The sequence below is a fragment of the Pseudophryne corroboree genome, chromosome 4 (assembly GCF_028390025.1).
Source record: "Pseudophryne corroboree isolate aPseCor3 chromosome 4, aPseCor3.hap2, whole genome shotgun sequence".
Classification (NCBI taxonomy): Eukaryota; Metazoa; Chordata; class Amphibia; order Anura; family Myobatrachidae; genus Pseudophryne; species Pseudophryne corroboree.
The window spans coordinates 102,524,898-102,669,076 of NC_086447.1; the positions used below are offsets into that span (position 1 = coordinate 102,524,898).

At 46.1% G+C, this 144,179-nt stretch overlaps 1 protein-coding gene, 1 long non-coding RNA gene and 1 pseudogene across 2 annotated transcripts; 2 read left to right on the top strand and 1 right to left on the bottom strand.

Annotated features, from left to right (window-relative positions):
* Positions 1-6,123: 6,123 nt before the first annotated feature.
* On the top strand, positions 6,124-8,717 carry LOC134911142 (myb-related transcription factor, partner of profilin-like). Its single transcript, XM_063919495.1, has 4 exons — positions 6,124-6,462; positions 7,044-7,103; positions 7,179-7,391; positions 8,006-8,717. Exons 1-4 carry the CDS (start codon positions 6,135-6,137, stop codon positions 8,683-8,685), a joined length of 1,281 nt encoding a protein of 426 aa, XP_063775565.1. The 5' UTR covers positions 6,124-6,134; the 3' UTR covers positions 8,686-8,717.
* LOC134911143 (uncharacterized) lies at positions 6,926-64,540 on the bottom strand. The gene is made up of 4 exons (XR_010176349.1): positions 64,379-64,540; positions 63,534-63,703; positions 7,239-7,388; positions 6,926-7,129 (listed from the first exon to the last, which is right to left on the bottom strand). It is a non-coding gene; the product is annotated as an uncharacterized LOC134911143 (long non-coding RNA).
* A 14,222-nt stretch (positions 64,541-78,762) lies between these two features.
* Positions 78,763-78,882, top strand: LOC134912213 (5S ribosomal RNA; annotated as a pseudogene).
* The last annotated feature ends 65,297 nt before the right edge of the window (positions 78,883-144,179 follow it).

Consider the following 144,179-nt stretch of genomic DNA (forward strand, 5'->3'; position numbering starts at 1 on the left):
ACCGCACCTCGTGGGTTTAGCTAGTGGAGAGGAGAGAGGAAGGTGTATTTGGAGTTGGTGAGTTTGGTGGAGTTTTTGGTGGATTTGGAGAGGAGTTTGGTGATTGTTGAGTGCTGTACTGTGTGTGTAAGTAGTCTTGTCATATTTGTAGTATTGTTTCTCTATCGTCCTAGTGGATGCTGGGGTTCCTGAAAGGACCATGGGGAATAGCGGCTCCGCAGGAGACAGGGCACAAAAGTAAAGCTTTCCGATCAGGTGGTGTGCACTGGCTCCTCCCCCTATGACCCTCCTCCAAGCCAGTTAGATTTTTGTGCCCGGCCGAGAAGGGTGCAATCTAGGTGGCTCTCCTAAAGAGCTGCTTAGAAAAGTTTAGCTTAGGTTTTTTATTTTACAGTGAGTCCTGCTGGCAACAGGATCACTGCAACGAGGGACTTAGGGGAGAAGAAGTGAACTCACCTGCGTGCAGGATGGATTGGCTTCTTGGCTACTGGACATCAGCTCCAGAGGGACGATCACAGGTACAGCCTGGATGGTCACCGGAGCCTTGCCGCCGGCCCCCTTGCAGATGCTGAAATAAGAAGAGGTCCAGAATCGGCGGCAGAAGACTCCTCAGTCTTCTAAAGGTAGCGCACAGCACTGCAGCTGTGCGCCATTTTCCTCTCAGCACACTTCACACGGCAGTCACTGAGGGTGCAGGGCGCTGGGAGGGGGGCGCCCTGGGAGGCAAATGAAAACCTATTTTGGCTAAAAATACCTCACATATAGCCTCCGGAGGCTATATGGAGATATTTAACCCCTGCCAGAATCCGTTAAGAGCGGGAGACGAGGCCGCCGAAAAAGGGGCGGGGCCTATCTCCTCAGCACACAGCGCCATTTTCCCTCACAGAAAGGCTGGAGGGAAGGCTCCCAGGCTCTCCCCTGCACTGCACTACAGAAACAGGGTTAAAACAGAGAGGGGGGGCACTAATTTGGCGTTAGAAATATATAAAAAAGATGCTATAAGGGAAAACACTTATATAAGGTTGTCCCTATATAATTATAGCGTTTTTGGTGTGTGCTGGCAAACTCTCCCTCTGTCTCTCCAAAGGGCTAGTGGGTCCTGTCCTCTATCAGAGCATTCCCTGTGTGTGTGCTGTGTGTCGGTACGTGTGTGTCGACATGTAGGAGGACGATGTTGGTGAGGAGGCGGAGCAATTGCCTGTAATGGTGATGTCACTCTCTAGGGAGTTGACACCGGAATGGATGGCTTATTTAGGGAATTACGTGATAATGTCAACACGCTGCAAGGTCGGTTGACGACATGAGACGGCCGACAAACAATTAGTACCGGTCCAGACGTCTCAAAAACACCGTCAGGGGTTTTAAAACGCCCATTTACTTTAGTCGGTCGACACAGACACAGACAGGGACACTGAATCCAGTGTCGACGGTGAATAAACAAACGTATTCCTTATTAGGGCCACACGTAAAAGGCAATGAAGGAGGTGTTACATATTTCTGATACTACAAGTACCACAAAAGAGGGTATTATGTGGGATGTGAAAAAACTACCATAGTTTTTCCTGAATCAGATAAATTAAATAAAGTGTGTGATGATGCGTGGGTTCCCCCCGATAGAAAATTATGGGCGGTATACCCTTTCCCGCCAGAAGTTAGGGCGCGTTGGGAAACACCCCTTAGGGTGGATAAGGCGCTCACATGCTTATCAAAACAAGTGGCGGTACCGTCTATAGATAGGGCCGTCCTCAAGGACCAGCTGACAGGAGGCTGGAAAATATCATAAAAAGTATATACACACATACTGGTGTTATACTGCGACCAGCGATCGCCTCAGCCTGGATGTGCAGAGCTGGGGTGGCTTGGTCGGATTCCCTGACTAAAAATATTGATACCCTTGACAGGGACAGTATTTTATTGACTATAGAGCATTTAAAGGATGCATTTCTATATATGCGAGATGCACAGAGGGATATTTGCACTCTGGCATCAAGAGTAAATGCGATGTCCATAACTGCCAGAAGATGTTATGGACACGACAGTGGTCAGGTGATGCAGATTCCAAACGGCACAAAGGTGTATTGCCGTATAAAGGAAGAGGAGTTATTTGGGGTCGGTCCATCGGACCTGGTGGCCACGGCAACTGCTGGAAAATCCACCGTTTTTACCCTAAGTCACATCTCTGCAGAAAAAGACACCGTCTTTTCAGCCTCAGTCCTTTCGTCCCTATAAGATCATATCTGCCCAGGGATAGAGGAAAGGGAAGAAGACTGCAGCAGGCAGCCCATTCCCAGGAACAGAAGCGTTCCACCGCTTCTGACAAGTTCTCAGCATGGCGCTGAGACCGTACAGGACCCCTGGATCCTACAAGTAGTATCCCAGGGGTACAGATTGGAATGTCGAGACGTTTCCCCTTCGCAGGCTCCTGAAGTCTGCTTTACCAAGGTCTCCCTCCGACAAGGAGGCAGTATGGGAAAAAATTCACAAGCTGTATTCCCAGCAGGTGATAATTAAATTACCCCTCCTACTACAAGAAAAGGGGTATTATTCCACACTATATTGTGGTACTGAAGCCAGAAGGCTAGGTGAGACTTATTCTAAATCTAAAAATTTTTTGAACACTTACAAAGGTTCAAATCAAGATGGAGTCACTCAGAGCAGTGATAACGAACAGGAAGAAGGGGACTATATAGTGTCCCGGGACATCAGGGATGCTTACCTCTATGTCCCAAATTTGCCCTTCTCACTAAGGGTACCTCAGGTTCGTGGTGCAGAACTGTCACTATCAGTTTCAGACGCTGCCGTTTGGATTGTCCACGGCACCCCGGGTCTTTACTAAGGTAATGGCCGAAATTATGTTTCTTCTTCGAAGAAAAGGCGTCTTAATTATCCCTTACTTGGACGATCTCCTGATAAGGGCATAGTCCAGGGAACAGTTGGAGGTAGGAGTAGCACTATCTCGGATACTGCTACAACAGCACGGGTGGATTCTAAATATTCCAAAATCGCAGCTGATCCCGACGACACGTCTGCTGTGCCTAGGGATGATTCTGGACACAGTCCAGAAAAAGGTATTTCTCCCGAAAGAGAAAGCCAGGGAGTTATCCGAGCTAGTCAGGAACCTCCTAAAAACAGTGCATCATTGCACAAGGGTCCTGGTAGAAAATGGTGGCTTCCTACGAAGCAATTCCATTCGGCAGATTTCACGCAAGAACTTTTCAGTGGGATCTGCTGGACAAATGGTCCGGATCGCATCTTCAGATGCATCAGCGGATAACCCTATATCCAAGGACAAGGGTGTCTCTCCTGTGGTGGTTATAGAGTGCTCATCTTCTAGAGGGCCGCAGATTCGGCATTCAGGATTGGATGCTGGTGACCACGGAGCCCAGCCCGAGAGGCTGGGGAGCAGTCACACAAGGAAAAAATTTCCAGGGAGTGTGATCAAGTCTGGAGACTTTTCTCCACATAAATATACTGGAGCTAAGGGTAAATTTATAATGCTCTAAGCTTAGCAAGACCTCTGCTTCAAGGTCAGCCGGTATTGATCCAGTGGGAAAAACATCACGGCAGTCGCCCACGTAAACAGACAGGGCGACACAAGAAGCAGGAGGGCAATGGCAAAAACTGCAAGGACTTTTCGCTGGGCGGAAAATCATGTGATAGCACTGTCAGCAGTGTTTCATCCCGGGAATGGAAACTGGGAAGCAGACTTCCTCAGCAGGCACGACCTCCACCCGGGAGAGTGGAAACTTCATCGGGAAGTTTTTTCCACATGATTGTAAACCGTTGGGAAATACCAAAGGTGGACATGATGGCGTCCCGTCTGAACAAAAAACGGGACAGGTATTGCGCCAGGTCAAGAGACCCTCAGGCAATAGCTGTGGACGTTCTGGTAACACCGTGGGTGTACCAGTCGGTGTATGTGTTCCCTCCTCTGCTTCTCATACCTAAGGTGCTGAGAATTATAAGACGTAGAGGAGTAAAAACTATACTCATGGCTCCGGATTGGCCAAGAAGGACTTGGTACCCGGAACTTCAAGAGATGTTTACAGAGGTCTTATGGCCTCTGCCGCTAAGAAGGGACTTGCTTCAGCAAGTACCATGTCTGTTCCAAGACTTACCGCAGCTGCGTTTGTTGGCATGGCGGTGGAACGCCGGATCCTAAGGGAAAAAGGCATTCCGGAAGAGGTCATTCCTACCCTGGTCAAAGCCAGAAAGGAGGTGACCGCACAACATTATCACCACATGTGGCGAAAATATGTTGCGTGGTGTGAGGCTAGGAAGGCCCCACAAAGAAATTTCAACTCGGTCGATTCCTGCATTTCCTGCAAACAGGAGTGTCTATGGGCCTCAAATTGGGGTCCATTAAGGTTCAAATTTCGGCCCTGTCAATTTTCTTCCAGAAAGAATTGGCTTCAGTTCCTGAAGTCCAGAACTTTGTCAAGGGAGTATTGCATATACAACCCTCTTTTGTGCCTCCAGTGGCACTGTGGGATCTCAACGTAGTTCTGGGATTCTTCAAATCACATTGGTTTAAAACCAGTCAAATCTGTGGATTTGAAGCATCTCACATGAAAAGTGACCATGTTCTTGGCCCTGGCCTGGACCAGGCGAGTGTCAAATTGGTGGTTTTTTTCTCAAAAAAGCCCATATTTGTTTGTCCATTCGGACAGGGCAGAGCTGCGGACTCGTCCCCAGTTCTCTCCCTAAGGTGGTGTCAGTGTTTCACCTGAACCAGCTTATTGTGGTGCCTTCACCTACTAGGGACTTGGAGGACTCCAAGTTGCTAGATGTTGTCAGGGCCCTGAAAATATAGGTTCCAGGACGGCTGGAGTCAGGAAAACTGACTTGCTGTTATCCTGTATGCACCCAACAAACTGGGTGCTCTTGCTTTTAAGCAGACTATTGCTAGTTGGATGTGTAATACAATTCAGCTTGCACATTCTGTGGCAGGCCTGCCACAGCCAAAATATGTAAATGCCCATTCCACAAGGAAGGTGGGCTCATCTTGGGCGGCTGCCCGAGGGGTCTCGGCTTTACAACTTTGCCGAGCGGTTATTTAGTCAGGGGCAAACACGTTTGTAAAATCCTACAAATTTGATACCCTGGCTAAGGAGGACCTGGAGTTCTCTCATTCGGTGCTGCAGAGTCATCCGCACTCTCCCGCCCGTTTGGGAGCTTTGGTATAATCCCCATGGTCCTTTCAGGAACCCCAGCATCCACTAGGACGATAGAGAAAATAAGAATTTACTTACCGATAATTCTATTTCTCGGAGTCCGTAGTGGATGCTGGGCGCCCATCCCAAGTGCGGATTATCTGCAATACTTGTACATAGTTACAAAAATCGGGTTATTATTGTTGTGAGCCATCTTTTCAGAGGCTCCGCTGTTATCATACTGTTAACTGGGTTTAGATCACAAGTTGTACGGTGTGATTGGTGTGGCTGGTATGAGTCTTACCCGGGATTCAAAATTCCTCCCTTATTGTGTACGCTCGTCCGGGCACAGTACCTAACTGGCTTGGAGGAGGGTCATAGGGGGAGGAGCCAGTGCACACCACCTGATCGGAAAGCTTTACTTTTGTGCCCTGTCTCCTGCGGAGCCGCTATTCCCCATGGTCCTTTCAGGAACCCCAGCATCCACTACGGACTCCGAGAAATAGAATTATTGGTAAGTAAATTCTTATTTTTTTCACAGTTTGTCTACTTTTTTGTCCTTGTTTTTTTTTTACAGTCTTTTGTCATTGTTTGTGAGTGAGTGAGTGAGTGAGTGAGCGTGTGTGTTGGCTGTGTGGTGTGTAGTAGTAGGAGTAGTGGAGGAGTGTGTTTTGTGTTTTGATTTTTCAGTGTTTTTTGTTGTTTGTCATGTCAGACTCAGAGGTCAGTGTGGTGGCGGAGGTTAGTGAGGTGGAGGCTGGTAGTGAGGTGGAGGCTGGTAGTGAGGTGGAGGCTGTTAGTGAGGTGGAGGGGGGTAGTGAGAGGGAGGAGGTTAGTGAGGAGGAGGAGGAGGGGGTGCCTGTTGCTGTATTTTCCAGTGATAGTGATGGTGTTGTGGCTCCGCAGCCACGCACCACTACCAAGACTGGCAGGAATATAAAGTTCAGCTATGCTGAAAACATGGCTTTGGTGCGTGAGCTGATGAAGCACCATCGCCAATTGTTTGGTCAGGATGCTGGCAAGGTGTCCTCCCGCAGGAAGTCTGTCCTGTGGGGGCAAGTAATACTTGCCGTGAATAGTGAGGGTGTGGTGAGGCGGACTGAGGACACGTGCCGCAAGAGGTTTTATGATATAAAGCGGCGTGTCAAGGCCAAGATGGCCAAAGAGGCCAAATCTGCAAGAAAAACCGGAGGTGGCCCCCCTTTCCGGGCCACCTATCGGGACTGGGAGGAGCCTGTGCGGGCATTGATTCCTGCCGAAGTGGTGTCTGCTACTCATGTCCGGGATTCGGACCGACCCACGCAGGATGGTAAGTTTGATGTGTTATATTTTTATTTAAATGTCCTCTAAATGTTGTAAATTTCATTTTTAAAGGGTAAAGGATGCATAAATTGTGTTTCACATATTGCAGGCCTATGCACCCCTAAGGTGTGTTTGTGTTTAGAATGTGCTTTTTTCACCTTGCATTGGCTGTTTGTTAAATTTAATATTGCGCAAAAACATGTGCAATGGCTTTTTAATTTTAAAAAAAAAAAGATTTTTTTTTGACGATATTGCTTGGACATCTGTGTTGTCTGCTTATTTTAAAAAGATTTTTGTATTTATTTACTTCTGAAAAATGGTGCAATTATTTCAACATTAAATTTGTGAAACATTTGCAAGTAGTAAATCTCTGCAATATCTGAGGCATAATTCTAAAATGTAACAGATTTATTGTGTGCAACATCATGTACATTTGGATATACACCACAAAATAATGAAGCTTGAAGCTCTTAATCAGAAATTATTTGTTTATCCAATACCTAATAGATGGTTACAGTACAATAAGGCTTTGCAGGGGTTTTTTTTACACAAAGCATGGTAATAATGTTTGGTACACTTTTTCAACAGTCCCACAGACCAGCCGGCCAGACAGGCCTCAGACAAGTCAGGATGAGGCTGGGATTGCAGGTAAGACTTCAGTGTAGTCACATATTCTGCAAACACATAGAAGTACAAAATATTAATGTTTATATTTTCACATAGGTTCTGCTTCTGGAAGCCGACCTCCTGTAAGGCGCCCATCACAGGGCTTGGGCCACTTACCCAGGAGGCCAAGTAAGACACGGCGTCTTGGCTCGGAATCTGCGGCTCCATCATCCCCACCCAGGCGACGACTTTCGGCAGTGTCACCCCAGCCACCACTGGCACTATTGGCGAGTTCGCAGAGTGATGAGCCCCGATCCCCTCAGTTATCTGGTGAGTAAAAACAGAAATTAAACACATAGGCAATAATATACACAGTACAGTTAATATGTTGTTAGTTGGTTTTGAGATTACATGTTTTCCAGAACAAGCAATGTGATGTTACGTCTTCAATTGCTAAAGGTGAAAAAAAAATTTTTTATAAGGTCTTAGTGGATGTTCTCGACAACATCATTTTTAATAAATATCAGAATTTTTTTAAAATTTGGCCCACACACGTGCACATTTAAATAAAATAACAATAAAATTCCAAAAAAAAAACAGCATCCACAACATTATAGTGTTCACACATCTCCCCTGTCCAGTATGTAGATGGCTTACTTGCTCCGCTCCTCTGGACTATCCAGGTAAGTAGTCTATATCGTGGTCAGGGGAGGGAATCTAACAGTGTAATGCTGTGGAGGGGAGTTAGTTAGGTGAGGATTATGCAAATCTGTCTATGTGGCCGCCTGTGTTGGTATATATGTTTTTGAGCATAAAAAACATTATAAGTTTATAAAATCAACGCCAAAAAGTAAAAAAATGGAGTATTATGAATGTAGTAATGTGTAGAAGTAGCCTTGCAAAAAATTTACAAATAAACATTGCATGTTGGCCACCCCATACAGAGCCCAGCTTGATGGCCGACGTGGACCAGCAGGGACAAGACCAACAGGCAACCATCACACTGCAACTTACACCTGTTGACCCAAGCCAGCCAATACAGCTGCAGGATATCCCCCAAGCCTCCATCAGTCCACAACTGGCACAAGCTCCGCCCCCAAGCCAAATACCAGATGATTTTTGGGCCAGTTGGACAAGCCAACAGGCCCAAAGCAATGCCAGCCTGACCGCACATACACAACACCTTGCCAGTCTGCCCCATCATCTACCGCGTATTAGTCGCAACTCGGGCAGACTGATTGTACAAGTAGGGCGAATGGCAACCTCAATGGAGCAAATAAGGGCTGACAACAGCCAAATGCTTGCTCATTTATCGCGCATCATAGATGAGCAACAGCGCCATCAGCAGGCACTCGTTCAGCTCATTCAGCACAACCAAGTGGTGAATGAGTCGTTATCCAGGATTGTAGCCAGCCACACTGCAACCAACACTCAGCTGATTGCAAGCCTTAATAATTTGAGCAGCAATATTTCAGTGATGGGAGCTCACCAAGTAACCTCCAGCTCGGGGACCACGACCCCTATCCAAACGCCAGTAACCTCCCCTGTTCGGCGTTCCTCCAGAGCACGTGCCAGTGAGCCAGCACAAAGCTCAGCACCCAGCACACACAAGCGGAAAAAATAAACCCAATGTGATTGGCAAAATAAAAATTTGTATTTGACAAACACACAACTTCCTGTGTCCGTCTCAAACATTGTCGAAGCTGCTCTGTATGTATGTATGTTTTTCATGGGTAATGACTGAAAATGTATTTTTAGCATAAACTAAGTACAATGGACACACCACTATAAACTACAAACAGTAAGTAACAAAACACACAATAGAAAGTAGTGCAAAGTGTTTAGTCAAGGATAATTACAGCCTACTAAAACTGACCTGAAAAATAGCGCAGGATCACTTCTTGCCGTACCTGCCTCCCTACATATGTACTCACACTGTCACCAGATGGGTCTAACTCCTCTGCTTGCCGACTGCTTTCTCCCTCATCATGTGCCAGATGTTGGGTTAAACACAGATTATGGAGAAAACAGCAGCAGAACACAATTCTAGTCACCTTTGAGGGACTATACAACAAAAGGCCAGCAGATTTATCCAGACACCGAAACCGTGACTTCAGCACACCAAAACATCTTTCTATCACATTCCGCGTAGCCTTATGTGCATGATTGTAACTGTGTTCAGCAGGAGAATCAGGTTGGGACAATGGAGTAAGGAGCCAAGAGTAGCAGCCGTAACCCCCATCACCTGAAAAACAGATATAGTCCACATTAGTACATATGTTAGATTATTCTTTCACCTAATCATAACTTGAGTTTGTGGATAAAAGACATACACACAAAACATTTTAAACATACCCAACAGCCAGCCATCAGGCATTTGTCCGTCCTCAAATTTATCGAAGAGCGATGACTGACTGAGGATGAAGGAGTCATGGCAGCCACCAGGGTAACCTGCAACAACACTCATAATTTTTAAGTTTGCATCACAGACCACCTGGACATTAGTTGATTGGGACAGATGTCTATTAGTATATATATATTGGCGGCCCTTAGGTGATCTCAGCTGAACGTGTGTGCAATCTATGGCCCCCAGCACATTGGGCATGCCAGCAAGCTCATAGAAAGCTACCCTGACAGCACTCCACTCCGACTCCTCGGTAGGGAAGCAGATTGAGGCATTAATGTGTGGCTCCAACACATCCAAAACCTGAGTGGACATTAAAGAAGCTAAGGTGAGTGTCATGTTAGGTATTCTCTACAATACTGTGTTGTTTGAACTTACAGAAGCAACACTTAGACATAACCGCCTATGTATTTTTAGACTCACCTGCATCAAATATCTGGAAAAGGTGGGCTGTGAGATACCAATGACGTCGCCTGCCACAGCCTGGAAGCTCCCAGTAGCCATAAAGTGTAACACAGCCAGGAGTTTGTGTAGGCCTGAGACAGAGCGAGAGCGTGCTGTCTCAGGGTCTATGCCCAGTTTGACAAGGTCATACAGGTGGAAAATGTTGTTTCTATTTAGGCGGAACATCTGTATGACCCTATCATCGGACAATGCATTTAAGTTTAAACGCCCTCTAAAAAAACGAGGCTGGCGCAGCCTCCGCGGTACCTGGACAACCTGTTGACCATGTTCACTTACCTGGGCCTGATTCCTGGAAGCCTCATGGAGCAGTCTAAGGTATCCCACAGCAAACAAAAAATCATTGCCACACACCACAGCCGCCATTTCAGAGTGAGAGAAGTTCAAAATGTGCCTGGAACACTTTTATAGGGCCAAACATTCAGGTGTGAGTAATGGATAATTGAGTACACATGTAAACACGCTTTTCAAATGCTGGCGCGTTTTTTTTTAGGAAAAAATTACGATTTGTAATTTTTCGCGGCCGCGAATGCATTTTCACGGCAGCAATTACAATTACGAATGGTTAGTAAATGACCGAGATTCATATCTAAACATGGCGTAATTTGACCGATGGTGTATTCATTCGTAATTTTTTACTTGGACTTGCAAAAAATTACGAATGCCCTCATCTCTGCCGTGATTAGTGTTTAGTAAATTACCGAGATGACACTTTGAAGAAAAAACGGCATCTCGGTCAAAATCGGGAGCTTAGTAAATTTCCCCCCAAATGTAAAGCATCTTTTTTCCTTTTTTTTTTAACGTTTACTTTTTTATACACCCTGTGCTGTACTGTCCAATCAAGTTTAGAGTGTTATTTCATGATTTATTGATCTTATCTTTATTTTATATACTGCTACAAATAGCATTCTATGTCTGTGACATATTTGCATGTACTTTAACCCACTCTGTGTCATATATAAGTTGTTATTAGATATGGCCAGTCTGTTCATGACACTTTCACCCAGCGGGGACCTGACAGCGACTCAAAGTCTTCACTGAAGCCGGAAAGGCTGCTCTGGGTCCCCATTGCCGACATCGTAAATGCCGACAACCGGAATCCCGAACATAAGTATACCGGTAGGGTTAGGGTTAGACTGTGGGGGAAGGTTAGGGTTGGGCTGTGGGTAGAGAGGGTTTGGGTTAGGCTGCGGGGAGGGAAGGTTAGGGTTAGGCTGCGGGAGAGAGGATTATGGTTAGGCTGCAGGGAGGGGAGGTTAGGGTTAGGCTGCGGGGAGGTTAGGGTTAGGCTGCGGGGAGGGGAGGTTAGGGTTAGGCTGCGGGGAGGTTAGGGTTAGGCTGCGGGGAGGGGAGGTTTGGGTTAGGCTGCAGGAGAGAGGATTAGGGTTAGGCTGCAGGGAGGGGAGGTTAGTGTTAGGCTGCGGGGAGGTTAGGATTAAGCTGCGGGGAGGGGATGTTACGGTTAGGCTGCTGGGAGTTGAGGTTAGGGTTAGGCAGCTAGTTGGGAGGGCTAGGGGAAGGGTTGGGATTAGCGTTACCTGCCTCCTACATCCCTGTTGGGATTTCAAGCAGTTGGGATGCTGGTGTTAGAATTCTGTCCACCGGCATCCTAACTGCCTATCCCTTCTACAGGCCTGGTGTCATTTTCCAAGCCGTATGTTTGCCATGGACAGATCAACTTCCCAGATTTAAGACTTTCCAAAAGTTAAGATACATCAGAGGTATTACAAGGGGAGAGCATGCTGCACCCGGATGTCACCCTTCCAGGGAGTGACACCAAAATGCCGTCTCCTCTGCAGTGACAGGAGCCGGGTACTGCAGTGTGACATTATGCTGCAGTACTGGCAGTGCAGACACTGGCCTCCAGGAGCAGCACAGCATCCCCCATCCCCCCATCATAGTGACGTGATTGGGGATTCCCATTTTCAACGTCCTTTATAGTTACTGTAGCTGCATATTAAAACATATTAACATTTATCTCACAGCTAGTGACAAAATGAAACTTTAGGGCAGTGCTTCCCAAACTGGGCATTACTGATCCACCCAGAACGCATCCCCCCACCCCGGAGTAACATAATCAGGGGCTTCCCCTGCGAGGCCACGCCCCCTTTAGTGATGTCAGTGGGACTCCCATGAGGTCATGCCTCTTTCAGCAAAGCCACACCCCCTTTTCAAGCACGCAAGAGGTTACTTGGCCGCACCGGGTGTTTTTTTCTCTGGTTTATCGGTGGGATTGTACCCCGCTGTTTTACTAAAGCCCAAACTGATGGAAAGCTGCAGAGAAGCCAGACTTTAGAAAACAATTGAACATTGGCTCACTATCAATATTTTGCAATTAGACAATTCTCTGATGGGGGATATAGTATTTTATTAATACATTGCTGAGATATTATTTTATTTTTTTAGTGAGGAATATTATATAATAATTATATTAAAGTGGTATTACTAATTAATTGTTAATTGGAATTTAAAAATATTTTTTGTTTTTATACTGGCGGGGAAGCATTTATTATTTTATGGCTATATAACTGGTGCTCACATAATAAGATAAGAAACACATCCTCGTCTTTAAAAACATTTTGATACTCAGCTAGGCAGTCCCATCAGAGCTGTCCCTTAACACACAGACAGGCTCGATAGGCATATCTCTAATGCAGCTAAACTCCAGTTGGCTACGGATTGGGAGAAAGCATCTCCCCTCTTTGACTGTGATGAATAATAATATATAGTACGTGGCAGGGTCGGACTGGCCCACAGGGGTACAGGGGAAACCACCGGTGGGCCCCACTGCCTGGGGCCCCACTCCTTCCTCTAGGGATCAGATCAGGTGCCAGACTGTGCACTTGTATTATTCATGTTAAATGTCATGACTAAGTTTTTGTGAACCCGGTGCTAGCGAAGTCTGCGCGGGCGACTGGAGGACTACACGAATACCACCACTGACCTGGTTTGGAAGTGTTGTGGACTCGGGGTCTCTTCCGGTGACTGGGAAGAGGAACCGCGGCAGAGATGGCCGAATCCAGGTTCTCCTCATGCAGGATGAGGTCGGCAGACAGGAAGCACGTGTGGGCGCTGAAGGTCTCCTGAAAGACAGAACTGGAAAGGCGCTGATGAATCAGTGAAGAATGACAGGTACAACTGTGCTAAAGGGCACGGGGTGCTTGGGGACACTGAGATGCTTGGAGACACTGAGGTGCTTGGAGACACTGAGGTGCTTGGAGACACTGAGGTGCTTGGAGACACTGAGGTGCGTAGAAGCACTGAGGTGCGTAGAGGCACTGAGGTGCGTAGAGGCACTGAGGTGCGTGGAGGCACTGAGGTGATTGGAGGCACGGAGGTACTGAGGCACGGAGGTGCTGGAAGCACGGAGGTACTGAGGCACGGAGGCACGGAGGTGCTGGAAGCACGGAGATGCTGAGGCACGGAGGTGCTGAGGCACGGAGGTGCTGGAAGCACGGAGGTACTGAGGCACGGAGGTGCTGAAAGCACGGAGGTGCTGAGGCACGGAGGTGCAGAGGCACGGAGGTGCAGAGGCACGGAGGCACGGAGGTGCTGGAAGCACGGAGGTACTGAGGCACGGAGGTGCTGGAAGCACGGAGGTACTGAGGCACGGAGGTGCTGGAAGCACGGAGGTGCAGAGGCACGGAGGTGCAGAGGCACGGAGGTGCTGGAAGCACGGAGGTACTGAGGCACGGAGGTGCTGAAAGCACGGAGGTGCTGAGGCACGGAGGTGCAGAGGCACGGAGGCACGGAGGTGCTGGAAGCACGGAGGTACTGAGGCACGGAGGTGCTGGAAGCACGGAGGTACTGAGGCACGGAGGTGCTGGAAGCACGGAGGTGCAGAGGCACGGAGGTGCAGAGGCACGGAGGTGCAGAGGTGCTGGAAGCACGGAGGTACTGAGGTACTGGGATACGGGAGCTCTGGAGATCACAACCTTAGGGAGCTCAGCTAGAATGCTCACACATAGCTGTGTGTGACACAAGGAACTGGCCCAGATTCTAACTCAGCCTCCTGATTTATACTTCCTGGTCCTTGATGATTGGTGAGCAGGATTAGGTGATGCAGACAGTCTCAGGCTGGCAGAGGATTGGACAACTCTGGGTCAGGTGAACAGACACTGTCATGTGACTACTCTAGCCAAGGCTGTGATGTAGAATGAGGCCTAGCAGGCCGAGAGAACACTGAAGCCTGGACTTCTGCAAAACACAGGATGCTGGCTTTTAGACCTAAAGTTCAGATTACTGAATTCAGCCTCACACAGGAGATCACCACAGGTGGAGCTAATTAACTAGAGAACTCAGGAAAACTCATAGTGCTGACAAGCTGTATAACTCCGTGAGTGAAAGGACACAGGATCCAGGACAGATGGCAGGGGTAAGTCACCAAATATAAAACCTACAGTCAGGATTGTGACAGTATCCCCCTCTTCAAGGGTGGACTCCGGACACCCATCTTAAATCTTAGAGGAACTTGAGAAATTCATACAGAAGAATTTAGGACCTTCGTTGATGCCTCTTCTTCTTACGGGAACGTTTGGTTTTGACCAAGGACAGCGGGATCTCCTGTAAAGAAAAACCTTCCTTAGAAAACATGGGGCCTCCCAAGAAAGGAGTAGCATCATGAACTGGATCAAATTCAGAGTCTGAGTCCAAGTCTAATGGAAGATATGAATCTCCCATAGATACACCGTTTGCAGATGAAAAGGAGGTGCACTGGAGTTTTAAATTCTCTGGGCTAGGAGAGACTCCAACATGAGCAATTTTAATGGTCGGATTCTTACCGAAGGAGATTCTTAGATTATCCCTGGGAGGACAGCACAAACTTCCTTCTGCATTCCCTTTAGAGCAGGATATCTTTACCGAGTCAGATTCCATAGGTTTAGGACCAAATTCTTTAACCACAGCATTACTAAAAGTCTGTAAGTCATGGAACACAGGATCATTACTCTCAAAAAGCATGTTGGCCCACTCCAAAGCTCTTCCTCTGAATGCCAGGAACAGATATCGAGTAACGTTGGAAGGAGTTACTGCACCTGAAGGATCAGACTCCATCCGAGAGAGAAATTGTTCAACCAGAGCGGCGTATTGCAGTAAATCTCCATCGAAGTAAATAGGTGGTAAATCATCAGACGAAAGCTTAGAGGCTGAAACTGGAGAAATCTTTGACTGGACGAGTAGGACTGGATTGGATCCGAGGATACTTGAATTGGCTGGAACCAAAGGAGACTGACCAGGCTGGTCCTGGAGTAACACTGGACCGGCTGGAACCGGAACGAACTGACCAGGCGGAGCCTGGAGTATTGCTGGACCGGCTGGAACCGGGACGGACTGACCAAGCTGGGCCTGGAGTATTGCTGGACCGGCTGGAACCGGGACGGACTGAGCCCTTTCTTCACGGGGCTGAACTAAGGCAGGAGCCCCCTCTTCACGGGGCTGGGCTGAGGCAAGAGCCCCCACTTCACGGGGCTGGGCTGAGGCAAGAGCCCCCACTTCACGGGGCTGGGCTGAGGCAAGAGCCCCCACTTCACGGGGCTGGGCTGAGGCAAGAGCCCCCACTTCACGGGGCTGGGCTGAGGCAAGAGCCCCCACTTCACGGGGCTGGGCTGAGGCAAGAGCCCCCACTTCACGGGGCTGGGCTGAGGCAAGAGCCCCCACTTCACGGGGCTGGGCAGCACTCTGTAGACTCTCTGGCTGGGCAACACTCTGTAGACTATCTGGCTGGGCAGCACTCTGAAGACTCTCTGGCTGGGCAGCACTCTGAAGACTCTCTGGCTGGGCAGCACTCTGAAGACTCTCTGGCTGGGCAGCACTCTGAAGACTCTCTGGCTGGGCAGCACTCTGAAGACTCTCTGGCTGGGCAGCGCTCTGAAGTCTCTCTGGCTGGGCAGCGCTCTGAAGTCTCTCTGGCTGGGCAGCGCTCTGAAGTCTCTCTGGCTGGGCAGCGCTCTGAAGTTTCTCTGGCTGGGCAGCGCTCTGAAGTCTCTTTGGCTGGGCAGCGCTCTGAAGTCTCTCTGGCTGGGCAGCGCTCTGAAGTCTCTCTGGCTGGGCAGCGCTCTGTAGACTCTCTGAACCCCTCACTGGGGCTGAAGATACGGACGCCCCCCCTGGGGCTGGACACTCTGAAGACGCCCCTCCTGGGGCTAGACACTTTGAAGACGCCCCTCCTGGGGCTGGACACTCTGAAGACGCCCCTCCTGGGGCTGGACACTCTGAAGACGCCCCTCCTGGGGCTGGACACTCTGAAGACGCCCCTCCTGGGGCTGGACACTCTGAAGACGCCCCTCCTGGGGCTGGACACCCGGACTCCTCTGTGACTCTAAATGGCTTGAATATTCTTCTCTGGACACCCAACTTGGGATAAGGTCTTTTAATCACCGGACCCCAGTCATAAATTTGAGTCTCTTTCAGAGTAGCCATCTTGATACCCCCGTCAGCAGTAGCAGGATCGGCTACTGTGGATGACTTGTAGACATGAGCACTGTGATACTGAGATTTGTCACCATTCCCTGGCTTGCGAAGAATGCAGTCTTTAACAAAATGACCGTAATTTCCACAGTAAAGACAGAGGTGTAGCTCCCTACGCCGCTGACGCTCAGCTTCAGAGAGCTTGGGCCGTGGATAGCTCTGATGAACAACTTTTCCTTGCACAGAGGAAGAGACTCTATTAACTGATTGGGACAAAACAGGATCAACAACGTTGGTAGTATTCCTGAGGAGATCAGGCATCACAGAGAGAATACTAGGCAAAAGTTCTTGTAACTGTAGTAACATCTGGTAGAAAATCTGCAGTTGGTCAGGAGTCTTAGAGCAGAAGGTCAGAGAATCTCTGGAGAAAGAATTCCGCTGCAGACACTGTGCCAATTGATGCTGAGTCGACTCCAGACCTTTCAAGCGTCCTGCAATATTGCTTAGGAGGTCCTGCGTCAGACAAACACTTTCGGCCGGGTCCATGGGGCCAGTTCCTACTGTCATGACTAAGGTTTTGTGAACCCGGTGCTAGCGAAGTCTGCGCGGGCGACTGGAGGACTACACGAATACCACCACTGACCTGGTTTGGAAGTGTTGTGGACTCGGGGTCTCTTCCGGTGACTGGGAAGAGGAACCGCGGCAGAGATGGCCGAATCCAGGTTCTCCTCATGCAGGATGAGGTCGGCAGACAGGAAGCACGTGTGGGCGCTGAAGGTCTCCTGAAAGACAGAACTGGAAAGGCGCTGATGAATCAGTGAAGAATGACAGGTACAACTGTGCTAAAGGGCACGGGGTGCTTGGGGACACTGAGATGCTTGGAGACACTGAGGTGCTTGGAGACACTGAGGTGCTTGGAGACACTGAGGTGCTTGGAGACACTGAGGTGCTTGGAGACACTGAGGTGCGTAGAAGCACTGAGGTGCGTAGAGGCACTGAGGTGCGTAGAGGCACTGAGGTGCGTGGAGGCACTGAGGTGATTGGAGGCACTGAGGTGCTGGAAGCACGGAGGTACTGAGGCACGGAGGTGCTGGAAGCACGGAGGTACTGAGGCACGGAGGCACGGAGGTGCTGGAAGCACGGAGATGCTGAGGCACGGAGGTGCTGAGGCACGGAGGTGCTGAGGCACGGAGGTGCTGGAAGCACGGAGGTACTGAGGCACGGAGGTGCTGAGGCACGGAGGTGCAGAGGCACGGAGGCACGGAGGTGCTGGAAGCACGGAGGTACTGAGGCACGGAGGTGCTGGAAGCACGGAGGTACTGAGGCACGGAGATGCTGGAAGCACGGAGGTGCTGAGGCACGGAGGTGCAGAGGCACGGAGGTGCTGGAAGCACGGAGGTACTGAGGCACGGAGGTGCTGAAAGCACGGAGGTGCTGAAAGCACGGAGGTGCTGAGGCACGGAGGTGCAGAGGCACGGAGGTGCAGAGGCACGGAGGCACGGAGGTGCTGGAAGCACGGAGGTACTGAGGCACGGAGGTGCTGGAAGCACGGAGGTACTGAGGCACGGAGGTGCTGAGGCACGGAGGTGCAGAGGCACGGAGGTGCTGGAAGCACGGAGGTACTGAGGTACTGGGATACGGGAGCTCTGGAGATCACAACCTTAGGGAGCTCAGCTAGAATGCTCACACATAGCTGTGTGTGACACAAGGAACTGGCCCAGATTCTAACTCAGCCTCCTGATTTATACTTCCTGGTCCTTGATGATTGGTGAGCAGGATTAGGTGATGCAGACAGTCTCAGGCTGGCAGAGGATTGGACAACTCTGGGTCAGGTGAACAGACACTGTCATGTGACTACTCTAGCCAAGGCTGTGATGTAGAATGAGGCCTAGCAGGCCGAGAGAACACTGAAGCCTGGACTTCTGCAAAACACAGGATGCTGGCTTTTAGACCTAAAGTTCAGATTACTGAATTCAGCCTCACACAGGAGATCACCACAGGTGGAGCTAATTAACTAGAGAACTCAGGAAAACTCATAGTGCTGACAAGCTGTTTAACTCCGTGAGTGAAAGGACACAGGATCCAGGACAGATGGCAGGGGTAAGTCACCAAATATAAAACCTACAGTCAGGATTGTGACAGTAAATATGTTGCATTACACCGCACAAGTCTATTGTGTATTTCAAGCCTCTGTGGGGGTTGGTCACACCCCCTTTGTAGGCTGACCACACCCCTAAGGATGGGCCCCTATTACTGCATTCCCCCGGTGGGCCCTTCATGCCCCAGTCCGACACTGGTACGTGGTATCCATGGAATACCTTACTAGCTTTCTGCATGATAACATGGTGCTATTCCATTGGGTCTGGGCTCCATGGTACCAAGAATTATCAAAGTAACTGTATCTATGGGAAGTAGTTATGTGACCGGCGAGCCACCGAGCTCACCGCGTGGCGAGCGCAGCGAGCCCGCAAGGTGCTCTGTTGCGCTGTCCCCCCACCCCCAACGGGATTCTGCTGCCGGGATCCCGCGTTCGGTATGTTGACTGCCAGGATCCCGGGCACACGTATCTACCTCCTTATTCAAAACATGATAATTGTCTCCATTATAAGTGTATTGTGATTCCTTGCCTTCTGATTGGCCAGATAGAAGCAGCAGTTGTGCGTCAGTTCTATGGTTCTATGATGGTTTGCTCTCAATCCCATTATGTAAACCACCACAAAATTGATGTAAAACAGATGGACATTGACGGCGGTTTACAAAACCCCATGAAAATGTGTTTGTTACTGGCGTGTTTTGTAGCTGTCATGTGAAATGATTTATTACTTTTTTATGTAGTTAGAATTTGTGTATTTTATATAACTAGTTCCTGATACAGGACAGCTGTTTACCATGGCTAAAAATAAATGTTGTTACTAAGTTTTGCTACTACTGAAGCAGCAATCTGACGTAGGGGGGTTATAGTTCATATAGTACAAAAGTGGGATTACTACTTCATTGCAGCACAAGACTCTTACAGAGACCTAAAGCTACAGGGGTATGGATCACAGAGTCCACCCTAATTAGGTAGACAGTCATTAGATCGACCACTATTAGTCAACATGGCAAAGGTTGACATGATCAAAAGGTCAACATGTGAAAGGTCATCATGGTCAAAAGGTCAGCACAGGAAAAGGTTGACAGGGACAAAAGGTCCACAAACCCTTGCATGGGAAGCGGTTTCGGGCAGGTTACTATACCCAATCGTAGTCCACGCGGATGGTAAAGTATGAAAAAGGTTAACTCCCAAAAGATGTGTCGACCATATGTGTGTTGCGTATTTGCCACTGTCGACCTTTTGTACCCGTCGACCATAAGCACTGGCGACCTTTTACATGTTGACATAATGACAATGTCAACCTATTGTCCATGTCAATCTAATGTATGTCGACCATTAGCAATCAACCTATTGTCTGTCGACCTAAATAATGTCGATTTGTCATCCAGATACCCAGCTACAGAAGACAATTATATGGCCCCGAGTGGATACTGTTATCATGCAGTGTAGTGACCTCCAGCATCAGAGAGGCCTTGACATTTGGCCTGGAGGCTTACCATATGTTTGCAAATATATGTAACTAAGATCTCTGAGTTATCTACTACCATGTAGTTTTTCAAATCGTATTGCTAATTCTACTTGGTGTGCTGGGAAATATCTGTTTTGTGCACTTTTCTAGTTTAGAAATAACCTGAGGGGTGCTACTAATTGAGCAGCTTTCATTTTATATTTGCATTTGCCACCCTTGCATCTTTGGATGCATCTATAGATATGTAGATGTCTGCAAGCTGCGCAAATTGCATATTTTATCATCCATATATTATATTAGTGCAGTGGCGGAGCGAGGCTTACTGGCACCCTGTGATGTCACAGGAGGAGGCGGGGCACCTGGAAGAAGAAAGCTTTAGACGTCTCTACACACTGCAAGATGCAGGCCCGAAGTGTTCTTTGGATGCTCCAAGCAGCAATGTGGCAGTGCTACTGGCCGCAGGGTTCATACAACGACACCCTGTGTCCAGTAGGGTACCGTGGGGTGTTCCTCACGCTCTGCTGGCCAAATGCAGGAGCCGTGGTGTAGCAACATTGCAAAACCCAGAGCCCTGTGCCTTGGCCAACTGCAACACTGGCACAACCCACCCTATGGCCCTGCACCTGCGTTTTGGAAGAAAATGTGTCCATCTGTACATCAGCCCTATAATCAGAAAGAAAACCATACATCATATATTTTCTGGGAATATTACCAGTAACAATACAGAATAATATACTTGAGTATGATATTGGGGGTCATTCCGAGTTGATCGTAGCTGTGCTAAATTTAGCACAGCTACGATCATTCACACTGACATGCGGGGGGACGCCCAGCACAGGTCTAGTCCGCCCCGCATGTCAGTGCCCCCCCCCCCCCCCCCCGCAGAAGTGCAAAGGCATCGCACAGCGGCGATGCCTTTGCACTTCAAGAGTAGCTCCCGACCAGCGCAGCTTTAGCGTGCTGGCCGGGAGCTACTCATCGCGATGTCACGCAGCTGCTGCGGCCCGCCCCAGATCCCATGAAACGGCGGCCAAATGCCGCCGTTCCGCCCCCTCCCACCCAGCGATCGCCTCTGCCTTCGGCCGTCTGGCATGCGCCGGCACACTACGGCGCCGGTGCATGCGCAGTAGGGACCAGTTCGCTCTGCTGCGACAAAGAGCAGCGAGCGAACGGGTCAAAATGACCCCCATAGTTCCACTGAAATTCTAAGCATAAGTTAGAAATGTACAGAGAATCCTCTAGAACCCAGGGCAAAATTATTCTTATCTCTAAAATAGTTTTATTTTATTCCTGTCATGGGCGAGCCACTTGTACCCTCTGCTTCCTGGGTAAATGTCATCTCAGTTTCCTGATTCACACACAAAAGGATCCCGGAATAAAATCTACTAGTTCCCAGAACATTTTAAAAGCTGTTTTGTGTGTAGAATCGTGATGTGTTCACATTGCCGGGAATAATCCACTTCTGGATAGTTCCATTTATATGTGGTTTAAGCAGAAATTCAGGGTTTTTTTTTTTTTTTTTTAATAATTGTTTTTATTGAAGCATCAAAATTAGACAATAATAATATCCAAATTTGGACAGAACAGTATATAAGCAAATACATCGGAATCTATGACAACATCAAATATTTAAGGTTAAAGATAATGACAAGATCATTGTACTGAAACATACATAAATACACATATACACAATAACATATACACAATATGTATCTCATAAATGGAAATTGGGGATCCTGGAGAAAAGTGCGAGTCTCATATGACAAAGTATTAAAAAAGCAGCGAGATACAGCCTCTTCAGTTGAAATCAGAAGAACCTCTATGAAACTCTCCCAAGTGGCAAAAAAACGTTTTGGTGTGGTCCTCCTTCTGGAGAAATGCCTCCAACCAATCCATATAGAAAATGAAAAAGAGTTTCTCTTTAAACATTTCAAGGGTTGGTGGAGAACTCTGAATCCATAGGCAGAGGCGGAATTACCGCCGGTGCAGCCGGTGCATAGCACTGAGGCCCACCGCAATAAAGGGAACCACAGCCGGCACCATTATAATGAGTCAGAGTGACTCATTATATGCTGCCATTGCTACGCTGTGTACTGCCCGTTCATCCCAGTTCCAGTATTATAGATTGAGCTGTTAACTCGCTGCTGCTCTGGATGCAGTCTGCAGTCTGGCCAGGGGAGGAGGGGCCCCAATCCCCTATGCTCCCTGCTTCTCCCCTTTCCTGCTGACCAGCCTGTCTCTTCCTACTGTATCTGGGGCTGTTCTGTCCTTGCTACCAGAGTCCCAGTGCCTTAGCCTTCCCCAGCATTAAGAAGCCGCCATGCTGGTCTGCAGTTCAGGGCCCAGGTAAACCAATTGAAATATATACAATAGACTAATAACTCACTGTCACTCACTCTGTTACCCACTGTCTCTCCTTGTCACCCTCTATCTATACCTGTCACCCTCTCCCTGTTTCCCACTGCCTATACCTGTAACCCTCTCCCTGTCTCCCATGGCCTATACCTGTCACCCACAGCCTATCCCTGTCACCCTTTCCCTGTCTCCCACTGCCTATACCTGTCAGCCTCTCCCTGTCTTCCACTGCATATACCTGTCACCTCTCCCTATCAACCGCTGCCTATACCTGTCACCCTCTCCCTATCTCCCACTGACTATACCTGTCACCCTCTCCCTGTCTTCCGCTGCCTATACCTGTCACCTCTCCCTGTCTCCTGCTGCCTATACCTGTCACCCTCTCCCTGTCTCCCGCTGCCTATATCTGTCACCTCTCCCTGTCTCCTACTGCATATACTTGTCATTCTCTCCCTTTCTCCCGCTGCCTATACCTGTCATGCTCTCCCTGTCTCCCGCTGCCTATACCTGTCACCTCTCCCTGTCTCCCGCTGCCTATATTTGTCACCCTCTTCCTGTCCCCCGCTGCCTATACCTGTCCCCCTCTTCATGTCTCCCACTGCATATACCTGTCACCCACAGCCTATACCTGTCCCCCTCTCCCTGTCTCCCGCTGCCTATACCTGTCCCCCTCTCCCTGTCTCCCGCTGCCTATACCTGTCCCCCTCTCCCTGTCTCCCACTGCATATATAGCTGTCACCTCTCCCTGTCTCCTGCTGCCTATATCTGTCACCCTCTCCCTGTCACCCACAGCCTCTCCCTGTCACTCGCTTCCTCTCCCTGTCACCCTCTCACTGTTTCCTACTGCCTGTCATTCTCTCCGTCATCCACTGCCTCTCTCTGTTACTCCCTCCCTGTTTCCTACTGTCTATGTCACTCTCTCCGTCATCCACTGCCTCTCCCTGTCACCTTCTCCCTGTCACCCTCTGCCTATATCTGTCACCCTCTCCCTGTCTCCCACTGCCTATACTTGTCACCCTCTCCCTGTCACCCACAGCCTATACCTGTCACCCACTGCCTCTCCCTGTCTCCCACTGCATATATCTGTCACTCTCTTCCTGTCTCCCACAGTCTATACCATAACCCTCTCCCTGTCTCCCACTGCCTTTACCTGTCACCCTCTCTTTGTGCTCCCATTGCCTATCCCTGTCCCCCTCTCCCTGTCACCCACTGCATATACCTGTCACCCTCTGCCTCTCCCTGTCACCCTCTCCTTGTCTCCCACTGCCTATACCTATCACCCACATCCCCTTCCTGTCACCCTCTCCCTGTTTCCTACTGCCTATGTCACTCTCTCCGTCATCCACTGCCTATACCCGTCAGCCCCTCCCCATAATCTTCTGTCTATCCCTGTCACGCTCTGTCTGTCCCCATCACCCTATCCTCCTTCCCGTCACTCACTGCTTCTCCCTGTCACCCTATCCTCCTTCCTGTCACTCACTGCCTCTCCCTGTCACCCTATCCTCTTTCCCGTCACTCACTGCCTCTCCCTGTCACCCACTGCCATGTGGCATATTGTGAACTTGGAGTGGGGCCCAAAGCTAAATTTTGCACCTAGGCCCACCACTCACAAGTTGCACCACTATCCATAGGTGTAGGATAGTTTTACGAGTAGTCAATGAGATTGCTAATAGTAATTTCCTATCATCTCCAGGAACCCTTATATCTGGGGTTAAGAGACCAAAGATCGCCCACTCTGGTGCCAGCGGAGCATTATTAACTAAATGATCAGTGTCAAAACGCCAAACCCTTAACCAAAATCATCTGACAAACGGGCGGGCCCTTAGGCAATGATAAAGATCAGCAGAGGATTGTCTACAGGAATTCAATTTAAAGTTTTGGGTCAAGTCCTTATTTTGTTTTATTTTTCTTGCTAATGATGTACTGGGTATAGCTCAAAAAATGGGTGTGGTATGTTATGTCGGCACTCGAATGTTGACATGGACTGTGTGTTTTTATAGTGTTAGAGCCCTAACAGCAGCCTAACCAAAACATTCTGAATGTCCACACAATAACTACAAACCCTCCAAAAATAAAGCCTTCATCTACTATATAAAAGCGAAAGTCTGTCCTTCTGTCTTTCTATACAAATCCACAGTTTACAAGCGAAGATCGTGAAATTTTACATACGACCGTATTAAAACACGGCGGACCCAACTAAAACAATTAGAAATCCCTAGCACCCCTAGCGGGGGAGACAGCAGCACAGAGTATATCAGGAGACAGCATAACTCCGGAATTGCTGGCGCAATGTCCTCAAAAATTGGTAAACATATGCCTTACAATCTGGAAACAAACACTGTGGGGGGAAGACACCGCTAGCACCCCTAGGGCTGAGACAGCAGCATTGAGTATTTCAGCAGAAAGCATTACTCTGGAATGCCTGCAGCAATTTACAACAAACTTGGTACACATATGACTTTCACTCTGGAAACAAACACTGTGAGGGTCAGACACCCCTAGCACCCCTAGGGGTGTGACAGCAGCACAGAGTATGTCAGCAGACAGCATAACTGTGGAAGGCCTGGAGCAATTTACACCAAACTTGGTACACATCTGACTTACAATCTGGGAACAAAAGCAGACAAACAATGGTAGTTGCTCGGTCATTCCTGGAGATAATTATGTATCAGGTGCTGGAAAGGGGGAGGGTTCAAACAACAGACAGAGAGGGGGGGGTGCAAATCCCCACCCCTATATTTCCCTTCAGCACACTAAAAATTACCTGTAACCATACCTGAACCTATCTGGTAATAGAAATTCAGAGAATTAAACATAGAAACATAGAATTTGACGGCAGATAAGAACCACTTGGCCCATCTAGTCTGCCCCTTTTTTTAATCCTTTAGGCAATCTCAACCCTTTTTGAACCTTAATTCTTTGTAAGGATATTAGTCACACATGTTTGCAAACACATGTTTAGCTGCTGAGCTACTTCATGGCTTCTCCGATATCAGCAGTCCTAACACTACATAATAGCAGTGCCCACATAGGGCCATGTAATTTGTCACAGTATGCCTCATGATAAAGGCTATTACTAAAACACATCCAGACAGAGAGCTAACTTACCCGGGAGCCACCCCCAGGATCTCCCATTGGCACTACAAGGAACAGCATGCCTTCCAAATACTGCTCCCATTCAATGCCTCTCGCACACAAGCAGACAAACAATGGTAGTTGCTCGGTCATTCCTGGAGATAATTATGTATCAGGTGCTGGAAAGGGGGAGGGGTCACAGACAAATAACAGTCAGAGAGGGTGGGTGCAAATCCCCACCCCTATATTTCCCTTCAGCACACTAAAAATTACCTGTAACCATACCTGAACCTATCTAGTAATAGAAATTCAGAGAATTAGTCACACATGTTTGCAAATACATGTTTATCTGCTGAGCCACTTCACGGCTTCTCCGATATCAGCAGTCCTAACACTACATAATAGCAGTGCCCACATAGGGCCATGTAATTTGTCACAGTAGGCCTCATGATACAGGCTATTACTAAAACACATCCAGACAGAGAGCTAACTTACCCGGGAGCCACCCCCAGGATCTCCCATTGGCACTACAAGGAACAGCATGCCTTCCAAATACTGCTCCCATTCAATGCCTCTCGCACACAAGCAGACAAACAATGGTAGTTGCTCGGTCATTCCTGGAGATAATTATGTACCAGGTGCTGGAATTTGAAATTCTATTACCAGATAGGTTCAGGTATGGTTACAGGTAATTTTTAGTGTGCTGAAGGGAAATATAGGGGTGGGGATTTGCACCCCCCCTCTCTGTCTGTTGTTTGTCTGTGACCCCTCCCCCTTTCCACCTGATACATAATTATCTCCAGGAATGACCGAGCAACTACCATTGTTTGTCTGCTTGTGTGCGAGAGGCATTGAATGGGAGCAGTATTTGGAAGGCATGCTGTTCCTTGTAGTACCAATGGGAGATCCTGGGGGTGGCTCCCGGGTAAGTTAGCTCTCTGTCTGGATGTGTTTTAGTAATAGCCTTTATCATGAGGCCTACTGTGACAAATTACATGGCCCTATGTGGGCACTGCTATTATGTAGTGTTAGGACTGCTGATATCGGAGAAGCTGTGAAGTGGCTCAGCAGCTAAACATGTGTTTGCAAACATATGTGACTAATTCTCTGAATTTCTATTACTAGATAGGTTCAGGTATGGTTACAGGTAATTTTTAGTGTGCTGAAGGGAAATACAGGGGTGGGGATTTGCACCCCCCCTCTCTGTCTGTTGTTAATCTGGGAACAAACTCTGTGGGGGTTAGACACCCCTAGCACCCCTGGGGGTGGAACAGCAGCACATAGTATTTCAGGAGACAGCATAACTCCCGAATGCGTGGACCTATTTACAACAAACTTGGTACACATATGACTTACAAGCTGGGAACAAACACTGTGGGTGTAACACACCACTAGCACCCCTAGGGGTGGGCCAACAGCACAGACTATATCAGCACATGCAAGATATGTCAGTGATGACAGGGCTGCATGTGACAGGGCCAGTGGCATGATGTGAGGAGGGGAATGCAGGTAGCACAAACCCACACACTGAGAGTTATATAGTGGAAGTAGCATGGTCCCCCAGCAGCACAGAGTATATCAGGAGATACATAATGTGCTGCGCTATATAAAAAAACAAAAAAAAATCAATAATTTCACTGGGGCACTGACATGATGTGAGGAGGGGAATGGAGGCAGCAGGAAGCCACACACTGAGAGTTGTATAGTGGGAAGAGCAGTGTCCTTTGGGGGACCAAAAAGGGGTCCAGCCACTACACTAAGGGGGTCATTCCGACCCGATCGCTCGCTGCAGTTTCTCGCAGCACAGTGATCGGGTCGGAACTGCGCATGCGCCGGCGCCGCAGTTCGCCAGTGCATGCCATCCGTCGCTGCCTAGCGATCGCCTCTGAGGCAGAGGCGGTCGCTGGGTGGGAGGGGGCTGGACGGCGGCGTTAAGCCACAATTTAGGGGGAGCGGTCCGGCCAACGCAGGTGTGGCCAGACCGTTGGGGGGGCGGGCCGCAACGGCTGCGTGACGTCACACGCAGCCGCTGTAGGCCGGGGAGCGACAAGTAGCTCCCGGCCAGCATGCTAAAGCTGCGCTGGTCGGGAGCTACTCTTGAAGTGCAAAGGCATCGCCGCTGTGCGATGCCTTTGCACTTCTGTGGGGGGGCGGCACTGACATGCGGGGCGGACTAGCCCTGTGCTGGGCGTCCCCCCGCATATCAGTGTGAATGATCATAGCTGTGCTAAATTTAGCACAGCTACGATCAACTCGGAATCACCCCCTAAGTGCATCAGGGAAGCAAGATATGCCTATATACTAGATCTCCAACAAACGTAAATTAACGAACAACTATCATTCTAATTTACCATCCTCATCCCGTAACAAAGCACGGGTATTCAGCTATCTACAATGTTATTTATACTGTGTTTAATATTTACATTTATTTTTGTAAACAGACATTCTTAAAATCCCGGGCAACGCCGGGTACTACAGCTAGTCAATCATAAAAATGTCTAAAGGACAGTAACTGATTCCTGACCACAGGACACCTTAAAACATCTTGAAGCAATGGGACAAACATTAGTGGAGAATGAGAATCCCTTCTGAAATGTTGCAAAAAGGATGGCTGATTGGGACTACTATCATAGTGCTGGAACCAGTGACAGCCCCTGATTCCAGCATTGTGACCAGAAACCATTTTCTTTACTATGGGTTCTTTGTAATGCAGAACATATCACCGATTTCCCCAGGATTAAATAAGGATCCATAGAACACGGCTGTTCCTGTGGGAATGGTGATGTAGTTCCATTTACCAAGAGTCTGGCGCTGGTAACTATCTCTGGATCCCTCCCCAGCAGCCTACCATATATTGTGCACATGTGCGGCCCAATAGCTACTGTATCACTCCACTATTCACTATTCAGTGGGAGGATGGGTTCTCATCTGACTTTGCTAGAGCTAGTTTTTAATAAATAGCACTTTAACTTCCGTAGGGTGCCCCCTCTTGCAGGTACAGTTGCAGGTTAGACTCTGGCGCTGTGCTGCGCAAATGTCTAGGAAATTGGCAGGTAAGCCATTTTCCTGATGATTTCTGCTGCGTCAGCCCTTGACTTCGGAGAGGTAAGTATAATGTACAGTATCGAAGCATGATGTGCAGTGTTGGCCCCTATGGACTCAGGGGCCCATGTGCACCCCACATACTGCACCCAGTATACAGTAGCGGATGTTGCTGCAGGCACACGGGATATTTGCCTGGGGCGCCGCCTTCCAGAGGGTGCCGTTACCCATCTAGTTTCCATTCGTGGAGAGGACATCATTGCGCACCGCACAGCATTGTGGGACTGGCACATAGACGCTAGGGGTCATAATTGACCTCTAGTTTCTATGCTGGGCTATGGGAGAGACGTCATGACGTCTCTCCCAAAGATCCGAGGAGCGGCGCCGGCGGAGGTCAGCAGCGGAGGTCAGCAGTGGTCGGGAATCAGGAGCGGGGATAGTAAGTATTAATTAATAATTATTTTTTTGTAAGCGGCGCTACTCTACTGGGGGTACAAATGGGGGCACAACTCTACAGGGGGCATAACTGACCACGCCCCTGTATGAAGCCATGCCCCTATTTTCACCCGGGGCGCCACAAGGGCTAGAACTGGCCCTGCCAGTATAGATACATCCATGTCCCCTATATACAGTAGATATTCCTGAAGTCATCAGGTTGACTGGAATCCCCAGCATTTGTAATGCTGACTTCACCGCTTGGACCCCTTCCAGCTTACTCTGCTCCTGGCTAGCTTCACTTTTATATGTCTTGCTGTAGGTGGGATCCAGCTCACAGTAACATGTGAAATCATCATTGCTTTCCCGTTAATTTAGAGACAAGGTGACTAACAGGATATAGCACTAAAACTCATCAAACTGTCATTAATCATAAACATGTTTCTGTGTCATTTATATTACAGTACATCCTAACGTGCAAAGTGAGTCTCGTGCAACATGGGGATTCTACAATGAATCTGTCTGTGCACAATCATAGTAAAATATTATTACACCCCGACAGAACTCCCCCTTACCGCTCAATGTCTGTCATTGACTTTATACTACTTGAGGTGGCATTATTGTATAAACTCTGACTGATGGTATGTTTCTCTCTCGCATTCCACTAATATAGGTGCCTTTATTTTAAACGAAGTGACTGATACATAATATTGGAAATACACACATATATATATATATATATACACAGGGGTGTATCTTCCTTTTGGCCAGGATGGCACTTGCCAGGGGCGCCGGCCAAGGGGGGGCACCGCCCGGCAGTGCCGCCCGCGCCGGGGGTAGAATGACATAGTAGTTCTCACAGAGTACATCCCTTAGCAGTGCTCATCCACTGCCGGACTCTCAGAAGCGTATTGCACTCTGACACTTTCTGTGACTACAGTCACAATGATGGTGAATATAGCCGGGGAGCGGGGCACTTCCAGGTATAAGGAGGGGCGAGGCACCTCCTCTTCCTAATCCGCTCCCCTTCTCATTGGTCCCACGCGGTCTGTCACCAAACAGCAGCCACTACAATCAGTACCAGTCAGCAGTGCAGCATGAGCATACCTGTACATTTTCTGCGGTACCGTAGCTGCACTGCATGGTCTATCCTGGCAGTCTGGATCACAGCTTACAAAGAGCTCTGTATGGAGAGGTATCTAGACCAGTGACTGCCTGTCCAGCTGTGTTGAGACTACAAGTCCCAGCACACCTTGTCAACTGGATTTACTGGGACATGTTGTTAGGTTCCTGGTGCTCAGAACAAGGGAGATGTTATGAAGTGAGTCCAGAGCACCAGGACGTAATACTGGATTTGGAGAAATGGAACGGGAATAGCCCCTGGCACCCTACCTCCGTTGTTTTACCCGTGTTGTCAATTCACGCTTGCAGGACTATGGTTTCTTGGGCCCATGGCAGCCGCGTTTGAAGGGCGGATTAGGTCTGCCCAACTCCGATGCCCCCTCAGGTCTTAAAGAGAGACAAAGCGTGAACTGGGACAGGGTAATAACAAGGGGCCCTCTAACTGAAACAACCAAAGCCAGGGGCTACTAACTAGCCTAAAACTAAATGTATGTGCGGCTTGCCGCCAAAGGAAAAGAACAACAAAGGAAATGCTGACCACACGCCGACACAATACTTTTGTGTACCGGCGGTGACAGCATAAGCAGAACCCTCTGCAAAACACCAGTGACAGATACAACCAAGGAATACAGCGGCCTAGGCCGACGGACACGGCAAAGCCGCTACTCACGGAACCGGTACAAATACTGGCAAACGGACAGGAACCCCCAATGCTGCCGACACAGACTCTCAGAACTGGAGGACAGGCAGAATCCCAAATGACAGACCGGTGGACACCAAGAAGCCAGAAACTCGACCAGGCATAGGCAAAGCCACAGAACTTCAGGACAGGAACGCTTCACGGCAGGACACGGGATCAGACACAGGAATCGACACAGGGACTGACACAGGAATCGACACAAGAAGCAGCTAGACAGACACTGCTAGACAGGAGCTCAGGAACTCGCAGGAACAAGCTCAGAACTCAAGCACTCTGGAAGACTGGAAACCTAGAAATATCACCAGCGTCTGTGAATTGCACTCAGCCAGCATATAACAGAGAGGCCTAATTAATTATGTCATGCAGCTGCCCTGTTGCATGACTCCAAACTGACAAGATGCAATTAGCAGCCAGGTGAGGCTGAACACATGGGAACAGACTGCAATTACACAGACTCACCACTGACAGCAAACAATAATCTTCTAAACCAGAGCAAAGGGAAATCCTGGCCTGCAAGAGAACTATAAACATAAAATAGGAATGAACCACTACCTGTGGTTCATAACAGTATCCTCTCCTTAAGGGAGAGCTCCAAGCACCCCATGACACCCACGGGGAACATAAACAGAAGTATAACATAAAATACCTAACTGACATGCAAAACAGGAATGAGCCACAGCCGTGGCTCATAACACATGTAGTGTCATCATTCCCAGAGAGGATTTTTTAACTGTATGTGTGCATATATCCCCTCGGTGTTCCTGTCCGCACCCTCCTTGTAATTCCCCCTCAGTGTCCCTGCCTGCACCATCCCTGTAACTGCCCCCTCAGTGACCCTGCCCATACACTCCTGCAATTCCCTCTCAGTGTCCCTGCCCGAACTCTTCCCATAATTCCCCTTCAGTATCCCTGCCTGCACCCTCCCCGTAATTCCCTCTCAGTGTCCCTACCTGCACCCTAACCGTAATTCCCCCTCAGTGTCCCTACCTGCACACTGCTCGTAATTCCCACTCTGTCTCCCTGCCTGCACCCTCCCCGTAATTCCCTCTCAGTGTCCCTACCTGCACCCTAACCGTAATTCCCCCTCAGTGTCCCTGCCTGCACACTCCTCGTAATTCCCCCTCTGTCTCCCTGCCTGTACCCTCCCCGAAATTCCCTCTCAGTGTCCCTACCTGCACCCTAACCATAATTCCCCCTCAGTGTCCCTGCCTGCACACTCCTCGTAATTCCCCCTCTGTCTCCCTGCCTGCACCCTCCCCGTAATTCCCACTCTGTCTCCCTGCCTGCACCCTCCCCGTAATTCCCTCTCAGTGTCCCTACCTGCACCCTAACCGTAATTCCCCCTCAGTGTCCCTGCCTGCACACTCCTCGTAATTCCCCCTCTGTCTCCCTGCCTGTACCCTCCCCGTAATTCCATCTCATACCTCTTTTCCACTAGCTCAAAAAACACGGGTAATTGCACGGGGGCGTACATTTACCCGTGTTTTTTGCTAGTGGAAAAGGGTCAACTCGGATCAAGTGATCCGGGAATCCTACCCGGGTAGCTTACCGGCTTGAACACGAGTTCAACCCGGTAAGCTGTGCAGTGTAAACGGAAGCCGTGTCGATGTGACTATGGAAGGGCGGCGCTGGGAGATCATGTAATTGCCCCTCAGTGTCCTTGACCTCAGCGTCCCTGTGACTCCCCCCTCAGTGTACCTGCCCACACCCTCCTGTTATTCCACCTCAGTGCCCCTGCCCGTACCCTCCCCGTATTCCCCCTCAGTGTCCCTGCCCACACACTCCCTGTAATTGCCCCTCAGTGTCCCTTACCTCAGCCTCCCTGTAATTGCCCCTCAGTATCCCTTACCTCAGCCTCCCTGTAATTGCCCTTCAGCGTCCCTTACCTCAGCCCCCCTGTAAGCCCTCCACCTCATTGTCCCTACCTGCACCCTCCCTGTAATTCTCCCTCAGTGTCCCTGACCTCAGCCTATCTGTAACTCCTCCCCTATGTGTCCCTGGGTGGGGGAGGTGGGGGGCGCCAGTTCCTTACTTTGCCAGGGGCGCTCAGACCCCTAGATACACCCCTGTATATATATATATATATATATATATATAATATACTTTTATAAAGTGGATAAATATGTATGTGTGCATTGCCTTATTATGATTGCACACTCATTGATGGTAGGCCGCTCGGCTGATACACTGACCGATTGGTATGGTGTATGCACAAGCGATCTTATGCATACACAGAAACCAATCTGCCGCCTGATATGATTGGCAGCAGATACATTTGAATATGCCCGCCCACTTGTGACATCATATTCAATGGGGCTGCGGCTTATCTATCGTGCTGCTGGCCTGTCGGTTGTACCAGTATATCTGCATGACATATCTGCATCAGTTGTGCTGCAGGGCCAACCTGATATGTCTATGAATAATGTTATTCACAGACATAACGGGTGCTAGTGACATATCATTCAGTGGAGCAGCAATAGCCCCAGCAACCCACGCGGTGGCTTGCGGGTGCCTGCGCTTGTGTTATGCAGATGAAAATGTCCCTCCAAAAATAGCCGCCCACTAGGAGGAGACAGATGCTAGCGTCTGTCGGGGAAGCACAGCGTGTATAGCGTTACCCAGAAGTGCTGGATTTCACCGGCAACGAGCATGAAACCCTGTGCATGAAACCCCTGGCAACAAGCATGAAACCCATGGCAACAAGCATGTTGGTAAAAATTATAATTAATGACAGAAACTTTTTTGGCAGGGGGGTGCAAAATTTATAGTTACACTACTGATATCATTTGTGCATCGAACGAACGATATATCGAAAAATGTGTACCCTGCCTTAACCTTATTGTCCATCTGTAATAGAACAGGAACAACCCCTAGTGATGGATGGGTCGTGGTGTGTATTGCGTCTGATGGGTCAGTACCATTAACAAGAACTATGCTACTACCCAAATTTTTAGCTGATTAATTATTTTCATATCTAGCTCATATTTAAATTGGGATGTGCGTCAATCACTGTTTCATGTCTAACAGCTGATGATGACTATCAGGAGGTCATAATCCCTACATAGAAAATGGGTTCCATCATCCATCGGAATCTGATTGCAGTCCGTGAAAGACATGAAGAACCGAATGTATTTAATTTCCTCAGAAGTTCTCCTGTTTATACAGGAATGGAACAATGCCTCCAGACACGGTCACTGATGGACAGAGCGTGCACAATGTCTGACACTCTGCAGGCCACACGTGACAGGAATAACCAGGGAGAACATGGAGCTTGAAAACCACTTGACAACATCAAATGGATGTTGAAGATAAAGTAATCTCAGGAAGTTGCCTGTTAATGACTCAGCTAAAAAAATTATCTTTGTGAACTTTCAAGGAAACATTAGTCACAATATTAAACTGATTCTCCTAAACACTGTTAAAGTATAATAGTTATTTTCTAGCCAACATCACTCCCACAAGTCTAACGACTTCTGTCTCTTGTTGGTAACGACCTTGAAGAATACAAACAGTGCTAGTGCCAGACCCATGGCTTTATTTATAATATATGTACAGCGCACAGATGAAGGCGGCACTCTGAGACTTTAAATCAGGTGACTCAAAATGTGAAACTTGTAATCAACATTTCAAGGGTGTAGTCGCCTTCTTCAGGATTGAAAAAAAAAGTGTACAGTGAAATGCAAACTTATAAATCTTATTCCCGGATCCCCCCTGCCGTCTCCACGAGCACGCCACACTGGCTTCTGGTCTTAACACTTCCCCTTGCAACTGTACCATGATCTCCAGAAGTGACGTCATACGGCATCGGACGGCGGACCTCTGACAGCTGTCAAAATACTAGAGATGAGCGGGTTTGGTTCTCCGAGATCCGAACCCCCCCCCCCCCCCGAACTTCACCTATTTTACATGGGTCCGAGGCAGCTTCCCGCCTTGCTCGGTTAACCCGAACGCGCCCGAACGTCATCATATCGCTGTCGGATTCTCGCGAGATTCGTATTCTATATAAAGAGCCGCGCGTCGCCGCCATTTTCACTCGTGCATTGGAGATTGAACGGAGAGGACGTGGCTGCGTTCTCTCCCTGAAAAGCTCCGTAATCTGTGCTCAGTGTGCTACAAAATAAATATCTGTGCTCAGTGTGCTGAAAATATCTACGTTCTCTACCTGAAAACGCTCCATATCTGTGCTCAGTGTGCTGCAAATATCTGTGCTCAGTGTGCTGCATTGTGGGGACTGGGGACCACCAGTATATAATTATAGTAGTACAGTACAGTAGGCCATTGCTGTATCTTGCAGCTCTGTGTCAAGTATACTATCTCTGTGCTGCATTATTGTGAGCAATATATAGTAGGACAGTGCAGCATTTTGGTGACCAGCAGTATACATATAGTACAGTACAGTAGGCCATTGCTGTATCTTGCAGCTCTGTGTCAAGTATACTATCTCTATGCGGCATTATTGTGAGCAGTATATAGTAGGACAGTGCAGCATTTTGGTGACCAGCAGTATACATATATATTACAGTACAGTAGGCCATTGCTGTATCGTGCAGCTCTGTGTCAAGTATACTATCTCTGTGCTGCATTATTGTGAGCAGTATATAGTAGGACAGTGCAGCATTTTGGTGACCAGCAGTATACATATATAGTACAGTACAGTAGGCCATTGCTGTATCTTGCAGCTCTGTGTCAAGTATACTATCTCTGTGCTGCATTATTGTGAGCAGTATATAGTAGGACAGTGCAGCATTTTGTTGCTGCTGGGAGTCGATCGTCATCCCAGAGGGGAAGCCGGAAGACCACTTGTACTACTTCCAGTAAGCAATTGACTGTCCAACAGTCCTTTGCGAGGAAGATGAAATATCACAGCAGTCATCCTGCTGCAAAGCGGATAACTCGGGTCTTGGCAGCTGCTCTGGTGTTAAACGTGTGTCCGGTATCCACCGTTAATTCACAGAGAATTAGAGAATTGTTTGAGGTACTGTGTCCCCGGTACCAAATACCATCTAGGTTCCATTTCTCTAGGCAGGCGATACCGAGAATGTACACAGACATCAGAAAAAGAGTCACCAGTGTCCTAAAAAATGCAGTTGTACCCAATGTCCACTTAACCACGGACATGTGGACAAGTGGAGCAGGGCAGACTCAGGACTATATGATTGTGACAGCCCACTGGGTAGATGTATTGCCTCCCGCAGCAAGAACAGCAGCGGCGGCACCAGTAGCAGCATCTCGCAAACGCCAACTCGTTCCTAGGCAGGCTATGCTTTGTTTCACCACTTTCCATAAGAGGCACACAGCTGACAACCTCTTACGGAACCTGAGGAACATCATCGCAGATTGGCTTACCCCAATTGGACTCTTTTGGGGATTTGTGACATCGGACAACACCACCAATATTGTGCGTGCATTACATGTGGACAAATTCCAGCACGTTCCATGTTTTGCACATACATTGAATTTGGTGGTGCAGAATTTTTTTAAAAACGACAGGGGTGTGCAAGAGATGCTGTCGGTGTCCCGAAGAATTGCGGGCCACTTTCGGCATTCAGCCACCGCGTGCCGAAGACTGGAGCACCAGTAAACACTCCTGAATCTGCCCCGCCATCATCTGAAGCAAGAGGTGGTAACGAGGTGGAATTCAACCCTCTATATGCTTCAGAGGATGGAGGAGCAGCAAAAGGCCATTCAAGCCTATACATCTGCCTACGATATAGGCAAAGGAAGGGGAATATCCTTACAAAGAATTAAGGTTCAAAATGGGTTGAGATTACCTAAAGGATGTAAAAGGGGCAGACTAGATGGGCCAAGTGGTTCTTATCTGCCGTCAAATTCTATGTTTCTATGTTTCTAATGCACCTAACTCAAGCGCAGTGGAGAATGATTTCAACGTTGTGCAAGGTTCTGCACCCCTTTAAACTTGCCACACGTGAAGTCAGTTCAGACACTGCCAGCCTGAGTCAGGTCATTCCCCTCATCAGGCTTTTGCAGAAGCAGCTGGAGAGATTGAAGGAGGAGCTAAAACGGAGCGATTCCGCTAGGCATGTGGGACTTGTGGATGGAGCCCTTAATTCGCTTAACCAGGATTCACGGGTGGTCAATCTGTTGAAATCAGAGCACTACATTTTGGCCACCGTGCTCGATCCTAGGTTTAAAGCCTACGTTGTATCTCTCTTTCCGGCAGACACAAGTCTGCACATGTTCAAAGACCTGCTGGTGAGACACTTGTCAAGTCAAGTGGAATGTGACCCGTCAACAGCTCCTCCTTCACATTCTACCGCAACTGGGGCTGCGAGGAAAAGGCTAAGAATTCAGAGCCCACCCACTGGTGGTGATGCAGGGCAGTCTGGAGCGAGTGCTGACATCTGATCCGGACTGATGGACCTGCCAACGATTACTGACATGTCGTCTACTGTCACTGCATATGATTCTGTCACCATTGAAAAAATGGTGGAGGATTATATGAGTGACCGCATCCAAGTAGGCACGTCAGACAGTCCGTACGTATACTGGCAGGGCAAGAAAAAGAGGGAATTTGGAGGCCCTTGCACAAACTGGCTTTATTTTACCTAAGTTGCCCCCCCTCCAGTGTGTACTCCGAAAGAGTGTTTAGTGCAGCCGGTCACTTTGTCAGCAATCGGCGTACGAGGTTACTTCCAGATAATGTGGAGAAGATGATGTTCATCAAAATGAATTATAATCAAGTCCTCCGTGGAGACATTCACCAGCAATTGCCTCCAGAAAGTACACAGGGACCTGAGATGGTGGATTCCAGTGGGGACGAATTAATAATCTGTGAGGAGGGGGATGTACACAGTGAAAGGGGTGAGGAATCGGAGGAAGAGGAGGAGGTGGACATCTTGCCTCTGTAGAGCCAGTTTGTGCAAGGAGAGATTGATTGATTCTTTTTTTGGTGGGGGCCCAAACCAACCAGTCATTTCAGTCACAGTCGTGTGGCAGACCCTGTCGCTGAAATGATGGGTTTGTTAAAGTGTGCATGTCCTGTTTATACAACATAAGGGTGGGTGGGAGGCCCAAGGACAATTCCATCTTGCACCTCTTTTTTTTTTTTTCATTTATCTCTGCATCATGTGATGTTTGGGGCTAATTTTTTTAAGTGCCATCCTGTCTGACACTGCAGTGCCACTCCTAGATGGGCCAGGTGTTTGTGCCGCCCACTTGGGTTGCTTAGCTTAGTCAACCAGCGACCTCGGTGAAAATTTTAGGACTAAAAATAATATTGTGAGGTGTGAGGTGTTCAGAATAGACTGGAAATGAGTGGAAATTATGGTTATTGAGGTTAATAATACTATGGGATCAAAATTACCCCCAAATTCTATGATTTAAGCTGTTTTTGAGGGTTTTTTTAAAAAATACACCCGAATCCAAAACACACCCGAATCCGACAAAAAAATTTCAGGGAGGTTTTGCCAAAACGCGTCCGAATCCAAAACACGGCCGCGGAACCGAGTCCAAAACCAAAACACAAAACCCGAAAAATTTCCGGTGCACATCTCTACAAAATACATAACATTACAGTGAACACTGAGCACCCAGGGCCAGATTAACAATGGGGCAGATGGAGCTACAGCTGCAGGCGTACACATACAAATAGGCTCATCATCATGACAGCGTGATGAAGACCAGCCGCCAAACGGTCGGCCATAAATCATATACATTAAATTGTATTTCCATTTTCCACATAAAATGATGCAATTTTTATACTTTTACATATTTAGGGAGACATTGGGGCTGATAGTGTACATGGTCTACATGGCACTGGCCACGCCCACACAGCACTGGTCACACCCCTTCTGCTTCTTATCATAGACCCTTTAACAGTAGCGGATCTTGCCACGGGCAAGCAGGACTTTTGCCCGGGGCGCCGCCTTTCCGGAGGATGCCGGCGCCATCCGGAGGGCGCCGCACCATGGCAAGTTCCGCTACTGTGCCCCCCGCCGGTCCCCCGCTGTGAAGGAAACTAGACGCTACCCGTCTAGTTTCCCTTCGTGGAGAGGACCTTTGCTGTGCGGTGCGCGATGACGTCATTGCGCACCGCACAGCATTGTGGGACTGGCACAGACGCTAGGGGTCATAATTGACGTCTAGTGTCTATGCTATGCTATGGGAGAGACGTCATGACGTCGCTCCCATAGTTCCAAGGAGAGGAGCGGCGCTGGCAGAGGTCTGCAGCGGTCGTGAATCAGGAGCGGGGATAGTAAGTATTCATTTTTTCTTTTATTTTCTTTCAGCGGCGCTACTCTACAGGGGGCACAAATGGGGGCGTAACTGACCACGCCCCTGTATGAAGCCACACCCCTATTTTTTGCCCGTGGCACCACAAGGGCTAGTACCAGCCCTGCCCTTTAACATTTTTAGCCCCAGGCCCATGAGGCCCTTAATCCAGCTCTACTAAGAAACTGGCATAATATTCATGAAAACAATTAAAACACATTAAGATATACCAGTGTGTTTATATCATTAAACAATGTGTAAAATATTATAATCTAGTAATCAAATAAAAAATAAAAAAAACAATTAAAACAATCCCTCTCATGTCTTATCTCAGACCACACATAACTTGTTACCAGTAGTAATGAGGTCCGCCATACATGTTTAGCAGACTCAGGGTGTTATTCAGAGTTGTTGGCAAACCAAAAAAGCACAATAATGGGAAAAACCATGCTGGACTGCAAGTGGGGCAGATGTAACATGTGCAGAGAGAGTTAAGGGCCCCATACACTAAAACGATATGTCTGAGGCTGAAGTCGGAGGCAATTTACCTTGAAATCTCCTGGGAGCATTTTGGCTGTGTATCCGATCCGATGCACGGCCCCGTGAGCGTCGGTTCAACTCCTCTAGGTCGTTAGTGCTGCACTCGTGATATGTCGGTTCCCGCAGGCATGGCTGGGATCGCATACAATATATTGCATGTACCAAATCGTTTGGAATCATATAGAACCACTCCCGGGAAGCTCCTGGGAGAGTTCAAGGGAAATTGCCTCCAACTTCAGCCTCAGACATATCGTTCTAGTGTATGGGGCCCTTAACGACCTAGAGGAGTCGAACCGACGCTCACGGGGCCGCGCATCGGATCGGATACGCAGCCAAAATGCCCGATTTCACCCAATATATCGGCCTGAATGCCCAAATTGGGCTGAAATTGGGCATAATCGTTCTAGTGCATGGGGCCTTTTAGATTTACGTGGAGTGTGTTCAAACTGAAGTCTAAATTGCACTAAAACTAAAGCAGCTAATATTTATCATGCACGGAAACAATATAACCCACCCAAGTCTAACGCTCTCTGCACATGTTACATCTGCCCCACCTGCAGTGCAACATGGTTTTGCCCAATAATGTGCTTTTTTGGTTTGCTAGTAACAACTCTACAACTCTGAACAACCCCCTCAGCCCCTAAAGGAAACTACTCAAGCCCAATGAGTCGGGTGTAGTATGTGTTGCCGGCGGTCAGGCTCCTGGTGACCAGCATACCAGCGCCGGAATCCCGACCACCAGCATACCGACAGCTGGGCGAGCGCAAATGAGACCCTTGCGGGCTGGCTGCGGGCACGGTGGTGCGCTACGCTATCTATTCTCCCTCCGGGGGGGTCATGGACCCCCAAGAGGGAGAAGAACTGTCGTTATGCCGGTGGTCGGGATTCCAGCGCCTGTATGCTGGTCGCCGGGAGCCCGACCGCCGGCAAAGTGAAAACCACCCCAATGAGTCAGTTAACTCTTGCGGTTGCAGGGTATCTCATTTATAAATCCACTCGGATTCTAGCTGCAGCAGTTTTTTAGATCTATTGCCACCCCTTAAGGAGTCAGGTACCTGGCCAATAATTTTATACCTCAAAGAGGTAATACTGTAATTATATTTGGTGAAATGACAGGGCACCGGTTGTTCACTATTACCCGACTGTAATGCGTCCTGAATCACTGAGCGGTGCTGTGCCTTCCATTCTTTAAAATGGCACTTTGTTTTGCCCGCGTAGAACAAACCACATGGACAAGATAACACATAAATAATGTACTTAGAGCTACAGATTAGAGGCCACTGTATATTATTTTTTCCCAAAATAAGGGGGTACAGTTTGGTCACCTGCCAGCAAATCCTGTAGCTGCAGGTTGTGACTAAGCACTTACAGCATCCGTTCAGGGGCAGGATATGTAGTGATTCTCCATGGCTACCTCTTTGTCTACAGTGCGCAAATAGCACGGATGGCGTTAGAAACCACAGTCACATGGCATACACTGTGGTAGACAGAGAGGATCTGGAACGCTTCTCTCAGTTCATTTTAAACTGTGACTTCCTCCCCCCTCTGCCTTCATATGATCTGGTAAGAGCTCTGTTACCCTGCATCAAAATGGTTTGTCCTTTAGAGAAGTTGATATAATGATTTTGAGGAGGATAGCTAACAAGAAAACCTAATTTAAATGTAACTGACTTGCTTTTAGGATAAAAAACTATCTACAGCACTGTAGGGCAGATTTAACAATAAGTGATATTCTTGTGTTATGACTCATTACAAATGATAAGTGGTGCTTCAGCCAGTCAGCTCCTAACTGTCGTGTGTTTGAAAAATGGCAGGTGCTGATTGGCTGGAGCAACATTTATCATTTGTAACAAGTGATAACAATATCACTCGTTGTTAAATCTGCCCTTTTATCTGGAATTGCTCCTTTAAGAAATTATAAATAATGTTTCCTTTATGAAGAGCCATTTTTTTTATTATTTTTTTGTTATACAGTAATTGCCTTTCAGTAAGAGAATGGATGAGCATTTCTGTTGGACCTTCTGTGCCTATAACAGATAATAATAAATCCTGCAGCCTGTAGATGTGTGCGGCCAAGTGATTGGCATTAAAATATTATTGCCGTTTTAAATCCCGCGGTCTGAACTGAGGCTTTGGAAAGCCGCTGCTTAGTAAATATACCCACAAGTGCTTTGGAAGTGCTGGGCATAGACCAACATTATGTGACCACGCAGCTAACATTATGTGGCCACGCCCCAACTTTATGTGACCACTCCCCAACATTATGTGACCACTCCCCAACATTATGTACCACGCCCCTGTCAAAGTCAAAAATATTACATAAAGAGAACATACAAACTACACACATTCAAGTCGCTATACTTGCAAATACGCGCAGCGAGCACAGCCATATATGATAACACACGCATTTACACGGACATGCCACAGAGATGGATTCGACACTTATTTCATACAGTACATAATTATAATAATATCAAGCGCCAGACATCATGATGATTTAGAATTATATATATTGAAGTAATGTCATGAATGTGTATTATTTGAACGGAACCAGATACACCTGTCATGTTTACTATAAAAACAAGCAGATTGGTGTGTAGGTTAATTTGATACTTGTTATTAAGTTGTGGGACATTGCAGCGGATAATTATGATTACATGTATAAAAGCTAAAATCACTTCTATTAGAACAATAGAAGCTCCAAACAGGTAATGAACAGGAAACTCAGGCCAGCCCCTTTGGATGTCTTCAAGGCTGAATCTGATTACCATATACAAAGGAACTGGTGACTCATCATGAGTCCCCTCCCCCAGAAACTAGATGAGACATAAGCTGACCACACAGAAGGTCAGTTACTTGCTTTTTGGTCTCAGAGGATGATGGAGGAGTTGCTGTCAGTTCAGTTCCTGTATTTATTTAAAGAGAGAGGGAGACATAAGCTGCATTGGTGGGAATGGTAATTGTATCGCTGGCATGTAACTGAAACTGCATATAACTGTATGTAATTGTATGTTCTAACTGTTTACTGTGTGAGTTGTATTCATGTAACTATAGGTATACTGTACTTTGTAATATATATTGAATCCATATCCTTTTAACAACAAATATATACATCAATGAGCTTTCGAACTCAGATAATGTGTGGGTGTATTGTTTTCTCTTATGGGATACCGTGTTTTGCGATGTACAGTGCACTTTTATCGTATATGGTAGTAAGAGGTGCAGGCATTTACAATATATATTAGAGCGGGCATTTTAAATATTTGTGAGAAATCAATTTGGCATTCTTAGATGGGGGCTCGTCCGGGATATCAGGGTCTTAATGATGCACTGTACATTACAAATGTGGCTGTAATTGACCGGCTCCAATGGACGCATTGAGAAGCTGATGAAAATAACATTCACGTTAATGTATTTTTGTGTTATCAGTAAGCCAATGATGTGAAATTCAAGGGACAATGCGTTTCTCATAATATTTAAGATACTAAAATTTATTTTTATTGTTGCAAAACAAGGTTAAAATAAGTCATATTGTGTTTGATTCAGATTGGATTGTTTATCTGTTTAAGTAGGTTTAAAAGTATATTTAAAAGTTGCTGCATAGCCTTAATATAGTGTTTTTTTTTAACTCAGGCCTAAAATAACTTCAGGTGCTTGTATGATGTGTGATTTCTTTGTGACAAAGGAAGCCGCATGGTCTGTCCTCCATTTTGGACTAACCACATGGCCTGTCCACCATTTTGTGTAACCCTCATGGATGTGGAAGGGGGAGGAGCAGCGGCCATTTTGGGAAGGTCATTTTTCTAAATGGCTGATTTTTAGTCTGCTCAGAATAATCAGCTTTCCGTGGTCACATGAAACACAATTTATGAGTTACCAATGCATTTATTTAACCCATGCCATAGTCAATTACAAATAGTTTCAATGGGGCCTAGTGAAAATTAATAGTGAGATGAATACTTGATGTAAGAATTACACACAGATATAAACAAAGGTTTTTTTTTCTTTTACCTCTAGGATTTAGTTAACTCTGCTTGCTATAACATAGCCATTGAAATGCAAATTAACCTGTGTAACTGCTTTTTCCTAGCAGTGAAAAACCACCTTTACAGGCAGCCAAAAGCACATAGCATTGATATGCAAATTAGGAGCACTGAATGGGTAAATGAGTCCCATAGGAGACCAGTGAATGGTACATATATATAATATTATAATTATGTGTGTGTTTATATCAATGTATGTTCTGCAAGATGGCTATCCAATCTGAATCATATCATTTAAATTATTGATCATTGCTAGATTCATTTAGACCTGTGTGAAACCGGAGATATTTGTTGCTATATAGTTAAAACTAAAATAAATATTTAAGGAAGTAAGCGTAAAGCACAAACATAGTCTGGCCTAGTTGTAAAGGTTTATACAGAAAGAAACTGTGTTGTGTTTAGTGGGCAATAGTAGTTTTTATTGCTCACATTTATAGAAGCTGTGTGATTTGTTTTATTGCGGACGCAGGGTTTTGTACACGTGTCTCGGACACAGTACGGAACTGCACACGTGGCGTAAGCGACACGCACGGTAGCGTGTTTACGCAAATTGCGTAAGAAGTACGGTCGCTAAGTACAAATTACACAATACTTCGTTTAGTTTAAAGGCGGGACAGTAGCCACGCGACAATAGCACCAAACTACCCGGTTTCTAAAGAAATTTTATATAAAAACAAAATTTAGTATAAATAAAAAAAATTAATTGCCTCTGGGGGTAAAGCTGCCAACTTGAATGAATCCAAATTTTCTGTACAGAAAAATAAAGTGTATTTGAGTGAGCGAATGCAGGAGTGAGTGGATACTGAACCCAAGAACTGAAGTGGTCTGAAGTGGTAACACTGGGTTAGTAGAGGCCCGGTGGCGTAGGGTTCGCTACCCTGCGTTATTAGGAACTGAAGTGGTCTGAAGTGGTATCCCATACAACTGAAGTGGTCTAAAGTGGTCTGGAGTGGTCTAGGCTAAAGTGGTCTACAGCAATTGTAGGGCATATAGATAACTAGTATCTATAGGCTGTGCTATTGCATCGCATGTCCGTTTGTTCTGCACAGCACAACGTGATACTATTGTGTCATATGCGCTGTGGAAGAGCATACGCAGACGTGATTGTATAGACAAAGGGGTTTTTCTTTGATAACGTCGGGAAATCTCCCTGGTGGGCTTCACTGGAAAGGGTGAAGGATAGTTATCTAATTTCTCTGTTTTTCACCCTGCAAACAATTCCAGTTGAAAGATACCTAAATTTTTCGCTGCCTCTCTCAGGAAAATATTCCAAACAGAACTTCCACCGAAAGAAATTACAGTGTAAGGTCTGATAGGAGCCCTAAGTTGGGTACATTGCGATCCGCTACCAACAGTGTATCGTTGTACTGGCCAGCGTGGGCGAGAGCGAGTGGAAGGCGCTCGGGTATACTTCCACCGTCTTCTTATATTGAGTATTTTGGTGTTTGTGGGAATTTTTTAAGTTATTAGAAGAGACCCACAAATATGGGAGCCAGTTGCTCAAGTAAGAGACGTTTAGACAGGGTTCAGGCAGAATTGTGGGCAAAAGGCTCAGCAAGGTTTATCATGTGTGAAAAATATATTTCACACAGAGAAGTTTTATGCAATGAGTGGGTATGTATGACTAACAATGATAGGGAACCATTCCCTAAGGTGAGCAGCTTTGTACCAGAGGTATTTCAGAACTTAAGGATAAGAATATGTCTGATAAAATCCCAAAAAAACAAAGGGTCAGACATACAAATTGTTTAAACCTGTGACAGCAAGAGGGGTTGGTGAGTTTGATCCTAAGGTATTGCAGGTGGTATGTTTAACCAAAGTCATATAAGACAAGAATGGAAGTATAAGAACTGTTTGAACTTGTAGCAACAATAAATAAGTAGAAAAAAAAAAGAGAATGCAAGTACACCGCCTTATGTAGATGTGGAAGCAGTTACGGCCAGCATACAAACTATAGAAAATAATAAAAATATGACTGTAACCTACATATGTACTAATGAATGTTGAAGTATTATTTAGGAGGAGAAGGTGACCTGATCGTTTTCAGCCATTTCTCATGCACCCAGAGGCGTATCCAACCGGTAAAAGAAGAGCAGTAGCCTGTGGGGGAAGTGGCTGAGACCAGTGGAACAGGTAAGTATGGTATCATTCGTGTACATATATAGTAAAACCCAAAAATAAAACAAAAAAAATCAAGAAAGTAACGTCAGAAATGGAGAAAAAACCTGTCCGCACATTAGTATTTGCCAGTAGGAAAGCGGACAGAGACAAGGTAACCCCAGGGTATTTCTTTCAGTTACCATACAAGAAGTATTCATTTCTAGTAATGCCCCTAGTAAAGATGAGCTTGGAAATGTTTGTTGGACCACGTACAGTCCCTTAATACGGGATGAGAAGGATTGAATGAAATACTTCGCATGACCTAGAAGCTTGTTAAACTTTTTTTTTTTTTTTGTCTCTTACAGAAATAGAAAACTCTCCATCTGGATAAGATCACTGGTAAACACTAATTCGGCAAATGGGAGGTGGCTGTCTCTGTGCAAATGGACGGGCTCAATAAGGCATTGAGTGTCAGGGTGCAGACTTCTTTGCAAAATTGGAAGGGTCACAGTAGCTAATCTTAGATAGTGTGCTATTGAACATCACAAGAATAGTGCTAGGTGCAGAGAACAACAGGTGGAGAGGTTGAGGACGGTAAGTATACTGGCACATACAGGAAAGACCCATCAGTCCAAACCCCAGATCCCTAATGGTCAATAATATGTTACACTTGTAGGAAGGAAGGGCATTTTGCCAGAGATTGTAGGAGTAGTAGGACACATAGTCAATATAGATCCCCTAGACAGAAAACACAAGCCACATTATTAAACACATAGACGGGACCAAGGGACATATAGTAAGGAATCATAAGCCATATAGAAAACACAGATTCGGTTAATGGGAAGAACAGAACAAATGCAACTTACTAATGTTACATTTCACTGTTCTAGATGCATGTCCATCACAGGTAGAGAAAATTAACTCACAGATACCGGGTTCCCTATAAACTTAGGATGGACAGGACACTGGATTGATGGCTGGGATAGTCCCAGTAGAGATAAGAAACACCCAAAAAATGTTTTAAGGGGTATAGACCAAGTAGAGAATCACTTCCCCGTAGTGCCCAATCCAGTTGTCAATTTTTTTATAAAATCTTCTCCACCTCTACAAACTCATCTGTCACCAACCTCTATTCTGTTTCTCTACAGTTTTCCTCTTCATCTTTTGCGTTCACACAGGGTGGTACAATACATGGACCCAATTACAGTTCAAACTCCACATGCCTAGGTCCTTCAGAGTTCTGCCCAAACCCAGTATATCTCAACAGCACAATGACACCAGTATTACTGCAGTGTGCCTTGTCATGCACAAAGGGTGGAGAATGGGAATACTGGTGAAGGGAAATTTTGTATAGACACTGATATGCCTGTTGGTGAATGGCAAACCTGACATTTTCTTTTTCATTTTCTTCTTCTTTCTCTCCTCTAGAGATGTTTCTTTTTTTTTTTTTTTGAGTTATGCTCATGGTACTCTACATTGCAAACACACGATAGTTAAATTAAGATACAAAAATGTGTGTTCCCTGCAGGAAGAGGCAATCTGGAGGACAAAGGGGTATGGCCAGGAGTCCTCAGGACTGTGGGCAGGTGGACACGGTAAGCCAGTAGCCCCCAGAGCATACCTTCCAAGTCTAGCTGAGGTGGCACACGGTCTGACTCATCTAGGCAAAGAGGGTAGGTGCAGGCTGATGAGAGCCTACTGGTGTGCGCCGGGATTCTATTCTCATGCAGGTAAGGGAGCAATGACCTGTCTTACTTGCTTGAGGAAGAATATTGGTAACGCAATACCAACAGAGTCATCCCATATCCCTCCTGCAGACGGATCTTTTCAGGAAATACAAATCGACTTCGTACAGTTAACACCCTTTAGGAATTATTGTTATGTATTGGTGTGCACTGATGTTTTCTCAAACTGGGTAGAGGCATTTCCTGCCACCACAGATGCTGCTGTGTTTACCGCAAAGAAAAATTGCGCAGAAATTTGTGTGTAGATAATGGTACGCCTAGAAGTAGGAGCAAAGCCTGAAATTGTACTATTGTGATTATAGATACTGCCACTAGTGTTATGTAGCTTCGGAACCACTCCCAGATCTTCGCTCAACAAATCACCCACTTCGAAATTTGTTTTGGTTTTGGTATTTGTGTTTTTTTTGGGGGTTGTTTTTGGAAGACAACCTCATGTCATGATTGATCCGCACAATGATCAGAAATACACCAATGAGGTGACAGTACAGTACCTTGTTGAGATGAGCCAGCATTTGAGAACTTGACAAAAGAACTTGAAACTGTTGATTGCTGGTATGCCAAATGCTAATTGTCTTGATTGTGAACCAAGAGACACAGATTGCCCTTACGCTCAGGTTGCCTAATAGACAGGTGGGAAGGACCATACCAAGATTTGTTGACAGCACTAAAGGTCGCCGAAAGAGAGATTTGGGTCCACTCGTCCCACTGCAAGAAGGTCGCTGACCCGGAGAGAACTCGTGACAAAGTAGTTTATTGCTCACATTCATCGAGTTTGTGAACTGTGTGTTCGTAGTGAACTGTGTGTTCCAAGTGAACTGTGTGTTCAAAGAGCAAGGCGGAGAGCAAAGTGAACTTTGTGTTCCAAGTGAACTGTGTATTCAAAGAGCAAGGCAAAGAGATCGCAAAAGTATCACCAGAGACTCTGTTCCGTGAAGACTGAGAGGCGGCACTGTTGAACACTACCTGAGCGTACTAAAGGACTGCAGAAAGACCAGTCATTGTAATTGATTTGTTATGAACAAGAGTTGTTTTATTCTATTTCTCTTTTCTCTGTTTCCCGCTGACAAACATTTTCTTTCAGGATATTCTATTTTTGTGAGGTTTTTTTATGAGGAGTCGAGTGTGGGACTGGAACTGGTTCTGTAGGAAGGAGTGATCTCCTTATAGGATCCCAGGATTAGCCGATCAGTTTGTTAAAGTAAAGAAAAATCAAAGGCCTAGTAGTTATGGAGTTCAGAGGTAATCAGGAACAGTCAGACAATGGCTATTCACACATTGCAGATAAAGAGCTCATTAATATATGTGGAAGAAAGGTTTATGAGTGGCTCTCCCCGAACTCCAAAGGTTTATGTTATTTAGGAAGGACACTACTTATAACCCTTGTTCAATGATTAAACAGACCTAGCATACGTTCCAGAAATGGAAACAATGTTCAGAAAATGATAGGAATATGTAGATCATGAAAATTTTATATGTCACTGTCACGATTTGTTTGTGTCTTCTTCATCTACCCAGCAGAACCTCAATTGAATCCAAACATCAGTGTACAAAGACGTAGGTACATGTATGTGTAAAATGTTCGTCGCAAATCAGACATTATAGGCCAAAGCACTGTTCCAGCATACTCTATAGGTTGAATGTTGTCCCACACCCAACCAGTGGTCCCGTGACCGCCGAGTGCATATAGAGGATGTCTCGTCCTCCTCCCTGTCTTCCCCAAATATAGTCAAGTGTCTGATTTGCGAAATGCATACATACTTGTGTCTAGGTCACCGATTATGGTATGAAATATTTTTCTTATGTTAATAATTGATGGCAGTTATTGTTTACTGCCAAAGGGTGGACTGTCAAAGTCACAAATATTACATAAAGAGAACATACAAACTACACACATTTAAGTCGCTATACTTGCAAATACGCGCAGCGAGCACAGCCATATATGGTAACACACGCATTTACACGGACATGCCACAGAGATGGATTCGACACTTATTTCATACAGTACATAATTATAATAATATCAAGCGCCAGACATCATGATGATTTAGAATTATATATATTGAAGTAATGTCATGAATGTGTATTATTTGAACGGAACCAGATACACCTGTCATGTTTACTATTAAAACAAGCAGATTGGTGTGTAGGTTAATTTGATACTTGTTATTAAGTTGTGGGACATTGCAGCGGATAATTATGATTACATGTATAAAAGCTAAAATCACTTCTATTAGAAAAATAGAAGCTCCAAACAGGTAATGAACAGGAAACTCAGGCCAGCCCCTTTGGATGTCTTCAAGGCTGAATATGATTACCATATACAAAGGAACTGGTAACTCATCATGAGTACCCTCCCCCAGAAACTAGATGAGACATAAGCTGACCACACAGGAGGTCAGTTACTTGCTTTTTGGTCTCAGAGGATGATGGAGGAGTTGCTGTCAGTTCAGTTCCTGTATTTATTTAAAGAGAGAGGGAGACATAAGCTGCATTGGAGGGAATGGTAATTGTATCGCTGGCATGTAACTGAAACTGCATATAACTGTATGTAATTGTATGTTCTAACTGTTTTCTGTGTAAGTTGTATTCATGTAACTATAGGTATACTGTACTTTGTAATATATATTGAATCCATATCCTTTTAACAACAAATATATACATCAATGAGCTTTGGAACTCAGATAATGTGTGGGTGTATTGTTTTCTCTTATGGGATACAGTGTTTTGCGATGTTCAGCGCACTTTTATCGTATATGGTAGTAAGAGGTGCAGGCATTTACAATATAAATTAGAGCGGGCATTTTAAATATTTGTGAGAAATCAATTTGGCATCCTTACCCCCTAACATTATGTGGCCATGCCCTAACATTATGTGACCACTCCCCAACATTATGTGACCACTCCCCAACATTATATAATTATGGGGTAGATAGATGTATGATTGTGAATGGCAGATATTGGGTTTAAAAAAAAAAAAGTGTTTTTTTCCCATTACGACCGCAGTAGCCGCTGGGGGATTTCTGACTGGCACATGCGCACAATCTATGCAGGTGCTGGTTAGATTTGGGTGGGGTGTGTTCAAACTGAAATTTGAATTGCAGTGTAAAAATTAAGCAGCCAGTTTTAACCCGGCACAGAAGCACTATAACCCACCCAAATCTAACTCTCTCTGCACATGTTATATCTGCTCCACCTGCAGTGCAACACGGTTTTGCCCAGTTGCTTGCTTTTTGGGTTTGCTAACAAACCTGAATAACCCCCATAGTGCAAATAATTACTTTTATTGCTATTACTCTTTTTGTCATATACCATAGACAGTACATAAGTACAGTACTGCCCTAATGCAGGGGATAACCGCAATAGAGATTAAGGGGGAGATGTACTAAGCAGCAAAAAGAGTGGAGAAGTGAGCCAGTGGAGAAGTTGCCCATGGCAACCAATCAGCATTGAAGTAACATTTAGAATTTGCAATGCATACTATAAAATTAAACAGAGCAGCTGATTGGTTGCCATAGGCAACTTCTCCACTGGCTCACTTCTCCACTCTTTTCACTGCTTAGTACATCTCCCACTAATGTAATGTCTGTAGTCACGCTTCTTGTTTTGTTTCATCTATTTATCAACACAATTAGCGTGTCAGTTCTCTGTTTCAATGAAACTTTTCCAAGGGCAAATTAGTCATAATAATACTATTGGCAGAATATAAAGTTTTGTTGCCTAGCAAGATAAGCTTTAATGTCCCAAAATACCCCAGTGAGGGAGAACATTGCTCTCCATAACACACTTCACTGATGACGGTGTGAGACCTCTGCATGGGAATAAGCAGAAGTTGTCACACGGCTGTTTGGCGGAACGTGGCGCTTTGCTTGTTTTGAGCCACTTCTTGAACAAAAGGTCAGTGACACTTACAGTTATTACTCACCCTGGCGCTATAACATTCTTTCTCCATGTAGCCGTGTTATTTATAAGGATATAAAGCTGTTATTTATTCTAGGGGAGAATATAAAATGCAGAATTACCAGCGCAATAAAACCATTTCATAAATGTTTCACATTTCTCAGCAGAGTGGATGTACTGTGATTTTATATCATCTCCCCAGTGGCGGAACTAGCACCTGGTGGGCACAGGTGCAAAAATATGCTTTGAGCCCCCATCACTACTGCGCAAAAGAAAAAAAAACTGGTCACAGGAGATTACAAATGTAATTTATTTTGCGTTTCTTACAATATAGTGTAATAAATGCAGCACAAATTAAATTTGTAATCTCTTGAGATGACAATGAGCACTAACTCAAAGCCTCTTCCCAGCTTACTACACCATCATAGCATACAATCACCCCCTCACAGCTCACTACCCTCACAGTTCACTGTCCCCTCTTGAAGCTCTCACTGCCCCGTCACATCTTACGACCCCCCTCATAGCACATACTGACCCTCTCATAGCTCCGCCCCCCTAACAACTCTTACTGCCCCTTCACACCATGCAAGCCCACCTTATAGCACACTGACCCCCTCACAGCTTACTTCCCCCCTCATAGCACACTGATCCCCTCACTGCACACACTGATCCATACCTCCCAACATTCGGAAGCTTACAGTCGGGCCGCCAAAAAGGGTGCGTGGCCTGTTGAAAAGGGGGCAAGTCTTCGCATGAAAGCCACGATCACGAGCCACGACTCCCATTTTCGTCACAGTGGGGGCACGGCCAGTGCTCTGTGAGCTGCCGGATATGCCGCCAGTCCCTCTGGCTCATTTGATGCATCTATTCAGCGCTGCTCTAAACTAAGCAGAGCAGCGAGTTATAGGGGGCCTCCCAACTGCCCCCCACCACCACCATCGCAGGACACTGTGGCCAGCGGGAGGGACAGCGGGACAGACCCAAAAAGATGGGACGTTCCCATGAAAATCGGTCCCATCACAACACACTGATAGTAGTAGGAAATCAGAGCCCCATGAGGAGAACATATATATATATATATATATATATATGTCACTAATGCTAACCACTACACCAACAGTGCTGCCCAATTCAGCTGCAGTATAGGGTACTATTCCCTCATATGAAAATAGCGCATACTTTCACAATCCCTCAAGACAATGGAAGTGCCTGCTCACACACAGGTTTAAGGTCTTTTGACTAGGGAAATTGGTAATTAAACTTTTACTTGCAACTTTGAGCAGCATAACCTATTGGGGAACTACATGGTCCAGAATACACTGGCAGCCACTCACTAGAAGGGCATGCTGCTACGTTGGTTCAATTCTATATCTGTCAAACAAGGACCACCATTAGAACGGTCTCATAACCATGTGTGCATTATCATACTACATTGTAAAGTTTAGGCCTCACTTTTTTGGGCCACTGCTGAGCGGGCATAGGCACACTATATTGGGGCATGGCTGTGCCTCTATGGCAGGCTCAAGCCCCGGTACTCTGTACCACATCTCCCCCAACTTCTGGGCAACTCTGATGCTAGAACATGTAATTTCACAATAGCAAAGGAATAAAAATAAGCGCTTTTCAAAAACTGTGACCTGAACTGATAGGTACTTCTATCAGCCAATTAGAAGAGGCCTGTATAGATTGGCTGAGTGGCAAATGGAGCTATTAGTCACTCCCGGTCACAGTCATTGACCTGTGGGCCACCCTGCCAAGCAGTTGCAGAGGCTTTATATTTTTTCTTATTCCATTGTTTTATAAATACACAAAATTCTGTGATTGGATAAGTATTCATTAAAATCAGATTTTTATTTTATTTTTTGCAATAAAGTGATAAAAAAAAGTATGGTTGTTTTATTCTGTTATTCAGTTAGACTATATTTTTAACCTATGTGCTTGTGTTTTATTTGCTTACTTAAACAGTTTGGTATAATGGGCCGGGGATCACTGGTCCATTACACTGGGAACATTGAGGTGGCAACATTAACACTCCATGGACTCCAGTCTTATTCATTACCTCAGACTCAATGCTCAGGAGTTCTAGGAAAATACCAAGCACTCTATGGTCCAGGAATAAGCTTGTGGGTTCCCTGTTTAGTGTGATCTAGCCCAGGGTATAGCATGGTGGTCAGCTCCAACTTCCAGGTTCCCAGGGATGACCAAGAGTTCAAGGTGTTTGGAGCAGATTGAAAACTGTGTGCCTTCCCACAAACCAATGAACACTCTTGTATAGGTCCACCAATCTATCTAATTCAATTGGACCCTAATCACAGATGGAACCTTTTATTAAGAGAACAAAATCCTGATTACTTTTGTAGGTGCCTTTAATTGGTTGATGTGCCGAGGTGTCTACCTATACAGCCAGCCCCTGTATTGACAATCTCGGGGGCTCTCCCTTGTCACCGTGCTGTAGTGATGATTAGGGAAACTGACTCTATGATTTAGAAAAAACCAACAGCATGTGGCCCATCAAATTACAAGCGTAGGTATATAGACTATTAATGGCTAAGCAGAATCCATCTAATTATAACAAGATCCAACACTGAAAAGTGTTGGGGATCTTCCTAGCCACCCTGGAGTTGTGGCAGCTAGTGAAAAAAAGGGGTACCACATCTGTAGAGTCCCTATGTATTCAACAAATAATGACCCTGACAAACATACTGTACAATTAAAATAAAAATATTGTAAAGTAGTCTCTGTTCAAAACACCACAGGACTCTGGAGAGCTGCAAAAGTGTGTCTTTACTAGCTGCAGTCATGCTGAACAATGGCTGCATTGGCACTTCCTTTTTAACAAGTGGATGGCAGGGAAGCAATTTCCTTCTCTCCACATTAAAGCAACACAACACAGCCTACACCTACAACCCCCTTTTAAACATGAAGAATCAATAAACAGGTGTCTCAGTATAAGACAGTGTAACAGGGGTAGGATACAAAGGTCATTCCTGAGTGTGGCATCTTGGAGCACTCCATGCGCTTGGAGGAGAGAACATCAAACTCCATGACATCCAGGTCATCATCAGCATCAGGGCACCCAAGTCCAGGAGGTGAGCATGTGATAAGACATCAGCAACAAGGAGGTCCTTGCCACATTTGTAAACTACATCGAGATGGTACCTTTGGAGCTTGGGCATGAAATGTTGGATATGCAGGGGATTGTGGAGAATGGTAATCAGGGGTTTGTGGTCTGTCTCAACCAGCACTGGATGCCCACAGATTAACTTTTGACAAGCAAAGACTAGAGCCAGCAGTTCCAACTTTCCAACAGAAAGAACGCCAGGGCTGATTTTGCTATGTTTTATTCTTAGAATAGGAAGCAATATTTAAATAATTTGAATGTAATTCCTATAGAGAATTAACTCATCATTGTTTGTTTATAAAGTACCGCCAATTCACATAGCGCTGTACAGAGTATATTTGTATTAGTACCTGACCCATTGTTGCTTACAGTCTATTTACTAAGGCAGGGGTGGCCAACCAGTCAGAAACAAAGAGCCAAACATTTTGTTAGGCACGTCAAAGAGCCGACATCGAGCCGCAGGCACACATGCAAACATGGGGTGTGGCTTTGTGCCTGCTAGGCCACGCCTCTGGTATAAAATACATTTAAAAAAACAGATCCACATAAAATAAATTTTTAAAGCCAGATCCAACATAAAATACATTTAAAAAGCCACTTCCACATAAAATAATTGAGAAAGCCAGATTCACATAATACACTTCAGCTTCCCCATGTCACTTCATCCAGCTACCTCATGTGTCACTCCTTCTAGCACACTCCTACAGTATGTCACTCAAGCCAGCTACCTCATGTGTCACTCCTGCTAGCACACTCCTACAGTATGTCACTCAAGCCAGCTACCTCATGTGTCACTCCTGCTAGCACACTCCTACAGTATGTCACTCCAGCCAGCTACCTCATGTGTCACTCCTGCTAGCACACTCCTACAGTATGTCACTCCTGCCAGCACTCTCCTATGTCACTCCTGCCAGGACCCTCATGTGTCACTACAGCCCTCCCAAAAACATACCTTGTGCCATTGCAGCAGCCCCTTATGTTTCCTCTGTTTGCCAGTGGGTGTCTCACCTCTAGTATCTGGCTCTCTCAGTTCACAGTCCCCGTAGTGCTGCTGTTGACTGTCTGGCTGGAGTGCAGCAGTTTCCGGATCTGTTGTGGTCACGTGACTTTGAGTGTCTGGAGCCACATTTGAATAAAGAAAGAGCCGCATGAGGCTCAAGAGCCACAGGTTGGCCACCGCTGTACTAAGGGGTCTATTTACTAAGCCCTGGATAAACATAAAGTGGACAGAGAAAATGCACCAGCCAATCACCTCCTAACTGCCACGTCACAAGCTGTGTTTGACAAATGAAAGTTAGGAGCTGATTGTCAGTCCGCCCCCCCCCCCCCCCCCCCCCCCGCACAAATACAAAAGCATCGCGCAGCGGCGATGCTTTTGTATTTGTGGAGTAACTCCCGGCCAGGGCAGCTCCTGCGGCTGGCCGGGAGTTGATCGTCGCTGCAACTGGCTGCAGCCGCCGCGGCCCGCCCCCCCCCCCCCACCGGTCCAGCCACGCCTGCGTTGGCCGGACCGCGTCCCCTAAACGGCTGCTTGACGCCGCCGTCCAGCCCCCTCCCGCTTTGCGACCGCCTCTGCCTGTCCTGCCCGCTGCGGCGCCAGCGCATGCGCAATTCCGACCCGATCGCCGCGCTACGATAAATTGCAGTGAGCGATCGGGTCGGAATTACCCCCATTGTACACAGTATAGGAAATCCTTGTAAAGCTCAGTAACAAACAAGCTGGGAATTAACAACGACCGGGAGTTTCTAAGGAACACTTGTTTTTTTCTGTTACTCTAATTTTCTGAACCATCCGCTGAAAGACATACATAACAATACATCAGGACTGTGCACATCACACCGACAGCAAAACGTCAGCCCGTATACGGCACCAATGTCCTGCGGCAGGAATGCACAGAGAAATGCTTCCCTCGAGCAAGATGGAAAAATCTCAGTTCTTTTCTATGTTATTCTAACAAATATCCTTCATGTCTGCATATAATAAGAAAAGAAAAACCGTCCCTAGTGGGGAGGGAGGACGGTAAACAGCTGGCAGCCAGTGGCGTCACTAGGGGGGGCGGGGGGGGCGTGAGTGCGCACTGGGTGTGACACCAACCCTAGTGACGCCACAGCTGACAGCAGCATAGGTAATTATGAAGATGGAAGTCATAGTAAGGTCTTCGCAGCCCAGCACATATATTAGATTACTTAGCGTTGTCTGGGTAGCACTATTAAATGCCGCTCTCTCTCCCCCTACATGGAGGAAATAAATGGTTAAAAAAATAACCTGTGAATCGGCTAAGGATTCCTGACAACTTACAGGCCATGGGCCACAGGAAGAGCAAAGCTGGACCACATGCAGCTCATAATGTGCTGGTTGGTCACTAGTAACCTACTGTACAGTGTAATCCTCCTAGGCATATAGGGGTCAATTCAATTGTTAGCGATGGCCAGAGGTTGCCAGCATGTGGACCTTTTCTCCAGCAACTCCTGGCTACTAACCGCAGATTTTCCTTTGTAGCCCATAGAGGAAATCAGGAAAGTCTGAGATGCTAGTGTACCATATATCTGATCATTCTGTACCTTCCCACAAGTCACAGAGACTTCCAACAATCTCCATGGGCCTGGTGATTTATTCAGCATTACGATGCTTAGGCATGGCTTGTGCTGGTCCTCTGAACGTTCTAATTAGAGATATGCATCGGACATTTTTCGGGTTTTGTGTTTTGGTTTTGGATTCGGTTCCGCGGCCGTGTTTTGGATTCGGACGCGTTTTGGCAAAACCTCCCTGAAATTTGTTTGTCGGATTCGGGTGTGTTTTAGATTAGGGTGTTTTTTTTTCAAAAACCCCTCAAAAACAGCTTAAATCATAGAATTTGGGGGTCATTTTGATCCCATAGTATTATTCACCTCAGTAACCATAATTTCCACTCATTTCCAGTCTATTCTGAACACCTCTCACCTCACAATATTATTTTGAGTCCTAAAATTTGCACCGAGGTCGCTGGATGACTAAGCTAAGTGACCCAAGTGGCCGGCACAAACACCTGGCCCATCTAGGAGTGGCACTGCAGTGTCAGACAGGATGGCAAATTAAAAAAATTGACCCCAAACATCACATGATGCAAAGATAAATCAAAGAAAAAAGAGGTGCAAGATGGAATTGTCCTTGGGCCCTCCCACCCACCCTTATGTTGTATAAACAGGACATGCACACTTTAACAAACCCATCATTTCAGCGACAGGGTCTGCCACACGACTATGACTGAAATGACTGGTTGGTTTGGGCCCCCACCAAAAAAAGAAGCAATCAATCTCTTGCACAAACTGGCTCTACAGAGGCAAGATGTCCACCTACTCCTCATCGTCCAATTCCTCACACCTTTCACTGTGTACATCCACCTCCTCACAGATTATTGGTGACAGAATCATATGCAGTGACAGTAGACGACATGTCAGTAATCGTTGGCAGGTCCTTCAGTCCGGACCAGATGTCAGCACTCGCTCCAGACTGCCCTGCATCACCGCCAGCGGGTGGGCTCGGAATTATTAGCCTTTTCCTCACAGCCCCAGTTGCGGGAGAATGTGAAGAAGGAGTTGTTGAAGGGTCACGTTCCGCTTGACTTGACAAGTGTCTCACCAGCAGGTCTTTGCACCTCTGCAGACTTGTGTCTGCCGGAAAGAGAGATACAACGTAGGTTTTAAATCTAGGATCGAGCACGGTGGCCAAAATGTAGTGCTCTGATTTCAACAGATTGACCACCCGTGAATCCTGGTTAAGCGAATTAAGGGCTCCATCCACAAGTCCCACATGCTAGCGGAATCGCTCCGTTTTAGCTCCTCCTTCAATCTCTCCAGCTTCTTCTGCAAAAGCCTGATGAGGGGAATGACCTGACTCAGGCTGGCAGTGTCTGAACTGACTTCACGTGTGGCAAGCTCAAAGGGTTGCAGAACCTTGCACAACGTTGAAATCATTCTCCACTGCGCTTGAGTCAGGTGCATTCCCCCTCCTTTGCCTATATCATAGGTAGCTGTATATGCTTGAATGGCCTTTTGCTGCTCCTCCATCCTCTGAAGCATATAGAGGGTTGAATTCCACCTCGTTACCACCTTTTGCTTCAGATGATGGCGGGGCAGGTTCAGGAGTGTTTGCTGGTGCTCCAGTCTTCGGCATGCGGTGGCTGAATTCCGAAAGTGGCCCACAATTCTTCAGGCCACCAACAGCATCTCTTGCACGCCCCTGTCGTTTTAAAAAAAATTCTGCACCACCAAATTCAATGTATGTGCAAAACATGGGACGTGCTGGAATTTGCCCACATGTAATGCACGCACAATATTGGTGGCGTTGTCCAATGTCACAAATCCCCAGGAGAGTCCAATTGGGGTAAGCCATTCTGCGATGATGTTCCTCAGTTTCCGTAAGAGGTTGTCAGCTGTGTGCCTCTTATGAAAAGCGGTGATACAAAGCGTAGCCTGCCTAGGAACGAGTTGGCGCTTGCGAGATGCTGCTACTGGTGCCGCCGCTGCTGTTCTTGCTGCGGGAGGCAATACATCTACCCAGTGGGCTGTCACAGTCATATAGTCCTGAGTCTGCCCTGCTCCACTTGTCCACATGTCTGTGGTTAAGTGGACATTGGGTACAACTGCATTTTTTAGGACACTGGTGACTCTTTTTCTGACGTCTATGTACATTCTCGGTATCGCCTGCCTAGAGAAATGGAACCTAGATGGTATTTGGTACCGGGGACACAGTACCTCAAACAATTCTCTAATTCTCTGTGAATTAACGGTGGATACCGGACACACGTTTAACACCACCGCAGCTGCCAAGACCCAAGTTATCCGCTTTGCAGCAGGAGGACTGCTGTGATATTTCATCTTCCTCGCAAAGGACTGTTGGACAGTCAATTGCTTACTGGAAGTAGTACAAGTGGTCTTCCGACTTCCCCTCTGGTATGACGATCGACTCCCAGCAGCAACAACAGCAGCGCCAGCAGCAGTAGGCGTTACACTCAAGGATGCATCAGAGGAATCCCAGTCAGGAGAGGACTCGTCAGACTTGCCAGTGACATGGCCTGCAGGACTATTGTTTTTCATGTCTAATGAGAAAATTGACACTGAGGGAGTTTATGGTGTGGTTTGCAGGAGCTTGGTTACAAGAGGAAGGGATTTAGTTGTCAGTGGACTGCTTCCGCTGTCAACCAAAGTTTTTGAACTTGTCAAAGACTTCTGATGAATGCGCTCCAGGTGACGTATAAGGGAGGATGTTCCTAGGTGGTTAACATCCTTACCCCTACTTATTACAGCTTGACAAAGGCAACACACGGCTTGACACCTGTTGTCCGCATTTCTGTTAAAATAATTCCACACCGAAGAGGTGATTTTTTTTGTAATTTGACCAGGCATGTCAATGGCCATATTCATCCCACGGACAACAGGTGTCTCCCCGGGTGCCTGACTTAAACCACCTCACCATCAGAATACTCCAAGGCAATTTCCTCCTCAGCGCCAGCAACACCCATATCCTCATCGTGGTGTACTTCAACAGTGACATCTTCAATTTGACTATCAGGAACTGGACTGCGGGTGCTCCTTCCAGCACTTGCAGGGAGCGCGCAAATGGTGGAAGGCGCCACCTTTTCCCTGTCCAGTGTTGGGAAGGTCAGGCATCGTAACCGACACAATTGGACTCTCCTTGGGGATTTGTGATTTAGAAGAACGCACAGTTCTTTGCTGTGCTTTTGCCAGCTTAAGTCTTTTCATTTTTCTAGCGGAAGGATGAGTGCTTCCATCCTCATGTGAAGCTGAACCACTAGCCATGAACATAGGACAGGGCCTCAGCCGTTCCTTGCCACTCCGTGTCGTAAATGGCACATTGGCAAGTTACGCTTCTCATCAGACGCTTTTAATTTTGATTTGTGGGTCATTTTACTGAACTTTTGTTTTTTGGATTTTACATGCTCTCTACTATGACATTGGGCATCGGCCTTGGCAGACGACGTTGATGGCATTTCATCCTCGCGGCCATGACTAGTGGCAGCAGCTTCAGCACGAGGTGGAAGTGGATCTTGATCTTTCCCTATTTTACCCTCCACATTTTTGTTCTCCATTTTTTAATGTGTGGGATTATATGCCAGTGATATATTAATAGCAATGGCCTACTGTACTGTACTGTACTATATATGTATACTGTTGGTCACCAAAATGCTGCACTGTAATACTAGAAGCTATAGAAAAGTATATATATTATTGTATATATCAGTACAGAGCGGTGTAACTGTGACACGTGTCCTGACAAGCAGTATAGAAGCTATAGAATAGTATATATATTATTATTGTATATATATATCCGTACAGAGCGGTGTAACTGTGAAACGTGTCCTGACAAGTAGTATAGAAGCTATAGAATAGTATATATATATTACTGTATATATATATATATATATATATCAGTACAGAGCGGTGTAACTGTGAAACATGTGTCCTGACAAGCAGTATAGAAGCTGCTATAGAATAGTATATATATTACTGTATATATATATCAGTACAGAGCGGTGTAACTGTGACACGTGTCCTGACAAGCAGTATAGAAGCTATAGAATAGTATATATATTACTGTATATATATATCAGTACAGAGCGGTGTAACTGGGAAACATGTGTCCTGACAAGCACTATAGAAGCTATAGAATAGTATATATATTACTGTATATATATATATCTATCAGTACAGACCGGTGTAACTGTGAAACATGTGTCCTGACAAGCAGTATAGAAGCTATAGAATAGTATATATATTACTGTATATATATATCAGTACAGAGCGGTGTAACTGGGAAACATGTGTCCTGACAAGCACTATAGAAGCTATAGAATAGTATATATATTACTGTATATATATATATATATATCTATCTATCAGTACAGACCGGTGTAACTGTGAAACATGTGTCCTGACAAGCAGTATAGAAGCTATAGAATAGTTTATATATTACTGTATATATATATCAGTACAGAGCGGTGTAACTGTGAAACGTTTCGTGACAAGCAGTATTGAAGCTATAGAATAGTATATATATTACTGTATTATATATATCAGTACAGAGCAGTGTAACTGTGAAACATGTGTCTTGATAAGCAGTATAGAAGCTATAGAATAGTATACATATTACTGTATATATATATATATATATATATATCAGTACAGAGCAGTGTAACTGTGACACATGTGTCCTGACAAGCAGTATAGAAGCTATAGAATAGTATATACACTGCTCAAAAAAATAAAGGTCACATGCACATTTGTGGCTTGCTGGAGGTCATTTTGCAGGGCTCTGGCAGTGCTCCTCCTGTTCCTCCTTGCACAAAGGCGGAGGTAGCGGTCCTGCTGCTGGGTTGTTGCCCTCCTACGGCCTCCTCCACATCTCCTGATGTACTGGCCTGTCTCCTGGTAGCGCCTCCATGCTCTGGACACTACGCTGACAGACACAGCAAACCTTCTTGCCACAGCTCACATTGATGTGCCATCCTGGATGAGCTGCACTACCTGAGCCACTTGTGTGGGTTGTAGGGAGGTCATACAGGCACGTGGAGGCCACACACACTACTGTGCCTCATTTTTACTTTTTTAAGGACATTACATCAAAGTTGGATCAGCCTGTAGTGTGTTTTTCCACTTTAATTTTGAGGGTGACTCCAAATCCAGACCTCCATGGGTTAATAAATTTGATTTCCATTGATCATTTTTGTGTGATTTTGTTGTCAGCACATTCAACTATGTAAAGAACAAAGTATTTAATAAGAATATTTCATTCATTCAGATCTAGGATGTGTTATTTTAGTGTTCCCTTTATTTTTTTGAGCAGTGTATATTACTGTATATATCAGTGACGTGCGGTGAGGTCTTTGGCTGGGGAGGCACATATATATCTCCATCTGCCCCCTCTCTCACTTGAGATGTGTGTGCAGGCCAGAGTGTAGGCGCCGCTCAGGGCCGGTGCAAGGGTGTTCGGCGCCCTCCCTCCCTTAACTCATAAAGGGACAGCGTGCATCACAAAAGAGGGGTGTGGTCTCCCAAGGAAGGGGCGTGGACATAATAGCACCTGAGAACAGTACCTCCAATTCAAATTACGCCACACTGTAGCGCAATTTTATTCACATTACACTGTATGCAGGCAGGGACGCTGAGGGGGAGATACAGGGAGGGTGAGGGCAGGAAAGCTGACGGGGAGGGTGAGGGCAGGGACGCTGAGGGGGAGATACAGGGAGGGTGAGGGCAGGAAAGCTGACGGGGAGGGAGAGAGCAGGGACGCTGAGGGGGAGATACAGGGAGGGTGAGGGCAGGGACGCTGAGGGGGAGATACAGGGAGGGTGAGGGCAGGGACGCTGAGGGGGAGATACAGGGAGGGTGAGGGCAGGAAAGCTGACGGGGAGGGTGAGGGCAGGGACGCTGAGGGGGAGATACAGGGAGGGTGAGGGCAGGAAAGCTGACGGGGAGGGAGAGAGCAGGGACGCTGAGGGGGAGATACAGGGAGGGTGAGGGCAGGGACGCTGAGGGGGAGATACAGGGAGGGTGAGGGCAGGGACGCTGAGGGGGAGATACAGGGAGGGTGAGGGCAGGGACGCTGAGGGGGAGATACAGGGAGAGTGAGGGCAGGGACGCTGAGGGAGAGATACAGGGAGGGTGAGGGCAGGAATGCTGACGGCGAGGGTGAGGGCAGGGACGCTGAGGGAGATACAGGGAGGGTGAGGGCAGGAAAGCTGACGGGGAGCGTGAGGGCAGGGACACTGAGGGGGAGATACAGGGAGGGTGAGGGCAGGGACGCTGAGGGGGAGATACAGGTAGGGTGAGGGCAGGGACGCTGAGGGGGAGATACAGGGAGGGTGAGGGCAGGAATGCTAACGGGGAGGGTGAGGGCAGGGACTCTGAGGGGGAGATACAGGGAGGGTGAGGGCAGGAATGATGACGGGGTGGGTGAGGGTAGGGACGCTCATGGGGTATTATAGGGAGAGTGAGTGCATGGACGCTGACAGGGAGTTAGAGGAAGGGTGAGGGTAGGGACGCTGACAGGGAGTTAGAGGGATCATGAGGGGCGAGTTACAGGGAGGGTAAGGGTAGTAGAACTGAAGAGGGAGTTACAGGGAGGGTAAGGGCAGTAGAACTGAAGAGGGAGTTACAGGGAGGGTGAGGAAAGGGGCCTAAAAAATAGATTAGAATAAACAAATGCTTTAAATCCCCCCAACCGTCACTTACCAGATATGTGCAGCGCCTCCTCACTTCTTCCGGAAGAGGCAGTAGTCTGTCACACGTGGGTCTCTATCAGTGATTGTGCAGGATAGGACTCGGAGCTGATAGTGTGGTTTCCGCTCACCACCGGCAAAGCTCTTGACTGTGGGCTGGGTCTGGATCCCATCTTTATGTGCCTGGGGGGGGGACATGGCACACACTTTAATTAGAGGGGGGGACACTGCACACACTTTAGATAGGAGGAGGAGGGGGGGGACATGGCACACACTTTAGTTAGTAGGGGGAGGGGGGGGACACGGCACACACTTTATTTAGAGGGGGGACACGGCACACACTTTAGTTAGAAGGGGGACCCCTAACTAAAGTGTGTGCCGTGTCCCCCCCTCCTAACTAAAGTGTGTGTCGTGTTCCCCCCTCCCCCTCCTAACTAAAGTATGTGTCGTGTCCCCCCCTCTAACTAAAGCGGCACACACTTTAGTTAGAGGGGGGGACACGGCACACACTTTAGTTAGGAGGGGGGGACATGGCACACATTTTAGTTAGGAGGGGGAGGGGGGGACATGGCACACACTTTAATTAGGGGGGGACATGGCACACACTTTAGTTAGGAGGGGGGGGGGACATGGCACACACTTTAGTTAGGAGGGGGGGACATGGCACACACTTTAGTCAGGAGGGGGGAACATGGGACACACTTTAGTTAGGAGGGGGGGACATGGCACACACTTTAGTTAGGAGGAGGGGGGGGACATGGAACACACTTTAGTTAGGAGGAGGGAGGGACATGGAACACACTTTAGTTAGTAGGGGGAGGAGGGACACAGTAGACAGATCTGCCATTCCGCTCTCACCCTATACCGCTGCTGGTGCGCCCCATGTCTTCCGCTCTCCCCCCTCCTCCATGTACTGCTGCTGCTGCTCTGTGTCTTCCGCTCTGCCTGTGTGTGACAGGCGCCGGTCCGGAAGCGGCAGCAAGGACAGCTGTGCCGTGAGTAAGGAGGCAGGGAGGGGGGAGACACTCTAAAGTCCGGTGTCCGGGCGCCGCCGCAGCAGTACCTGTCGGGTCCCGTCGCTTCTCCTGGCCGCGTCTATGTGATTGGACCAGCGGATCCAGCACTGGATCCGCTGTCCAATCACTGGTGCCTCGCTAGCAGGGGCGTGCTTTCCCTGCCAGCGAGGCACTTGTATATGTGCCGCATTCCCCTTCTTTTGTAATGGGCTTTTACAGCCCAGCGCATGGCCCCGCCCCCCGCTTTGTCCCCGTTTCCACTGGCTACGGGAGGCACTAGCTATTAGTGCCTCCCAAACTAATTACATGGCCTACAATGATTATAATAATAGAAAGTGGATACATATGACACAGAATATGTGTCATATGTATCTGCTTTATATTATTTGAATCATTAATGGCAGGGGAGGCACTGCCTCCCCTGCCTCCCCTGACTGCACGTCCCTGGTATATATATATATCAGTACAGAGTGGTGTAACTGTGAAACATGTGTCCTGACAAGCAGTACAGAAGCTATAGAATAGTATATAAATTACTGTATATATATATCAGTACAGAGCGGTGTAACTGTGACACATGTCCTGACAAGCAGTATAGAAGCTATAGAATAGTATATATATTATTACTGTATATATATATATCAGTACAGAGCGGTGTAACTGTGAAACATGTGTCCTGACAAGCAGTATAGAAGCTATAGAATAGTATATATATTATTACTGTATATATATATATCAGTACAGAGCGGTGTAACTGTGAAACATGTGTCCTGACAAGCAGTATAGAAGCTATAGAATAGTATATATATTATTACTGTATATATATATATCAGTACAGAGCGGTGTAACTGTGAAACATGTGTCCTGACAAGCAGTATAGAAGCTATAGAATAGTATATAAATTACTGTATATATATATCAGTACAGAGCGGTGTAACTGTGAAACATGTGTCCTGACAAGCAGTACAGAAGCTATAGAATAGTATATATATTATTACTGTATATATATATATATATATATATATATATATATATATCAGTACAGAGCGGTGTAACTGTGAAACATGTGTCCTGACAAGCAGTATAGAAGCTATAGAATAGTATATATATTATTACTGTATATATATATATATATATATATATCAGTACAGAGCGGTGTAACTGTGAAACATGTGTCCTGACAAGCAGTATAGAAGCTATAGAATAGTATATATATTATTACTGTATATATATATATATATATATATCAGTACAGAGCAGTGTAACTGTGAAACATGTGTCCTGACAAGCAGTATAGAAGCTATAGAATAGTATATATATTATTACTGTATGTATATATATATATATATATATATATATATCAGTACAGAGCAGTGTAACTGTGAAAGCAGTATAGAAGCTAGGTAAGGGAAGAGTCGCACAGACACCTATTTACGTTTAATGTTTTTGTGTGTAATATATGTCCTTTCCCTTATATTCAATAGTATAGGTATATACCTTTTATCTATTGGGAGGTGCTCCAAGGAATAGCGTAAGTATAGAAACTCAAAGGAAGAAAGAATTCCCTGTAGTGGGCACACTCGGACTAGTATACTTTCTTAAAGTCAAATATCTATTATGATAGATGACCACAGATTCTAAAATATAACTTTTAATATAATTTCTAAAACATGAGCGAAATATAGTGCATGTGAATTGTGAATAATTGTGAAAAAAATAAATAAAGTGAATTAAAAGGCTTAGCCACTGTAATTGTGTATTTCTTCACTGTCTCCAATATTTTAAACAGTGTTTCAGTATTGGTAACAATTTTAGTTGCCAGGTGTCTTGCAATGATACATTTGTATCTGGGAGTGAGCAGCTACTACATGTAATTTAATAGTACCACCACTATTGTAATTTTAACTCCGTGTTTCCAGTGTGCGCATCACTGACTAAAATACACTGTATTATTTTATTATTAATGGTGGGCCATGATATAAAGTGGCTACTCTGAATAATATATTATAAGCAGTATAGAAGCTATAGAACAGTATATATATTACTGTATATATATATATATATCTCAGTACAGAGCGGTGTAACTGTGACATGTGTATAGAAGCTATATAGCTATATATATACAAGCAGTATAGAAGCTATAGAATAGTATATATATTACTGTATATATATATATATATATATATATATCTATCAGTACAGAGCGGTGTAACTGTGAAACATGTGTCCTGACAAGCAGTACAGAAGCTATAGAATAGTATATAAATTACTGTATATATATATCAGTACAGAGCGGTGTAACTGTGAAACGTGTCCTGACAAGCAGTATAGAAGCTATAGAATAGTATATATATTAAACTGTATATATATATCAGTACAGAGCGGTGTAACTGTGAAACATGTGTCCTGACAAGCAGTATAGAAACTATGGAATAGTATATATATTATTACTGTATATATATATATATATATATATATATATATATATATGTACTTTTCCAAAGGCACAGCACTCCGGACGGCTTATAAATAACGACAGACAGCAGTATACAGCAACGTTTCAATGTTATTCACATTGTCCTCAGGCTTACAAACAGTGTGAGACATACTTACATAAATAGAGACCTCACCAGGTGTGAAACGCCGTCTTCCCGGAAACGGGACAATCCCCCGCCCGGCGGCGTGTCCGTCAATGATGACGTCATCCATGTGCTCCCCAGTCACCATAGCAACCATAAACAATGTCACTGGATGCACAACAAAATAAACTATACATGCAGCATTGACCATTATGCCCACTAATCTGTTAATGTATATACCGCAAGCTCCTACTCCCACAGAGATTTAACTAGAACCATGTTTAGACAATAACATTTTATCTAAAATAACTCAAACTAAGATTTTCATTTAAACCTCGCGGTGACACAGTATCTAAGCGTTGTATCCACTGCGCCTCTCTTTGCAACAATTTTAACCCCCGATTACCACCTCTTAATGATGGCGCAATGTGATCGATCATTCTGTATCTCACCGATGTCAGCGAGTGGCGAGCCACACAAAAGTGGCGTGCAACTGGCTGATCACTTTTACCAGTCTGAATCGCTGCCTTGATGGCCGACCTGTGGGCTGTCATACGTTCCTTGAAAGATCTCTCTGTCTTCCCGATGTATGACAGCCCACAGGGGCAAATCAATTGATATACTACAAAACGCGACCCACATGTGAGTCGGTGTAGAATTTGATACGTTTTCCCAGTATGGGGATGTTGAAATTTGTCTCCCGATATTAAAAACTGGCAAGTGGTACATGTACATCTATAGCACCCTAATCTCATGCCGTGGAATACTGATTGTGGCTTGAGATCAAATATGTCTGTTCTGACTAGTATATCCCGCATATTTCTGGTTCTTTTATAACTGGACATTATTCTAGTGTCGGTCAATTTTAGATCAGGATCTGATTGTATGAGATCCCAATGTTTTTTAACTGAACCATTGATCGAGCTACTAACAGAATTGAATTCTTGTACCCATGGGATACATGGTTTTTGTGACCGATTTTTTTGTGGATAAAGTAATTGTTGTCTATCTAAAGCCAAAGCTTTAATTTTCGCTTTCTCTAACAGAGCAGGGTGGTATCCTCTCACCAAAATTTTTTTTGCCATATCATCTATTTGTTCTATTACTAGCTTAGGGTCTGATGTAATACGCTTGGCCCTTAAAAATTGGGATTAAGGGAGACCCCGCTTAAGAGGTAGTGGGTGACAACTTTTAAAGTGTAGTAAGTTATTTCTATCTGTAACTTTTGAAAATAATGATGTGACTATTCTCCCCCCAGAGATAGTCAATTGCACATCTAGAAACTGGACCGTTTCCGCTGCCGTCAGTTTGATAGGGTGTTCCCTATTATTATGTGCCTCTATGATGGAAACAAAAGACTCTTCCGAACCCTGCCAAATCACTAGCAGATCGTCTATATATCTGCAGAAAAAAATTATATTACGTGAAATCTCTGTGTCGGCAAAAAACAATTCCTCCTCAACTCCAAACATGTAAATGTTTGAGTACGATGGGGCTACACTGGACCCCATCGCACACCCCTGGCGCTGCAAGTAAAATCTGCCATCATATAGAAAATAATTTTTACACAGTGTCATTTCTAATAATTTTAGACATAACGAAATGTCAGGTCCATCATAATCACTTTGTGCATTTAAGAACCTATCCACTGCTGCCAGACCTCCCTCATGGGGTATAGACGTATATAAGCTCTGCACATCTATTGTACAGAGCAATGTATTGGTCGGCAGAGAGGATAAGTTTTCAATGCGTCTCAATAATGTACTGGTATCTAATAGATACCTAGGCATGCGTTGTATGTAAGGCTGAAATATCTCATCCAAAAAGATTGCTACCGGCTGGAATAACGAGCCTCTCGCCGATATAATTGGGCGGCCGGGAGGCTTATCAAGCCTCTTATGAATTTTTGATGTTGTATATAAAATGGGGACTAGTGGATGAGCTGGAATTAGCGCATTTCTAATCTCCTCTGAAATAAGATTCGTCTGTACAGCTACATCTAAACAATCTATGAGTTCCTTTGTAAATCGCATCGTAGGGTCACCCATTAGCTGACAGTACGTACAACCATCGCCTAATTGGGACTCAATCTCATCTTTATAGTCTTTGAGATTTTGCACTACCAGGGCTCCCCCTTTATCTGCTGGTGGAAATATTAAGACGGCGTTTCACACCTGGTGAGGTCTCTATTTATGTAAGTATGTCTCACACTGTTTGTAAGCCTGAGGACAATGTGAATAACATTGAAACGTTGCTGTATACTGCTGTCTGTCGTTATTTATAAGCCGTCTGGAGTGCTGTGCCTTTGGAAAAGTGTATCACGTATATAGCACGGGCACCCGACGCTACATTCATTACAGTTGATGGGAGAGCCGGTACATGTGTTGTATATATATATATATATATATATATATATATATATATATATATCAGTACAGAGCGGTGTAACTGTGAAACATGTGTCCTGACAAGCAGTATAGAAGCTATAGAATAGTATATATATTATTACTGTATATATATATCAGTACAGAGCGGTGTAACTGTGAAACATGTGTCCTGACAAGCAGTATAGAAGCTATAGAATAGTATATATATTATTACTGTATATATATATATATATATATATCTATCAGTACAGAGCGGTGTAACTGTGAAACATGTGTCCTGACAAGCAGTATAGAAACTATAGAATAGTATATATATTATTACTGTATATATACATATCAGTACAGAGCAGTGTAATTGTGAAACATGTGTCCTGACAAGCAGTATAGAAGCTATAGAATAGTATATATATTACTGTATATATATATCAGTACAGAGCGGTGTAACTGTGAAACATGTGTCCTGACAAGCAGTATAGAAGCTATAGAAAAGTATATATAATATTACTGTATATCAGTACAGAGCGGTGTAACTGTGAAACATGTGTCCTGACAAGCAGTATAGAAGCTATAGAATAGTATATATATTACTGTATATATATATATATCAGTACAGAGCGGTGTAACTGTGAAACATGTGTCCTGACAAGCAGTATAGAAGCTATAGAATAGTATATATATTATTACTGTATATATATATATATATATATATATATATATTAGTACAGAGCGGTGTAACTTTGAAACATGTGTCCTGACAAGCAGTATAGAAGCTATAGAATAGTATATATATTATTACTGTATATATATATATATCAGTACAGAGCAGTGTAACTGTGAAACATGTGTCCTGACAAGCAGTATAGAAGCTATAGAATAGTATATATATTACTGTATATATATATCAGTACAGAGCGGTGCAACTGTGACACATGTGTCCTGACAAGCAGTATAGAAGCTATAGAATAGTATATATATTACTGTATATATATCTATCTATCTATCTATCTATCTATCTATCTATCTATCTATCTATCAGTACAGAGTTGTGTAACTGTGACACGTGTCCTGACAAGCAGTATAGAAGCCATAGAATAGTATATATATTACATTTACTGTATATATGTATCAGTACAGAGCGGTGTAACTGTGACACATGTGTCTTGACAAGCAGTATAGAAGCTATAGAAAAGTATATATTAGATACTGATGGTCCCCAGTCCCCACAATGCAGCACACTGAGCACAGAAATTTGCAGCACACTGAGCACAGATATGGAGCATACTTGCCGACTTTCTGGCTGCTCTCTCCGGGAGAGAGCAGCCAGGTCGGCTCAAGAGGGGGGCGGGCAGTGATGGGGCGTGCAGAGGGGGGCGGGCCAGAGGCGTGACAGGGCGTGGCGGAGGCGGGATGGGGGCGTGGTTGCGGGATCGCGTCACGTAAGCCATGCCCCCCGCGGTGTAATGCCGCTATTACCGGCATTATACAGCAGGGGTCGTGGCTATGATGATGCGATTCAACAAGAATCGCGTCATCGCCTGCCCGGACCGCCCACTTTACTCGCTAAGTGGGCGGCCGGGCAGTGGGGAACCCCTGAAATCGGGAGACTTGTCTGTTCTTCCGGGGGGCCGGGAGGGTCACCCGATTTTCGGGAGCCTCCCGGCCATTCCGGGAGAGTAGGCAAGTCTGATATGGAGCGGTTTCAGGCAGAGAACGTAGATATTTTGAGCACACTGAGCACAGATTATTTGCAGCACACTGAGCACAGATATTTTCAGCACACTGAGCACAGATTACGGAGCTTTTCAGGGGAGAGAACGCTGCCACGTCCTCTCCGTTCAATCTCCAATGCACGAGTGAAAATGGCGGCGACGCGCGGCTCCTTATATAGAATATGAATCTCGCGAGAATCCGACAGCGGGATGATGACGTTTGGGCACGTTCTGGTTAACCGAGCAAGGCGGGAAGATCCGAGGCTGCCTTGGAACCGTGTAAAATAAGTGAAGTTCGGGGGAGGGGGGGGGGGGGGTTTGGATCTCAACGAACCGAACCCGCTCATCTCTAGTTCTACTACTTTCGCTGGCTACTGTACATGTTGGTATTAATATTTGTGCATAGTGTTTTTACTATAGAATGTTAGTATAAGTTATCTGTGTGTATTCTTTATATATATATATATATATATATAATAAAAACAAAAAGAAAAGGGGAGCTCCATAGTGCATAAAAGTTTTGTTAAGACAACAGATAAAACTGAAACTCCGGTCAGATGGAACTCGTACCAGAGAAATCAACACTGCGTGCTGGTTACCACATGACATGAAATGTTACCATCCAGGCAATACTCGTCCCGCAGACCAGCATTTCTCAGGAGGCAGACCACGTGAATCGCGAGCCGCTGGATGACTTTTCAGCTGCACTCGGTCCCACCGTGTGCAGCGAGCGGCTGTGACCTGGGCAGTGCCGTTTCTTGCGGCGGGCGAGCCGTGCAACCGCACGAGGCGCCCGCCGCGGCACTTCTTGAGCACTTTGAATCCCCCCTCCTCTCTCCTCCCGAGTGCCCAGCTCGGGGGGCGGAGTTTTGCGGAATGACACGAGTGCGTCGTGACGTCACGACGCAATCGCGTCATTCCGCAAAACTCTGCCCCCCGATCTGGGCACTCGGGAGGAGGGAGAAGGGGGAGCTAAGCCGGCCGGTGCCGCGCAGACGAGGGAGAGGCGGCTGAAGAGCGGGAAGAACCGCTTCAAATGTAAGTCAGCCCCTCTCCCTCTCTCTCCCTCCCCCCCCCCCCACCACCTGCCGTACTGTGTGAAATGGGGACACTTGCCTGCCTTAATGTGTAAAATGGGGACACTTGCCTGCCGGAATGTGTAAAATGGGGACACCTGTCTGCCGTAATGTGTAAAATGGGGACACCTGTCTGCTGTAATGTGTAAAATGGGGACACTTGCCTGCCGTAATGTGTAAAATGGGGACACTTGCTGCCGTAATGTGTAAAATGGGGACACTTGCCTGCCGTAATGTGTAAAATGGGGACATTTGCCTGCCGTAATGTGTAAAATGGGGACACTTGCCTGCCGTAATGTGTAAAATGGGGACTCTTGCCTGCCGTACTGTGTAAAATGGGGACTCTTGCCTGCCAGAATGTGTAAAATGGGGACACTTGCCTGCCGTAATGTGTAAAATGGGGACACTTGCCTGCCGTAATGTGTAAAATGGGGACACTTGCCTGCCGTAATGTGTAAAATGGGGACACTTGCCTGCCGTAATGTGTAAAATGGGGACACTTGCCTGCCGGAATGTGTAAAATGGGGACACTTGCCTGCCAGAATGTGTAAAATGGGGACACTTGCCTGCCGTAATGTGTAAAATGGGGACTATTGCCTGCCTTAATGTGTAAAATGGGGACACTTGACTGACGTAATGTGTAAAATGGGGACTCTTGCCTGCCGGAATGTGTAAAATGGGGACACTTGACTGACGTAAGGTGTAAAATGGGGACTCTTGCCTGCCGTAATGTGTAAAATGGGGACACGTACCTGCCGTAATGTGTAAAATGGGGACACGTGCCTGCCGTAATGTGTAAAATGGGGACTCTTGCCTGCCGCAATGTGGAAAATGGGGTTTTAATGTATCAAGGGCATTGCGGTGTATGGCATAATATATATTTTGTATTTTTTTCCTGTGCTCGGCGTGATCTGTCGGTGTAAGGTCAAAAACTGGGGTGTTAGGTAGTCTTTTCAGATGAGGCCACGCCCGTTTTACAGAGACCACTCCCATTTTATTGAGGCCACGCCCCTTTGTCGGGGGTGCGCGCATACCTTTTACTTTTTATATCTATGGGGGGGGGCATTTTTGGGTTATGACAATGGGGGGGCGCATTTTTAAATCTCGCACTGGGAGCCAAATTGGCTAGAAACAGCCCTGGACCTGAGTCCCGTTGGCGCGGTTGGAGTGAAGGCAAAGGCAGAAGTGGGACCGGGGCAGCCCACAGTGTTGATTTCTCTGGTACGAGACAATCCATGTAGGACAATCCTTGTAGTTTTGAATCACAGCACTCAGCAAAGTGACACAGGACACTGTGATTCTCAACTTTGCGATATTTCTTACATGTTCTAAGATTCTTAATTTCAGGAATCGTTTAGTTTTCCCTACATACCGCTTCCCACATTTACATTCTAAAAGGTAAATCACATGTGTACTAAGACAACTTAATTTTCCCTTAATCTTCCATGATTTATCGTTAGTGGAGTTAAAAAATTGCTTATGGTCCTTATTAACAAATTGACAAACCTTACACTTTGTGCAAGCATAAAAGCCTTCCAATCTATCAGATCGTGATATATATATCATTGTTCCACATTCTTTTAGCTTTTGGACACCAGATTCTTCAGTACTCTGCACTGTTCTACTTACCTTGACGGGAGCCGGTATAGACTGACAGCATTGCAGTAACTCTGATCCCAATACTACTTATCTAAATATTTCTTCACATCTGTTGGGCACAGTGCAGAGCCCCGGCATCACTCCTCTTTTTCTTCTTGTTGCCCTGTGACTGCCTTAATACTGCAGGCTGATTTGACCCCTGGAGTATTGTAGCCCTCTGATTGGCTACAGTTTAGTAAATCCAGAAAAGGTACAAATTCTGTAAAGAATTGAGACAACAATTGTTTTGTGCTCTACTCGGGAGGGAAAATAAATACTGATTATTGATAGTTGGAAGGTAGTAATTCATTATCTAGTCGTGATCTATGAAACATAAAGTTTGAAAGAACATGAGACCAGACCTGTAGTCAGAACAGACCCATAGTAGAGATACAGGTTGAGTATCCCTTATCCAAAATGCTTGGGACCAGAGGTATTTTGGATATCGGATATTTCCGTATTTTGGAATAAATGCATAACATAATGATATATCATGGTGATGTTACCTAAATTTAAGCACAGAATGCATTTATGTTACATATACACCTTGTACACACAGCCTGAAGGTAGTTTTAGCAAATATTTTTTATAACTTTGTGCATTAAACAAAGTGTGTGTCAGGGTTGCTTACCCTCCCGCATTCAGCGGGAGGCTCCCGATTTTTAACTGAGTCCCCCGCTGCCCCGCAAACCCTGCTTCTCATCCCGGTTTTTAGTGTACCTCCATGAAAAGTTGGACTGCGCATGCGCAAGTCTGGAGACGCTGGGGGGCGGAGCCTGCATGGGGACTGTATGATGACATTTACCGCGGGGTTGTGTTTAGCCGGCTTTCAGTTTCCTGCAGTGCACGTAACAGAGAGAGGCAGCGGATGCTAGTGTAGTTTGCTTCTAGCTGAGTCACGGACAGTCCCCTGCTGTCTCCTACGGACCTCCCCTTCCTGTACTCCCAGCCACAGCATAGGTAAGCTCCGCCTCTACCACACATACAGGACAGGAGAGGAGACTATAAGGAGCTGGATGCTGCTGAACGAGGGATCTGCTGGGAAGCCATGTGATGGTGTCTGCACTGCTTGTTGGTAAGTGCTGTATTATATCAGTGCTACCAGAAGCCAGTTACAGTATACTAAGATGTATGTGCTATCCTATTACCTATTTTCACCCTATTACAGACTTGCCTACCCCATTTAGCAGCAGATTCCAGAGCTGCTCACTCTCTCCTCACATCCCCTCTCCCATTCATGGCACCCCTGACCCCTCCCCACACAGGTTCCCCTCTGCTGCTCACTCTCTCCTCACACCCCTCCCCCCCATCCACGGCACCCCCCCCTCCCCACACAGGCTCACCTCTGCTGCTCTCGCTCTTCTTACGTCGGCTGACTGATCAGAGATCAGATAGCACTACATTTAGAACTGCTGCACATGCCCAGCTGTAGGTCACACACACAATTTTGAAGCTCAGTGAGTATTGCCGCTGACTGCAGCTCTGAGTCCTGGGTCCTGACTCCGGCGGTGTCACTTAGATGAGGGCTGCTGGCTTGAAGCAGTACATTATTCATTGCGGTCCCCTCTCCCAGCACGTGACTCCAGCATGGGCGTGTCCTGGCTGCTGAAGTCTGACGCCGGCAACTCGCCACAGCCACCTCTGTGCTGCCTGGTTAGTGTTCTCTGCTGCAGGACCTGATTGCTGTTGGGGTGTTTTTTTTTTGTGCGGGAAGGGGGGGGTGGGTGACACCTCTCTTTTACGCCCTCTCTCTCTAGACACGCCCCTTGGGTGTAATGTGACACGCCCCCTCAATGGTGCGCCGCGCTGCGTATTGGAGTGCGATCCATAATCTCCCTGAAACTACTTTTCAAAAGTAGGCAAGTATGGTGTGTGTACATTCACACAAATCATTTATGTTTCACATTCACCTTATACACACAGCCTGAAGGTCATTTAATACAATATTTTTAATAACTTTGTGTATTAAACAAAGTTTGTGTACATTGAGCCATCAAAAAACAAAGGTTTCAGTATCTCACTCTCGCGCAAAAAAGTCCGTATTTCGGAATATTCCGTATTTCGGAATATTTGGATATGGGATACTCAACCTGTATTACAATGGTTTGTGATGTTGCATTGAAATTCCAGGCAAATGTGCTATTGTAGAGGAACAGGCTTTGTGAATTGGGGCTTTTCAAATTTGGAATTTTGGGTCTGCTTCACCATACCTCCCAACTGTCCCGATTTTGGCGGGACAGTCCCGTTTTTCACGGTCTGTCCCGATGTCCCACCCGCGGGTCGCAGTGTCCCGCGGGTGGGGGGGCAGTTGGGAGATTCCTCCCTGTCACTCGCTGCTCTGTGGAGAGCAGCGGTGAATAGATGCTGTGCACATGCGCACAGCGTCTATTCACGGCAGAGAGGGACAGGGGGCATGACCAGCAGCTCTCACAGCGCTGTTCATGCCCCCATAATGACGAAAACGGGGGCGTGGCCTGCGATCGCGGCACTTGCCACGAAGCCACGCCCCCTGCCATTCGGTCACGCCCCCTAAAACGGTTGCCGTCTCTCCACCACTGAGATCAAAGTTGGGAGGTATGGCTTCACCGTACGGTTCAATTCCCTTCCACACTCATATATATATATATATATATACACACACACACACACACACACACACATATATATGTATATATATATATATATATATATATATATCAACAATAGGGGGGAAAAATATTGCGCCACTTGTGTACAACACCAAATGATCTAGGATCCACGTATAGTTAAAGTAAACGACACTCCCTAGGGATTAGCAAGGGCGTCAGCTGTCCCCCAAAAACACAGGGATGGTAGTTCCCTGAAACAACGAATAATACACACAGGGGGGTGGGGGATATAGCGACCGTCGGTGTCTTAAAATAGTTCAGTAAATGTGGATCTAAAAAATGTATCTAAAATGAGTAACCAGATCAAAAATGAATTTAAAAAAGGGAGATATTTATTTAAACACTAAAACAGACAATAGTTATATGCAATTACTAAAATTTAAGCAGCAACAATTCTTAAAAAATGGGATAAAAACAATAAACACAATGCTATAAATACCAGTTAAAATATATGTTAAAAATGTAAAACAATTTTAACTTAACTTGGTATGAGGTCACTGCCAGGTAGCCCAACGCGTTTCGTCATTTAGACTTCATCAAGGGGTAAAGGCAGAATGAGACTGAACTTCTATTTATACTAGTACTAATCTCATATTAATTGTGACATCACTTCCTGTTAATTATTTCATGACATTATAAGATGGGTTAAAAATTCTGTATTTAACATATCTATGGTCTTATTTACTGGTATATGTATACATGATGTTAAGGCAATGTTTATAAGGCAGGTTTGGTGTTTAAAAGCTTTAAAAACTAGCTTATAGAGGCGCCGGCGGTTCTTTGCCGCCCCACTTCCGGTTTTCGTCCGTCGCGTCATTTCCGCCCCACTTCCGGTATGCGACTGCGCATGCGCCCGTGGCTGCGGACGTTTAGAGACCGAACAGCACTATGAAGCTTGTTCTCAGGAATTTCATTGCGGCGGCCATCTTTGAGAGGATTTGTTCATAGAAAGTTTCACTCGGCAGCCATGTTTGCGGGGACCATGATTAGAGACATAAGTTTTATTTCTCCAGTATAGTGCATAAAAATAAATAGAAAAACGGGGATTAGTCATTGTTGATACTATTCAAGTAAATTAGACTTACTACAGTGAATATATAAACATATAGAAACATAGAAATATATAAATATATAAATATATAAACATATAAATATATAAATGTATAAAAATATGTGTAAAGTGCAAAATGCATGCTAAAGGTAATGGTATATGATGTTAAGTGCTGAGTGCGAATACCCAGCTACCATCGTGGAAGAAGCGGCTCTCAAAGCAAGGGCTTTAGAGAGATCAACCCTGCTAGAATATAAACCCCAAAAAATCAAGAAAGAATCCGTTCCATTTATCACCACCTTTAACCGTCATGAGAAAACCATTAGAGACTCTCTTAACAACAACTGGGGAATCCTATTAATGGACCCTATCCTCAAAGAAATACTACCTCCTCGCCCCGAAATCGTCTTCAGGAAATCAAAAAATCTAAAAGATATCCTGGCCCCCAGTATGCTACACAAGGAAGTTGAACAAGAATCAAAAATGCCAAGATGCACCGGTTCTTTTAAATGTGGCCGATGCAACATCTGCAGGTACCTACACCCAGTAAGGAAAACATTCTCGGATGCAGAAAAGAAGGAGGAATACAAAATTAAGGACTTCATAAACTGCAATACACAATCTGTGATTTATTTATTAGAATGTGACTGTGGGAAACAATATGTAGGTAAAACAAAGAGACCGCTGAAAATAAGGATACAGGAACATGTTCGCAATATAAAAAATAAAATGGAAAATCACGCAGTATCCAAACACTTCAACCTTGCACATAATTCCAATCCGGAGGCACTAACTTTTAAAGCGATTGAACTCGTGAAACTGGGAGAAAGGGGTGGCGACCTGGCCAATAAACTCTCACGCAGAGAAATGTTTTGGATTTTCCAATTACAAACACTCCATCCGAAGGGATTTAACGATTATTACGAAATCGCTCCTTTCCTGTGAAAACCACAGCCGTTGGATCATCACGGTTGGATCCTCACCTTATAGACTAACCCCATTCCCTATTCCACCCCCCCCCCACACACCCCACTCCCCCCCCCCACCCTATTCCCATCCACACTATTCCCGTCTGTTAAATATCACCCCACAGCTGTATTGATATATTGAGATTGACACATGTACGGTAAAAAGTGATTATTACAGTCAGACCACACTGGAAAGGCCCAATCTCGTCCGATCTTGGAAGCGAAGCAGTGTCGGGCCTGATCAGTACCAGACCAGGGAGACCATCTGGGAAGATCAGGTACTGTAACCAAACTGACGATAATATAGCCTACATGAGCATGTCAGTTTAATATATCACACTATCTGCATCCTAATATTTTAAATTCGCACTCAGCACTTAACATCATATACCATTACCTTTAGCATGCATTTTGCACTTTACACATATTTTTATACATTTATATATTTATATGTTTATATATTTATATATTTCTATGTTTCTATATGTTTATATATTCACTGTAGTAAGTCTAATTTACTTGAATAGTATCAACAATGACTAATCCCCATTTTTCTATTTGTTTTTATGCACTATACTGGAGAAATAAAACTTATGTCTCTAATCATGGTCCCCGCAAACATGGCTGCCGAGTGAAACTTTCTATGAACAAATCCTCTCAAAGATGGCCGCCGCAATGAAATTCCTGAGAACAAGCTTCATAGTGCTGTTCGGTCTCTAAACGTCCGCAGCCGCGGGCGCATGCGCAGTCGCATACCGGAAGTGGGGCGGAAATGACGCGACGGACGAAAACCGGAAGTGGGGCGGCAAAGAACCGCCGGCGCCTCTATAAGCTAGTTTTTAAAGCTTTTAAACACCAAACCTGCCTTATAAACATTGCCTTAACATCATGTATACATATACCAGTAAATAAGACCATAGATATGTTAAATACAGAATTTTTAACCCATCTTATAATGTCATGAAATAATTAACAGGAAGTGATGTCACAATTAATATGAGATTAGTACTAGTATAAATAGAAGTTCAGTCTCATTCTGCCTTTACCCCTTGATGAAGTCTAAATGACGAAACGCGTTGGGCTACCTGGCAGTGACCTCATACCAAGTTAAGTTAAAATTGTTTTACATTTTTAACATATATTTTAACTGGTATTTATAGCATTGTGTTTATTGTTTTTATCCCATTTTTTAAGAACTGTTGCTTAAATTTTAGTAATTGCATATAACTATTGTCTGTTTTAGTGTTTAAATAAATATCTCCCTTTTTTAAATTCATTTTTGATCTGGTTACTCATTTTAGATACATTTTTTAGATCCACATTTACTGAACTATTTTAAGACACCGACGGTCGCTATATCCCCCACCCCCCTGTGTATGTATATATATATATATATATATATATATATACATATATATATATATATATATATAGTGATGTGCACCGGACATTTTTCGGGTTTTGTGTTTTGGTTTTGGATTCGGTTCCGCGGCCGTGTTTTGGATTCGGACGCGTTTTGGCAAAACCTCACCGAAAAATTTTTGTCGGAATCGGGTTTGTTTTGGATTCGGGTGTTTTTTACAAAATACCCTAAAAAACAGCTTAAATCATAGAATTTGGGGGTCATTTTGATCCCATAGTTTTATTAACCTCAATAACCATAATTTCCACTCATTTCCAGTCTATTCTGAACACCTCACACCTCACAATATTATTTTTAGTCCTAAAATTTGCACCGAGGTCGCTGGATGGCTAAGCTAAGCGACACAAGTGGCCGACACAAACACCTGGCCCATCTAGGAGTGGCACTGCAGTGTCAGGCAGGATGGAACTTCAAAAAAATAGTCCCCAAACAGCACATGATACAAAGAAAAAAAGAGGCGCACCAAGGTCGCTGTGTGACTAAGCTAAGCGACACAAGTGGCCGACACAAACACCTGGCCCATCAAGGAGTGGCACTGCAGTGTCAGGCAGGATGGCACTTCAAAAAAATTGTCCCCAAACAGCACATGATGCAAAGAAAAAAAGAGGCGCACCAAGGTCGCTGTGTGACTAAGCTAAGCGACACAAGTGGCCGACACAAACACCTGGCCCATCTAGGAGTGGCACTGCAGTGTCAGGCAGGATGGCACTTCAAAAAAATTGTCCCCAAACAGCACATGATGCAAAGAAAAATGAAAGAAAAAAGAGGTGCCAGATGGAATTGTCTTTGGGCCCTCCCACCCACCCTTATGTTGTATAAACAGGACATGCACACTTTAACGAACCCATCATTTCAGCGACAGGGTCTGCCACACGACTGTGACTGAAATGACTGGTTGGTTTGGGCCCCCACCAAAAAAAGAAGCAATCAATCTCTCCTTGCACAAACTGGCTCTACAGAGGCAAGATGTCCACCTCATCATCATCCTCCGATTCCTCACCCCTTTCACTGTGTACATCCCCCCCCTCACAGATTATTAATTCGTCCCCACTGGAATCCACCATCTCAGGTCCCTGTGTACTTTGTGGAGGCAATTGCTGCTGGTGAATGTCTCCACGGAGGAATTGATTATAATTCATTTTGATGAACATCATCTTCTCCACATTTTCTGGAAGTAACCTCGTACGCCGATTGCTGACAAGGTGAGCGGCTGCACTAAACACTCTTTCGGAGTACACACTGGAGGGAGGGCAACTTAGGTAAAATAAAGCCAGTTTGTGCAAGGGCCTCCAAATTGCCTCTTTTTCCTGCCAGTATACGTACGGACTGTCTGACGTGCCTACTTGGATGCGGTCACTCATATAATCCTCCACCATTCTTTCAATGGTGAGAGAATCATATGAAGTGACAGTAGACGACATGTCAGTAATCGTTGGCAGGTCCTTCAGTCCGGACCAGATGTCAGCACTCGCTCCAGACTGCCCTGCATCACCGCCAGCGGGTGGGCTCGGAATTCTTAGCCTTTTCCTCGCACCCCCAGTTGCGGGAGAATGTGAAGGAGGAGATGTTGACGGGCCACGTTCCGCTTGACTTGACAATTTTCTCACCAGCAGGTCTTTGAACCTCTGTCTGTCTGCCAGAAAGAGAGATCCAACGTAGGTTTTAAATTTAGGATCGAGCACGGTGGCCAAAATGTAGTGCTCTGATTTCAACAGATTGACCACCCGTGAATCCTGGTTAAGCGAATTAAGGGCTCCATCCACAAGTCCCACATGCCTAGCGGAATCGCTCTGTTTTAGCTCCTCCTTCAATGTCTCCAGCTTCTTCTGCAAAAGCCTGATGAGGGGAATGACCTGACTCAGGCTGGCAGTGTCTGAACTGACTTCACGTGTGGCAAGTTCAAAGGGTTGCAGAACCTTGCACAACGTTGAAATCATTCTCCACTGCGCTTGAGTCAGGTGCATTCCCCCTCCTTTGCCTATATCGTAGGTAGCTGTATAGGCTTGAATGGCCTTTTGCTGCTCCTCCATCCTCTGAAGCATATAGAGGGTTGAATTCCACCTCGTTACCACCTCTTGCTTCAGATGATGGCAGGGCAGGTTCAGGACTGTTTGCTGGTGCTCCAGTCTTCGGCACGCGGTGGATGAATGCCGAAAGTGGCCCGCAATTCTTCAGGCCACCGACAGCATCTCTTGCACGCCCCTGACGTTTTTTAAATAATTCTGCACCACCAAATTCAATGTATGTGCAAAACATGGGACGTGCTGGAATTTGCCCAGATGTAATGCACGCACAATATTGCTGGCGTTGTCCGATGTCACAAATCCCCATGAGAGTCCAATTGGGGTAAGCCATTCTGCGATGATCTTCCTCAGTTTTCGTAAGAGGTTGTCAGCTGTGTGCCTCTTATGGAAAGCGGTGATACAAAGCGTAGCCTGCCTAGGAACGAGTTGGCGTTTGCGAGATGCTGCTACTGGTGCCGCCGCTGCTGTTCTTGCTGCGGGAGACAATACATCTACCCAGTGGGCTGTCACAGTCATATAGTCCTGAGTCTGCCCTGCTCCACTTGTCCACATGTCCGTGGTTAAGTGGACATTGGGTACAACTGCATTTTTTAGGACACTGGTGAGTCTTTTTCTGAGGTCTGTGTACATTTTCGGTATCGCCTGCCTAGAGAAATGGAACCTAGATGGTATTTGGTACCGGGGACAAAGTACCTCAATCAAGTCTCTAGTTGCCTCTGAATTAACGGTGGATACCGGAACCACGTTTCTCACCGCCCAGGATGCCAAGGCCTGAGTTATCTGCTTTGCAGCAGGATGACTGCTGTGATATTTCATCTTCCTCGCAAAGGACTGTTGGACAGTCAATTGCTTACTGGAAGTAGTACAAGTGGTCTTCCGACTTCCCCTCTGGGATGACAATCGACTCCCAGCAGCTACAACAGCAGCGCCAGCAGCAGTAGGCGTTACACTCAAGGATGCATCGGAGGAATCCCAGGCAGGAGAGGACTCGTCAGACTTGCCAGTGACATGGCCTGCAGGACTATTGGCTTTCCTGGGTAAGGAGGAAATTGACACTGAGGGAGTTGGTGGTGTGGTTTGCAGGAGCTTGGTTACAAGAGGAAGGGATTTAGTGGTCAGTGGACTGCTTCCGCTGTCACCCAAAGTTTTTGAACTTGTCACTGACTTATGATGAATGCGCTGCAGGTGACGTATAAGGGAGGATGTTCCGAGGTGGTTAACGTCCTTACCCCTACTTATTACAGCTTGACAAAGGCAACACACGGCTTGACACCTGTTGTCCGCATTTGTGTTGAAATAATTCCACACTGAAGAGCTGATTTTTTTTGTATTTTGACCAGGCATGTCAATGGCCATATTCGTCCCACGGACAACAGGTGTCTCCCCGGGTGCCTGACTTAAACAAACCACCTCACCATCAGAATCCTCGTCAATTTCCTCCCCAGCGCCAGCAACACCCATATCCTCATCCTGGTGTACTTCAACAGTGACATCTTCAATTTGACTATCAAGAACTGGACTGCGGGTGCTCCTTCCAGCACTTGCAGGGGGCGTGCAAATGGTGGAAGGCGCAAACTCTTCCCGTCCAGTGTTGGGAAGGTCAGGCATCGCAACCGACACAATTGGACTCTTCTTGGGTATTTGTGATTTAGAAGAACGCACAGTTCTTTGCTGTGCTTTTGCCAGCTTAAGTCTTTTCTTTTTTCTAGCGAGAGGATGAGTGCTTCCATCCTCATGTGAAGCTGAACCACTAGCCATGAACATAGGCCAGGGCCTCAGCCGTTCCTTGCCACTCCGTGTCGTAAATGGCATATTGGCAAGTTTACGCTTCTCCTCAGACGCTTTTAATTTTGATTTTTGGGTCATTTTACTGAACTTTTGTTTTTTGGATTTTACATGCTCTCTACTATGACATTGGGCATCGGCCTTGGCAGACGACGTTGATGGCATTTCATCGTCTCGGCCATGACTAGTGGCAGCAGCTTCAGCACGAGGTGGAAGTGGATCTTGATCTTTCCCTATTTTAACCTCCACATTTTTGTTCTCCATTTTTTAATGTGTGGAATTATATGCCAGTAACTATCAATAGCAATGGCCTACTACTATATATACTGCGCACAACTGAAATGCACCACAGGTATGGATGGATAGTATACTTGACGACACAGAGGTAGGTAGAGCAGTGGCCTTCCGTACCGTACTACTATATATACTGGTGGTCACTGTCAGCAATCTGCAAAACTAAAATGCACCACAGGTATAGAATGTAGATGGATAGTATACTTAATGACGACACAGAGGTAGGTACAGCAGTGGCCTTCCGTACCGTACTGCTATATATAGTATACTGGTGGTCACTGTGTCAGCAAACTGCAAAACTAAAATGCACCACAGGTATAGAATGTAGATGGATAGTATACTTAATGACGACACAGAGGTAGGTACAGCAGTGGCCTTCCGTACCGTACTGCTATATATAGTATACTGGTGGTCACTGTGTCAGCAAACTGCAAAACTAAAATGCACCACAGGTATAGAATGTAGATGGATAGTATACTTAATGACGACACAGAGGTAGGTACAGCAGTGGCCTTCCGTACCGTAATGCTATATATTGTATACTGGTGGTCACTGTGTCAGCAAACTGCAAAACTAAAATGCACCACAGGTATAGAATGTAGATGGATAGTATACTTAATGACGACACAGAGGTAGGTACAGCAGTGGCCTTCCGTACTGCTATATATATTATACTGGTGGTCACTGTGTCAGTAAACTGCAAAACTAAAATGCACCACAGGTATAGAATGTAGATGGATAGTATACTTAATGACGACACAGAGGTAGGTACAGCAGTGGCCTTCCGTATCGTACTGCTATATATAGTATACTGGTGGTCACTGTGTCAGCAAACTGCAAAACTAAAATGCACCACAGGTATAGAATGTAGATGGATAGTATACTTAATGACGACACAGAGGTAGGTACAGCAGTGGCCTTCCGTACCGTACTGCTATATATAGTATACTGGTGGTCACTGTGTCAGCAAACTGCAAAACTAAAATGCACCACAGGTATAGAATGTAGATGGATAGTATACTTAATGACAACACAGAGGTAGGTACAGCAGTGGCCTTCCGTACTGCTATATATAGTATACTGGTGGTCACTGTGTCAGCAAACTGCAAAACTAAAATGCACCACAGGTATAGAATGTAGATGGATAGTATACTTAATGACGACACAGAGGTAGGTACAGCAGTGGCCTTCCGTACCGTACTGCTATATATAGTATACTGGTGGTCACTGTCTCAGCAAACTACAAAACTAAAATGCACCACAGGTATAGAATGTAGATGGATAGTATACTTAATGACGACACAGAGGTAGGTACAGCAGTGGCCTACTGTACCGTAATGCTATATATTATATACTGGTGGTCACTGGTCAGCAAAACTCTGCACTGTACTCCTCCTATATAATATTATACTGGTGGTCCCCAGTCCCCACAATAAAGCAGCACACTGAGCACAGATATGGAGTGTTTTTCAGGCAGACAACGTATACTGGTGGTCACTGTCAGCAAAACTCTGCACTGTACTCCTGCTATATAATACAGCTGCTCCCCAGTCCCCACAATTAAGCAGTGTGAGCACAGATATATGCAGCACACTGAGCACAGATATGGAGCGTTTTTTTTCAGGCAGAGAACGGATAACTGGTGGTCACTGATCTGCAAAACTCTGCACTGTACTCCTCCTATATTATACAGCTGCTCCCCAGCCCTCCCCACAATTAAGCAATAGTGCACAATCAAGTTCAACAATAACGGAGAGGACGCCAGCCACGTCCTCTCCCTGACATTTCCAATGCACGAGTGAAAATGGCGGCGACGCGCGGTTGCTTATATAGAATCCGAATCTCGCGAGAATCCGACAGCGGGATGATGACGTTCGGGCGTGCTCGGGTTACCCGAGCCATACGGGAGAATCCGAGTATGCCTCGGACCCGTGTAAAATGGGTGAAGTTCGGGGGGGTTCGGTTTCCGAGGAACCGAACCCGCTCATCACTAATATATATATATAGTGTAATTATTTTTATTTTAACCCGCCCCATCCCTGTGCCAATCAATAAATGCAGATGTTACTGTGATTATTCTATCGAACAAATAGTTTGTACTTAATGGCGTTAATGAATACAGGCCCTCATTCCGAGTTGATCGGTCGCAAGGCGAATTTAGCAGAGTTACACACGCTAAGCCGCCGCCTACTGGGAGTGAATCTTAGCTTCTTAAAATTGCGACCGATGTATTCGCAATATTGCGATTACTAACTACTTAGCAGTTTCAGAGTAGCTCCAGACTTACTCTGCCTGTGCGATCAGTTCAGTGCTTGTCGTTCCTGGTTGACGTCACAAACACACCCAGCGTTCGACCAGGCACTCCCACCGTTTCTCCGGCCACTCCTGCGTTTTTTCCGGAAACGGTAGCGTTTTCAGCCACACGCCCCTGAAACGCCGTGTTTCCGCCCAGTAACACCCATTTCCTGTCAATCACATTACGATCGCCGGAGCGAAGAAAAAGCCGTGAGTAAAAATACTTTCTTCATAGTAAAGTTACTTGGCGCAGTCGCAGTGCGAACATTGCGCATGCGTACTAAGCGGATTTTCACTGCGATGCGATGAAAAATTCCGAGCGAACAACTCGGAATGAGGGCCACAGATTCATTTGCGGTGTTGTGTGGAGACTGACAGCTAGGTGGCAGCATCAGTTCAGCTGGCTGTGTGTTATCCAGCTGCCACAATGCCTGGTGGGGGAAGTGTGAGAACGGAAGGAATATCTTGTGAACTGTAGTATATTTGGCACACAAGCCCCAGGAGAATAACCATTCTGCACTCATTCCATTTTTCGCCATAGGGATACTTTCCTCTTAGCTGGAAACTGTTATGTTAGCAAAATTGGCAAAACAAAGCAATTTCTGTAACTAGATTTTATCTAGAACTAAATACTGTTCCACATCCCATTTTGGGCCGCAAATATTTATACAGTTTCCAATCAACAGTGCCAGTCTTATGATCTCTCCAAAGTCTGGTTATATCTTAGTAATGACTCAATATTTTAACGCTAGTCTCTGTGTAGTTTCTGCAAACGTTGTAGCTGTGTAGCTTTGTGATCTGCAAACGTAAAAAATATGCAGAAATATACTTTATTTGAATTTAATTGTACAACATCTTGTAGGTAATGCAAATAGTGGTCCACCTAGTTACTGTCGACCTAGAGACCGGATCCCAATGCAAATGTCATCTTGCACAGTGTCAGTTATCTTAATTTACAGTATAACATACATACTGTATTGACTAGTGATGAGCGGGTTCGGTTCCTCGGGATCCGAACCCCCCCGAACTTCACCCTTTTTTGCACGGGTCCGAGCAGACTCGGATTCTCCCGTATGGCACGTTTAACCCGAGCGCGCCCGAACGTCATCATCCCGCGGTCGGATTCTTGCGAGATTCGTATTCTATATAAGGAGCCGCGCGTCGCCGCCATTTTTCACTGGTGCATTGAAGATGATCGTGAGAGGACGTGGCTGGCGTCCTCTCAGTTTCTATGTTCAGTGTGCTGCAAATATCTGTGCTCAGTGTGCTGCAAATATCTGTGCTCAGTGTGCTAATTGCTTCATTCTGGGGACTGGGGACCAGCAGTATTATATAGTAGGAGGACAGTGCAGAGTTTTGCTGACCAGTGACCACCAGTATTATACGTTCTCTGCCTGAAAAACGCTCCATATCTGTGCTGCATTGTAGTATATAGTAGGAGGACAGTGCAGAATTTTGCTGACCACCAGTATATAATATATAGCAGTACGGTACAGTAGTCCACTGCTCTACCTCTGTGTCGTCAAGTATACTATCCCATCCATACCTGTGGTGCATTTAAGTTTTGCACAGTATATATATAGTAGGAGGACAGTGCATAATTTTGCTGACCACCAGTATATAATATATAGCAGTACGGTACAGTAGTCCACTGCTCTACATACCTCTGTGTCGTCAAGTATACTATCCATCCATACCTGTGGTGCATTTAAGTTTTGCACACTATATATATATAGTAGGAGGACAGTGCATAATTTTGCTGACCACCAGTATATAATATATAGCAGTACGGTACAGTAGTCCACTGCTCTACCTACCTCTGTGTCGTCAAGTATACTATCCATCCATACCTGTGGTGCATTTAAGTTTTGCACAGTATATATATAGTAGGAGGACAGTGCATAATTTTGCTGACCACCAGTATATAATATATAGCAGTACGGTACAGTAGTCCACTGCTCTACCTACCTCTGTGTCGTCAAGTATACTATCCATCCATACCTGTGGTGCATTTAAGTTTTGCACACTATATATATATAGTAGGAGGACAGTGCATAATTTTGCTGACCACCAGTATATAATATATAGCAGTACGGTACAGTAGGTCACTGCTCTACCTACCTCTGTGTCGTCAAGTACTATCCCATCCATACCTGTGGTGCATTTAAGTTTTGCACAGTATATATATAGTAGGCGGACAGTGCATAATTTTGCTGAACACCAGTATATAATATATAGCAGTACGGTACAGTAGGCCACTGCTCTACCTACCTCTGTGTCGTCAAGTATACTATCCATCCATACCTGTGGTGCATTTAAGTTTTGCACAGTATATATATAGTAGGAGGACAGTGCATAATTTTGCTGACCACCAGTATATAATATATAGCAGTACGGTAAAGTAGGCCACTGCTCTACCTACCTCTGTGTCATCTAGTATACTATCCCATCCATACCTGTGGTGCATTTAAGTTTTGCACAGTATATATATAGTAGGAGGACAGTGCATAATTTTGCTGACCACCAGTATATAATATATAGCAGTACGGTACAGTAGGCCACTGCTCTACCTACCTCTGTGTCGTCAAGTATACTATCCATCCATACCTGTGGTGCATTTAAGTTTTGCACAGTATATATAGTAGTAGGCCATTGCTATTGATATATTACTGGCATATAATTCCACACATTAAAAAATGGAGAACAAAAATGTGGAAGGTAACATAGGTAAAGATCAAGATCCACTTCCACCTCGTGCTGAAGCTGCTGCCACTAGTCTTGGCCGAGACGATGAAATGCCATCAACGTCGTCTGCCAAGGCCGATGCCCAATGTCATAGTAGAGAGCATGTAAAATCCAAAAAAATAAAGCTCAGTAAAATGACCCAAAAATCTAAATCAAAATCATCTGAGGAGAAGCGTAAACTTGCCAATGTGCCATTTACGACACGGAGTGGCAAGGAACGGCTGAGGGCCTGGCCTATGTTCATGGCTTGTGGTTCAGCTTCACATGAGGATGGAAGCACTCATCCTCCTGCTAGAAAACTTAAAAGAGTTAAGATGGCAAAAGCACAGCAAAGAACTGTGCGTTCTTCTAAATCACAAATCCCCAAGGAGAGTCCAATTGTGTCGGTTGCGATGCCTGACCTTCCCAACACTGGACGGGAAGTGGTGGCGCCTTCCACCATTTGCACGCCACCTGCAAGTGCTGGAAGGAGCACCCGCAGTCCAGTTCCTGATAGTCAAATTGAAGATGTCACTGTTGAAGTACACCAGGATGAGGATATGGGTGTTGCTGGCGCTGGGGAGGAAATTGACAAGGAGGATTCTGATGGTGAGGTGGTTTGTTTAAGTCAGGCACCCGGGGAGACACCTGTTGTCCGTGGGACGAATATGACCATTGACATGCCTGGTCAAAATACAAAAAAAAATCACCTCTTCGGTGTGGAATTATTTCAACAGAAATGCGGACAACTGGTGTCAAGCCGTGTGTTGCCTTTGTCAAGCTGTAATAAGTAGGGGTAAGGACGTTAATCACCTAGGAACATCCTCCCTTATACGTCACCTGGAGCGCATTCATCAGAAGTCATTGACAAATTCAAAAACTTTGGGTGACAGCGGAAGCAGTCCACTGCCAACTAAATCCCTTCCTCTTGTAACCAAGCTCCTGCAAACCACACCACCAACTCCCTCAGTGTCAATTTCCTCCTTAGACAGGAAAGCCAATAGTCCTGCAGGCCATGTCACTGTCAAGTCTGACGAGTCCTCTCCTGCCTGGGATTCCTCCGATGCATCCTTGAGTGTAACGCCTACTGCTGCTGGCGCTGCTGTTGTTGCTGCTGGGAGTCGATCGTCATCCCAGAGGGGAAGTCGGAAGACCACTTGTACTACTTCCAGTAAGCAATTGACTGTCCAACAGTCCTTTGCGAGGAAGATGAAATATCACAGCAGTCATCCTGCTGCAAAGCGGATAACTCAGGCCTTGGCAGCCTGGGTGGTGAGAAACGTGTTTCCGGTATCCACCGTTAATTCACAGGGAATTATAGAATTGATTGAGGTACTGTGTCCCCGGTACCAAATGCCATCTAGGTTCCATTTCTCTAGGCAGGCGATACCGAAAATGTACACAGACGTCAGAAAAAAAGTCACCAGTGTCCTAAAAAATGCAGTTGTACCCAATGTCCACTTAACCACGGACATGTGGACAAGTGGAGCAGGGCAGACTCAGGACTATATGACTGTGACAGCCCACTGGGTAGATGTGTTTCCTCCCGCAGCAAGAACAGCAGCGGCGGCACCAGTAGCAGCATCTCGCAAACGCCAACTCGTTCCTAGGCAGGCTACGCTTTGTATCACCGCTTTCCATAAGAGGCACACAGCTGACAACCTCTTACGGAAACTGAGGAACATCATCGCAGAATGGCTTACCCCAATTGGACTCTCCTGGGGATTTGTGACATAGGACAACGCCAGCAATATTGTGCGTGCATTACATCTGGGCAAATTCCAGCACGTCCCATGTTTTGCACATACATTGAATTTGGTGGTGCAGAATTATTTAAAAAACGAAAGGGGCATGCAAGAGATGCTGTCGGTGGCCCGAAGAATTGCGGGCCACTTTCGGCATTCATCCACCGCGTGCCGAAGACTGGAGCACCAGCAAACAGTCCTGAACCTGCCCTGCCATCATCTGAAGCAAGAGGTGGTAACGAGGTGGAATTCAACCCTCTATATGCTTCAGAGGATGGAGGAGCAGCAAAAGGCCATTCAAGCCTATACAGCTACCTACGATATAGGCAAAGGAGGGGGAATGCACCTGACTCAAGCGCAGTGGAGAATGATTTCAACGTTGTGCAAGGTTCTGCAACCCTTTGAACTTGCCACACTTGAAGTCAGTTCAGACACTGCCAGCCTGAGTCAGGCATTCCCCTCATCAGGCTTTTGCAGAAGAAGCTGGAGGGATTGAAGGAGGAGCTAAAACAGAGCGATTCCGCTAGGCATGTGGGACTTGTGGATGGAGCCCTTGTGAATTCCGAGCCCACCGCTGGCGGTGATGCAGGGCAGTCTGGAGCGAGTGCTAACATTTGGTCCGGACTGAAGGACCTGCCAACGATTACTGACATGTCGTCTACTGTCACTGCATATGATTCTGTCACCATTGAAAGAATGGTGGAGGATTATATGAGTGACCGCATCCAAGTAGGCACGTCAGACAGTCCGTACGTATACTGGCAGGAATAAGAGGCAATTTGGAGGCCCTTTTACCTAAGTTGCCCCCCCTCCAGTGTGTACTCCGAAAGAGTGTTTAGTGCAGCCGCTCACCTTGTCAGCAATCGGCGTACGAGGTTACTTCCAGAAAATGTGGAGAAGATGATGTTCATCAAAATAAATTATAATCAATTCCTCCGTGGAGACATTCACCAGCAATTGCCTCCAGAAAGTACACAGGCACCTGAGATGGTGGATTCCAGTGGGGACGAATTAATAATCTGTGAGGAGGGGGATGTACACAGTGAAAGGGGTGAGGAATCGGATGATGAGGAGGAGGTGGACATCTTGCCTCTGTAGAGCCAGTTTGTGCAAGGAGAGATTGATTGCTTCTTTTTTGGTGGGGGCCCAAACCAACCAGTCATTTCAGTCACAGTTGTGTGGCAGACCCTGTCGCTGAAATGATGGGTTTGTTAAAGTGTGCATGTCCTGTTTATACAACATAAGGGTGGGTGGGAGGGCCCAAGGACAATTCCATCTTGCACCTCTTTTTTCTTTCATTTTTCTTTGCATCATGTGCTGTTTGGGGACATTTTTTTTAATCTGCCATCCTGTCTGACACTGCAGTGCCACTCCTAGGTGGGCCAGGTGTTTGTGTCGGCCACTTGGGTCGCTTAGCTTAGTCACACAGCTACCTCATTGCGCCTCTTTTTTTCTTTGCATCATGTGCTGTTTGGGGACTATTTTTTTGAAGTGCCATCCTGTCTGACACTGCAGTGCCACTCCTAGATGGGCCAGGTGTTTGTGTCGGCCACTTGGGTCGCTTAGCTTAGTCACACAGCTACCTAATTGCGCCTCTTTTTTTCTTTGCATCATGTGCTGTTTGGGGACAATTTTTTTAATCTGCCATCCTGTCTGACACTGCAGTGCCACTCCTAGATGGGCCAGGTGTTTGTGTCGGCCACTTGGGTCGCTTAGCTTAGTCATCCAGCGACCTCGGTGCAAATGTTAGGACTAAAAATAATATTGTGAGGTGTTCAGAATAGACTGGAAATGAGTGTAAATTATGGTTATTGAGGTTAATAATACTATGGGATCAAAATGACCCCCAAATTCTATGATTTAAGCTGTTTTTGAGGGTTTTTTGTAAAAAAACACCCGAATCCAAAACACACCCGAATCCGACAAAAAATTTTCAGGGAGGTTTTGCCAAAACGCGTCCGAATCCAAAACACGGCCGCGGAACCGAATCCAAAACCAAAACACAAAACCCGAAAAATTTCCGGTGCACATCACTAGTATTGACACGTTTATCTATCCAGAGAGTCTAATCTACTCAGTGGTGCAGGTAGAAATATTTTCTTAGTGGTACTGAGTGCCGGAAAATGGGCGTGGTCATGTGTTGTGAGGGGGCGTGGCCACATGCTGCTAGTGAGAGTGGCTACATGACACTAGCGGCGTGGCCACACGAGAGACCCTTTTTTTTTTTTTATCCGGAGGCAAGGCTAAAAATATATAGTAATGCCTCCAGTATAATAGAAATATATAGAGAGTACATATTAATACTGGCTATAGTTATTAATGGTTTACGGCAGGGATCACACCTTAGCAATATTCTAAAGTGGAACATTTACTGTACGTATTACCTGGTGGTGATAATGGTGATGGTATCTGAATAAGAGATATATGTAGGCTGACCATACTAACCCTTTAAACTGGGACGCTCATGGATTACACAGGTTCTGTGGCTGGCTGACTTCAAGCCTGCATGTTTTAATCAGCCACAGAACCTGTGTAATTCATGAGTGTCCCAGTTTAAAGGGCTAGTATGGTCAGCTATATGTCAGTTGAAATCTCCAGCTTGCAAGTATATAAGATAGGTTACACAATACTTGGATATGGATGAAGACATACTGCACTGTATCAGTACGAAGCCAACTGCAGTATAACTGAGAAAAAGGTACAATATTTCTCTACAGTTTACACCTTTAACTATTACTATTCAGCACCTCGACAGGAAAATGAATAAAAGTGCAAGAACACCTCACTATCAATTCCAGGACCAACCCCTCAGCTCCTAACTGTCATTTGTCAAACACAGCCCGCAACATGGCAGTTAGGAGCTGATTGGCTGGCACTTTATCTCTCGCCACGTTCTCTCTCTCCAAGGCTTAGTACATACATAGACCCCTAAAAATGTAATGTACAACTATACACAGTGAATCTCGAACACGATCGGCAAACGTGGGCTAATAGCGGCTAATCACACAATCAAATCAGGGTCAATTGGCAATAGTATCCTATGTCGCTTGAAGATAAGCTAAAATCTGTCCGGACGGGATCTCTTAAAGGTCAGAACACTGACGCTGTGTCAGTGTTCTGACCTTTAAGAGATCCCGTCCGGACATCACTGCCCCTGTGTATGAAACAGCCAATACAGACTAAGCATTTCTGTGCGTCGTCTTCCTATTTGTCAGTCCCTGGGGGAGATTTATGAAAGCTTGGAGATCAAGTGGAGAGAGATAAAGTACCAACCAACCAGCTCTCAAATGTTATTTTACAGGTCGTTGCCCTTCTTTATCAATGAGTGATACATTTCACTGTGAGTGATAAATTTCACCAGCCAATCTGCACCTGTCATTTTTCAAACCCAGCCTGTGACATTGAAGTTAGAAGCTGATTGGCTGGTGCAATTTATCACTCACGGTGAAATGTATCACTCATTGATAAATAATGGCATGTGTTTCAAAAGTGACAGTTAGGAGCTGATTGCTACTTTCTCTCCAATCTTTGATAAATCTCTCCTTAGCTACAGAAGCTCCTCCCTCCTAACATGGCAGCCAGCTGCAGAGGGGAGATAGTGATAGATATCAAGGAGGACATATTTAGTTAAGTATTAACACTCCAGATATTTAACATTATATTACTTTACATAGTAATTCACAGCCGTTGATATATATTCATGTCAAATAGTGGTTTAACTTGTCTTTAACTTGACACACATTATTAGTCAGTGGAGAAATGGCCAAATTAATCCCAGGCTCCACGCTGTCTGGTTACTGTATGTTTTTCAGGGAGTTTTATGTTTCACGTTTGACAGGCAATCCCCCTTTTACTTTAATCCCTTTCATCAAGCAGAGCAAATTAAACGCACTTATTTCTCCAGAACATTTACTTGTCATTAAATACTTCTGGCGCATCCCGCAGATGACACAGAAAATAAAGAATAAAATAAAATAAAAAAGATAATAATGGTACATGTATCTGGTTTTGCATCCATTTTCTGATAATGTGACATAACAGTCATTTTACAGAATATTCATTATTTCTTCCGAATGCAAAAGTTTCTATGTGAAGGTTCCACGAGGAGTAAAAGGGAGTCGGTCAATTTACCTACAATCAAAATTCTGACGTCAAAATCCTGACAACCATTGACCGACGGTCAAAATCCCGACAAGGTCAAAATACCGACATGGTCAAAATACCGATATTTAAAATACCAACAAGGTCAAAATCCCGACATTTAAAATGTCGACAGGTCGAAAGTTCAACATGAGTTTTTCATAATTTTTTAATTTAAACCGACTTGCTCATACTTTACCATCCCAATGGACCTGGAGGGGGAATATAATAGCGTGCTGAGCGCAGCGAACCATGCGAGGGGGCGCGGGACACTTGTACGGTGTCCAGGTTGACATACACTCAAAAAAACCTATGAAAAACTTGTCGACTTTTTGACCTGTCGAACTTTTAAATGTCAGTATTTTGACCTTGTCGGTATTTTAAATGTCGGTATTGTGACCTTGTCAGTATTTTCCATGTTGGTATTGTGACCTTGCAGTATTTTGACCTTGTCGGAATTTTGACCGTCAGTCAATTGCTGTCGGGATTTTGACCTTGTCGGTATTTTAAATGTCGGTATTGTGACCTTGTCAGTATTTTACATGTTGGTATTGTGACCTTGTCGGAATTTTGACCGTCAGTCAATTGCTGTCGGGATTTTGACCGTCGGGACTTTGAGTGTAGGTATTTCATACTAAACCTGAGTAAATATATTTCTAATATCACAATTGTGTTATGGTGACACATTCATTGAGGTTCATTACTGTAAGGCAGAAATAAAATACTTGTTATCTTCTCTGAACAGCTGACGAATATAGAGAAAAAGTTTCCCTAATGTAATGTAGGATAATTAGGGAACTATTCTATTTGCAGAAAGTTAGGTAACATTATTACTTTGAGTACTATTGCCGTTTTACATTTCCTGCGTAAATGCAGTGAGAAGCAAAAGGCTTTCGTAAGCTGTTGCATAGTAAATGTACCCCTAAAACTCTGTATTCATATATTATTTGTAGGCAAATATATAAATATATATATATATATATATATATATATATATATATCATGTGTATTGTATAACTCAGTGCTGGCCAAACTCAGCCCTCAAGGCAACCTACCAGTCCAGGTTTTAAGGATATCCATGGTTGAGCATAAATGGTTAAATTGAATTGACTGAAGTACAAATTAACTCACCTGTGCTCAACAATCGATATCCTGAAAACCTGGCGGTGGACTATCACATCATTAAGCCCACACCAGGAAGGAAACTTTCCGCAATTTGCAGGTGTGGAGGGGGCGGGGTTAAATGATGCAATATGTAATTTAGCCCCACCCCTCCACAACAGCTTCACAATTCCTGTGATTATCTCCCCACCCTGCCTGCTTCACTAGGAAGTGGGCGGGATGCGGGGGAGCCGCCTCCTCTTCCGGGCTGTAGGGGACTATCCAAAAACTCTAAAGTCTCCTGCAGCTTCCGGGAGGTTAGGCAAGTATGCTTCTACCATTTTATGGAATGCAAGTAATTTCTAGCTAGAATCATGTCCACTTGTCCACTTTGATACATAGCCCCCATTTTTCTAAAACTGTCCAAAGACTGCACAATTATGAGAAACGGACGTAGGGCAGAGCTACAGAATAACAATTTCCGTGCCTGCATACACTGCAAGATGTACAGTATGGAGGAGATCCTTAGCTATTTCACACACTACGGTTTTGGGCCAACCGTTTTTTTCCTGTGTGTGTTTTTTAATTAAGTATTGTTGCTATTGGGGGCTTTCAGACAGCATGATCATGGCACGGCTGAAGGTTTGCAGCCGGATCAAATCACTGAAATGTCCGGCTGCCGGGCCGTGCCGTCCCTGATGGCAGTGTACTATGTGTGTGAATGGGAGCTTTCGCACACATCAGCTTTTTTTTTTCTTCTTCTGCTGCTGCTGCACATGCGCACAGTGGTAAGCACGGCTGAAAGCCATTGTGTGTGAAAGGCTCTGCCAGCCGGTAGAAAAACGGACGACTTTTGTCTGTCCTTTTGCCGTCCGGGAAAAACCTGAGTGTGTGAAATAGCCCTTATGTCACAGTTGAACAATGGATGGGATGAGCGGACTGATTTAAAAAAAAAAAAAAAAAAAATGTAAAATAAAAGTGTTAATATATTTTTTTAATAGATTTTTTTTAGCCCTTTTTTAATATTATTAAATCTTCTAAATCTTGCACCAGCCAGCAACACATGTGCAGAAGCTGACCTGACAAACCAGTACAATGACCTTTCTTGTCAGGGCTGGGGCTGCTACTTGGCGAATCTAGGTACCCGCAGCCCAAGAAAACCATCTACATTTTTAATACACTTCTGCTACCGTGCATCTAAATCTGTGCTGCAACTCCTGTACAAACCAAATCGCAATGTATGCGCATTGTGACTCAGACCCGGGGGGGTAATTTAGACCTGATCGTAGCAGCAAATTTGTTAGCAGTTGGGCAAAACCACGTGCACTGCAGGGGAGGGGGAAGGGGGGCAGATATAACATGTGCAGAGAGAGAGATTTGGGTGGCATACCTCCCAACTGTCCCAATTTCAGCCGGACAATCCCACTATTTGGACACTGTCCCGCTATCCCTCCCGCGGGCACCATTGTCCCGTGGGCGCGGGGGGGGGGGTCAGTTGGGGGAGCCTTTGATCACCCGCTGCTCTGCACAGCAAAGCTGCGAATGATCTCTGAATAGACGCCGCCGAGGCCACACCCCTTTGCCACAAAGACTAAAAGTTGGGAGGTACGGGGTGGGGTGTGTTCAAACTGAAATCTAAATTGCAGTGTAAAAATAAAGCAGCCAGTATTTACCCTGCACAGAAACAATATAACCCACCCAACTCTAATGGGCCCTACACACTGGCCGACAAGACTGCACCATATGAACGATCTCGTTCATTAATGAACGAGATAACGTTCATATCGTGCAGTGTGGAGGCTCCAGCGATGAACGATGCGCGGCCCCGCGCTCGTTCATCGCTGGTCCCCCATTGGCTGTACATGCAGGCCAATATGGACGATCTCGTCCATATTTGCCTGCACTTCAATGCAGCTGGGTGACGGGGGGAGTGAAGAAACTTCACTCCCCCCGTCACTGCCCCCTCGCCGCCGGGTCGCCCGTCGGCCATATCTGCCGTCGGCCAGCTCGTCGGCGGATCGGCCAGTGTGTAGGGCCTATAACTCTCTGTGCAAATGTTATATCTGCCCCACCTGCACTGCACATGGGCCCTCATTCCGAGTTGTTCGCTCGGTATTTTTCATCGCATCGCAGTGAAAATCCGCTTAGTACGCATGCGCAATGTTCGCACTGCGACTGCGCCAAGTAACTTTACTATGAAGAAAGTATTTTTACTCACGGCTTTTTCTTCGCTCCGGCGATCGTAATGTGATTGACAGGAAATGGGTGTTACTGGGCGGAAACACGGCGTTTCAGGGGCGTGTGGCTGAAAACGCTACCGTTTCCGGAAAAAACGCAGGAGTGGCCGGGGAAACGGTGGGAGTGCCTGGGCAAACGCTGGGTGTGTTTGTGACGTCAACCAGGAACGACAAGCACTGAACTGATCGCACAGGCAGAGTAAGTCTGGAGCTACTCTGAAACTGCTAAGTAGTTAGTAATCGCAATATTGCGAATACATCGGTCGCAATTTTAAGAAGCTAAGATTCACTCCCAGTAGGCGGCGGCTTAGCGTGTGTAACTCTGCTAAATTCGCCTTGCGACCGATCAACTCGGAATGAGGGCCATGGTTTTGCCGAGCTGCTAACAAATTTGCTGCTACAATCAGGTCTGAATTACTCCCTATGTGCAGACAAGGAACCACTCAACTGTATCTAACTGGGTAACATCTAACTAACGCATTGGGCCTGCTTCTGACCAGTCTCTCTAAGCTGCTCCCACCATATACTTTGCTAAATTGCAGTAAGACAGTAGTTATATTTGCTTTGATAATAAATGGTAATTAAAAAAAAAATCTTGCTTGACTCCTTAATCCACACAGTTATTTGTGTTGTTCCACCAGTGAGTTAAACAAATCAGACTCCCAGATTACAGAGAACGTGAATTTATTAAATGACTCATTCCGTGGCCTCCGGATGGCAGTGCAGCAAGGTCAGCACTATGGCTACAAAATCAGTGTGGGAATAATTTTATTTCGATAAAACATCCTCAGATTTTCTTGATGAGTAAAAATAAGATGTGGGTTTATGTCAGAAAGAAATATGTAGGCTACAGGGGTGTAGTGAGAGTGGCTCTGGTAGAGCGCAAGCTCTGGGCGCCCAAAAAGTTATAGGGTGTACTGGCGCCCGCCACACCCCCTTCCCTTTTTCATTTATTTGAATTAAACAAGTATATAATTAAATACGGGTGTAGTACGGGTGACCGGCGGTCTCCTGACCGCCGGTCACCTTACCGACGCCGGGATCCCGGCAGCATACCGACGCCAGGATCCCGGCGGGGAGGGGCGAGCGCAGCAAGCCCCTTGCGGGCTCGCTGCGCTCGCCACGCTGCGGGCTCGGTGGCGACCTGCGGTCGCCATGGGTTCTATTCCCACTCTATGGGTGTCGTGGACACCCACGAGTGGAAATAGTCCCTGTTGGTCGGCATGCCGACCATCGGGATAGTGAGCCGCCGGGCTCACGGAGGAGGTCATGTGACTGTCGGTCAGCTGACCGGCGGTCACATGAATACCACCCGTTAAATACAGCTACTTACATAGCGGCTCTACCATGGTGTAATGTGTATAGGGGACTCAACCATAGTGTAACGTGTATAAGGGGCTCTACTGTGTGGCATAACGTATATAAGGGGTATTACTGTGTGATATAATGTGAATAACAGACACTACTGTGCGGTGTAATGTGAATTGGTACTATTCTGTGGCCACGCACCTTCCCAAATAAGCCATTATTTATTTATTATTACCAGTTATTATATAGCGCACACATATTCCGCAGCGCTTTACAGAGAATATTTTTCGATTCACATCAGTCCCTGCCCCATGGGAGCTTACAATCTATATTCATTATCACACACACACACGCACGCACGCTCGCACACACACATACACCAGGGTTCATTTTTGTTGGGAGCTAATTAACCTACCAGTATATTTTTGGATTGTGGGAGGAAACCGGAGTCCCCGGAGGAAACCCACGCAAGCGCAGGGAGGATATAAAAACTCCACACAGTTAGGGCCATGGTGGGAATCAAACCCATGACCTCAGTGCTGTGAGGTAGTAATGCTAAACCATTACACCATCCGTGCTTCCATTCCAAATTGTTGTTACAAGCCTTCGGCACGCACTGACCCTATTTTAAACATGGGAACACCCAAAGGAAACTTTCACGCTGAGCTCCACAAGGTCTAGAACCTTCACTGTCACCAATTTAGGATTTTTAAATATTGTATCTTTTTAAATGTAACATGCCACCACCACTGGCGTGCGCAGAACATTTTATTAGGGGGTGCACCGTCGGAGGGGTGTGTCTAGCACCACCTTTTGGGCATGTTTAGTACCATCTATTGATGGTCAATGCATATAAAATATCCATCTTTGTATCAATCTTAATAAAGCAGATACATTGTCAGATGTTGTGGTGTGCACCAAACAAACACACCTGATGGCACTCACTGTAATTACACTGCTCCTTCTCAGCCTGGTCTGGCTGCCCCTCTCTTTCCCCTGCAAGCTGCAGCAGCTTACTTACAAGTCAGTCACTCACTGACACTGACAGTCGCAGACTAGTACTGCTGCTGCTGGAAAAACGAGTGACGTGTCAATGCTGCTACCGACCGCCTGCCAGTATTGAATTTGTCTTCCTAAGAGGAACGCTGGCTGCATGCTGCTCCTCATCAGTGGCTGGCGTTGGCATAGCATAGAAGGAGAGAGGTGTGGGTGTGGCGGGTGTGATGGGTGGGCATGCGAGCAGCATGACGCAGTCACGTCACATCACACTGTTTTTGTACATGGAGGTGGAGCCGGGAGTTTGAAAGTTGGTGTCAGTGGCACCCTTGATTAAATCAGGCGTCCGGTCAGTAAGGCAATCCTGACAGGGTGCAGCGGAGAGGGGACAGTAATCAGCCTGCTCGGCGATCGCTGCATCAGGCATGTGAGATCGAGATGCCAGACATTAGGGGGTGCCTGTGCGCACCAGGCACCCCCCCTGCGCACACCTATGGCCACCACATGTTGGCTAGGCCCCCAATTCAGTACAGGGGAGGCGGGCACCAAAACATACACTTGCTCCGGGGCGCCATAGCGCCTAGTTACACCTCTGGTAGGATATAGGTGGTCATTCCGAGTTGTTCGCTTGTTGCCGATTTTCGCTATGCTGCGATTTGTTGCTAAATGCGCATGCGCATGGTACGCAGCGCGCATGCGCTTAGTTATTTAACTAAAAACTTAGCAGTTTTGCTGTTGTCTTTGCGGCGCTTTTCAGTCGCACTGCTGATCGGTGAGTGATTGACAGGAAAGGGGCGTTTCTGGGTGGTAACTGAGCGTTTTCCGGGAGTGTGCTAAAAAACGCAGGTGTGTCAGGTAAAAACGCGGGAGTGTCTGGAGAAACGGGGGAGTGGCTGGCCGAACGCAGGGCGTGTTTGTGACGTCAAACCAGGAACTAAACGGACTGAGCTTATCGCAATCTAGGAGTAGGTCTGTAGCTACTCAGAAACTGCAAGAAAATATTTAGTAGCAGTTCTGCTAATCTTTCGTTCGCTATTCTGCTAAGCTAAGATACACTCCCAGAGGGCGGCGGCCTAGCGTGTGCAATGCTGCTAAAAGCAGCTAGCGAGTGAACAACTCGGAATGAGGGCCATAATGATTACAATTTGTATGAAAGAAAACATCACAGCATAGATTGAAATGTTTATTAAGATGGTTGTATTACGATTTGTACTTTGCAGGACTGATGGAAAAGACAAATATTAAATGTTTGCTTTTATTATTTGACTGTGTATTTTTAAAACTTGGATAATCACTGATTACGGTACACTGCTTACATACAGATTAGAGAGTCATTTGTCTTCCTCCCTGGGTGGGGTGATGGAGGTACTGTAGCTATTTTTAGGCTGACTGATATTGATGAGAATGAGGCCTAGGAATTCAGTGGCAGGATGCAGGGAATATTGGAGGATATCCTACTTGCCGACTTTCTACTGTAGCTGCCCCTCAACAGTTTTGCTCAGCAAGTGGCCGGATGCGGGGTGAGGGGAGCTGTTAGGCAGTTGGATGAGGGTTTGGGGGAGCGGGTGGAGTAGGCGGATGCTGGAGGGTGCAAGCAGCTGGAGGCCAGCTTTGGGAAACTTGCCTACATTTCCAGGGGGCCGGGAATGCAACATGATTTTCGGGAGCCTCCCGGCTGTCCCGGGAGGGTTGGATAATATACTGCAGTCCTTCACATATTACATTTGAGGGATCCTTAATATTTGCGGGTACCGCCTGAAAATGGGTGTTTTCAGGGGATATCCCACAATTATTATTAGATAAAAGGCTCCTGTATGTGTGTACACAGCAATATATACCCAACCCAACCTCAAAAACATCCACAGGAAAAATATGCGGTTGCCCATATCAAAGAATGGGAGTCTAACTGCTATGTTTTTGTATGTAGCCCTGTTTAGAAAATGTAATTGGTTGCTGTGACATAAGCTGGTTCCTGTGTAGCAGTTCTTATAAATGTCCCTGATTGTGAGCTACAGAAATTGTGATTATGGAGACATACGTACAGTAATCTGAATTTCATTTGTGCTGTGTGCGTTTTGGAAGAGTTATCAAAGGGTCATCTCGTCCTCCAGGGTCATGTGTTTGCTGATTGGCTGACGTCCAGTGCGAGGCTCATGACCATGCACGCACAGCAAACACAAAGCTGGCCATCTGTGGGGTCATAGCTCCCATGGTTATGCCACCTGCCTGCTCCTTTGTATAAACATGGTGGCTTATTATGAAAATTTGTAGGTTTGGAGTAGAAGGGCAACGGGCAGATAGGAATGTGCCAGGGGGGAGTCAGTCAAATGTGGTTGGAGGTGCTGCGTCTGTAGCAAAGTACCAATTATTGGCAATGTGCATGTGCAGGATCCATACTGTCCATGTGCCAATGGGTCCTGCGACAACAGACGCAGGGTGGCATCAGACTGTCAGTTATTGACAGTCTGATGCCATTTGGGGGCGGTTACGGCCTCTGTTTCTCCAAACTGAGGCGTGTCGCCGCCGTTGCGGTGGATGGAAGTGGTCAGGATCACCGTCAGCGGATGGGGATTTTCTGGCCTCTGTGTAGGGCTTGCGGCGGCCGGCTTGCTCAACCCCTTGGGTCACGCAGCTGGCAAATGGTGTTGGAGAGGATCCGATGCTGCATCCTGGGATGCAGCCTGGATCAGTAATGAAGCAGCAGATGTGATGCCCCCGTGCTGCTTCTATATAAGCAGCAGCTATAGCAACTGACCACATCTGAATAAGGGCCTATGGGGGTCATGCCGACCCATTCACACGCTGCTGTTCATTGCAGCGGTGCGAACGAGTCAGAACTGCGCATGCACGGCGGCCGCATTGCGCAGGCGCGTCGTTGCCTGGCGACGACAGTCGCAGGGCAGCACCGCTGCGTACGAAGAAAGCGGTCGCAGTGGTGATCGCAAGAAGATTGACAGGAGGAAGGCGTTTCCCGGTGCATCAACTCACCGTTTTCCGGGTGCGGAGATCCGAACGCAAGCGTGTCCAGGCGTTTGGAGGGCGGATGTCTGACGTCAATACCTGGACCTGCAACGCTGGATCCATCGCACAGGGTAAGTAACTGCAGGGCTGGTCTTGTTTTACACAAAACTTTTTTAGCATAGCAGGGCTGCACAAGCGATCGCCGCCTTACTATGCTAAAATACACTCCCCCATAGGCGGCGTCTAGTTGATCGCACGAGCAGCAAAAAGTTGCTAATTGCGATCAACTTGGATTGCCCCCCAACATGCGTTAGCAGTTGGCTGGCTTTCCTATGCCTGGTATAATGCAAAATTAGAGATACGACTGGCTTTATAGTTCATTCACTAACCTTGCATTTAGGTGCAACATTTGCAGCAATGCATAGCAAGTAGCAACCAATCACACACTTACTTTCATTGTTTAGCAGGCACCTAACAGAAAAACTTTAATTTCCCATTGGTTGTTGTTGTAATTCTCTTTGCAAATTGTGCACTTAGGGGGTCATTCCGAGTTGATCGCTCGCTAGCAGATTTTAGCAGCATTGCACACGCTAGGCCGCCGCCCTCTGGGAGTGTATCTTAGCTTAGCAGAATAGCAAACGAAAGATTAGCAGAATTGCGAATAGAAACTTCTTAGCAGTTTCTGAGTAGCTCCAGACCTACTCCTACACTGCGATCACCTCAGGCTGTTTCGTTCCTGGTTTGACGTCACAAACATGCCCTGCGTTCGGCCAGCTACTCCCCCAATTCTCTAGACACTCCCGCGTTTTTCCCTGACACGCCTGCGTTTTTCCGCACACTCCGAGAAAACGGCCAGTTTCCGCCCAGAAACACCTGTCAATCACACTCCGATCACTTCAACGATGAAAATTCTTTGTTCGGACTTGAGTAAATCTACTAAGTTTTGTGTTAAAATACTTAGCGCATGCGCACTGCGTACCATGCGCATGCGCATTTTAGCCTTAATCGCTCCGTTGCGAAAATCGGCAATGAGCGATCAACTCGGAATGACCTCCTTAGATCATACAAAACTGTTACTAAATACCTAAAGTGACGCAATTCTCATTGACTTGTGTCACATTGACCCCACCCCACCTTACGGACCCGCAGTTAAAGGTATTATCTACCCGACCCTGTCCAATTCACTAAGAAGCGGGTAGAATGTGGGAGAACCACCCTCTCCTCCGGGGGTTTCCGGAGGACTACCCACAAAATCGGGAGTCTACCGGATCTTCTGGGATAGTAGGTAAGTATGTTTTGGGGTTCATGAATAGGGGCTGTTGGGAGGCATGTAAAGGTAATAATTCTGAACGGGACAAAATACACCTTGGCATGAATGGCCGACTAAGGGGGAGGTGTACTAAGTCTTGGATAGTTGTGGAGAGAGATAAAGTACCAGCCAATAAGCTACTAACTGCCATGTGACAGGCTGTGTTTGATAAAATGACAGAAACTGATTGGCTGGAACTTTATCTCTCTCTCCACTTTATCACTCTCTGAGGCTTAGTACATCTGCCCCTTATTGCCTGTCTTCCTATTAAACAAAGTGGCTTCGCTGTGATAGGTCAGGATGTGAGAAGAGCCACTCTGATTAATTAAAAGTAAGCTGTCCACATTGGGTTCTTATGCGCTGACCAATCAGAATGAAAGTACTCTGGGGGAGATATTACAGATCTTGGAGAGAGAGTGAAAGTAGATAAGTTGCCCATATCAAACAAACATCTTCTAACTCATTTTACAGGCTGTGCTAGAAAAATGACAGAAGCTGATTAGTTGCTATGAGCAACTACTCCACTTTATCTCTCTCCAAGATGTTATAAACATCCCTCTGTCTGTGTGCAAACGAAGACATGCATTAAACCTATCATTCAAGCTGCGTCTCCTTGCACGTCAAGTCTCGTCATTCCAAGTGTTTTCTCTCTCTTTATTTTTATTTGTTTGCCAAGCGAAGATCGTGGATGCTACATGAACCAGAGAAGAGTCTCCAATTTGCAATGAAATGAGCAATAAATGGCTAATGGAGTCTATGTACTGAGCCTTGGAGATAAAGTGGATGGAGATAAAGTACCAACCAATCAGCTACTGTAACTTTTTCAAACACAGCTTGTAACATGACAGTTAGGAGCTGATTGGCTGGTACGTTATCTTTGTCCACTTTATCTCTCTCCAAGGCTTCGTACACATAAATCAGGCATCGTGTGACAGATTGTTGTTTATGTTCATAAAGTTTTTTTCATGGTGTGTTGTTTTTTTTTTTTTACAGTTTTCTACAGGTTCTAACAGCTGCGGGATGCAAGGGCATGCTGGCACTTGTGATTCTCCAATATAGTGCTATATGGCTGAAAGGGACAAACCGCCATGCTCTGTTTTGCCATAGAACTTTTTGACGATTCAAGCAGCCTATCACGTATCATCTTTTTTAAATTTTATATGTTTTGAATCAGAATTTATGGTGATAGATTTTGAATGAAAAAATGATGTTCTTTGTACTGTATGCCCCCATCCTGTTCTGCACCACTGTTCGCATAGGGGCCTGCAAACACCAGGAAACGACACAGGAAGGAATAATGACAAAGCTAACCTGTCAGAGAGTTTTGTGTCTTTACCAGTGTTATTGCATCATGGGGGCACTCTACTGATCAGCGTTTGTGTCGCAATGACACCAGGGATAGGATCTGCCAGGCCTTGCTGTCAGACACTCACACTGAAGCATGATGAAACCAATTGCTTCCTTTTTTAGGAGAGGTCCAGATATGGAAATCAGTCAGACAGGACACACTGTATGACTCACGCTGTCTTTTGACACCCTCCCCAAATCTGCAGCACAAAGGCAGCCAGTGTTTAATTAGACAATGATCTAATCCGCTTCCTACTGAACTGGGCCAGTCTTTCAACAAGAGAGTCTCACACAAATAGTGCTCCTCTCATTGGCTGGGCTGAATAATCCCCCATGCCCTTCAGGCAATAGAAAAACATCCTTTTCAATGGGGAACTTTCTGCGATACTTTACCCTTTGTAGGGCAAGTGCAGGATGTTGGCAGGGGAGCCTAGTATTGGCCTTCACCAGAAAAAGCATAAATGACATTTGTAATCTGCAGACAGTACATAGTTATATGTATCAATCATTGTATATACAGTAAGTACTGAAGGGCCGGCGCTAGCACTAGGCAAACCTAGGCAGGTGGCTGCGGCGCCAAGGTCTGGAGGGCGCATGAATCATTGAGTGGCATGTCACTGAGTAGGCATAACTGGGCATAATTACACCTGTTTTCAGATGAATCCTAAAGCTGGTGTAAATCAGTGGCAAACGCAGGATTTGCATGGGGTATTTTCCAGAACTGGGTGGAGCCAAGCACAGGGGTGGGGACTGAGGTGACCAAGTATATGCTGGGTCCGTAAAACTAGTGTGTGTGTGTGTGTGTGTGTGTATATATATATATATACACACACATATACATATCTACACATATATATACCGTATATACACCTATATATATATATATATATATATACATATATACATACATATACACATATACATATACACATAGCATATTAAACATGCATACACATATATATATATATATTTATTTATATATATATATATATATATATATATACATACAGTACACGTATATATACGCATGTATATATATCATATGTGTGTGTGTTTATATGTATGTATATATACATGTGTATATATGTATGCACATGGATATATATGTGTACTATAATTAAAATAAAGTAAACTTTTATTAAGCACTTACAAGTGCCACCAGGAAGACAGCAGGCTGCAGAGGAAGCTAGACAGCCATTAATAATACTCATGCGGCAAAAAAAAAAAAAAAAATCTCTTACGTCCTAGGGGATGCTGGGGACTCCGTAAGGAACATGTGGTATAGACGGGCTCCGCAGGAGACATGGGCACTCTAAAGAACTTTAGAATGGGTGTGCACTGGCTCCTCCCTCTATGCCCCTCCTCCAGACCTCAGTTAGATCATGTGCCCAGAGGAGACTGGGTGCATTACAGGGGAGCTCTCCTGAGTTTCTCTGAAAAAGAATTTTGTTAGGTTTTTTATTTTCAGGGAGCACTGCTGGCAACAGGCTCCCTGCATCGTGGGACTGAGGGGAGATTAGCAGACCTACTTAAATGATAGGCTCTGCTTCTTAGGCTACTGGACACCATTAGCTCCAGAGGGAGTCGGAACGCAGGTCTCACCCTCGCCGCTCGTCCCGGAGCCGCGCCGCCTTCCTCCTCGCAGAGCCGGAAGATAGAAGCCGGTTGAGTATAAGAAGAAAGAAGACTTCAAAGCTATGAGGTAACGCGCAGCAGTAACGCTGCACGCCATTGCTCCCACACACTACACACACTGCAGGCAATGATGGGTGCAGGGCGCAGGGGGGGGCGCCCTGGGCAGCAATAAACCTCTAGGACTGGCTCATATGAATATATAGGCTGCGGAGGCAGTATATTTTATAATCCCCCGCCAGTATAAGTACATTTGAGCGGGACCGAAGCCCGCCGATGAGGGGGCGGAGCTTGATCTCACAGCACTAACCAGCGCCATTTTCTCCACAGCACACTGTAGAAGCTGGCTCCCCGGACTCTTCCCTGCTGAACACGGTGACAGGGGGCAAAAAAGAGGGGGGGGGGCACTTGTAAGGCGCAGGGAGTGTATAGATTTATCTATATGATTATATAAAAGCGCTGTTTATCTGGGAATTTTGTTTCCAGTGTTATTGGCGCTGGGTGTGTGCTGGCATACTCTCTCTCTCTCTCTGTCTCTCCAAAGGGCCTTATTGGGGGAAATGTCTCCATATATATTCACAGTGTGTGTGGGGGTGTCGGTAAGCGTGTGTCGGCATGTCTGAGGCGGAAGGCTCTTCTAGAGAGGAGGTGGAGCAGATGATTGTGGTGTCTCCATCGGCAACGCCGACACCTGATTGGTTGGACATGTGGAATGTTTTAAATGCAAATGTGACCTTGTTACATAAGAGATTGGACAAAGCAGAGTCCAGGGATAATACGGGGAGTCAATCAATGGCTTTGACGGTGTCACAGGGCCCTTCAGGTTCTCAAAAACGTCCCCTATCCCAAATAGCAGACACTGATACCGACACGGATTCTGACTCCAGTGTCGACTATGATGATGCAAGGTTACACCCAAGGGTGGCCAAAAGTATTCATTATATGATTATTGCAATAAAAGATGTTTTGCATATAACAGATGACCCCGCTGTCCCTGACACGAGGCTTCACATGTTTAAGGAAAAGAAACCTGAGGTAACATTTCCCCCATCTCATGAGCTGAACGCGTTATTTGAAAAAGCTTGGGAAACTCCAGACAAAAAACTGCAGATTCCCAAAAGAATTCTTGTGGCGTATCCTTTCCCTGCACAGGACAGGGTACGGTGGGAATCCTCGCCCAGGGTGGACAAGACTTTGACGCGCTTATCCAAGAAGGTGGCGCTACCGTCCCCAGACACGGCAGCTCTCAAAGATCCTGCTGATCGCAGACAGGAAACGACTTTAAAATCAATTTATACACATACTGGTGCTTTACTCAGACCGGCTATAGCATCGGCTTGGGTCTGTAGCGCGGTAGCAGCTTGGACAGATACCTTGTCAGCTGATATTGATACCCTAGATAGGGATACCATTTTGTTGACCTTAGGTCACATCAAAGACGCAGTCTTATATATGAGAGACGCTCAGAGAGACGTCAGACTACTAGGTTCAAGGGCCAACGCGATGGCGGTCTCGGCTAGGCGAGCACTGTGGACCCGCCAATGGACGGGTGATGCCGACTCAAAGAAGCATATGGAAGTTTTACCTTACAAGGGTGAGGTTTTATTTGGGGAAGGTCTCGCGGACCTAGTTTCCACAGCTACCGCGGGTAAATCTACTTTTTTGCCTTATGTTCCCCCACAGCAAAAGAAAACTCCACAGTATCAGATGCAGTCCTTTCGGTCGCATAAGTACAGAAGAGGTCGGGGCTCTTCCTTCCTCGCCACAGGTAAAGGCAGAGGGAAAAGAATGCCTGCTACGGCCAGTTCCCAGGAACAGAAGTCCTCCCCGGTTTCTACTAAATCCACCGCATGACGCTGGGGCTCCACTGAGGGAGACCGCACCGGTGGGGGCACGTCTTCGACTCTTCAGCCACGTCTGGGTTCAGTCGGACGTGGATCCTTGGGCGATGGAAATTGTATCCCAGGGCTACAAGCTGGAATTCGAAGAAGTGCCTCCTCGTCGATTCTTCAAATCGGCTTTACCAGCTTCTCCCCCAGAGAGGGAGATAATTTTAGCTGCAATTCAAAGGCTGTATCAACAGCAAGTGATTATCAAGGTTCCCCTAACATAACAGGGGAAAGGGTACTATTCAACCCTATTTGTGGTCCCGAAACCGGATGGCTCGGTCAGACCCATTCTAAATCTAAAATCCCTGAACCTGTTCTTAAAAAGGTTCAAGTTCAAGATGGAATCACTCAGGGCAGTTATCTCCAGCCTGGAAGGGGGGGGGGGGATTTTATGGTGTCATAAGACATAAAGGATGCATACCTTCACGTCCCCATATATCCTCCTCATCAGGCATACCTGAGATTCGCTGTACAGGACTGTCATTACCAGTTTCAGACGTTGCCGTTTGGGCTTTCCACGGCCCCGAGGGTGTTCACTAAGGTAATGGCAGAAATGATGGTGCTCCTACGCAGGCAAGGAGTCATAATTATCCCGTACTTGGACGATCTCCTGATAAAAGCGAGATCAAAGGAACAGTTGCAGAAAAGCGTGTCGCTCTCCCTGAGAGTGCTACAGCAACATGGATGGATTCTAAATCTACCAAAGTCGCAGTTGGTTCCAACGACTCGGCTGTCTTTCTTGGGTATGATTCTGGACACAGAACAAAAGAGGGTTTTTCTCCCGAGGGAAAAAGCCCAGGAACTCCAGAACATGGTAAGAGACGTGTTGAAACCGAAAAGAGTGTCAGTCCATCAATGCACTCGAGTACTGGGGAAAATGGTGGCGACCTACGAGGCCATCCCCTTCGGCAGGTTTCATGCGAGGACGTTTCAGTGGGACCTTCTGGACAAGTGGTCCGGGTCCCACCTTCAAATACATCAGAAAATAACCCTGTCCCCCAAGGCCAGGGTGTCTCTCCTGTGGTGGCTCCAGAGTGCTCACCTTCTAGAGCAGTGATTTTCAACCTTTTTTTACTCGCGGCACACCGAACAATATTTGAAAATTGCCAAGGCACATCATCAGTTCCCCACAGAAAAAAGAAAAAAAAAACAACACATTGGCCCTCACAGTAAAAAAAATCCATACATACATTGGCCTACACAGAAAAAAATAATCACATTGCTCCCCACATAAATCATGTTGCTCTTTACATAAATCCCATTGCTCCGCACATAAATCATGTTGCTCGCACATAAAGCAATCACATTTCTGCCCACAGATATCCTATTATTCCCCACAGGAGAAAAATAACAAATATTAGCCCCTTCCTGTCAGCTTTCCTCCTCCTTGTACCTCAGTGGCGGGGGTTCATAGTGGAGTGCTGCGAATACTGAGCAGCGGACGGTCAGGCAAGTGTGGATGTGGGTGGGCAAGGAAAGCTGTGTATGGAGGCAGGAACTGGAAGATGTGTATTCAGGCGGGTAGGCTGGCTGGGTGGTGAGACACAGCGGTCGTGACCTATGATATCACACCGCCGCATCTTCAAGGCATAGGTCACAGCTGGAGCACAACTGATCCTCTAAGAAGAGCCTGGGCCAACAGTTAACTCTGAAGGTGCAGGAAGTTGCTCTGGCTCCGCGGCACACCTTGCAACTGGTCGCGGCACACTAGTGTGCCACGGCACACTGGTTGAAAAAGCCTGTTCTAGAGGGTCGCAGGTTCGGCATTCAGGACTGGGTTCTGGTGACCACGGACGCGATCCTCCGAGGATGGGGAGCAGTCACACAAGGAAGGAATTTTCAGGGACTGTGGTCAAGCCAGGAGGCTTGTCTACACATCAACATACTGGAATTGAGGGCCATATACAACGGCCTACGACAAGCTGAGAATATTCTTCGCGACCTACCGGTTCTGATTCAATCAGACAACGTCACAGCCGTGGCTCATGTAAACCGCCAAGGCGGGACAAGGAGCAGAGTGGCAATGGCGTAAGCCACCAGGATTCTGCGCTGGGCAGAAAATCACGTAAGCGCTCTGTCAGCGGTATTCATTCCAGGAGTGGACAACTGGGAAGCAGAATTCCTCAGCAGACACGATCTCCATCCAAGTTTTTGCAGAAATAACAAGTCTTTGGGGACTTCCTCATATAGACATGATGGCGTTACGCCTCAACAAGAAGCTTCGGAGGTATTGTGCCAGGTCAAGGGACCCTCAGGCAGTAGCGGTGGACGCCCTCGTGACACTATGGGTGTTTCAGTCGGTCTATGTGTTCCCTCCTCTTCCTCTCATCTCAAAGATACTGAGAATCATAAGACGAAAAAGAGTGCAGACAATACTCATTGTTCCAGATTGGCCTCGAAGGGCCTGGTATTCAGAACTTCAGGAGCTGCTCATAGAAGATCCATGGCCTCTTCCTCTCAGGGAGGACCTGTTGCAGCAGGGGCCCTGCATGTTCCAAGACTTACCGCGGTTACGTTTGACGGCATGGCGGTTGAACGCCACATCCTAGCTGGGAAGGGTATTCCGGAAGAAGTCATCCCTACTCTGATAAAGGCTAGGAAGGAGGTGACGGCGAAACATTATCACCGTATCTGGAGGAAGTATGTTTCTTGGTGTGAAGCCAAGAATGCTCCTACGGAAGACTTCCACTTGGGCCGGTTTCTCCACTTTCTACAGACTGGAGTGGATATGGGCCTAAAGTTAGGCTCCATTAAGGTACAGATTTCGGCCCTTTCTATACTCTTCCAGAAAGAATTGGCTTCTCTCCCAGAAGTCCAGACTTTGTAAAGGTAGTGCTGCACATCCAGCCTCCTTTTGTGCCCCCAGTGGCACCATGGGACCTTAACGTGGTGTTACAGTTCCTAAAATCTCACTGGTTTGAGCCTCTTCAAACGGTCGAGTTAAAATTTCTCACTTGGAAGGTGGTCATGTTGTTGGCCTTGGCATCTGCAAGGGGGGTGTCCGAATTGGCGGCCTTGTCTCATAAGAGCCCCTATCTCATTTTCCATGTGGATAGAGCAGAGTTGAGGACTCGTCCTTAATTTTTGCCTAAGGTGGTGTCATCGTTTCATATGAACCAACCTATGGTGCCTGTTGCTAAGGGAGACTTGGAGGATTCCAAATCCCTTGATGTAGTCAGGGCCTTAAAAATTTACGTAGCCAGGACGGCTCGAATTAGGAAAACCGAAGCTCTGTTTGTCCTATATGCAGCCAACAAGGTTGGCGCTCCTGCTTCTAAGCAGACTATTGCTCGCTGGATCTGTAACACGATTCAGCAGGCTCATTCTACGTCTGGATTGCCGGTACCAAATTCGGTAAAGGCCCATTCCGCTAGGAAGGTGGGCTCTTCTTGGGCGGCTGCCCGAGGCGTCTCGGCTTTACAGCTTTTCCGAGCGGCTACTTGGTCGGGTTCAAACACTTTTGCTAAATTCTACAAGTTTGATACCCTGGCTGATGAGGACCTCATGTTTGCTCAATCGGTGCTGCAGAGTCATCCGCACTCTCCCGCCCGGTTTGGAGCTTTGGTATAATCCCCATGGTCCTTTCGGAGTCCCCAGCATCCTCTAGGATGTAAGAGAAAATAAGATTTTAAACCTACCGGTAAATCTTTTTCTCCTAGTATATTCCAGTGTGTGGATGGTGTGGGCTGGTATGAATTTTGCCCTTAGATTAACAAAAATCCTTTCCTCGTACTGTCCGTCTCCTCTGGGCACAGTTTCTCTAACTGAGATCAGGAGTAGAGATGTGCACTTGAAATTTTTCGGGTTTTGTGTTTTGGTTTTGGGTTCGGTTCCGCGGCCGTGTTTTGGGTTCGACCGCGTTTTGGCAAAACCTCACCGAATTTTTTTTGTCGGATTCGGGTGTGTTTTGGATTCGGGTGTTTTTTTCAAAAAACCCTAAAAAACAGCTTAAATCATAGAATTTGGGGGTCATTTTGATCCCAAAGTATTATTAACCTCAAAAACCATAATTTCCACTCATTTTCAGTCTATTCTGAACACCTCACACCTCACAATATTATTTTTAGTCCTAAAATTTGCACCGAGGTCGCTGGATGACTAAGCTAAGCGACCCAAGTGGCCGACACAAGCACCTGGCCCATCTAGGAGTGGCACTGCAGTGTCACGCAGGATGGCCCTTCCAAAAAACACTCCCCAAACAGCACATGACGCAAAGAAAAAAAGAGGCGCAATGAGGTAGCTGTGTGAGTAAGCTAAGCGACCCTAGTGGCCGACACAAACACCTGGCCCATCTAGGAGTGGCACTGCAGTGTCACGCAGGATGGCCCTTCCAAAAAACACTCCCCAAACAGCACATGACGCAAAGAAAAAAAGAGGCGCAATGAGGTAGCTGTGTGAGTAAGCTAAGCGACCCTAGTGGCCGACACAAACACCTGGCCCATCTAGGAGTGGCACTGCAGTGTCACGCAGGATGGCCCTTCCAAAAAACACTACCCAAACAGCACATGACGCAAAGAAAAAAAGAGGCGCAATGAGGTAGCTGTGTGAGTAAGCTAAGCGACCCTAGTGGCCGACACAAACACCTGGCCCATCTAGGAGTGGCACTGCAGTGTCACGCAGGATGGCCCTTCCAAAAAATACTCCCCAAACAGCACATAACGCAAAGAAAAAAAGAGGAGCAATGAGGTAGCTGTGTGAGTAAGCTAAGCGACCCTAGTGGCCGACACAAACACCTGGCCCATCTAGGAGTGGCACTGCAGTGTCACGCAGGATGGCCCTTCCAAAAAACACTCCCCAAACAGCACATGACGCAAAGAAAAATGAAAGAAAAAAGAGGTGCAAGATGGAATTGTCCTTGGGCCCTCCCACCCACCCTTATGTTGTATAAACAGGACATGCACACTTTAACCAACCCATCATTTCAGTGACAGGGTCTGCCACACGACTGTGACTGAAATGACGGGTTGGTTTGGACCCCCACCAAAAAAGAAGCAATTAATCTCTCCTTGCACAAACTGGCTCTACAGAGGCAAGATGTCCACCTCATCATCATCCTCCGATATATCACCGTGTACATCCCCCTCCTCACAGATTATCAATTCGTCCCCACTGGAATCCACAATCTCAGCTCCCTGTGTACTTTGTGGAGGCAATTGCTGCTGGTCAATGTCTCCACGGAGGAATTGATTATAATTCATTTTAATGAACATCATCTTCTCCACATTTTCTGGAAGTAACCTCGTACGCCGATTGCTGACAAGGTGAGCGGCGGCACTAAACACTCTTTCGGAGTACACACTTGTGGGAGGGCAACTTAGGTAGAATAAAGCCAGTTTGTGCAAGGGCCTCCAAATTGCCTCTTTTTCCTGCCAGTATAAGTACGGACTGTCTGACGTGCCTACTTGGATGCGGTCACTCATATAATCCTCCACCATTCTTTCAATGGGGAGAGAATCATATGCAGTGCCAGTAGACGACATGTCCGTAATCGTTGGCAGGTCCTTCAGTCCGGACCAGATGTCAGCATCAGCAGTCGCTCCAGAATGCCCTGCGTCACCGCCAGCGGGTGGGCTCGGAATTCTGAGCCTTTTCCTCGCACCCCCAGTTGCGGGAGAATGTGAAGGAGGAGATGTTGACAGGTCGCGTTCCGCTTGACTTGACAATTTTCTCACCAGCAGGTCTTTGAACCCCAGCAGACTTGTGTCTGCCGGAAAGAGAGATCCAAGGTAGGTTTTAAATCTAGGATCGAGCACGGTGGCCAAAATGTAGTGCTCTGATTTCAACAGATTGACCACCCGTGAATCCTTGTTAAGCAAATTAAGGGCTCCATCCACAAGTCCCACATGCCTAGCGGAATCGCTCTGTGTTAGCTCCTCCTTCTATGTCTCCAGCTTCTTCTGCAAAAGCCTGATGAGGGGAATGACCTGACTCAGGCTGGCAGTGTCTGAACTGACTTCACGTGTGGCAAGTTCAAAGGGCAGCAGAACCTTGCACAACGTTGAAATCATTCTCCACTGCGCTTGAGACAGGTGCATTCCACCTCCTATATCGTGCTCAATTGTATAGGCTTGAATGGCCTTTTGCTGCTCCTCCAACCTCTGAAGCATATATAGGGTTGAATTCCACCTCGTTACCACTTCTTGCTTCAGATGATGGCAGGGCAGGTTCAGGCGTTTTTGGTGGTGCTCCAGTCTTCTGTACGTGGTGCCTGTACGCCGAAAGTGTCCCGCAATTCTTCTGGCCACCGACAGCATCTCTTGCACGCCCCTCTCGTTTTTTAAATAATTCTGCACCACCAAATTCAAGGTATGTGCAAAACATGGGACGTGCTGGAATTTGCCCATATTTAATGCACACACAATATTGCTGGCGTTGTCCGATGCCACAAATCCACAGGAGAGTCCAATTGGGGTAAGCCATTCCGCGATGATCTTCCTCAGTTGCCGTAAGAGGTTTTCAGCTGTGTGCGTATTCTGGAAACCGGTGATACAAAGCGTAGCAGGCCTAGGAAAGAGTTGGCGTTTGCGAGATGCTGCTACTGGTGCCGCTGCTGCTGTTCTTGCGGTGGGAGTCCATACATCTACCCAGTGGGCTGTCACAGTCATATAGTCCTGACCCTGCCCTGCTCCACTTGTCCACATGTCCGTGGTTAAGTGGACATTGGGTACAGCTGCATTTTTTAGGACACTGGTGACTCTTTTTCTGAGGTCTGTGTACATTTTCGGTATCGCCTGCCTAGAGAAATGGAACCTAGATGGTATTTGGTACCGGGGACACAGTACCTCCAACAAGTCTCTAGTTGGCTCTGCAGTAATGATGGATACCGGAACCACGTTTCTCACCACCCAGGATGCCAAGGCCTCAGTTATCCGCTTTGCAGCAGGATGACTGCTGTGATATTTCATCTTCCTCGCAAAGGACTGTTGGACAGTCAATTGCTTGGTGGAAGTAGTAAAAGTGGTCTTACGACTTCCCCTCTGGGATGACCATCGACTCCCAGCAGCAACAACAGCAGCGCCAGCAGCAGTAGGCGTTACACGCAAGGATGCATCGGAGGAATCCCAGGCATGAGAGGACTCGTCAGAATTGCCAGTGACATGGCCTGCAGAACTATTGGCATTCCTGGGGAAGGAGGAAATTGACACTGAGGGAGTTGGTGGGGTGGTTTGCGTGAGCTTGGTTACAAGAGGAAGGGATTTACTGGTCAGTGGACTGCTTCCGCTGTCGCCCAAAGTTTTTGAACTTGTCACTGACTTATTATGAATGCGCTGCAGGTGACGTATAAGGGAGGATGTTCCGAGGTGGTTAACGTCCTTACCCCTACTTATTACAGCTTGACAAAGGCAACACACGGCTTGACAAATGTTGTCCGCATTTCTGTTGAAATACTTCCACACCGAAGAGCTGATTTTTTTGGTATTTTCACCAGGCATGTCAATGGCCATATTCCTCCCACGGACAACAGGTGTCTCCCCGGGTGCCTGACTTAAACAAACCACCTCACCATCAGAATCCTCCTTGTCAATTTCCTCCCCAGCGCCAGCAACACCCATATCCTCCTCATCCTGGTGTACTTCAACACTGACATCTTCAATCTGACTATCAGGAACTGGACTGCGGGTGCTCCTTCCAGCACTTGCAGGGGGCGTGCAAATGGTGGAAGGCGCATGCTCTTCACGTCCAGTGTTGGGAAGGTCAGGCATCGCAACCGACACAATTGGACTCTCCTTGTGGATTTGGGATTTCGAAGAACGCACAGTTCTTTGCTGTGCTTTTGCCAGCTTGAGTCTTTTAATTTTTCTAGCGAGAGGCTGAGTGCTTCCATCCTCATGTGAAGCTGAACCACTAGCCATGAACATAGGGCAGGGCCTCAGCCGTTCCTTGCCACTCCGTGTGGTAAATGGCATATTGGCAAGTTTACGCTTCTCCTCCGACAATTTTATTTTAGATTTTTGAGTCCTTTTTTTACTGATATTTGGTGTTTTGGATTTTACATGCTCTGTACTATGACATTGGGCATCGGCCTTGGCAGACGACGTTGATGGAATTTCATCGTCTCGGCCATGACTAGTGGCAGCAGCTTCAGCACGAGGTGGAAGTCGATCTTGATCTTTCCCTATTTTTGGAACCTCAACATTTTTGTTCTCCATATTTTAATAGGCACAACTAAAAGGCACCTCAGGTAAACAATGGAGATGGATGGATACTAGTATACTTATGGATGGACGAGCGACTGCCGACACAGAGGTAGCTACAGCCGTGGACTACCGTACTGTGTCTGCTGCTAATATAGACTGGATGATAATGAGATAAAAATAAATATATATATATATCACACTAGTACTGCAGCCGGACAGGTATATATATTATGTAATGACGGACCTGCTGGACACTGTCTGTCAGCACTGCAGACTCCTAAAGTAAGCTACTAGTATCAAGAAGATAGAAAAAAAAACCACGGGTAGGTGGTATACAATTATGGATGGACGAGCGACTGCCGACACAGAGGTAGCTACAGCCGTGGACTACCGTACTGTGTCTGCTGCTAATATAGACTGGATGATAATGAGATAAAAATAAAATATATATCACACTAGTACTGCAGCCGGACAGGTATATATATTATGTAATGACGGACCTGCTGGACACTGTCTGTCAGCACTGCAGACTCCTAAAGTAAGCTACTAGTATCAAGAAGATAGAAAAAAAAACCACGGGTAGGTGGTATACAATTATGGATGGACGAGCGACTGCCGACACAGAGGTAGCGACAGCCGTGGACTACCGTACTGTGTCTGCTGCTAATATAGACTGGATGATAATGAGATAAAAATAAAATATATATATATATCACACTAGTACTGCAGCCGGACAGGTATATATATATTATGTAATGACGGACCTGCTGGACACTGTCTGTCAGCACTGCAGACTCCTAAAGTAAGCTACTAGTATCAAGAAGATAGAAAAAAAAACCACGGGTAGGTGGTATACAATTATGGATGGACGAGCGACTGCCGACACAGAGGTAGCTACAGCCGTGGACTACCGTACTGTGTCTGCTGCTAATATAGACTGGATGATAATGAGATAAAAATAAAATATATATATATATATCACACTAGTACTGCAGCCGGACAGGTATATATTATGTAATGACGGACCTGCTGGACACTGTCTGCAGAATGCGTTTATAAAAACACCACACGACGAGTGTTTAACTTTTTCAGGCAGACAATCACAATATACTGGTGGTCAGCAGACAATCACAATATACTGGTGGTCAGTGGTCACTGGTCAGTCACACTGGCAGTGGCACTCTGGCAGCAAAAGTGTGCACTGTACTTAAAATATGTACTCCTGCTATAACTGCTCCCCAGTCTCCCCCACAATTAAGCTGTGTGAGCAGTGAGCACTCAGCACAGTCAGATAATGATATACAGTATTACATATGATGCAGCACACTGGGCTGAGCACAGATATGGTATGTGACTGTGTCACACTGTGTATCGTTTTTTTTTCAGGCAGAGAACGGATTAATTAAACTGGTGGTGGTCACTGGTCACACTATCAGCAAGTAGTACTCCGTCCTAAGCAGACAATCACAATATACTGGTGGTCAGTGTGGTCACTGGTCAGTCACACTGGCAGTGTGGCACTCTGGCAGCAAAAGTGTGCACTGTACTTAAAATATATTATTTATGTACTCCTGCTCTAACTGCTCCCCAGTCTCCCCCACAATTAAGCTGTGTGAGCAGTGAGCACTCAGCACAGTCAGATATACAGTATTACATATGATGATGCAGCACACTGAGGCTGAGCACAGATATGGTATGTGACTGTGTCACACTGTGTATCGTTTTTTTTCAGGCAGAGAACGGATTAATTAAACTGGTGGTCAATGGTCACACTATCAGCAAGTAGTAGTACTCCAGTCCTAATATGCTCCCCAAAATTAGTAAATACTAAATAGTGTCTCTAACTCTCTACTCTCTTCTCTATAAACGGAGAGGACGCCAGCCACGTCCTCTCCCTATCAATTTCAATGCACGTGTGAAAATGGCGGCGACGCGCGGCTCCTTATATAGAATCCGAGTCTCGCGATAGAATTCGAGCCTCGCGAGAATCCGACAGCGGGATGATGACGTTCGGGCGCGCTCGGGTTAGCCGAGCAAGGCGGGAAGGTTCGAACCTGCCTCGGACCCGTGTAAAAAGGCTGAAGTTCGGGGGGGTTCGGATTCCGAGGAACCGAACCCGCTCATCACTAATCTGGAGGAGGGGCATAGAGGGAGGAGCCAGTGCACACCCATTCTAAAGTTCTTTATAGTGCCCATATCTCCTGCGGAGCCCGTCTATACCCCATGGTCCTTACGGAGTCCCCAGCATCCTCTACGGACTAGGAGAAAAAGATTTACCGGTAGATTTAAAATCTTATTTTTTTTTGGGTGGAGGATGGGGGGGGGGATCTGGGTGCTCGGAAACCCGCCCTGCGTGCCCCACTGTAAGTGCACACTGATAATGAGTCCAGATAGGGGGGTCCAATGGCAAAGGTGCATTCACATTTGCATACAGGCGATAATGCAGCTTTAATTATGTGCATGCAATGCTGGGGAAATTACATCTGATTCTATCTAGCTCTATATCTCTGCATCAGTCCTTCAGTGTTTTACCCTCACGTACTGTAAAGGTGGCCATACACTTATGCGACTCCTCCGAGGGAGAAGTCGCATAAGATTTCCCTTGAACCGCCCGGCAGCTCCCCGGGCGGCAGGATCACATATGATACATCGTATGCGGTCCTTTTACATACGATGTATCGTATGCGATCCCAGCCATGCCTGCGCGATCCGATATATCTATAGTGCAGTATTTCCGATCTAGGGGCTCTGATCCGATGCTCACAGGACCGCGCATCGGATCAGGAGGTAAAGCACATGCAACTTGCCAGTATTCATAATTTATCGTCCCGAAACGTCGGAATTGGATGAAATCGGGCAAAATCTCACTAGTGTATGGGCATCTCTTAACACCCCTATACTGAGTGCCCACTGCTGCCCTCACATTTTGGTGATGGGCTGGGAGTTTGGTGCTGGGCTTTGATGACATTCCCCATATTCCGTTGCGCTTTACAATTAGAACAACAGTAATAGAACAAAACTGGGCAAAGACAGACAGACATAGAGGTGGGAAGGCCCTGCTCGCAAGCTTACAATCTATAGATTAAATACTGTACTTGCCATAAAAGAGCGAGTTTAACTATATAGTCAAAATCGTAAGAAAAAATCGCTCCATGTGTACACACCTTAACTCCACCAAGCCACGGAATTCTCAGTTGTCTTTATTTTCAACACCTTTATAGAACTTAGAAATTCTCATGTCCTAGAGACCACGGCAGATTCAATTAAAGCTGAGCTGCTTTTAGGGTAGCTGATATCTTCTCAGGCATTCAGCATGAGATCCCGATGGTTGGGATCCCGGCGGTCAGGAGACCGACGCAGGAATCCCGTCATCTGGAATCCCGGGCAGCGAGCGCAGCTTCTCTCGCCACACTATTCTATTCCCCCCCAGGTGGTGGCGTGGACCTCCACCCGAGGGAGAATACAGGGCTTCTGTCAGGATTCCGGCCGTCTGCATTTAAACGCCTGCCGAGATTCTGGCCTCCGGATCCTGAACGCTGGGATCCCGACAGGCGGTATATTGACTGCATCCCCTGCTTACGCCTCTATAGACTGCCAAAGTCCTTCCAGCTGCCCTTGTGTTTAATTGAATAGGCCCCTTACTCCGGCAGTCCCATGCTTTATTTACATCTTAGCACCTGTGCTGTATCAGTTGTCTCCAGCTACTCCCTATTCCCGGTGTAAATAAACCATAACCTCAGCCTTGTTACACATGTTGCTTCAAAAAAACTCTCTGCCTAAGTAATACACAATTTACGTTCTTGACTTTCTCACAGAAACTCCGTTGACCACAATCCCTGTCCAAGACTTTGCATCCTATTTCATGGTAGTGATGTGCACCGGAAATTTTTCGGGTTTTGTGTTTTGGTTTAGGGTTCGGTTCCGCGGCCGTGTTTTGGATTCGGACGCGTTTTGGCAAAACCTCACCGAAAAATTTTTGTCGGATTCGGGTGTGTTTTGGATTCGGGTGTTTTTTTCAAAAAACCCTCAAAAACAGCTTAAATCATAGAATTTGGGGGTCATTTTGATCCCAAAGTATTATTAACCTCAATAACCATAATTTCCACTCATTTTCAGTCTATTCTGAACACCTCACAATATTATTTTTAGTCCTAAAATTTGCACCGAGGTCGCTGGATGGCTAAGCTAAGCGACCCAAGTGGCCAACACAAACACCTGGCCCATGTAGGAGTGGCACTGCAGTGTCAGACAGGATGGCCCTTCAAAAAAATGGTCCCCAAACAGCACATGATGCAAAGAAAAAAAGAGACGCAATGAGGTAGCTGTGTGACTAAGCTCAGCGACCCAAGTGGCCGACACAAACACCTGGCCCATCTAGGAGTGGCACTGCAGTGTCAGACAGGATGGCCCTTCAAAAAAATAGTCCCCAAACAGCACATGATGCAAAGAAAAAAAAGAGGCGCAATGAGGTAGCTGTGTGACTAAGCTCAGCGACCCAAGTGGCCGACACAAACACCTGGCCCATCTAGGAGTGGCACTGCAGTGTCAGACAGGATGGCCCTTCAAAAAAATAGTCCCCAAACAGCACATGATGCAAAGAAAAATGAAAGAAAAAAGAGGTGCAAGATGGAATTGTCCTTGGGCCCTCCCACCCACCCTTATGTTGTATAAACAGGACATGCACACTTTAACGAACCCATCATTTCAGCGACAGGGTCTGCCACACGACTGTGACTGAAATGACTGGTTGGTCTGGGCCCCCACCAAAAAAGAAGCAATCAATCTCTCCTTGCACAAACTGGCTCTACAGAGGCAAGATGTCCACCTCATCATCATCCTCCGATTCCTCACCCCTTTCACTGTGTACATCCCCCTCCTCACAGATTATTAATTTGTCCCCACTGGAATCCACCATCTCAGGTCCCCGTGTACTTTCTGGAGGCAATTGCTGCTGGTGAATGTCTCCACGGAGGAATTGATTATAATTCATTTTAATGAACATCATCTTCTCCACATTTTCTGGAAGTAACCTCGTATGCCGATTGCTGACAAGGTGAGCGGCTGCACTAAACACTCTTTCGGAGTACACACTGGAGGGAGGGCAACTTAGGTAGAATAAAGCCAGTTTGTGCAAGGGCCTCCAAATTGCCTCTTTTTCCTGCCAGTATACGTACGGACTGTCTGACGTGCCTACTTGGATGCGGTCACTCATATAATCCTCCACCATTCTTTCAATGGTTAGAGAATCATATGCAGTGACAGTAGACGACATGTCAGTAATCGTTGGCAGGTCCTTCAGTCCGGACCAGATGTCAGCACTCGCTCCAGACTGCCCTGCATCACCGCCAGCGGGTGGGCTCGGAATTCTTAGCCTTTTCCTCGCACCCCCAGTTGCGGGAGAATGTGAAGGAGGAGCTGTTGACGGGTCACGTTCCACTTGACTTGACAATTTTCTCACCAGCAGGTCTTTGAACCCCTGCAGACTTGTGTCTACCGGAAAGAGAGATACAACGTAGGTTTTAAATCTAGGATCGAGCACGGTGGCCAAAGTGTAGTGCTCTGATTTCAACAGTTTGACCACCCGTGAATCCTGGTTAAGCGAATTAAGGGCTCCATCCACAAGTCTCACATGCCTAGCGGAATCGCTCTGTTTTAGCTCCTCCTTCAATGTCTCCAGCTTCTTCTGCAAAAGCCTGATGAGGGGAATGACCTGACTCAGGCTGGCAGTATCTGAACTGACTTCACGTGTGGCAAGTTCAAAGGGTTGCAGAACCTTGCACAACGTTGAAATCATTCTCCACTGCACTTGAGACAGGTGCATTCCACCTCCTTTGCCTATATCGTGGCCAGATGTATAGGCTTGAATGGCCTTTTGCTGCTCCTCCATCCTCTGAAGCATATAGAGGGTTGAATTCCACCTCGTTACCACCTCTTGCTTCAGATGATGGCAGGGCAGGTTCAGGTATTTTTGGTGGTGCTCCAGTCTTCTGTACGCGGTGCCTGAATGCCGAAAGTGGCCCGCAATTCTTCGGGCCACCGACAGCATCTCTTGCACGCCCCTGTCGTTTTTTAAATAATTCTGCACCACCAAATTCAAGGTATGTGCAAAACATGGGACGTGCTGGAATTTGCCCAGATGTAATGCACGCACAATATTGCTGGCGTTGTCCGATGTCACAAATCCCCAGGAGAGTCCAATTGGGGTAGGCCATTCTGCGATGATCTTCCTCAGTTGCCGTAAGAGGTTTTCAGCTGTGTGCGTATTCTGGAAACCGGTGATACAAAGCGTAACCTGCCTAGGAACGAGTTGGCGTTTGCGAGATGCTGCTACTGGTGCCGCAGCTGCTGTTCTTGCAGCGGGAGGCAATACATCTACCCAGTGGGCTGTCACAGTCATATAGTCCTGAGTCTGCCCTGCTCCACTTGTCCACATGTCTGTGGTTAAGTGGACATTGGGTACAACTGCATTTTTTAGGACACTGGTGAGTCTTTTTCTGAGGTCTGTGTACATTTTCGGTATCGCCTGCCTAGAGAAATGGAACCTAGATGGTATTTGGTACCGGGGACACAGTACCTCAATCAAGTCTATAGTTGGCTCTGAATTAACGATGGATACCGGAACCACGTTTCTCACCGCCCAGGCTGCCAAGGCCTCAGTTATCCGCTTTGCAGCAGGATGACTGCTGTGATATTTCATCTTCCTCGCAAAGGACTGTTGAACAGTCAATTGCTTACTGGAAGTAGTACAAGTGGTCTTCCGACTTCCCCTCTGGGATGCCGATCGACTCCCAGCAGCAGCAACAGCAGCGCCAGCAGCAGTAGGCGTTACACTCAAGGATGCATCGGAGGAATCCCAGGCAGGAGAGGACTCGTCAGAATTGCCAGTGACATGGCCTGCAGGATTATTGGCTTTCCTGGCGTAAGGAGGAAATTGACACTGAGGGAGTTGGTGGTGTGGTTTGCAGGAGCTTGGTTACAAGAGGAAGGGATTTACTGGTCAGTGGACTGCTTCCGCTGTCGCCCAAAGTTTTTGAACTTGTCACTGACTTATGATGAATGCGCTGCAGGTGACGTATAAGGGAGGATGTTCCGAGGTGGTTAACGTCCTTACCCCTACTTATTACAGCTTGATAAAGGCAACACACGGCTTGACACCTGTTGTCCGCATTTCTGTTGAAATAATTCCACACCGAAGAGCTGATTTTTTTTTGTATTTTGACCAGGCATGTCAATGGCCATATTCCTCCCACGGACAACAGGTGTCTCCCCGGGTGCCTGACTTAAACAAACCACCTCACCATCAGAATCCTCCTTGTCAATTTCCTCCCCAGCGCCAGCAACACCCATATCCTCATCCTGGTGTACTTCAACACTGACATCTTCAATTTGACTATCAGGAACTGGACTGCGGGTGCTCCTTCCAGCACTTGCAGGGGGCGTGCAAATGGTGGAAGGCGCAAGCTCTTCCCGTCCAGTGTTGGGAAGGTCAGGCATCGCAACCGACACAATTGGACTCTCCTTGGGGATTTGTGATTTCGAAGAACGCACAGTTCTTTGCTGTGCTTTTGCCAGCTTAAGTCTTTTCTTTTTTTCTAGCGAGAGGATGAGTGCTTCCATCCTCATGTGAAGCTGAACCACTAGCCATGAACATAGGCCAGGGCCTCAGCCGTTCCTTGCCACTCCGTGTCGTAAATGGCATATTGGCAAGTTTACGCTTCTCCTCAGACGCTTTTAATTTTGATTTTTGGGTCATTTTACTGAACTTTTGTGTTTTGGATTTTACATGCTCTGTACTATGACATTGGGCATCGGCCTTGGCAGACGACGTTGATGGCATTTCATCGTCTCGGCCATGACTAGTGGCAGCAGCTTCAGCACGAGGTGGAAGTGGATCTTGATCTTTCCCTATTTTTTTAACCTCCACATTTTTGTTCTCCATATTTTAATGCGTGGAATTATATGCCAGTATCAATAGCAATGGCCTACTACTATATATACTGCGCACAACTAAAAGGCACCACAGGTATACAATGTAGATGGATGGATAGTATACTTATGGATGACGAGTGACGACACAGAGGTAGGTACAGCAGTGGCCTACCATACTGCTATATACAGTATAATAAATGGACCTGGTGGACACTGTCAGCAAACTGCTAAACTAGTATAAAGAAAAAAAGCCACCACAGGTATACAATGTAGATGGATGGATAGTATACTTATTAATGGATGACGAGTGACGACACAGAGGTAGGTACAGCAGTGGCCTACCGTACTGCTATATACAGTATAATAAATGGACCTGGTGGACACTGTCAGCAAACTGCTAAACAAGTATAAAGAAAAAAAGCCACCACAGGTATACAATGTAGATGGATGGATAGTATACTTATTAATGGATGACGAGTGACGACACAGAGGTAGGTACAGCAGTGGCCTACCGTACTGCTATATACAGTATAATAAATGGACCTGGTGGACACTGTCAGCAAACTGCTAAACTAGTATAAAAAAAAAAGCCACCACAGGTATACAATGTAGATGGATGGATAGTATACTTATTAATGGATGACGAGTGACGACACAGAGGTAGGTACAGCAGTGGCCTACTGTACTGCTATATACAGTATAATAAATGGACCTGGTGGACACTGTCAGCAAACTGCTAAACTAGTATAAAGAAAAAAAGCCACCACAGGTATACAATGTAGATGGATGGATAGTATACTTATTAATGGATGACGAGTGACGACACAGAGGTAGGTACAGCAGTGGCCTACCGTACTGCTATATACAGTATAATAAATGGACCTGGTGGACACTGTCAGCAAACTGCTAAACTAGTATAAAGAAAAAAAGCCACCACAGGTATACAATGTAGATGGATGGATAGTATACTTATTAATGGATGACGAGTGACGACACAGAGGTAGGTACAGCAGTGGCCTACCGTACTGCTATATACAGTATAATGGACCTGGTGGACACTGTCAGCAAACTGCTAAACTAGTATTAAAAAAAAAGCCACCACAGGTATACAATGTAGATGGATGGATAGTATACTTATTAATGGACGAGTGACGACACAGAGGTAGGTACAGCAGTGGCCTACCGTACTGCTATATACAGTATAATGGACCTGGTGGACACTGTCAGCAAACTGCTAAACTAGTGTAAAAAAAAAGCCACCACAGGTATACAATGTAGATGGATGGATAGTATACTTATTAATGGATGACGAGTGACGACACAGAGGTAGGTACAGCAGTGGCCTACCGTACTGCTATATACAGTATAATGGACCTGGTGGACACTGTCAACAAACTGCTAAACTACTAGTATAAAAAAAAGCCACCACAGGAGTGTTTTTCAGGCAGACAAACGTATACTGGTGGTCACTGTCAGCAAAACTGTGCACTGTACTCCTGCTATAGCTGCTCCCCAGTCCCCACAATTAAGCAGTGTGAGCACTCAGCACAGATATATCATGCAGCACACTGAGCACAGATATGGTATCGAGCGTTTTTTTCAGGCAGAGAACGGATAAAAAACTGGTGGTCACTTATCAGCAAAACTCTGCACTGTACTCCTCCTAACAGCTGCTCCCCAATCCTCCCCACAATTATAGTAAAATAAAACAAGCAATCAGATCAACCAACTGTCTCGTATTAGTAGTTAGTACGGAGAGGACGCCAGCCACGTCCTCTCCCTATCAATCTCAATGCACGTGTGAAAATGGCGGCGACGCGCGGCTGCTTATATAGAATCCGAATCTCGCGAGAATCCGACAGCGGGATGATGACGTTCGGGCGCGCTCGGGTTAACCGAGCCATACGGGAGAATCAGAGTATGGCTCGGACCCGTGTAAAAAGGGTGAAGTTCGGGGGGGTTCGGTTTCTCGGAAACCGAACCCGCTCATCACTATTTCATGGACAAGTTTGTCAAGATCCTTTATAAAATTGTACTTGTTTTCCTGCACCCTCTGACACCATCTAATCATTTTATTTCACATATGAAGATTAGTCACTACCCTTGATTACATCCTTCCTTTCCTTACACAAGCTCTTGAACCCTCATCAGTCAGGCTTTCATTCCTAGCACTTCACACAGACTGCACTGACTAAAGAGGCCAACGATTTGAGCGCTACAAACTCTAAAGGTCGCTACTCACTTTATTTGTCCTTGACCTCACTGCTACATCTGACACTATGGAGCACTTACTTCTCATATACTTACAGCATTCCCCATGTGTTCGGGACATTGGTGGTCATTCCGAATTGATCGCTAGATGCATTTGTTCGCAGCACAGCGTTCGAGCTAAAAAAAGGCAGTTCTGTGCATGCGTATGTGGCGCAATGTGCACGCGCGATGTACGGGCACAACGAACGATGTAGTTTTGCACAGGGTCTAGAGATGCATTTCAGTCGCACTGGTTGCCGCAGAGTGATTGACATGAAGTTGGCGTTTCTGGGTGGCAACTGACCTTTTTCAGGGAGCAGGCGTGCCAGGGAAAATGCAGGCGTGGCTGGGCGGGTGTGTGACGTCAAATCCGGAACTGAATAGTCTGCAGTGATCGCAAGTGCTGAGTAGGTTTTGAGCTACTCTGAAACTACACAAAAATTTTTTGCAGGCGCTCTGCGATACAACCGTTCGCACTTCTGCTAAACTAAAATACACTCCCAGTGGGTGGCGGCATAGCGTTTGCACGGCTGCTAAAACTAGCTAGCGAGCGAACAGTGGTGCAAGTGGGCGGGTACGGGTGGGTACGGCGTACCCGTAAGAATTTAGCCGTGGGTACGCCGTACCCACACCGACGGGCCGCCGCTCCTCGCACCGCCGCTGATGTGAGGGAAGGAGAGCGCAGCCTGTGCCTCTCCTTCCCCTCAGTCTCCGGCGGCTGTCATAGTTTAATTCAGCGCCGATCCGTGAGCCAATCAGAGCTCGCGGTGCGAGCTCTGATTGGCTCACGGATCGGCGCTGAATTAAACTGTGAGACACCCGCCGGAGACTGAGGGGAAGGAGAGGCACAGGCTGCGCTCTCCTTCCCTCACACAGGACGGCAGCGGCCAGCAGCAGCGGTGAGCAGGGAAGGGGGGGGGGGGGGGTTATACCTGGCACTGGGGGGGCATTTCTATCTGGCACTGGGGGATATCTGGCACTGGGGGGCATATATACCTGGCACTGGGGGGCATATATACCTGGCACTGGGGGATATCTGGCACTGGGGGGCATATATACCTGGCACTGAGGGATATCTGGCACTGGGAGGCATATATACCTGGCACTGGGGGATATCTGGCACTGGGGGGCATATATACCTGGCACTGGGGGGCATATATACCTGGCACTGGGGGATATCTGGCACTGGGGGGCATATATACCTGGCACTGGGGGATATCTGGCACTGGGAGGCATATATACCTGGCACTGGGGGATATCTGGCACTGGGGGGCATATATACCTGGCACTGGGGGGCATATATACCTGGCACTGGGGGATATCTGGCACTGGGGGGCATATATACCTGGCACTGGGGGATATCTGGCACAGGGGGGCATGTATACCTGGCACTGGGGGATATCTGGCACAGGGGGGCATGTATACCTGGCACTGGGGGATATCTGGCACTGGGGGGGCATGTATACCTGGCACTGGGGGATATCTGGCACTGGGGGCATATCTGGCACTGTAGGGGCATTTCTGTATCTGGCACGGGGGGCAATGTATATCTGACACAGTGGGGGCATTTGTGTATCTGGCACTGTGGGGCAATGTGTATCTGGCACTGTGGGGCAATGTATATCTGGCACTGTGGGGCAACGTGTATCTGACACTGCGAGGCAACGTATATCTGGCACTCTGGGGGCATTTCTGTATCTGGCACTGTGGGGCAATGTGTATCTGGCACTGTGGGGCAATGTATATCTGGCACTGTGGGGCAATGTATATCTGGCACTGTGGGGCAACGTGTATCTGACACTGCGAGGCAATGTATATCTGGCACTCTGGGGGCATTTCTGTATCTGGCACTGTGGGGCAATGTGTATCTGGCACTGTGGGGCAATGTATATCTGTCACTGTGGGGCAATGTGTATCTGGCACTGTGGGGCAATGTATATCTGGCACTGTGGGGCAACGTGTATCTGGCACTATTGGGGTCATACGTGTATCTGCCCCTCCCCCATATGTGTATCACGCCCCCATTTCCATTGGCCACGCCCCATGTGGCATTTGGCCACACCCATTTTTTTCCGCGCGCACCTTCGGCGCGCGCACACAGTACCCGTAAGACATTTTTTCTACTTGCACCACTGCGAGCGAACAACTTGGAATGACCCCCCCTTATTCTATATTGGTTCTGTTACTACCTGGAAAACCGATCATTCCGGGTTACTGCAGGGCATTGTCCTAGGTTCTTTGTACTTCAATTTCAGATTCAAAAAATAATATATTATTGTCACGGTCACTAGTTCCTGTTTTAACGTCACGAACACGCCCTGCGTTCGGCCAGCCACGCCTACATTTCACCAGTCACGCCTGCGTTTTTATCTGGCACGCCTGCATTTTTTCACACACTCCCTGAAAACGGTCAGTTTACACCCAGAAACACCCACTTCCTGTCAATCACTCACCGGTCAGCAGTGCGACTGAAAAGCGTCGCTAGACCTTGTGTGAAACTACTACGGCTGTTGTGAAAATACGTCGCACGTGCGCATTGCGCCCCATACGCATGCACAGAAGTGCAGTTTTTTTTTGCCTAATCGCTGCGAGCGAAAGCAGCTAGCGAACAACTCGGAAGACCCCCATTGTTGGTAGGAATAATATAGAATAATATAGAACTGTGAAGGTACAAATCAATTATGTTTATTATACACAGGGTACAAGTGCAGAAATAAAGCTGGTAACTATAAGCAGGTGGCAAATACAGGATACAAAAGTCAATAATGAATCAGTCTAGGAAAATAGTCCAGGAATGGATAACTCACTGCTGACAAATGTCACAAAACAAGTGCTGATGCAGGTTTTCCAGATAGCACTGAAGCAGAGTGTTGAGACAATCCTGGAGCAAGTTTTCTAGATAGCACTTCACAAATGCAAAGTGAACAGAGAAATAGAACAAGAGCAAAATGCACTTGCACTAGGTAAATGCAGGCATTGGTATTCAGGAAAGCACTGGAAGACAGATGCTGCAGAGCATGCATGTCAAACTCAAAAACCCAACTGGGCCGAATAATTAAGGTCAAAGAGGTACATTTACTAAGCAGTGATAAGAGCGGAGAAGTGAGCCAGTGGAGATATTTCCCCATCAACCAATCAGCAGCTCTGTATAATTTTATAGTATGCAAATTATAGATGTTACTTCATTGCTGATTGGTTGATGGAGCAACTTCTCCACTGGCTCACTTCTCCGCTCTTATCACTGCTTAGTAAATGTCCCCCTAAGTCTTGTGTGGGCCGCAAGAAAAAGAAGAGTCTTACAGTATATTCAATTTTCAAAGGTTTTTAGAAAAACCAACAATAAAGTATAACCAAAGAGATGTCAAGTATCGTGCAGAAAACATTTACTTTAATGCAGTGGTGCAAGTAGGACATTTTTTTTAGCGGTACTGTGTGCGCGTGCACCCGAACAATGGGTGTGAGATGCACACATGGGGGCCAGATACAAATATGCCCTCAGTAGTGCAGTGCCAGATACACATATGCCACCACTAGTGCAGTGCCAGATACACATATGCCCCCAATAGTGTCAGATACACATATGCCCCCAATAGTGCCAGAAACACATATGCCCCATTAGTGCCAGATACACATATGTCCCTAAAAGTGCCAGATACACATATGCCCCCAATAGTGCCAGATACACATATGCCCCCAATAGTGCCAGATACACATATGCCCCCAATAGTGCCAGATACACATATGCCCCCAATAGTGCCAGAAACACATATGCCCCAATAGTGCCAGATACACATATGTCCCTAAAAGTGCCAGATACACATATGCCCCTAAAAGTGCCAGATACACATATGCCCCCACTGTGCCAGATACACATATGCCCCCACAGTGCCCGATGCACATTTGCCAACACTGTGCCAGGTAACATATGCCCTCAATGTGCTCACCGCCGCTGCTGCTTGGGATCTGACGCGTGGCTGTGTGTGAAGGCAGGAGAGGGCAGTGTGCGCCTCTCCTGCTCCTCAGTCTGGGCTCCGGCAGCGGCGCGGGTATCTTAAATCAGGCGCAGCCGGTTCGTGAGCCAATCAGAGCTCGCAGACCGTCAGCTCCTGATTGGCTGCCGGTCCGCAAGCTCTGATTGGTTCATGAACCGGCGCCTGATGTAAGATACCACCGCAGCCGGAGAAGGTGGTTGGGCCGTAAAAGGTCCCCTGCGCGTGGGCCGCAAAAGGAAGTGAAGGGGGCCACATGCGGCCCGTGGGCCGCGAGTTTGACACCCCTGCTGCAGAGTAATGCTGAGCATGTATTAATGAAAGCACAGGAGTAGCCATATACCAGTGACACAGGGAGACCAGGATTCAAAGGAACAGATCCAGCAGGATGATAAGGTAGCCAGAGAAACAGAAAACTGACAAGGTGATTCTGACACAAAGATCTGGCCCAGAAAGCACTGTGCAGCAGGTTTAAATCAGGCTACCACAGTAGCAGCCTATAGCTGTTGGGTCACGCAACCAGCACAGGTTTGCCCGGTCACTGACCAGCATATGTTGGCAAAGTGTTTGGAATAGTACCACTGGACAGAGAAGCTCTGCTGGTGGGTGAGTGGCATTGTAGTGGATCGTGACAATAATTTTGAGTTAATCTTTTACCTCTATGCGAATGACACCCAAATTATTTGTCCCCTCACAATCTTTCACCACCTGTGTTGCCCCACATTACTGAAGCCTTTCTGTCAGTTCATCTTGGATGTCTTCTCACCACCTGAAACTTGGGGGTAAATTTGCTAAAGGTTAAAAAATGAAAAGTGGTGATGTTGCCCACAGCAACCAATCAGATTCCGTCTGCAACAGAGAAATGATAGACAAAATCTGATTGGTTGTTATGGGAACATCACCACTTTTCGATTTTAGAACCTTCAGTAAATTTACCCCTTAGCCTCTCAAAAACTGAGCTATTCATTTTTTGTACCAGATAACAAAAGCTGACAACTACGTTTCTGTTGACGGGTGTGGTATATTTTGTCAGCATTCAGGGCCATTTCTAGACAATTTGGCTCATAGTGCGAACAGTAAAACAATTTGCACACATGCTCGGAGAGGGGGTGTGGTCTCACATAAATGGGCGTGGTCTTGCAGGAAAAGACTACCTTACACCCTCGTTTTTGACCTTGCTTGATTATTTGTATAATCAAACCTCTTTCATATACATTAGTATGATAGGAAAGGCTCTGTCTCACCTGCCTCACCCCACCACACGTCACTGAATTACCATATTAAACCCCACACAGTAATGCTCCTTGCACCATATTATGGCCAACACAGTAATGCCCCTGCACCATATTATGCCCCACACAGTAATTCCCCTGCACCATAATAAGTCATACACAGTAATGCCCCTTGCACCAAATTATGCCCCACACAGTAATGCCACTGACACTATATTATGACCCACACAGTTGTTTTGTTCATATGTTTGTAAATTCAGTCATCAGGACACAGAGACATGTGAGTTCACTGCTGTGCTGTTTATTCCATCACCAACTCCAGGCACACTGCACACTGGACCACCCACTTCCCAGCATCCCCCTGGTCCCAGGGACCATCACTGAAGATTCAGGCTTACACATTAGTAAGGGAGTGTCTACAAATATTAAGCATTCTAATACACTAACATCACATCCTCTTTTCTTTAAAGATAAGCCCTGTACGCTTCAATGCAACAATTAACAACGTCATATTAAGAACATCATCTAACACGATTCAATGAGTCTCTCAGGTCTGCGTATTTCCCTTTTGGGTCTTTCATACGCAGTCTGTGTTTCATCGACCATGTTGGACTTTTCTAGAATCGTGGTTTGTTCACCATTATCAGGATCATCATACATGTCAGATGAAGGGTATTCTTCAGTCATGTTGTCTTCATTATGGTTAGGTTGAGATCTTAAATCCACCCGATTTCTTTTTACTTCCGTTCCACGCTCTGTACGTATAGTATAAGATCTTGGTGCTACTTGTGCTTGCACAGTACCTTTCTGCACCCAAATACCTTTCTCATGATCTCTGAGACGGACTTGGTCACCCGATTTTAGATCAGATAAGCTTTTTGCTTGCCTGTCATGGAACAGTTTCTGTTTCGCCTGTTGACGTTCCTTACTCAGTCTGATCAATGCTGAGTTATGTGTATTAAGCAGTTCATCATGTATCGGGAGATTTGCTCTAATCCTCCTTCCCATCAGCATTTGTGCAGGAGAAAGTCCATTCTGTAAAGGTGTACTGCGGTAGATTAAAAGACTTTTGTAGAAATCTTCTTTACCTTCTTGAGCTTTTTTCATGAGACTCTTTACAGTTTTTACTGAACTTTCCACCAACCCGTTTGAGCGTGGATAGTGGGGACTTGACGTAGTATGGACAAATTCCCACTCATCAGCAAATTGTCTAAATTCGGCACTGGAAAACTGAGGACCATTGTCAGTGAACACTTCCATAGGAACACCATGCCTTGCAAAGATTGACTTAATGCAATTGATTACGGCTTTACTAGTAGTTGTATGTAGTGTCTTCACCTCAGGGTAGTTAGATTAATAATCAGTCACGACAATGTACGTTTTCCCATTACAATCAAACAAATCTGTGCCAACTTTCTGGTACGGTCTCTCTGGCACTGCGTGAGGACTCAGTGGCTCGACTTGTTGTTTCGGTCTATACGTAAGACATAATTCACATGTAACTGAAGTGGCCTCCATGTATCTCGCACATCATAGTTTTTCTTAGTCGTGCAGGTATGACAAACCTATTGCCTTTGTAAATAATACCATCAACAACTGTAAGGTCACTGTGGTACATCCAATAATCATGGATAGACAGCGGGCACACATGTTTTTCTGCTGGCCAACCTTTCAGAATGATATCTTTCAACACTTTCATTGTATCATCTATCTCAGTTTCTTTCCTAATCTGTTCTTGTCTTGCAAGAGACACTGGTAGAGAAGCTACGATCAAATTAACATAGGCTTCTATCTCTTCATCCATCAGACTTTTGGAACCTTCACTTTTGTCCACAGCACGAGAAAGTGTATCAGCAATGTACATGTATTTGCCGAGACAGTACAGCAAGTGTACATCATATTTCTGTAGTCTGATAAGCATTCGTTGAATTCTCATGGGACAGTCATGTAATGATTTAGTCATGATAGCTACCAATGGCTTGTGGTCAGTTTCCACTGTAAATGTTTGACCATACACAAACTGATGAAATCGCTCACATGCATATGTGATCGCTAGAAGTTATTTTTCTATCTGAGCATACCTTGTTTCAGAACTTGTCAGTGCTCTTGATGCATAGATTACTGGTTGCCATGTATCCTCATGTTCTTGTAACAGCACTGAGCCTAGGCCAAATTGTGAAGCATCTGCTGAAATTCTTATTCTTTTCGCAGGATCAAAGAATTTTAGCACTGGTTGCTCTGTAATGATCTGTTTCAAGTTTTGCCAACTTTCTTCTTGTTCATGTGACCACATCCACTCGTTATCTTTGTTCAACAACCATCTAAGAGAGACTGTTCGTTCAGAGAGTTGAGAAATAAACTTTCCTAAGTAAGTAATCATTCCTAGGAATCTTCTGACGTCTTCTTTGTTGTTAGGACGTTCCATGTTCACTATGGCTGATATTTTCCTTGGGTCTGGTTTTACACCTTGATCCGAGACCACGTCGCCCATAAAGGTAAGTGTATTCATGCCAAATTCACATTTGTCCTTGTTTAGCTTTAGATTCACTTTCTTGACAAGTTCCATTACTTGTCTCAATCTAGAATCATGTACTTCCTTTGTAGATCCCCAGACAATAATGTCATCCATCATTGTTTCAACACCTGGTATATGCTCAAAAATCATGTGTATCTTTTTGTGATATACTTTTGGAGCAGACAATATTCCATATGGTAGTCGAAGAAATCTGTATCGACCTTCTGGTGTATTAAATGTACAAAGCTTTGAGCTGGCCTCATCTAGCTTAATTTGTCAGAATCCTGAAGATGTGTCCAATTTACTGAACCATTTTGCTCCCGCAAATTGCGACATGATTTAATCTCTGGTTGGTAGTTTGAAATGTTCTCGTTTAATAGCTTTGTTTAAATCTCTGGGGTCTAGACATATTCTGAGTTGTCCATTTTTCTTTTCAACAGTTACTAAGGTGCTTACCCATTCAGTAGGCTCATCAACTTTCTGTATCACACCCAAGGCTTCCATGCGATTTAACTCTTGTTTCAGTTTTTCTCTCACCGCAAACGGCACTTTTCTACAGGGGTGTATCACTGAAGAAACTTGCGTGTCTATATTTATTTTATGCTCTCCAGGCAAACAACCTAGACCTTCAAACAAGTCTCTGTATTCTGTAAACATCGATTTGCAGTCATCTTCTACTTGTGATTTCACCATAAAAACTTTCTTGAGCAAGCTTAGTTTCTCACAGGAACTTAATCCTAGAATCGGTTGCACATTTTTATCCACAATCAGTAGAGATGTTTTAAACTGTTGTCCCTTATATTTCAGTGTCACTAAGCATGTACCTTTCACAGGAATTTCCTCCCCAGTGTACCATGTAACTTTCACTTTGGCTGGATGAATTTTAGGTTTTACTCTAAAAGTCTTATGTCTTGAAACAATATTAAATTCACCTGCGCTCCAGTATCAAGCTAATAGGGAATGACAATCTCGTTCACAGTTATCCATTCTTTCTTATCTGCACTGCAAAGTTCAATGCAATCCACAACGGATTCCTCTGTTTGTTTAATAGCATGCACTTTGGTTTCACTTTTCATTTTACAGCATTTGGCAAAGTGATTAAGTCTACCACATTTCATGCACGTTTTACCATAAGCAGGGCACATTTTAGGATTGTGAGCATTTCCACATCTACTACACATTTCCTTGTTAGACTGTGGCTTAGACTGCTTCATTCTTGAGAATGGAGGTTTGCTAGGCTCTGTTTTCTGCACCACATATACGTGCTGTACATCAGCTTCCTTGTGTAACTTTTTGGCTTGAAATCTAGTTATTTCTGCAGATCTGCACATAGTCACTGCGTTTTCTAGTGTTAGGTCTTGCTCTCTCAGCAGTCTCTCTCTGAGTCCATTATCAGGTATTCCACAGACAATACGATCTCTAATCAGTGAATCCTTTAAATCACCAAACTCACAGGTTTTACTGAGTGATTGCAGCTCTGTAACATACTGATCAAATACATCTACAGACTTCTGATCACATGTGAAAAACTTATATCTTTCATATGTCACATTTTTCCTTGGCACAAAGTAATCTTCAAACTTTTGCATTATAGAAGATAGCACCATATTCTGCCCCTCAGCAAACTGAAAACTATCATAAATGTCCAGCACATCCTCTCCTATCACATGGAGGAAAATGGATGCCTTAGTTTTGTTAGCCTCTGTATCAGCTCCACATGCAGCAAGTTATATATTAAACCTTTGCTTAAATCTTTTCCAGTTTTCAGACAAGTTACCAGACATCAGCATGCCGATTGGAGGAGCCAGTTTATCCATGGTTACTCAATGTTTGAAGACAGGAGCACATGGCAGGCTTTGTAGACACTGAGTATCACAGCCTTACAGACTTCTGCAGGATTCTTTCACACTCAGAGAGCACTAGCAGTCCAAGTTAAACTTCTTCTGACACCATGTTTTGTTCATATGTTTATAAATCCAGTCATCAGGACACATAGACATGTGAGTTCATTGCTGTGCTGTTTATTCCATCACCAACTGCAGGCACACTGCACACTGGACCACCCACTTCCCAGCATCCCCCTGGTCCCAGGAACCATCACTGAAGATTCAGGCTTACACATTAGTAAGGGAGTGTCTACAAATATTAAGCATTCTAATACACTAACATCACACAGTAATGCCGTTTACTCCATATTATGCCCCACACAGTAATGCCCCATGCATGTTATTATGCCCCACACAGTAATGCCCCTTGCACCAAATTATAACCCACTCAGTAATGCCACTAATAGCAATATTATGCCTCACACAATTATGCCACTGACACCATATTAAATGACTCACATAGTAATGCCCCTTACACTGCCTGCTTGTTGTGAGGGGTTTCATGATGATGATGATGCCGCCCACTGCCCGTCACCGCTGTAATTGTTCTTGCATGCCTACTTTAGCGTCTAAATGTCCCTCCCATAATGGTTGCTGCCTCCTCTAGAATCCTTCAGAAGTGTCTGCTCTGAGGCGGCGCCCATTTTGGGTGGGGCATTTCAAACAGTATTATGTGTGGACAGCTAAACTGCATTGGAATACTGTATGAAACTGACAGAGGCCGTGGGTGCAGGTGCCCCATGACATTGCCTGGCTCGCCCAGCCCTAGAAATGGCCCTGTCAACATTTATCCTGTCGACATGGCCATAATGTTGAAATATTGATCATGTTGACAATGATGAATGTTGAAATGATTAGAATGACAACAAAATGTCCCTAGTCGTCTTGTGTTGACTTAACTTGTACAGCGGGTAGGATCGCTCCAGTGGTGTATTCTGTGTCCCGTGGGCAGCTGATGAGGACTTCCAGTGAAGCTTCCAGCGATAAGTATGGATAACCTCTAACCCTTCCCCAAGTGACTAACTATAACCTCCCCTCCCGTAGCCTCACCCAAACTCGCACCCTAGTGCCTAACATTAATCCTCCCCCCTAGAGCCTAATCCCAACCCTCCCATCCCGCAACCTAACCCTCCCCTTAGTGCCTAACCCTAACTCTCCTCTCCTGAAGCCTAACCCTAACCCTCCAATCTTGAATCCTAACTTTAACCCTCCCCCTATTGCCTAACACTAATCCTCCCCCTAGAACCTAACACTAACCCTCCCCTCCTGCAGGCTAACCCTAGCACCAATAAATTGATTTAAGCAACTTGCCATTATTGTGTATGAAAAACTATAGCACTCCACTGCCAGTGCAGTGGAGGGTGCCACCGGAAAAGGGTGCATGGCTTACAAGAAAAAAGGAGTGGCCTCACGAAAGTCCCCCGTTCGCGTCACTATCTGGGCATGGCCTCACAGGAAGCCTCTTGGTCACATCACTCTGGGGTGTGCCCATCCATCCCAGAGATGCTGGGGTGCCCTCGGAGATATTAGCTGTACTGCCACGCCCTTCTCAGTGACACAACACTGCAGCACCCGGCTCCTGTCACTGAAGAGGAGCCGGCATTTTTGTCAACCCCTGAAAGGAAATGGTGCAGCCACACCCAGGGGTGGATTGGGATGGAAAACCAGCCTAGGAAATTTATGGCAGCAGCCCTAATGGGGGTGCGGTCTGATGAGATGGTGGGCTTAATTAAGGGGACGGGATCGTTCCTCATACAGTCTGATTGTACACAGTTGTGGCCTTCTGTGCATCTTTTGTTACAGTTGTGTCTGAGACCAGTGGCAGATTGGGAACTAAAAGTGACCCTGTCAAATTTTGTAGAAGTGGCCCGACATAGGCAGCACAACAGGTATAACATACCGTTTAGCCATGCCAAACTACCAGGAATCTTCCTGGTGAGCCCTATGGCCAATCCGCCCCTGGCCACCCCCCCCTTGTGGCGCCACTGGCCCCAAGACACCTGCATGTGGCGTACTGTGCAGGCAACGTGTAGCCTGTGGAGCTAAACGTCCTAAGCCCGTCATGTTTTGTGTCTTAAATTAGTGCCATTTGCAAAAGGGACCACATGAGAAATCAATGATTTAGTAGTTATAATAAAGCAGGACAGAAAAGGATGGAAAACGGGCTGATAAGCACTTTATAAATGACCCCGAACTATATCATGTTCATTGTGCAGCACTGTGGAAAATGTTACCAATTTCCGAATGTCAGTCTGTTGGAAGCAGACATGATAAATACTGCCTTCCCTAAATCTTAAATAAGGAATAAAAGAGGGGACAGTGTCCAAATAGGAATACCGGAACCCAACACAGGGACGTGTGTGTGTGGATATTTAGCTTGATTGTTAAACTTTTGACCCATCCTTGAGAATTATCTGCAAGCTGTATAGTTTTGCATTGTAGCAAAATAAAACATTTGGGGCCAAATGTAATAGAGTGAGAGTTTCAGAAAGTGAGAGATTGGGTAAGGTTTTGCAGTTTTTTTTTTAAAGTGGCAATCATTTACACAGCAAGATCAACCTGGTTTTGCAATGTAAATGATTGCCACTTTAAAAAAAAACTGAAAAACCTTACCAAATCTCTCACTTTCTGAAACTCTCACTCTATTACATTTGGCCCCAGGACACCTCCCTCTAGCAATCTAGTGCCCCTGCATTAGTGTGTATATTTGGGATAAAACATATAACAGCGCCCTGCGCAAGCCCAGTCATGCAAACTTGATGCAAATCAGCCCTAACAAGCCTATACAGTATATGTCTATAAATCTCCTATATGGAATCTAGAAATAAGTGCTTTGCTCTTTAAGCTGCTTTAGTAACACTTCTCTTTTCACTGCGTCGCTTTAATCAGTGCAATGCTCCAGCATGTTTGCAAGTAAAGTAGAAATATGAAATAATTGCTGTAGTTGGAGATGAACGGCAGGCATGAAATTAGGTTGCATTTTTAATAATTCATCATACAAAGATCAGACATGGACACAACCTTTTTGTGCACAACGTGCGTCATGGTGGTCTGTTTATCCCATCGGGACACAGATTAAGCATCAGCTCTTGCCAGGAATAACAGCAGAGATGTTAAAAAGTAAGAGAGCAGTAACTGTCATATAAACTGCGATAATGGGATAAAATTAAACAAAAACCACTTGGATTTCTAAGCACAAAAAAACCCGAAATCAAATCTGAAGTATATTCAAGCAAATGCTTGTAATTCTTCTTATTTCTCACGGTTCATGGGCTAAACTACAGTTTTGCAATTTAATAGCTTTCGTGTTCATTATCTGGTTGTCCTTTGCCCAAGCCTTTTACTGTTTTGCTAAGCGGTGTAATGCATTTAAAGTGAAATATTGATACTGATTTGCAGGGGTGTATCTAGGGGTCCTATCTCCCCTGGCAAAGTAAGGGACTCCCCCCCCCCCCCCCCCTCCTTTTTATTTCAGAACAATTAAACGCTGTACTTATAATTGTTTTCCACTCACACCGCCACCAATTCCACTGACACCTTCACCACCATTAGTCCTAACACCTCCCCCAACACCACTCCCACCATCACCAGCATTAGTCCTAACATCTCCCCCAACTCTACTCCCACCATCACCACCATTAGTCCTAACACCTCCCCCAAGTCCACTCACACCTTCACCACCATTAGTCCTAACACCTCCCCCAACTCCACTCACACCATCACCACCATTAGTCCAAACACCTCCCCCAAGTCCACTCACACCTTCACCACCATTAGTCCTAACACCTCCCCCAACTCCACTCACACCTTCACCACCATTAGTCCTAACACCTCCTCAACTCCACTCACACCTTCACCACCATTAGTCCTAACACGTCCCCCAACTCTACTCCCACCATCACCACCATTACTCCTAACACCTCCCCAACTCCACTCCCACCATCACCACCATTAGTCGTAACACCTCCTCAACTCCACTCACACCTTCATCACCATAAACATTCACATATCTCCCAAATTCACTTACAACAGCAGAGTGTCCACAGCCAGAGAGTATTCAAATGGATACTGTGACAGTGAGGTTATCTCAGCCACAGCGTTACCATTTGGGGATAGAACTAATGGGTCAGAAGCTGTCAATCTGTGGCGGCCCCCAGTACACACAGCACCCGCACATAACCCCTAGTATACACAGAATACTCATATAACCCTCCCCACAGTACACACAGTGCACATCATGTTACTCCCCACACCACACAGCACCCCATATTGCCCCTCCCATACACACAGCACCCCTACATTACCCCCAGTGCATTCTGCAACACCATATTGCCCCCAGTACACACAGCACCCCCATATTACCTCTCCATTCTACCTGCCTTTGTCTTTCTTTCTGTAAAAAGTGCAGCATGCCAGGAGAATGTGTTGAGGGAAGGCGGTCCCTTGGGAAGGCTGTGAAGCAATGTCAGACAGCCCCTATATGTGTGGTATCCTGGGCTGGCTGGGTCATTTGATTTAGTTTGCAGGGGGCACTGGCTCACAGCCTGGAGGAGCAGCACTTCCTGCTGCACTGTGTGAGAAGAGAAGCCAGCCACCAGTAAGAAAAGGAGGGGGCGGAACAATGCGCTGTGCTATAGAGCAGAGCCGTCCCTAATTAATATGATGCAGTAGGCAAGATTTTGGCTGGTGCCCCCTATAACTGCTGTTAGTTCCGCCTATGTCCCTCCCTACACCCCTTTCCCATCACCATCACCCCTTAGTCATAGCAGTCCTCATTTTGGTGCTCCTACCCCCTATATTTTAAATAGGAACAGTACACACATTTGGCACACAGCCCAAAAAGGGGTGTGTTCTTTTGGGAAGGGGCATGGCCACACAAAAGTACCCCCAATTCAAATTATGCCACACAGTAGTGCAACTTTATTTACATTATATCATGCAATAGTGTCCCTTCTTCATGTTACATCACACAGTAGTACCACTTTAACTTATATACATTACTAATCACAGTAGTGCCCCTTATTCACATTACACCACACTGAGGGGTACATGTATGAAGCAGTGATAAGAGTGGAGAAGTGAGCCACTGGAGAAGTTGCCCATGGCAGCATTGAAGTAACATTTCTAATTTGCATACTATAAAATTATACAGAGCAGCTGATTGCTTGCCATGGGTAACTTCTTCACTGGCTCACTTCTCCACTCTTATCACTGCTTCATACAGTACATTTACCCCTGAATAACTCCTTATTCACATTACACCACACCATATTGGTCTTTATTCACATTAGACCACACAGTAGTGACTTTTCTATACATTATGACACACAGTAGAGCCCCTTACACATATGACACACATTATTAATGTCCTTATAAAAAAATCTGCCTATCACATTATGCAATCCTTTATTAATGCCCTTATACACATGACACACATAATGCCCCTTACACATATGCTGCACATTATTAATGCCCTTATACACATAATGCCCCTTACACTTATGTCACACATTATTAATGCCCTTATACACATAATGCCCCTTACACTTATGTCACACATTATTAATGCCCTTATACACATAATCACACACATAATGCCCCTTACACATATGTCGCACATTATTATTAATTAATTTATACACATGACACACATAATGCCCCTTACACATATGTCAAACACTATTGCACAACAAACTCACCCACACACAGCACTCACACGGACGCTAACACTGTGATCTCTGCCTCTGCTTGGATACAGATGTGTCCTCATACATCTTGCCTCAATATGCCATGCAGCTCCAGTCCAGCTTTGCTAACGTTGGGTGCCTTTTTTTGCAGAAAATGCGTCTTATTTTCATTGCTATGTGACTAGGACGCACTAGCAGCTTCTGATTAAAATGATAATTAGCATGCCCATATTCTGTGTGCGACTGTGGCTGTATCTGCATATGAAATGTTACATTACAGTGATTTCCGGGAATACACTGTAACGTAGCATTTCGTATGCAGATACAGCTGCAGTCACACACAGAATGTAGGCATGCCGCATATAATTTTAATCAGCAGAATCTGCTTGTGACCCTGGGCATTCCAAATGCCCTAGGCATTTGCACAGTTTGCCTATGCCTAGGGCCGAGTCTGCCATAGAGGCTGCACTGTGCGGCCTAGTCAGCAGATCTCTTTGGCTCCTGCCTTTGCTGCTGTTCACATATACTGTATGGCTGAAAGCACAGCTTAGAGTGCAGTGCCCTTAGTGTGGCAGCGGCCGACAGCAACTGCTGATGAGAGAGGGGGCTGGCCCATTCTGCCTCTGAACTTCTACCACCTGGCCACGGGTGTCACCACCGCACGTCGCCCCCTCGGCAAGTGCCTTGCCATTTAAAGGGAGCTATTCACAGCTGCTCTGGTTGATTAATCACATGCATTCAGCTGCCCCAG

What these genes read in the sequence shown, in the direction of transcription:
- LOC134911142 (XM_063919495.1), top strand. Translation starts at nt 6,135, where the DNA reads ATGAAGCACCATCGCCAATTGTTTGGTCAGGATGCTGGCAAGGTGTCC. An exon ending in GGACCGACCCACGCAGGATG is followed by an intron (nt 6,463 to 7,043) that starts GTAAGTTTGATG and finishes CTTTTTCAACAG; the next exon opens with TCCCACAGACCAGCCGGCCA. An exon ending in GGATGAGGCTGGGATTGCAG is followed by an intron (nt 7,104 to 7,178) that starts GTAAGACTTCAG and finishes ATTTTCACATAG; the next exon opens with GTTCTGCTTCTGGAAGCCGA.